Here is a 139,150-nt window from a genome sequence, read left to right on the forward strand (position 1 = left end):
AATAGTTCGTGCTGTTCTACTTAGCTACAACTTATAGCAAAGCCAGAAATGTCTACACGTTGGGAACACGAGAAGCTGTCTTGTGTAATTCAGCTCTCTTTATTTTACCATGCTGACTTGCTTCTAGCTGGATTTTCACATTACATCTTCTAGAAATGCAACGCCCTATGTCAATACCATGGACCACCTTGTAGTAGAGCCAAGATAAAGGTCTATCTTATTCACTCTTATACAATTACAGGTCCTTCGAAATAGTATCGTCTTATTAGGGAAAAATACACTAGAAGTGCCATAACTTGTGTACGGCGTTCACTTGAGTGCCATAACTTTCAAAACGTTCACTTAAGTGCCATAACTTTCAAAACGTTCACTTAAGTACCATAACTTTCAAAAATCGTTCACTTGAGTGCTACGTCGGAGTAAAATCGTTCACTTGAGTGCTATAATAACTTTTCCGGCGTGCCACGTTAGTTTTCCGGCGTGCCACGTCATCTTTCCGGCGTCTACGATAACTTTTTCGGTTGCCACGTCAGCTTTTCCGATCGCCACGTCAACATGACACTCAAGTGAACGATTTTTAAAAGTTATGGCACTTAAGTGAACATTTTGAAAGTTATGGCACTCAAGTGAACGCCGTACAAAAGTTATGGCACTTCTAGTGTACTTTTCCCGTCTTATTAGGATCAATTCCATGGATCCACCCGGAAACCGGACCAAACCGGCAATCCGATTCCTAGGTGGATCCATGGAACCATTAGGCAGTTTTCAGTACTGATTTTGTGAAATTGGCTCTTAGTGGGCGGTTCCAAGTTCCAGGGTAGAAAGCGCCTACCCGAAAATCATGCTCACCCCTACCTATGATTACTGCGGGAGAGTGAGCTAGAGGTTTGAAGAAGCTAAGTTCAGGTCATTGAAGTCCATCTCCGAATGCGAATCGCTGCTTGTTTTCATCTTCGAATCAGAGTTGTTGTGTGGGTGTTTGCATGGTGATGAATTAAACGATTGGACAGCGCAAACCGGTGATGGCTCTGTTGGGGACACTGGTTGATTTTGCTCGCGCCAATGGCCACCACCTCCGTCACTCTTGCGACTCGCTTAGTCATCATCTGGACAAGGTACCATGTGTGTACAGATGCCGTTCTGGGATATGATTATCTTTGTCTTCTCTTCTATGCTTTGTGGTGTCGTTATCCCGTTAAAATGCAAGCATGTTGCTTCTTTCCACCACTAATGAAAATAGACGAGTCTAACATTTCATTAGACATGAAAAAAAAAAAAAAGTGGATTTGTGATTTTTGTCCTTTTTATTTCTCTGTTTTACTTTTTCTCTATTTCTCTTTTTGGGATAGCGAGACCTTCATCGCTAGGAAGAACAATGGGACAAAATTAAGAAAGCAAATCAATCTGAACAATGAAGTGCAATGGGACAAAATGAAGATATATGGTGCAAAAAACAAAACAATCAATAATTTCAAATATTAAAGTATTTAATCATATCGTGCATTTTAATTTATTGAGACAAACAAATCAGCTTTAGTTTTATGAAAACAATATAAAGATTAAAAAGTGAACCTTTACCACATACATGCAATTTTGACCACTTTTTCCAAAATACATCTGCCCCCACGTGAATGTCTTTCCCAATATTGCCCTAAATTTACCGCAAAAGTTATCTTTCTACCACACATTGTGAATCATCTTCGTGCAATGAAGCTTTTTACCAAATTCACATAAATACCATGAGTAATCCACTTTGTTGAGGAGAAGCATGTAAGTTGATGCGATTACATATGATTCGTCGCACTTAAGAAACAAATGAAGATATGTAATATAAATATTAAACTATTAATCATTTGAAATATAAACTCATGCAAACATTTAATGCATTAATCTATTGAAATGAATAAGCAAACCCACTTAGTTTAAAAGGGCAGCATAAAGATTGCGAAGCGAATCTTTAACTCGTAAATGCAATTTTGACCACTTTTCAAAACACACTTACCACGAAGTGAAAGTTTTTACCGATATCAACACTGAATTTATCGCGAAATATATATTTTTACTACCTATAGATTGTTGCAGTTGTTGTCCCACATCGCTTAAGAACGGGTCTTATATAATTCTTATATTCATGTGGTCTCTCTCCATCTATAAGTTTAAGTTTTTGGGTTGGATTTTCTAACATGGTATCGAGCCAAGTGTTATCCCTTTCGTGAATGTGCGTGTGTCCACCCCATTAGTCAAATTCCACGTGCCCCGCTCATTCCCTTAAAAACGGGTATTATATGCTCTTTATATTCATGTGGTCTCCTTCTACCTATAAGCTTAAGTTTTTGGATTGGACTTTCTAACATAGATTGGTGAATCTTCTATAAGAAAAGAGATGTTACTAGGATGCACGTGTGAGATGTTCTTCGCGATTTCTCCGATGGAAGGTATCGGATTTTTGTTGCGCGCTACATATGTTTACCCCAAAACGAGCTTCCTTATTGCTTCTAAGATATTTACATGTGAAAAAGGACTGCAATTTTTTAGACACCCTTATACCGTAATGAGTCTTTTTGATGTGGTAGAGAATAGCAACTTTGGCACATGTACCCCAATAATAATGTAATTAAGATGATTAATACAATAATTTATCACGGTTCTTAGATGATTCTTTTACCATTTTATGACATATTTTATGGCATGTTTGTCTCTCGATTAATTTTAATATTTGTCATATTAGAAAGCTATCGAAATAAGTACATCAATATTTATTGATTTAGTAGCAAAGAAACTTGATGGTTAAAGGATAATGAGGTGATCCTTCTATAAAGCTGAGTGGTTCATAGTAGAACATAACTTTTTTTACTATATCAATATCTATTATCACAATGAGTAAAAAAGCTCGGGGAATATTCCAAATAAGAGTGTGAAGTATCCTTATTTTCTCGTCTTTTTGACCAAAGTCATTTTTGTCATTTACTTTTTTTTTATTCCTACCTTTTTTCCTCTTTTTTCCCTTCCTTTTTGATAGTGGCCGGTCTAAGGTGATGGCGGCCCACCGGGGAGGGCTGGGCGAGGCCGCCCTAGATTGCCACAGGAGAGGGTCGGGTCGCCGCGCCGGATCTAGGCAAGGATCGCCTCACCCGTGGTCGGCGAGGGCCTAGGTGAGGCGACCCTTGCTGGCTGCGACAAAGAAATGGGAAAAATAAAAAAAGTAAATGACTTTGGTTGGGCCATTCTTTAAGACAATGAGGGCAATTCAAGCCCTTATTTGAAATAATTTCCACTTCAGATACTTATTTGAGAAAATGAGGGCACTTCATGCCCTTATTTGAAATTTTTCCAAAACCTCGGACATTTTCGGCGAAGGGTTAGTTTTTCTTTCTTCTTTTTTTTTTTAAGCATACTTTCAGGAATAAAGATATCTGAAAAAATGCAGTTTTTGGTGCGCACCATGAAATTAATTTTTATCAAGACTTGTAAAATCTAACTCATTCCATGTAAAGGATGACCTTGGATGCATCATCGGTTCTGTACTTCTTAGCTCATTCCATGTAAAATAATGTGGAAAAGCCTCTGTTTTCAGATGATGAGGGAGCATTTCTTTGTTTTCTCCTTTTCAGTCTCACACGACTGGTGATGCTTCCTAGACATGCGCAGCAGGGGTTTGATGATTCGTCGCTCTCCAATGCTTCAATCTTGTCTCATATGAGGAGGCTGTTCTTGAGCTGGAGTTGCATAGTATCGATCGATCAATCTATGAATCGCATCATCGGCGGCATCGTGGTATCGAATCAGCTCAGAGGGTGTCTATTTGTGCCTAGTACATTAGCACTTGACAGCTTCATTATCTGCATTAAGTCCCTTCTTGTCCATGTAGTTGTTGTCCACATTATGTCTGTGTCATGTTCCAAATCAACATCTTTGTCTTGAAAATGACTTGGAGGTTTCTTTTGTGAGCGGTCTTTGTTTTTATTTGCTGATATCACTAGCTCGGCCCTCGCTGATGAACCTAAAGTCGAATTCTTGGTGAATTTGATGACAGATATCTCAGCATATGGATCATGCGTCCAGTTCATTTGGTTCTCAGCACATGGTAGATATTTAAGGTGCAGTTTTCTGCTCAATCTTTTTGTCCGAGTTCGATTAGAAAGGTATTGTATATCTGTGTTTCTGTTTGAATATATCATCATTTTCGCGAACTTTGCTCCTTTCGAATAGAAGATGTAAGCTGGCTTTCGCAAAAAGTGTTTGAGAAGGAAAGATGCACTTCAATCGTCTCTAGGCACGTTTTGAGCACTCATTGATTCAGAGTTGTTTATTGATCTCGCCGTCACAATTCAACAAACCACTCCTTGAATTTCTATCTTAGTATCTGTTTCGCAGGCGAAAGGAAGTGATCATATGGGCAGAGAAATGAGCTCAAGGCAGACTTCATCATCAAGAAACCACTTAGCAGAAGTAGAGCAAGTGATGAAGGACGGAGCTAAAATGCTACCATATCATAAGTTGTTTTCTTTTGCTGACTCCTTCGATTACTTCCTCATGTTTCTCGGCACAATTGCTGCCATCGAAAATGGGATTGCCACGCCACTTATGACTGTTCTGTTTGGAGATCTAATTGATTCTGTTGGGAAAAATTTCGACACCTCAATCGCCGTACACGAAGTCAATGAGGTATCACTTAATCTCATGAATGAGCAACTAACTGGCTTTTCGAGGGAAATTGTCTTATATCTTTCGTGGTCCCGAGATATTCTTCTCAGGTTCCTCATATCAGATTTAGTGGCTCAAGTCTGCTATATGGCAATTATGTAGAGCTTGACTTTAGTTTTCTCCAACTTGATACACAAAATCGGGTAATCATCAGTGTCAATTGTATATCTTCAGGTTTGCTTAAAGATCATCTATTTGGCTCTGGGTTCTGGTTTCGCATCATTTCTACGTAAGGAGCTAGAAATTTGTGTATTGACTGGGTTGCATTGCCTTTGAACTTTAGAGGATCCGAGTGTAGAATAATAACATGGAACAAATTGTGCATTTGATAATGTGCTAGAGGTCGCTTGCTGGATGATCACAGCAGAGAGACAGGCCACACGGATAAGGAATTCGTACCTGAGAACAGTTCTGAGGCAGGAAATCGCTTTCTTTGACAAGGAAACAAGCACAGGAGAGATAATAGTGAAGATATCGAGCAACACCTTTCTCATTCAAGAAGCCGTGGGCGAGAAGGTACTCGCTGTTGCGTGTGCAAAATTGATACTGTCAATTCTTTTTGTGATTTCTGTTGGTTTGATGTCGCTATTTGTCATTTGTTCAGGTAGGAAATTTCATACAGTTCGTAGCGACATTTCTAGGAGGCTTCTTCATAGCTTTTGTGAAGGGATGGCTATTCACTCTAGCCATGCTGTCCACCATCCCGCCTCTTGTCATATGTGGTGCCATCACGGTGAAGCTCACAGGCAAACTAATGTCGCATGCACAAGGCGCTTATTCGGTTGCAGCGACAATTGTAGATCAGACAATTGGCTCAATCAGAACAGTAAGCAAGAATGTAATCGATAAAGTATGACACCACTATAATTGTTCTCTTCCTTCGTGTGATGTAGAAATCCTATTGTCACAGGTTGCATCTTTTTCGGGCGAAAAACAAGCCGTAAAGAAGTATAACAAGTCACTTATCAAGGCATACCGGTTTGGAGTACAAGAGGGCTTGGTCGTCGGGTTGGGCTTCGGCATGCTTATGTTTACCGTGTTCTGCAGTTATTCATTCGCAGTGTGGCTCGGCGGGAAAATGATAGCTGAAAAAGGGTACACAGGAGGGCGTGTCATTAACGTAGTCTTTGCAGTGTTGCTTGGATCCTTGTAAGTCGTGACATCCTGTTTTGCCGTTATCATTTGATATTTTTGCCCATCTGAAACAAGCTAACAAGATTTTCAACATTTTATTTGGACCCCTTTGAAAGATCTCTGGGCCAAGCATCTCCTTGTTTGAGTGCGTTTGTTGCTGGACAAGCTGCGGCATTTGAGATGTTTGACGCAATGAAAAGGAAGCCGGAGATCGATGCCTTTGACAAAAGCGGAAAAAGGTTGGAAGCATTGTCTGGACATATAGAACTAAGAGATGTCTACTTCAGCTATCCGACCAGACCGAATGAGCGGGTGTTGAATGCTTTGTCCCTGGTAATACCTGGTGGTTCCACTGCAGCTTTGGTCGGGCATAGTGGAAGTGGGAAATCGACCATCGTCAGTTTGATCGAAAGATTTTATGATCCACAGGAGGGCGAAATTCTCATTGATCATGTCAACATCAGAGAGCTCCAACTCAGATGGATTAGGGGAAAAATCGGTCTTGTCAGCCAGGAACCCGTGCTATTTTTCGCAAGCATCCGGGATAACATTGCGTATGGGAAGGATGGTGCTACAAACGACGAAATAATAGCAGCTGCTAAGGTTGCTAATGCTGCTAACTTCATCGACATGCTGCCTCAGGTAACTTTTGTTCTTGAATAGTTCGCCAGTGTTCCTCTTCTCTAGTTTGAAAGCTATCAAATCAAAGCCTTCTTGTCGGAAGCGAGAGCGTTTGTAAACGAGAAGCTGCTTTTGTTTTCATAATTTGATTGCATGTAGGGACTAGCCACCATGGTTGGAGAGCATGGAATTCATCTTTCTGGGGGCCAGAAGCAGAGAATTGCCATTGCTAGAGCAGTCCTGAAGGATCCGAAAATTTTACTACTCGATGAAGCCACGAGTGCACTCGATGTAGAATCTGAACGAGTAGTGCAAGAGGCGTTGGACAGAGTTATGAAGGATCGCACTACTGTGGTTATAGCCCATCGCTTGAGTACAGTCAGGGACGCAGATGTCATCTGTGTGATTGATCAAGGGAAAATTATCGAAAAAGGTAAACGTTCTTTGTTGTTTGTTTTTTCAATATCTCCAATGCCGGAGTTTGCAGAATAGATCGTGACGTATTTTGTCACAAATTGCACTTGCATGATCCAAGGTTCGCATGATGAGCTAGTCAAGAACTTTAAAGGTGCATATAGCCAGTTGTTTCGGCTTCAAGAAGCTGCCAAAGAGCCAGAAAGGACGCCCGTGAAATATTCAGACCAGAGTCATCTCTTGTTTTCGGCTTCATCCGGGCAGTCGCCTGAATTCAGTTTTTCATACTCAGACACAGCATCTGAAAAAGGCCTCGGTACCAGCGATTCCAAAGCATCATCACCAGCACCGGAAGTATCTCTCACCCGTTTGGCCTATCTTAATAGCCCGGAGATTCCGGTGTTGCTGTTAGGCGCGATAGCTGCAGCTTGCAATGGCATCATATATCCAATTTTTGGCTCGATGCTCGCTAGTTTGATCAAAACATTTTGCGAACCAGTGGAGGATCTCCGAAAAGATTCCAAATATTGGGCACTGATGTTTCTGATTCTGGGCATGGCATCCTTGGTGGTGACGCCATTGAGCATGTATTTTTTTGCCGTGGCGGGGTGTAAGTTGATCAAAAGAATCCGGTCGATGAGTTTTGAGAAGGTGGTACACATGGACATAGGTTGGTTCGATGAAACCGAGCACTCGAGCGGTGCGATTGGCGCAAGGCTTTCGACAGACGCGACGTCGGTGCGTCTTTTGGTGGGAGACACTCTTGCTTTGCTTGCGCAGAATGCTGCGACAATGATCGCTGGGTTGCTCATCGCTTTCAAAACAAACTGGGAATTGGCTCTTGTGATTCTCGCTTTGCTTCCCTTAATTGGTATCAGTGGATATGTTCAAATGCAGTCCATGAAAGGCTTCAACACAGATGCAGAGGTCTGTCCCTGACATTGTTGAGTCCAGCTTAGAGCTAACATATTGAACAAAAAGCGCGAAAATTTGACAGATGAACAACATGGAACAGACTTTTTGTATAGTGCATAGAGTACAGGAATTTTGCATATTAAGTGGTTAGTCTAATCAGTCCAATTGTATATCTGCAGAAATTGTATGGGGAAGCAAGTCAAGTTGCTAGCGATGCGGTCGCCAACATGAGGACAGTCGCATCGTTCTGTGCCGAAGAAAAAATGGTAGCACTTTATCAAACAAAATCTCGAGGCCGTCTAAAGGGAGGAGTTAGGAAGGGAATTATAAGTGGTATCGGCTTTGGATTATCGTTCTTTCTTCTATTTTTCGTCTATGCTGTGAGCTTCCATGTCGGAGCTGAGCTCGTCGGCCAAAATAAGACAACTTTTCCTAAGGTTTTTCGGGTAAGTTTCTCATTTCGCTCATGCATCTGATGCATCTTTCTCCTAGGCTTTCATGTCCCTGACTTCGGTTCAATAATTTGCATGGCAGGTCTTTTTTGTATTGACAATGACGGGAATCGGAATTTCGCAGTCGAACTCCCTCGCACCCAATGTGAGTAAAGCAAAGAGTTCGGTTGCTTCCATATTCGAAATCTTAGACCTAACATCTAAGATCGATGCCAGTGGCAACCGTGGAACTACTCTAGCAAATGTGAAAGGAGACATCAAATTTCATCACCTAAAATTCAAGTATCCAACTAGGCCTGAACTCCTAGTATTCAAAGACTTCTGCTTGTCCATCCACTCTGGTCAGGTACAACAATACAAGATTAGCTCGTTCCTCTCAGTCTTTTCACTCTCGATACGCTTAATCTGATAAAGAGGCTTGTCAGCTCAAACGCGGTAAGTTAAAAATTTCATGTGTCTCCTCTCATGTACTAGTCAGTTGCTTTGGTTGGAGAGAGCGGGAGCGGAAAATCGACGGTAGTATCTTTGCTGCAAAGATTTTATGACCCTGATTCTGGTCGAATAACCTTGGACGGAGCCGATATACGGGAGCTAAACTTGGAGTGGTTAAGGGGACAGATGGGTCTGGTGAGCCAAGAGCCTGTCCTGTTTAATGACACGATCCGTGCTAACATCGCATACGGGAAAGGCGGCAGTGCAACAGAGGCGGAGATCGTAGTGGCGGCGGAGTTGGCCAATGCTCACAATTTCATCAGTGGCTTACAACAGGTTGAGGCTTCAATCTGTCAACATGCTTCTAAGGTTTCAGAGTCTTCATTTGGGTTGCCAGTTATTACTGACGATGACATTGTAAACATGCACAGGGTTACGATACAACAGTGGGCGAAAGAGGGATTCAGTTGTCCGGTGGGCAAAAGCAGCGGGTGGCGATCGCCAGAGCCATAGTGAAAAACCCAAGAATCTTACTGCTCGACGAAGCTACGAGCGCTCTCGACATTGAATCCGAGCGGGTGGTCCAGGATGCCCTGGATAGAGCCATGGCGAGGCGGACCACATTGGTGGTGGCTCATCGGTTGTCCACGATCCGCCGTGCAGACGTCATCGCAGTGCTAAAAGATGGCGCAATTGTCGAGAAAGGGAGCCATGAGACTCTGATGAACATGAGAAACGGAATCTATGCTACCATGACAGCACCACATGATAGAGTTGCGTCTGTCAAATGAGGCTAGTAACTCTGTTAATCCATCTTTTTCCATTACCACTAAAGTTTTGAGTCTTGATATTGTATATTACACCCAGTGGATAAAATGAACACCAGCATCTCATGAAGTTGTGAAGAATATTCATGAGAAAGAGGTGTCTGGTCCTCAAGTTTCTTGCTCTAAGAGAAGTGTGAAAAAGATGGAAGACTAAGTTGGGCCTTTAACATCAGAAAATGCCTCCTCACCAACCAAGAACATCTCCTTCTGTTCAAATGCATGTGTTTGTGACAAGAAATTGATAATTTAACTTCACTCCATGACATTTTATGGTCAACCCAAACTTGCTTTTCTTGCAAGCCCAATTCAAGCTTCCACCTTTTTTTTTTCCTTGGCTTCTCCATAATTTACTCAAAGCTCAACGACAAATATTTTATGAGCCCTAAATTGGTTCGTACTTTGATTTGGGTAATTGATGGGGACTACCACATGCCCTCAAACATGTTATTTGCTTATACAGTACGCCCATGATGTGTCCCTCCCAACCGTCACTGGTGGCAAATTTCTCTTTTAGGGCAATTCAAGAATCTGTCTTTTTTCTGTTTCCTCTCTATCTTTCTTGTAGGTTTTTTTGCCTAAAGCAAGAAGCCTAAACCCACTTCAGGATGAACTTGATTCATAGTGAGAGATTCTCATTGAGAGAGAAGCACCACACAAATGCAAACAAAGGAATTGCAGTTGGGATGTAATGAAAAACTGGTTAATAGTGCATGCCTTTAATATGGTTAATGATGTATGCCTATGGTTTTAGCTCGTTTAAAATTGGCTAATCTTTGACTTTTGATTTTGGTTTTAAGGACATAATTAAGATCGGGATTCTAGAAGTTTGAGGATTGGTAAAACACTAAACGGAATGAGTCGGCTCGTGTGAGATCCGGGGACGGATTTGTTATTTCCGATGAGAGGAATTAAGCCGATTCGGCTCAAAATTTAGGAATTACCTTAACAAAGTTGAAAGACTGCCCAAGGGGTGGCAAAAAAGCTACTTTGAAAGTTGAAAGAACAAAATTTTGATTTCACAGGTTGTTTTGCCTGTTGGATTTCATGAGGATCTAGCTTTAAGATTATGTCTGCTGGTTTAATGGAGTGTGATTAACGTTCTAATTTGTTAACGGAAGATTGATTGTGGGGGTTACATCCCAAATCACATCTTCCATAAAAGTACATGACAATTGAAGATGGACCCTTACAATCAATCAATCAATCAACGCATAAGAGAAGAATACTATCTCTAATCCACATCAAGATTAATTATTCTAATCATTTTTCATTCATCTTTCAATATATTTGTTCTTATCTTCAAAAGAATTGTATGATCGAAATATAAATTCATCTAATTGAAGAAGTCAGTGTCACCCATCAACCGTTTAGTGAGTTGTCACATCCTCAACATATGACAACAACTAAGAACAAATTTAATTACATTGTTAATCACGTGGACACATTCCATTAGACTCAAAATTGTCCTATGTCCCATGAAAATTAATGCGCAAAATCTAGAAACTAAAGTTGCGCAAATGAGGACCATTCTTTCCTCCATCTTAAATCGCAATCAACTCAACGAATTTCGCTTCATTTGATGTGAAACTACAACCAACAAGAAGAAAACCAACCGATTCACTTGGCACAAAAATCTCTAGGGTTATATCCATCAAGGGTTATTTTCCCACATCTCCATCGTCCCACTTCTTCTCCCTCCTTTTTCAGCTCATATATATGGAGATCCATAAATTTTAGTCCACTTCAAGAACTTCAAGGTAATCACTCTTTGATTGCTTTGCTGTTATCAGATATCGACATCGATATAGATAAACATCCGACGGGGGAGCGTGCATGAAACTATGTACGCGCGCATCGCGATCTGCTGCTTATTGCAGGTTTTTCTCCGTGTGAAAGAGAGGATAAGAGTTCGGCTCGGATTCCTTTCGATTGCCGGTACGTATTCTCTGGAGCAAGGTTCTAAGCAACTTTCGTGCTGATAGAATTGTTGTTTTTAGATCAAGTGGAAACAAACAGTGGTTAGTAGGAAAAATAAACCAAAGTTTTACCTTGTTGCTTCTCTTTAGCTCGCCTTGGTTTCTCTCCTCCTTTAGATAAAACTTCAGCAGGCTTCTGTCATCTTACTAAAAGAGAAAAAAAGAAACTTTTGAAGTCATATCCTAAAAATACTTACATTTAAGTGTGATACATGGCAGACTTGATCCATGGATGGATTTTGGATTTGAGTCGAACCCTTATATAGAGCCTAAACTTGTTGTCTAGGCTTGCTCATTAGCTATCACATTTTTCGGCTTTAGATGGGTCATCTAGGTCGGCCCTACTAGACCGAACCAGACTTGTAAGTAAAAAGCTCATCGAGGAATGTCTTTGAGCCCTTGTGACATGGGGAGATCACGAATCGCCAAATTTGTGCATGTTGATTAAACGCACGATACAAGTTTGATTTCCATAGCATCGAGTAGAAGCTTCGTTGAGTTCCATATCATCAAGTATAAGTTTGATACCACAGATATGACTCTCCTCACCTTCAATGAGGCCTATTGGTGCTGGACAAGCATTTGTCATCTCACGGGTCACTCCAATGATAAGTAAACCGTTGCGATTAAGTATAAGAACGTTGTCCCGCATTGTGATATTATTATACGACAGTTAAGACGTGCCGTTGTAATTATAAAGGATTTACGTTAAGGAAAAGGCTTTAGACTTTAGAGTACACCTGATGTACCTTAAATTTATTTTTGTCAGCTCATGCCAATCTTTAAGATCAAATTCTCAAGGGACAAACTCTTGCTGTCACATGCAGCTTCCCCCCTTCTGCTTCTGATAGTAACTAAGCAACAGTTGCTGTTCCATTCACGGATCATCTCTTTCTTTCTCTCTCTCTCTCATAAATGCTCTTATGATCAGTCGACATCATCCTCGTCAACCATTGGAGATGAAAGGGTTCTCCCTCCTCCTTCTTTATCAAGCAAAGAACCAATAAATCTTTTCCCACGCACATTACAAACATTTGAAGCAAATGACGTGCACCGAGACGAGATTCAATCGCTCGAATGATGTCCTAATGCGACAATGGGGCCTTAGCTTGCAACACATGCAATGCTGCTACATGCAGCATCAGCTATTGCAATTTCAGGATCAGACCTGGGGTTTTTACTTTGTAGGGCTGACATTGTTGCCAATTACCTAATTAAGTCGAGATTACGAACAGAGTGGACTTTCGTCTACGTTAACGCTCGGCGCATCGGTCTAGATGAGAGTAATTAGGTCTTTTATGGAAGTGATTGTGGGTGGCGTGAGATGTGAGTTAACGTTCGGCAACATCCATCTAGACGAGAGTAATTAGGTCTTTCCCGAAAGTTACAGTGGATCACATGAGATGTGAGTTAAACGTACGGCATATAGATATGGAAGAGGGTAATTAGGTCTTTTCTGAAAGTTACAGTGGATTGCGTGAGATGTGAGTTAAACATCCGGCACATTGATCTAGAAGATGGTAATCAGGTCTTTTCCGAAAGTGACACGTGATGGTGGGTCGAATTTAGATGTGCTATAGATTTTTCTATTGGTCGCCTATTATGTATATTACTAGATAAGCAAATCGAAAAAACCACTTCAATGGAAAAGAAAATGAATAACTTTTTTTCGGGATTGGCAATAATAATGAACTTCTTGGCAAGATTCTACCTAGAATTTCTTGAGAGTGGGAACTAAAGAAGGAATCTTTACTATAAAGCATATCCAGTTTGTTACGAGGTTATACATGTCCGTGAAAGAGCATTTTATTCCTTTTTCATAGTTCGCATCTGACTGCGAACATTACTCTGTTTTGCTTATTATTATTATTATTATTATTATTAAATAAGTTTCGAAAAACTTACTAAAAAATTTTTAAACCTATTTCAATTGTACCAATTCAAATCTTTTTTTTTTTTTTTCAGATTTAGTCCTAAACTTTTTGCAATTGTGTCAATTCAATCCATTCGGTCAATTTTGTTGATTAACTAGGGACTGTTGGGTTTACTATTCATTTTGTTAATTCTTTATTTGGCGATTGCTTTTGTTATGTCCTAATTACGGAAAAACATTTATCCGCTGCATAATACAGCTCCTTGGTTTATACGTAAAATGATGTCATTATTCTATTTAATGCATAGGTTTGGTATATGTGACAATTTAATCAAGGGCTCACCCTTTGTCATTCTAATAAATTACCTACATAGAAAAAAAAGGGGAAACTATTCAATCACATGTTTCTTGTTGGCAGATCTTTAATCAAATCCACCAAATGACATTACTATAAATGTTTAAACCACCAAATAACATTCATAATAAAGTGAACAAAAAAAAGTTTATTCCAATAGAAGAAAATGCTCATTCTCACCAACCCCATTGCATACAAACCTAAATGAGAATGAGTGGAGTTCCTACTAAACCCATTAAAGTTCAATTTTGCTTGACTTAGAACCAACTACATGTCCTTGGAGTAATCATCAATCAATCAAACGTTACAAAGCACAACCCTCTTTAGTGGAAATTGCACTGTTGCAATGATTAGACCGCACGCCATGAATAAAACATTTTCTTTGACATAATTTAAGGCCCACAACATTTTTTTTTATTTGCCGGCCTTGTACTGTCGACTAAGTTAGCATAAAGGACAAAAACAAGGAAGCTTGGCCTCATTGTACGAGATTTGTCTGCATTGTATTGAGGGGCCATCTCAATCATTTGCAATCCGACCACCTCATGATGATCAAATTGATTAGTTTAATTTCTCGGCGAATTCTCCAATCATGTTAAAAAAAAAATTGGAAATTGATTGTAGATTGCTTCCAAAGTAATTGCTGATTATTCGGCATGTGGTGGAGCAAATGGCATGACGCGTTAGACTAAATCATAGTTAACAAATTATTTCATGTGAAGTCTCCTCTAGATGTGAATTATAAAAGTGGATGTACTTGAGATTTCATTAATGCTATTAATTATTCTAGGAGTAGTCTTTACTACATATTGATTTTAGGTCAATACCAAAAAAGATTTTCAAACCCGATACGCCCCGTGCTTCATTTATCTCCAATTAATTTTCGTGTGACGAGAATTCCAAACTGAAGTACGTCCAATTTGGAATTTCTGGTGATAACTGGTGCGTACATTCTGTGGGTTCCTTTTCTTTTCTTCTTGAGATTTCGTCCACTTAATTAAATTTTCTTGAACCACCGAAAAATAGGTCGAGAATGAGCTGGAAATTGTGAAGTGGCATGTACTTTATTGGTTGACATTATTAATTGTAAATACCCCCTTCAAGTGCCATTATTGTGTGACATAGGGGACCCCCACTGAAGGCCCAAACAAAGGAAAATGAAAAAAACATCAACAATTAGCAGAGCAAAACTCAGGTTTTCGTACTTCCTGTCTCGAGATATTCATTGGAAAGTGCTCAAAAGCTAGTCTGCATAAATTTCACCATCACCGGTTCAGGGGATCTTCCTCAATCTAGGTAGCCCAAAGGCTTCAGTAGCTTTTGTTCACATACAACTGACTTTGCCCACATCCTGTTTGCTGCCACATTGCTTTCTTCTCTGGTGTGCACCAAGATTAAGCAGTAGTGGCTGTCTGAACAGGGAGGGTCAATGAACAGGCTAGAGAAAGAACGAATTGGGTGATTTGTTCTCTTGTGGGGGTCTTTGGATTTGGATTTTGTGTGTGGTTATCTCATGAATCATGATGAGGGCAGAGGGAGTCAAACAAGAGCACAGAACCCATGAAGCAAGCTGAATAATCTCCACACAGGGGGGCTCACATGATCCTCTTCCCATAAGACTCCACATCCCTCCGTTTTTGCTTTTTTGCAGGTTTTTTCTTGGGTCAAGTTCCGAACTTTGAAGCCATGAAGCAAGAAACACCACCCAGAACAACACCCACAGTGAGAGCTGAATGCAGAATTAGCGGCAATTCGACTTCGCATTCCACGACCACCACCCCTTCGCGTTTCAGAGCCACCCCAAAGGTTAAGGAGTCATTGAAGCCAGCGGGTGATGTGATGAGGGACAGAGCAAAGTCAGTGCCTCCAGATGTGAAGAACGTTTCCAAGGCCCAAAGGTCTCTTGTGCTCAGAACCCCCAAATCTGGGGACGTTGTCGCGGGATCTCAAAAGGGTAGGGATCTTGAGGAGGCGAAAATCGGGGGTCGGGCCGGGGCTGCCCGCGCAGTTGTTGAGCAGTTCGCTCGGCCACGGCGGCTGCGACCGACTGTGAGTTCCGTTACTAGCAGGAGAAATGAGGATGGAGTGATGGATGGGAATAAGAAGAAGTGTGAGGAATTGCAAGAGAAGCTAGAGTTCCGTGAGAATTTGGTCAAGAGTTTGCAGAGTGACGTGTTGGCTTTGAAGGCAGAATTGGAGAAGACACTGAGCTTAAATGTGGAGTTGGACTCAAAGAACAGGAAGCTTACAGAGGATCTTGCTGCTGCTGAGAACAAAATAGCAACTCTTAGCAGGTTTGATAAGGTGAGAGTCTAATACTAAATTTTGGCATGATATTGTGGTTTGGGTTATAATTTGAAATAGAAACATATTTCAATCACTCTCTCTCTCTCTCTCTCTCTCTCTTCACTGCTTTTCCCTGTAAATTGCATGGGTCACTTTTCATTTCAATCTGGAGTACATGCTCCAATTCTGTTGTGCAAACAAGGTTCCTTTGATGGTTGCATGATATGAATCAATCTGTAGGTAAAATCACCCCTTCATAAATTCAAGGATTGAAAGTATTCGCAAACTTGAAACATGAGCTAGTGTTCCTTCTGGTTACAGACTGGTGGCTATGTTTCTAAGTTCTTCATTTCCCAGTTTTTTTTTTCTTTCAATGGTGTCTGTTTATTCAATGTTTTGTTGTTCAGAGGGAGTCAACTAAGGATTTCCAGAGTCCCAAATTTGAAGACATTCAGAAACTGATTGCCAATAAGTTGGACTATTCAAAAGCAAAGAAGGAAGCATTCAGTGAGGCTATCTTTAAGACCACGCTACCTGCAGCTCCGGCAAGTTCAATACCAAGAGGTGCTGATGATATTGTAAAGCCTCCACCTTGCCCGTCCCTGCCACCTCCGCCTCCGCCACCTCTTCCCTCATCTCGACCCCGAGCCAGAGGATCTGCAACCCCAAAGACTCCTGCAGTTGTAGAATTTTATCGCTTACTGACGAAGCCAGAAGAGAAGAAGGACGAATCAAGATCAAAGGATTCCAATAAACCCGCGGTTACCAGTGCGCATAGTAGCATAGTTGGAGAAATCCAAAACCGTTCCGCTCATGTTTTAGCTGTAATCTTTCGAACCCCTTTGAATTGAGTTGTGATATAACTTTGTGGCTTTGTCTTGTGAATGTAGTTAGGATGGCTAGTAACTCATCTTGATTTTACAGATCAAAGCAGATATCGAAACCAAAGGGGAGTTCGTCAATGGTCTTATCCAGAAAATACAAGCTGCCGCTTTCTCAGATATTGAGGAGCTCCTAAACTTTGTGGATTGGCTTGATAATGAACTTTCTTCCCTGGTGAGTTTAGGTGCATATTCAAACTTGTTTGGTTAACCTCAGTTCAGATTGGGCATGAAATAGATGTAGTTCATAAATGTTCGGACCAAAAAGTCCCATGTAGATATGTAGGATATACTCCCACTTTCACTAGGCTTCTCCTCAGATTTGAGGGTCTTTTTTCTTTTCCTGTCTCATTACCCAATTCGATAAATGGATCCTCTTGCTTAAGGAGACAAATGATGAGATCATGAGAATTAAGGGCCCCGTGTTTGCGAGATATTTTTATGGTGGGCAGTTGCTTGAGCTGTAGGTGAGATTTAGTTACCTGAGCTGTAGGAGAGGAAAATATCTCGAACTTGGACAGCTTTTGCATGTCGATGACAGAACAAACAAAATATGTTCATTGCAATACCATGCATTCCTCAGACAGTAGAGAGCCATTGCTTTTGAGCTTGATTAGTGTCATTGATCAGCTATCAGAGCTGAACGTCCTTTGTGTCTCCCATGCGGCATGTGCTATCGATGACAGAAAAATTTATAGTCATATGTGATGGAGGTGCCTTTCTTGCTGGTTTGTGTCATGTTCTGCTTCGAATGGCCTGTTGTGGGAATTGATGACATTGCATCTAGCTCTACCTACGTGATCTCTACGATGCTGTACCATTACCATGTTTATAGATGATGAACTAAGACCAATCTTGTGTAATCTGCCAACTTTAATGTTGTCGTTTGGTTGACAGGCTGATGAGCGGGCTGTGTTGAAACATTTCAACTGGCCTGAGAAGAAAGCTGATGCCATGAGAGAAGCTGCAGTTGAGTACCAAACTCTTAAGTTGCTGGAGAGTGAGATTTCTTTGTATGAGGATGAAATGGAGGTTCCTTGCGGAAGTGCGTTGAAGAAGATGGCTGGCCTACTGGACAAGTGAGTTTACACTTCATGTTCGTCATGCATTAGTGGTCAAAGTTGGGAGAAGTATCGATTATCCATATTTCTGTTTCACCCCTTTCATGTCATTGTGCCAGGTCCGAGAGAGGGATTCAAAAGCTCGTCAAATTGCGAAGTTCGGTGATGAGATCGTATCAGAATTGGAAAATTCCAACTGATTGGATGCTCGATTCGGGAATGGTGTACAAAGTATGGTACATTTGTCCTCTTCTTAAGTTCACCGTGGATTCTAATGAAACGTCATGATGCTGTTTGCCATTGACTCACTCAAAAAGTCGAAGTCGAGAACAGAAAGACGCAGAACTTGCGTGTTTTACCTGAAAGGCCAAAAGCTGACTGTTTGTTGATGTTGTATGCAGCGATTTCTTTCTGCTGCTGTGAATGTCCCGAAAGTTTTGAATTTACGGTTCTTCTTGCTGGTGCTTAAGTTCTGTTGCAATTTACACTGGTTATATGGCAATGATGTCGTGCCAATCTTTGGTTTGGTGTTTGTTCTGCAGATAAAGCAGGTTTCAATGAAGCTGGCTACCATGTACATGAAGAGAGTGACTATGGAGTTTGAATCCATGCGGAACTCGGACAGGGAATCAACCCAAGAAGCTCTACTGCTCCAGGGTGTTCATTTCGCATACAGGGCCCATCAGGTAACCAAAACATACTTTTTAGATGGCCCTAGCCTAAAATCATCTCTTCGCTTGTGCTTTGATTCCCAGCTTTGGAATCCGATCAAATCCGAGAATCTCGAACTGCTTAGTTACCGTTCATAGTTTTGTGTCGTGATCGGCACCAGTCTGTTAATTGTTTTGCATATCCTGCGGCGCAGTTTGCAGGAGGGCTTGATTCGGAGACGTTGTGTGCTTTCGAAGAGATCAGACACCGCATCCCCGGACATTTACAAGGGTCTCAACATCTGCTGGCCGGCATAACCTCGTCTTGAGAACCCGTGTAGTGTTGAGCGGTAGATTTACGCATCACGGGCCTCCGAGCGAATGTCCGGCACAAGATTCACTTTCGGCATGTCCCCGACAGATACTTGGAAAGACCGTCAGAGCATCTCGGAGCAAATATTATCTCTGTAGAAGCCGTCAAGGCTCGGTAGTTGTCATGGAAAAGTATTTAGTTTGTCTGCGCGACAATGTGCAGCATGAGTTAGGAGCTCGATAAATGTAATCCTTTTTTCTCTTTTTCTTCTTGTCCGACATCGATATATGTAATGGAGACGTTAAGTTGCTGCAGTTTTTTTTTTTTCCTTGTGCGATTCATCTGACGATTGCTTGCAAAAATGTCAGTAGTGATGCTCTTCCAATGTTGCCTCCTGAGAACGACGTATGGTGTTCATCATCCTCGGCAAGTACGAGGATGCATAACTAGAGTCGGTTCTTCCGAAAGCACTGATGCTGCTCGGGTGTTGATTGTCGTGAATCGTGATAGGGATTCTCGCGCAAGGCAAGGCTATTCTGTGCACGAACCCAGAATGCGCCGTCAATTATCCCCCTGGCTTGTTTTCGAATTAAGAGTCGGCCCAGGGCTGGCGTCATTCCGACAACCGGCGGCGATCACAATGGTACATGCCTCGAGGAAATGATAGATGACCGACTGTATAAAATAGGACGACGTGAGGTCAAGGGACGCATGTGCCCAAGCTAGCATCTCTATGCCTGATGGGGATCCGGCCCTTCCTCGGCCGTGGTGAAGAAGGATTGAGATGGTTACGTGTTAAGCATAGTAACCCGTTTGATGGTTAGTAGCTTCCATTTTTTTTTTTTATTAATCTATGCACAAAACCCCCAGTTTTTTTTTTTTTTCAAAACAAAACCCGAGTTGATAGCAAACAATGATGCTATACAAATAAATCAATCACCAACAAAATCTAACAACGTTTGACTAATGGACTCTAGCCAATTATAAGGATCTCCTAATAAATTCAGAGAATATTTTGACTCGATTAGTAATGAGAATTCGAAATATCACCTTGATTAATAAAAAAATGAAGATTAAATAACTGAAAGAAAGGTCAAAAATTTTTTTTTTTAGATTCTTCCTTTCTTCAAACGAAATGAACGGAACTAGAATTAGACTCATTCTCTAAATCTTTTAAGGATATTCCTTGGCTATTCATGAAACGTGAGAAAGAAATTAAGAATCAGCCGTTTCGGGAAGAAATTGAAGTATTTCTTGAAATCCTACAAGATTTACTTTTTTTTTTACCTTTTAACATATGGTCAAGACTTCATCTGAGTTCGAATTCTATCGAGAAATCGACACGAAAATCAGAAAATTGTTGATGAAACAATCAGATAGTTTCTTTTGTCCTTTTCGGGCAAATCCGGAAACAAGGATAACGGTTAATATATTCAAGATAGACAAATTGAATATGGGTGATCGTCAACGATCTTGTATTTTTAAAATCCATGCGTGAGCTTTTTACCACCCCCAAAAAAAAAAAAAATAAATAAAATTCCATACGTGAGTTGTATTAAATCAGATTCACATGCCAGCCGGAAATTGGAGTGCCAACTTGCCATCAAACTGTTGACCTATGTAGCATTGACACCTAGACGCGACAAAATACGACACGACATGATACGGGATACGTTATTTTTTAAAAGGTAGAGAATTTCGATATGTTGTGATACGTTATATATATATATTTGGCTGATTGTGAATATTAATTTTGATGGCTGAATATATGACTTGAGCATATATATTTTTGATAAAAATCTTCATTTTGACTTTTAACTTATTGAAAATATTTAAAATTGATCTCGTGCGTGTTGAAATGATGTGTCAAGATTCTGAACTCGCGTGTCACTAACATGTTTGGAGTGTTGATCATATGTTGATCGTATGTTGAAGTGTCGAAGAATATCGAACACATACGACATGAGACGAATGTCCTTGAAAAAGAGTACCAGTGCTTTCTAGCCTTAGACTCAGATTGAGACTCAGCCCGCTGCACCTCTCCTCCTCAACTGGACTTCCAAGGGCGTAATGGTAATACCGCAGCTTGTTACCGAAATGAACGGAAGTGTTGGCGCCGACGTGGCGTCGCGCGGGCCGTCCGCTCTCCCGCCAGAACACATTGACCGTCGTCTCCCCACTCGCCGGGAGGGACCGAAGCAAAAGGGCGTGTGGAAAACCGGAAACAGACATGACCCCTCGGGGCCCCGTCCACGTCATAGGCTTCCTCACTGCACCACTCAAAACGCGCCACGTGTAAAAAGGAGAATTATAGCTCACCTCCGCCGTCGCCGTCATCTTCCCTTCATGTCTATTTCATGAATTTTCATTGATTCATTTGTATGTTTTTGTTTCTTTTTTGGTTGTCAGCAGTCGGAACTCGGAAGCTGGACCCAGATTTCTGATGGAGTCGCTCTCCTCCGCCGCCGCTTCGGGGCGGTTCCCTTGCTTCTCCGGCGCCGGGATCGATTCCCGCCGTGCGAATCCAATCGGTGAAATCAGGGTTTGCAGCGGCAAGGATCGCGAGGGATATGCCAGATCGAGGGTGTCTCGCGGCGTTTTGAGGTCCGAGTTTGGTGATGATGGACATGTGAAGTATTACGGTGGGAAACCTCGGTTTGGTTTGAACAAGGAGGGGAGGAAGGAAGGTGGGAATGCGGAGATTAAGAAGAAGCTGAAGATGTCGAAGGGATTGACGAAGGAGGAGGATTTTTCTGAGTTCTATTGGATGGAACGTCGTGGTGGTGGTGGTAGTGGTGGAGACGGTGAGGTTATCGAAGGTCAGGAGAAGCCAATCTCGGTACGTTCCTTTGGTTTTAGGTTCCGCTGTTGGAGTTTTCCTTCAATTGCTCGTTAATTTAATTCTGTTGTGAGGTGATTTGTGGTTTGGTTCTATGGCTGATCTGATTGGCGATGGTGTTTTTTGGCCAAAGGAAGCGAAAGATCCTTGTTTTTGGGATCTGCTCTCACTTAAATCTGATTCAGGGTTGATAGTTATGCATATTTCTGTTACCCTATCTGAAAATTCATGATCTTTCCGTGTAAATTGGCTTCCCATGAAGAACAAAAAAAGAATTCAATGAAGCTATCACTAGTTGAAGGTTGATTAATTCTGAAATTTGTGCTTTTGGTGGAGTACTTCTTGCTTGGATTTTATTGGTGTTGGTGGGTTTTCTGTCAAATCATTGTGGTCATTGTCATGCAGGAAGCAGCAGAGGTTTTGCTGAAACAACTTGAACAGCTGAAGGCAGAGGAAAAGGGGCTGAAGAGAAAGATAAAAGAACAGAAGGCCAAGCTTAAAGCGGAGCGAAAGAAAGTTATGATGGATTCGGAGTCGTCGTCGTCGTCCTGCTCCTCGGAATCAAGTGACAGTGAGTGCGGAGAGGTGATTGACATGGGCCGCCTGAGGACGGAAGTTCTTGCGAAAGAAGAGGGCAACAATGCCGGAAATCTGGCGTTGCCAAATGGTGTTCTGTACCGCGAGGCAACGACTGGCTTTCCTAGCGATGTTGCAGCCAATGGTGCGGTGACAAAGAGGATCGAAGTTTGCATGGGTAAGAAGTGCAAGAATTCAGGAGGACCGGCGTTGTTGGAGGAATTCAAGAATTTGGTTGGGGTCGAAGGTGCTGTTGTTGAATGCAAGTGCCTGGGCAAGTGCAGGGATGGCCCTAATGTGAGGGTCTCGAATAGCTTGGGTGAGAATCAAGCTCCTGAAGCGGATGATTCCGTCAGGATTCCGGCGAATCCTCTACTTATCGGGGTCAGTTTGGAAGACGTCAATGCTATAGTGACCAAATATTTAGGGAAGGACGAAAATCTGGAGTCGAATGTGGCATAGTCGCTGTGCTGGATGATTTGCTGTATATGCACTGGCATTCAAGGCACAATTCAGTAAATATGTATTCTATCTTAAGCTAAGAGTGTCTGTTTTTGTTGTAAGGTCTCTCGCTCTGTTTCTTTACGCATCCACCGAGTGCAGAGGTCCCTCTATAATGTTTTCTTTGTGGGGATTTGACCCAGTCGTAATTTCCTTCATTTGACATATGCATACTGGTGGACAAATTCATATGGATTACTGAGGAAAATATGATCGCTCTATTGACATCTGTAGTCCCTTCGTAGAGGGTTCTTTGCTCGAAATTATTTCATCATATATCCAACTTTTAATTGTTGGGAATGATCCTGGAAAGAAAAATTACTTAATCTGCTTGAAGATGTTCGGTATACACAGCAATAACTGATGAAGTGATGAAAGCGTTAGCAATTCAATCTTTGGGAATGTTCCTGGAAAGAAAAGTTACTTGATCTGCTTGAAGATATTCGGTATATACAGAAATAACTGATGAAGTGATGAAAGCGTTAGCAATTCAATCTTTCCAGGGTCTCGACAAAGTCTTGACTTGAATACAGTATGTCAATTGAGCCTCTGCAGTACAACAATACTGAGATTCTATACCTACACAATCTGTAGGAAATCTTAATACCAATTCTTTGTCGCCCGACAACAATCCCAATGGAAGCTAAAAGCTTTCGTGTAACTGCCCGACATGCAGGAGTACAGGTAGATCAGAACAGCATCAATTTGCTAGAGAAGGCCAACACAAAAAGATCTTGGCCAGCTGACCTCATGCTCCTAGAACTTGACATTTGGAAGGGCAGCTGCCACTTCCGGCAGCAAATACCCAGAAGAATTTGTATCCAATCTTCCTCTTGATGACTCACTCCTTCACAGAAAGGTTGAGATCGAAAACAGCCAGCTTAGAAGACTCTTGACACCAGCAGCTCCGAATGAAACATCTGCAAACTTTTTCTGTATTATGCTCCACCATATGACTCAGCGACAGGTCACTCATGTTATGATGTGCTAGCCCGATCTTATTTGCTATTACGTGTCTCTGTTCGGTACCACTGAATTTTGAGCGTCTGTCTCTTGTTCTCCTACAATGTTCTTTAACTGGCCAAAATGAACCCTTCCATGGAACTTCGTTTTAACGACCAACACGGAAGGGATAGGAGATTGTATGGTACCGACCCTGAGGCTTCAGATCTATCTTCCGTGATTCCTGCACCAGTTCATGACTGAACCTGTCGAGCATTCTTCTTACGTCACAAATCAAAGGCGTGATGCCTTGTATGCTCCAAGGACACCTCCCTATAACACTTTGTTTAGCATTCACTCATTCATCCTATTGAAGCAGCTATGGTCACCTCTGATGTACAAGCATAGTACAGTTCATTCCATAATTCCCTCTCATGCATCTAAACCCTTCCATATGCTAGTACATCAGCTATTTTCGTCTTCAATGAACAGGTTGTCGAGGCTAAGCATGGTTATAGCTGCACAAAAGAGGTAGCTCAGATCTATCAATTTAGCAGTTTGTAAAAAATCGTTAATGAACTTCAGTGCTTCCATCCAAAATTATGGCAAGACACAAGGAAAAGATAACAAACATGAATATCCAGCAAATTGTTGCTCTTCTAGCGAAACACCTTGCATGCACAATTTCCTAATGGGTTGTTTTGTGTTATTTATTTCTGCGAAGCATGCATTCCACTTGTACACTACCTTTAAGGGGGCATTAGCATTCAATGCCTGGGAAATTTCAGCTTGCGCTGAAGGTCAGAGGGGTCACCATTGTTGCAACGCTTCACGAACGAGTCAAGTGTTTTCTGCTTGCCAGGGCTATTAAATGTTATCTGCTTTGCAGGGCTGTTGCTAGTTGGGTGGCTAGCTGAGACTTCCAATGTCTTTCCATGGCCATCAAGCACCTAATTTAGAAAGCAGAGTAAGGGTGAAACTTTTCCAAGAGTATCAGCATCACCCCAAGAAAGAGAGAGATACTATCAGGAGCACTGCAAAAGAGAGGGTATAGACATGGAGTAGTTGTTTCGGGAATATGGGTAGCAGGCATTAATAACAGCAGTAAAATATAAAGAAGCATGATAATTTAGAGCTGACTACTGAGCAATTCACCTGATGTTCAGAGGGGTCATTGTTAACTACACAAGTGTGTTTTCTGCTTGCGGTTTAAATGTTATCTGCTTTGCGCTTTGCTAGTTGGTGGCTGCTGAGACTTCCAATGTCTTTCCATGGCCATCAGCACCTAATTTAGAAGCAGAGTAAGGGTGAAACTTTTCCAGAGTATCAGCATCACCCCAAGAAAGAGACTATCGAGCACTGCAAAGGGGTATAGACATGGTAGTTGTTTCGGTAATATGGGTAGCAGGCATTAATAACAGCAATAAAATATAAAGAAGCATGATAATTTAGAGCTGACTACTGAGCAATTCACCTGATGTTCAGAGGGGTCACCATTGTTGCAACGCTTCACGAACAAGTCAAGTGTTTTCTGCTTGCAAGGGCTATTAAATATTTTCTGCTTTGCGGGGCTGTTGCTAGTTGGGTGGCTAGCTGAGACTTCCAGTGTCTTTTCATGGCCATCAAGCACCTAATTTAGAAAGCAGAGTAAGGATGAAACTTTTCCAAGAGTATCAGCATCACCCCAAGAAAGAGAGAGATACTATCAGGAGCACTGCAAAAGAGAGGGTATAGACATGGAGTAGTTGTTTCGGGAATATGGGTAGCAGGCATTAATAACAGCAATAGAATATAAAGAAGCGTGATAATTAGAGCCGACTACTGACAGCAATTCACCTGACCCAAATTTTCCAGCTTGCTCTGGACAACGTCCCTGAAAATAAATGTTTGGCAAAGATGGTTGTTTAAAAGTATCACATAATTGGCCGCAGTCAATATGCACACAACCTCAACGGCGATACTAGCAAAAAAGGAATAGCACCTACCATATTATGTCATCAACAGTGTCATTTGCCAGCAGGTAATATATATTGACTGAAGACACCTGAAACACAACAAACAAGCTTGTCAAGAAACCCATATGGACAGTGTTAGAAATTTAAAAGACAATGACTCAACACTATAATTGTGAACGAGATGAAACTAAAAATGAGTATTGATGACCAATTCAAAAAGATGCTACAAGCTATAGTAGGAGCAAATACTCTTTCATGAGCAATGATTGGTGGTTTTTTTAACTACAAAGCCGAATCGAACCTGATTTACTGATTGAACTATGGTCATCAAATTGCAAACCCTCATTAGTTAATTTTGGGGCTATAAAGCAACCTTTCAGTCAACATACATAGGAAGCGACAAACTAGTACTGCTGACAGCTGCAGACTTTGGACAACTTTCGTCTGTCACCTTGATTACAATGCTTTACCTGACCAATCCTGTGAGCACGATCTTCAGCTTGAATTAGATCACCCGGCGTCCACGATAGCTCTGCAAATATAACAGTGCTTGCAGCTGTTAAGGTCAGACCAACACCTCCAGCTCTGATTGATAGCTGCAAAAATGAATCAAACCTCAGTCTTCATCAATTAAAGGAATTGTAGAGGAGAATCACGAGGAAAAAAGGGTGACAGTTGATGCATCTGACGTGAAAGAACTTATAATGGAAAATCATGAACTTGAACAAGTAAAAGATAAAGCAACTGTCATACTACTGCTGCCCTTATTGCATCTTTCCCTTGGAAATCAGTAACCAAAGCTTGCCTTGCCACTGCAGGTGTACTGCCATCAATTCGTATGCAACCAACCTTCTTCTTCTTCTGTAAAATTATCAAGATGTGTAAACGAAAGATCAATCTGTTAAATACTAAAAGTTGGTCTTACAAGAAGAAATTCATGTATTGCGTCGATCATTGGCTGGTGATGCGCAAAAATGAGAAACTTGCAGCCTGCCTGCCAAGTATAAGCAGGTTAGAATGTTCTGCCTCCAAAATGCAAAATGCAATTGCAGGTACCAAGAATCTTCAGTACTATTAGAGCAAGGGGGTAAAGTTATCTATAACCTCAAGTACATCAACTAGCACTTAATGTAGAGCATGCCTAAAAGCAGTACTACTGTAGAAAATTTCCACCCAGAATAAGAAAGTTCAATCAGCTAAAGAATCAAATTGTTCATTTAAAAACAATTGAAGCCATTGAAGTCAGAGATTCACCGCATCAGACTCCCACATAAATTATTAGAGAATATCATGATCATTCCTATCAAAGCAAGAAATCTTTCGAAAGAATGAGATATCTTGGCAGCACTTCTTGTTTTAAGTCCTAAAATGGTGATATTTAATGGTGACAGTAGCTCAAATTGCAGAAAATGATAACAAACAATGCCAACACAAATTCTTTTCCTTCTCTAAGAGTTGAAGAAATGCCAGTGCTAGTCTAGATCACACCAAAATTGAATAGATACTTAATTTTATAAGATTTTCAAAGAAAAAGAAATGTAGCAATGGGAGGACATATAAGTTTGAATAGTTTAAGTATGCTCTCTGCATTGCAATTCCTGATTATATCAATAATCAACGAGACAAAACACAAGTTTAACTGTCACAATTTCTTAAATCGGAAGTACTAGCCACATACTTATTGGAATGCAAATGGACTAGGAAATAGGTCAGTCGATTACCTCAACAACCGTTTCTAAGTAGTCTAAAACTGCTGGGATTTTGGCTTCAGCAGAATCAGTGTATATCTGCAGACAATCAGTGCATTAGAGCGCAATATTTTCTTTTCCTCCAAATTCATCCTGGGTCAGGGTGGTGGGGTTGGTGTTCATAAATACTTCTAATGAACTGAGAACGATGACCTTAACGGAAATGACTTCACCACAAAATATACTCAGTTTTTACATCTTGTGCATAAAGACCTGAATACCTTGCTAATCAGGTTCTTCTCAGAAAATTTGAGCGACTCAGCATCTTCTTTTGATGTGCAGGCCTTGATTCTTTCTTTTATCACCTTTAACTACAAAAACGAAATCAATTGGCAACTTTCTTTCTTCGCACGCAGAATGTCATTTGCAACTTGCAAGAAACAATAGGGACAACATAATAGTGATTAGCCAGAAACATGATATGAACAAGAACTGTCACAAACCATTTACTGCAATTAACCATTCACAAGTCCGAAAAAAGAGCCAGAGCCGGAAATATTCATTTTTGGGTAGTTAAGCTAATCAGGCTCCATCTCTAATTCCATCAATTTAAAAACCGACCACATAGCTTGCCAAAATCAGAAAGTTCATATATTGTATACTAAAAGCACATATGAAGTAAATAGGGAATTCCACATGCCATGCAACACTTCTCAATAATTGGAGAAGTAACCAGATTCCGTATAGATGAAGGCCATTTTTCAAAAACAATTAGTGCCAGCTTTTCCTCTCCAGAATTGGGATCATCTTAACAGCTATTTTGCTCATTCAATGATGTGAACAACAGCAAGCACAACAAACTAGACCTTATCCCACTAGGTAGGTGCCATACATAAATCCTACTTGTCAATGCACTCAATCTTGCATCAGATCCTCTGCTCTAGATACTCCATATCTTTTCTTATTGACTCCACATTCTTCAAAGTCTCGCCCACCCTTTCTAGCCCGCTTCACCATTCCTTGATCATATGTCCTCACTGAACCCGAAGGTCCTAGTTTTAACATGACCGAATCATCCCAAACGTGCTTCTCTCATCTTATCCTTGACTGGAGCAACACCTAATTTTTCCCGAACTGATTCATCATTCCTTGGTCATATGTCCTCATTGGACCTGAAGGTCCTAGTTTTAACATGACCAAATCATCTCAAACAAGCTTCTCTCATCTTATCCTTGACTGGAGCAACACCTAATTTTTCCCTAACTGATTCATTTCTAATCATGTCTTTTCTAGTGCGCCACCACAATCCACAAATCATTCTTGTATCTATTACACTCATTTCGTGCAATGTTGGAGTTCAAATGCTCAGAACTACGTGCTACAGACAATTCTGTCAGTGCTGGTTCATTTCAATGATATCACATCAGATGTATGCCTTTGGTTTCTGTAAGCCTCAAAAAAGAAACACCAGCGCAGCAGTAATTTTACTGCTGAATATAAAGATCAAAGTTGCACCCAAACTTTAAAGGAGTAAGTATATATAGTTCGAAAAGTAGTAAAACCATATTGACAGATAGAAAACAAGGGTAATTTTCGGCTGACAAAAATTGCAGCTCACAATGCCGGCGTTCCCTCTGTCCCCCTCCCTCATACTCACTAAAACCTTACTGGCAAGGAACAACAAATGGGTAGTAGAAATATGCTGAGGATTTGAAGCAAAGACAGGCTCTGAAAGCTTCAGAAGCTTATAAATATTAAAAGCATGCAAACCAATTTACTCTATGAAACAATGGCACTAATATATGGAAGTCCATGCAGAAAGGTCCTCCCAAGTCCAATCAACTTATCAAATGCATAGACTCAGATGGTTGTCAGGGATATGAAATGAAACTCCCAAGGTAACAAAAGTTATATTTATTCATGTGAACAAGATACAAGCTGAAGCTCCAAAACTACAATTCAACTGACTTTGTAGCTACAGATTTTCTCATGATTTTAGTTATTAACTTTAGATAGCCCGATATTGATATGGTTTGATAGTGCAATAAAAAGAAGTGTTCTATCAAATTAGAACCAAAGTTCTTATAGAAATAATTCACAACCAGGAAACTTTGAGAAGAGAGAAACTGATGCTCCGCCTGAGAACCTAAAATTCCACTTCAAAACATCAGCACCTCACACTACAATTGTAATTGAAGTCGCTGGATTAAATTTCTTATGCTTAGGCACACTAAGAAATCAACCAAGGTAATTCAATACATATGGTTAAAATTATGCCATAAAGTGAAGAAAACATTTTTCATGTCCAGTCATCTCAAATCAATCTCATTACCTCACAGAACAAAGCATTGATCTTTTTCATGTCCTTATCAGCCAAATTAAGGAAAACCTGAAACAAAGGCCGAGAAAAACTGATGTAGAAAGATTTGAAAGAGTGTACCGGAGATTGACATCATTGGGATAAAGCAAAAGCTCCCCCACCGACAAACGATAAAAGCACTGCAAAATGGATTACAAATTCATTCTCGGATGTGTCTCCACACTCATCAGAGTTAAGTCATGCTTTGCTCGCGGAAGTGTCTAAATCGACTACCCAGCGAGCGTAGATCGCCCACTACAAGACGAAGAAATTGCTCAAGTTCTAAGGTCAGTGACCTGACTAGCTACATCAAAGCAATAACTCAATTGCTACTTGGAGTTTTCAGAAAGCAAATCATTAAGAAAATAAAACTTTTCTTAGCCTTTGTTTAAAGAAGGTTCTCATTTCCCCATAGTGATAGAAATAAAGAACTTAAATGTAGAACATTAACAAGCATGACTGTGCGTATGTTAAACAATGGCTGTAGGAGGACTAATGTCCAGAAAGAGAGTGGAGACTATAAAAAGTTACCTGTTGCCTGCGTTTAACTGGGAGCTCAGAAAGGACTTCCTTTTTAAGCCTTCGGATCATAACTGTTGCCTTCATCAGATGGTGCAATTCTTCATGGTTGCTGGTGCCTTGATAAACACCAAAAATTCCCTGAAAAGGTTCTCTTGTTAAAGAAGTAGTCTCCAACAATTATAACTTCAAAGCACAATTATTGGGCAAAGTCAAATGTCACATACGCCCTTGCAATATCTTTGACCGTATTCATGAACATTTTTGTAAACATCTGGATAGAGGGCTTCAAGCTGCAACGCATAAACAGGTTAAGTAGACACAAACTTTTGATACATAACTCTAGTTCCTAAAAACTTTACCAGCTACAACTTTAAACAACTCAAGTACCTGTTTGTGAAGCTCAATTGGTCTAGACAAGGCAGGGGTTCCACTAAGCAAAATTGCATATTGCGCTTTCTGGAAAGTTATTATTGAAGTTCAGAGAGAGAGAGTGTGTGTGTTTGTTGTGTCCGCATAATGCATTGTCAATAAAAATATAATCAAAGAGAAAACACGATGCAACATAAAGTTGTGCACTTCTAACAAACCAGAATTCCAAATATTAGCTGAAAAAGATGAGGCAACTTTCTGAATAACAAGCAAGCATCGAGCTAAAGATGCATGCCATGTGCCCTATAAATAATTGCCAGAGGAAAACAATCAAACTCAACAAATGAAGTCAGATGTTTCATGTCCAAGCTGTCAGAAGAAACTAAGTTTTGAGCAATCAATCAGATGATTGATGGGCAGTCTTCCAGAAACTTCCTCGATGAAAAATATGCATTACATGGGCAAACCAACCTATAAAAAGCATATGGGCATTTGAATTCAGTGATGAACGAACTAATATAGAATATACTGCTTTGTAAAGCACTGGAGTCCAGACAGGCGGACACCCTCAATATATCATAAAATTACCAAGCACTGTATTGTATATCACTATTGTCTGCCTTGTGAAATGCACATCTAAACTTTCATCTAGCAGGTAAATAGTGCAAATGGCAAAATAACTGATCCAAATTATTAAAATTCATATAACCTTTATGACAGGAAGGGAAGCAGTTGTCCTCTTAGCTTGTGCATTTTTCAGGAAATGTGATTCATCTGCAATCACAAGCTGTATGAAAACATCAACTTTAAAAGCATGCACAGAAACACTAAAAAAGCGCTGAATATAAGAGGCGAAAAAGAATTAGCTAACAAAGGTAGAACATCAAGGATCAGCTTGAAAACTCTGCATCAACTTATTAGGATGACTCATTAGGATGGCCATCCTCATCCAATTTACCAGTTTCCATATCTCTAAACAGAAGGCAGAACATCAAGCATCAGCTTAAAAACTTCCTCACAGTCATGCCCCTTCACTATGACTTATTTTATCCCAATTAAAGAACCAATTATGAAATTATCTAAGGTAAATTAAACAGATGGTCAGAAAGTAAGATTGATTTGTGAGCATTACCTTGAAATCTGATGACATTAGCAAATTCTGTAGCTTTGGGACAACATCATAAGAAATTATGTTAAAAAGGCCATCAAGATGTACACTGCTCTTGGTGTTTGAGGACACTATCCTGAATCCACTTCTGTTTGATCCACCACATTGAGATAAAAGAACCTAACAGACAATCACCATTAGCAAGGAAAGAAGAGACAAGGAAGAATATATAGATTTAAGATGATGACTTCAGATAAAACTCCTAGAAGGCAAGGTCATAGGCACTATTCAATAAATTACCATTTCTGACATTGAAAAAACATATCTTAACAACATATCCAGCAACACTAGCATCAGACATATAAGGTCAAAGAGGGCAGCAGCCGAAGTAAGTAATATAGACAAACAACAGAATAACATACAAGTATGTCTGACGAAGGAATATTTAGCCATTGCTGAATCATCTGCCCAAGGAAAAGAGTAAAAGCATTCAGGCCCAGACTGCCATCTTGTAAAATAATAGTTAAAGAGACAGAAAGCAAACACTCACTGTAGCCCAATGCAAACGCAATGAAGATGGTGTGAGCACAAGAACAGGCCATGAATCACGAACGCATGCAGCAACAGCGATAGCCTGCGTAGATCGAAAGGATAAGAAGTGCAAACTTAAACAAGGGAAGTCATCAGTCTATGGCTTTTGCAAGCATCATGCTTCCAAATTCCACAGAATTCAGACAGTACTTCCAAAAGCATCTGTAGAAGTCACATAATTTTCTTCTCCCTTTTGTTGCAAAAGAGATCCATGCAAAGACTACAGTTGCAAGACAAATTCTAACATAAATAGATTGTATACACCTGTTAGAATATATAAATTTTCGCTTGCTTTTAGGGTTGTGGTCCCATCATCTTACATGGTTGGGGTGGTCCCGTTCATCTTTCCGGCCCCTTTTGCCTCCCCAATGAATATTTCCACGCTTAGTACTGGAGGAAAAAAGCGTGGGGGTGTTAGAATATATAATATTACCCGCTTCTTCTAACTTAAGCTTTTAGGTTTTGGTCCATCAATCTTACAACACCAAACTTAGGGATTATTCTGTACGGAAAATAAAGTAGGTCCTCATGATAACCAAATACTGGTGTTATCTAATAATAGCATCAAACATAACACATCCAAAGAACTGAAAATTTATTACCCTTCCCAAATGACCTACTACTCAAAAACCAGATATTGCAGGGAATTCTGCAAGACAGAAAGACAGCCAGGGTTCTAAACTAGAGATCAGGGTAGCACCTGTAAAGTCTTTCCCAGTCCCATTTCATCGGCTATTAGTACGCGAATTCCATGCTGCAAGACAAACCTGAAAAAAAAAATTTACGCTAGGCAATATTTTATAAATGACTAAATTGAGAACTTGATGTTGAATGTTTTAAGTAAAAGAACGTGTCATAACATTTTCTGACAATAGAACATCATAGTATGTACATACCGAACACCATCCCGCTGAAATGGAAGAAGCTTAGATTCAATAACACTGGGCATACTGCCATATTGTTCTGGCAACATAAAAAGAAAAAAAATCAATGGCTTGATAGAACAGAGACGGGAATTAACCCCAAACCAACCCCCCAACCCCACCCAAACAAAAAACAGTGACTCCAACAAAAAATGTGTCTTTATTAAGACTTCACATGCAGCCCAAAGTACACTCTCTCATTAATCTCACTATCCAACTTCGACACTTACACAATTTGTTTCGATGTTAGTAATGCACTAAACTAACAATCATTTCAACATATAGTTTTTTTTTTTTGGTTGAACATTTCAAAATATAGTTAGATCATGCACTTTAATAAAAAGAATCGAGTTCAACAGTTGAATATACTGGACATTTCAGATGCATCAACTCTTCACCTTGTAGATCCGGGAGAGCAGCTGCAGCAGCAATAGCTCGGCATACCAAGGGATCCAAGTTCACTATCTGCCAAAACAAGAAGGTACATTGTTAGTTGAAAGGAAACATGAAGCAAATGATGGCCATAGAAATCAATATTCATAAGTTGTGGAATAGGGCATTTCCATTGACAACTTGCATAGTCAACACCAACCATTGCCTGATATGAAGTGTAAATTTGCCGACGCATCCATACCTTATAAGACCTTGCAAGATGATAAACTCAACTTGCATTTCTATCTATTTTAAGTATGCATATACTCATACAGAACATAATACACTTATTTTGGTGAAGAATGATGGGAGGTTATGAGCTACCACCTCAATTCTAGAGCATCGTTCTTCAGCAAGAACTTTTTCAGCTGATGGCAAAGAAGACAGTGGGAACATCCAAATTCTGCAATGCAATAACACCACCTGTGAGTATGCTATAAGAGCAAGTACACAAGCCACACAACCACGTCAGATGTTTCACACAAGCACACGCTTGTAGAGAGAGAGAAAGAGAGACCTTTCTTTTGCATTCCAACTGGCATTAGGGATCTTGCGGAAAGCAGCAACAATAACCTTGTGGAAGATAAATTTAAATGGAGAAACAACATAAAAAAACTCTCTTTCAGTTTTCAAATAAAAGGACTCTTTCACTGCATATGACATTGGAGAACACAAACAAACCTGGTCATATGGGAACTTTGCAGCAACATTTCCACTGGAATGAAGATAAAACTTAACAGACGACTTCAGCAGCTTTTTCCCAGGTTCATCTAACAAACAGTTCACAGTGAAGTTCAAAATCAACACCAGACCGCTGCTTCCGAAACCAGACACAACATTTTAGTCAAAACAAGACAAAACAAAATCAGGCCTCATAACCACAACTTGGGAAGGAAAATCGAAGAGGAGCAACAATTTTACCAGCACATGCTCTAGACGTGGCCGGAAAATCTTCACCCTGCACAACGACGACCGAATCAAAACCGCTGCTACCGAAACCAGGACCGCATTCACTAAAGCGATCACAAGCGATCACACCCAAAACCGTAACGACAAGCAAATTCACTAGCGAAAAAAATGAAGCCCCGACGAGCAGGAAACCTTGTTGGGTCGAGAATCGGGGACGACCCGGGAGCTGTTCCAGTCGTGGTTGCTCGGAGTGGAAACGGGAGACTGCGGCTGGTTCCGGGCGGAATCGCGAGAGCGGGAGAGCTGCTGGAGAGCGCTCCGTTCGAGCGAATCGAAGTCTTCAGCGCTCAAATCCCAGTCGTCGTCGTCCATCCCGGGCTCAATTTCGCGCCTTTTCTCGCTTCTCCTTTAATCCCCGGTAGTTCTTCAATGGAGTTTGCAGATTTTTTTTTTTCCCTTCCGGGTTCTTGGAAGAGAATCGAACCTGCGGAAAGTAAAGTGCTTCGCAGCTGCTGCTTGATACTGGGACTAGCCGTTTCAAGAGACCAAACAAGAACAGCCGAACAGAGAGAGAGAGAGAGAGAGAGAGAGAGAGGTACTTCTAAACCAAGGAGTCAAGAATGAGCACAGCTTTTTCCAAAGTGAAACATGGGTGGACCCCATTCAGTATGGTACCGACGACAATCGGAGAATCCGACCGGTGTAGATTCTAGGTCCAGTGTATATGCATGGTAGGCTCCACGTCCTAAAAATTAGAGAATTAATTCGGGTAGTGGTGAAACTTGAAACATAAACATCTTGTTCTATGTCTTTTCGGGATCTCGCCACATATTAGCGTGTAATCTGAAGTCATTAGTCTAACCTTTTATTTTCGATATATTCATGATTGAGATTTTTATTGTGGTAATGTTTCATGTTCTTCGTATATGTGATGAGTTAAGGGTGGACTATAGCAGCAACAAATGGTTGTAATTAGAAATGATAATTCATTATAAATGTGAATAGAGTAGGGTAGATTTCGGGATTACAAAAATAAGGAATCGATTTGGACCGGTAAGTTTCGTGTAATCCGAAAATAACCTAAAACTTCTCAACCCTACAATTAAGGGAGTCAAGAACGTATAGTCGAGAAAATGAGAATGCGATGATGTTTACTTGATCTAAATCAAAATACTCATGAATGTGATTATATCTTTGATATTAATCGAAGAGAAGCGATTTGGATAATCGGTGCATTTATTTAGTTAGCATTCGCTTATCATCATCACATATGAGTTTTTGACGTTCCCGGTGTAATTTGCCGCATCTAATTTTAGGACTTTAAACTATTGTCAGTTGTTATGTAACCAAAAGAGTTTGTGAGACAGAGAACGAGGTTTCCCAGGTAAAGATCATTTTGGCTGTTGCCCTTTTGTGCTGGTCCGTTCCGTACAAACTCAATGCATGGCCAAGAAGGAACCTTCCTGGTGACGTTCCTCAGAAGGGCCAAAGTGAGGAACTTGACCGTTTTGTAAGATTTGTTTCCAGGGTTCCCTGCTTCTATAACACCCGGGAAAGGTCCTGGCTAGTTTTCTGAGGACTTTCTGGTTCTGAATCTCTCTACTCATCCTGCTCGACGAACATCAAGCTTGATCAGGTACTCTTCCTAAGCACGCCAGGGGTTTCGTGGGATTTAGTTTCGTAAAGCACATTAGGCATCTTTTTGTGCCGTCGAGCCAGGGTTTTGTAAAATTCAGTTCATAGATGGGTGTTAAGTATGCCGGGTGAGTTGCTAAAGCCTATGGTTAGGGGATTCAAAAGAGGACCGACAAAGATGAACGGACTTCGGTTTTCACTGTTATCTTATTGGTTGGAATTCGAAGTTAAGCGAAGTAAATCTGTTTAGGTTGGACTCTGGGAACATGGCGGAAAAGTTTCTGTTCCTAGTCCTCTGTCTCTGGTGCCCGGGAGTGATTTCTTCGAGCGGGTTAGTAAGAGTAGCCTTGAAGAAGCAACCTCCAGATCTTTTCAGTATAAGTGCAGCTAGAGATAATGGCAGAGCCGGGAAATACGTCGTAGCGCAGCAGAGTCACGCTGTTTTGGATGATGTTTCTTTAAAGACTTCCTTAGATGCACAGTATTTTGGAGAGATCGGAATTGGCTCGCCTCCTCAGAACTTTAGTGTCATCTTTGACACCGGCAGTTCCAACCTTTGGATACCTTCATCAAACTGTTACTTCTTCTCTGTGAGTACCCACTTACTGTAAGTAATTTCTTTTCGCTTTCTCTTCACTGTGGTTGCTTAAAAGGATATTTTTCAATGCAGACTGCTTGCTTTCTACATCCTAGATACAACCATAGCCAGTCCAGTACATACAGTCCAAATGGTAATGATCTTGACCGAATCGTTCTGATAATTTCAATACCGGGTTGTTTATTTGTTGGTCGTGTTCCATGGAATGCTTCTTGATTTAGGCGCTTCTTGTTGCTTCGGATTTTCATCTTTAGGAAAACATTGCAAGATCCCGTATGGCTCTGGATTCATTTGGGGGTATCTCAGTGAAGATGTTGTGCGAGTTGGGAAACTTCATGTGAAGAATCAAGTAGGGGTTTGTCTGAACAAAATCTTGAACTCTTCTTTGGTGAATCATTATGCATCAAGTTGTAATTTTCGGGAAGTCGCCATTGTTCAGGTCTTCATTGAAGCTGTCACTGAGTGGAGTCTTACTCTCGCGTTAGCGAAATTCGACGGGATTCTCGGGCTTGGCTTTCGGGAAATATCAGCCGCAAATGCTTTGCCAATCTGGTAGACACCGAGTTCGCTAAGGGTGTGCATGGCAACAATTCTGTTCCCAAAAACCGATTATGGTTATAATGATTTTTTCTGATTATGGTTATAATGGTTTTTGGATCATTGTTTGATAGTATTTGTTTGATAGAAACACGTTTGTAGTACAAATTTATGTTCCCAAAATACTTTTCTATTTTTTAATTTAAATATTATTTTGTAATTACTTTAATTTTCTTGAATTGGATCATTTTCATACAAAAATAATAATTTGAAATACACTTTTTTTTTTCAGCATGTTATAAATAAGATCCAAATTTTATTTGAAAATGTAAATATAAAATAGTGAAGAGGGAGGTTTTGTGTTTTGAGTGATTTTTTTGTCAAACACTTTTTGTGTTTTGAAAATGGTTTTTTTTCAAACGATTCTGTTCTGAATCTAATCAAAATTATATTGTTATCAAACTGATTCTCATTTTTTGCTTTAAATCACAAACAAATTGTTACCTCCCTAAGTCTATGATATGTTATCATAAAATTAAAGCTGCAAGATTCTTTTGTCTGAAGGCACTTTTTCATCTTTTGATGCTCTGGAGTCTGGACATAGGTACAACATGGTGCAACAAGGCTTAGTTAGCCAAAAGATCTTCTCTTTCTGGCTGAATCGAGGTTCGGTGTCTACTGAGGGCGGAGAAATTGTTTTCGGAGGTGTCGATCCAAAACACTTCAGAGGCAATCACACTTATGTTCAGGTCACACAAAGGGGTTACTGGCAGGTGACACTTCCTTTTATTTCATTCCATCAAACTCCATCTCGACGCCATCGTCGCTGCTCGCTTTGAAGCATAACAATATCCTCTCTTGCTGTTTCCAGATTCCACTTGGCGATTTTCTCATTGGAAACAAGTCTACAGGTAAGTAATTCACTGTTGATTGGACTCTAGTTCATCGTACTTACATGTGAAGTTCAAAACTTTCCCACTATCTCAAGGCATATGGGGAAAGAATCGACTGAATCGTGAGTTCGAGTTTCAGGGGTCTGCAGTGGTGGTTGTGCTGCCGTCGTGGATTCAGGCACATCGTTCGTTGCTGGACCGACGGTACAGAGCCTCTGTCTCTCAGAATATCACTAGTGCTTAGGATGATATTAGCTGGAAAAAAATTGAAAATCCAGTGGAACAACTGTTGCAACCACAATTTGATCCACTCCAGGCAATTCTAGCCGAAATCAACAAAGCAATCGGTGCGAAAGCACTCGTGAGCATGGACTGCGAGCAAGTGGTGTCCGAGTATGGGGATCTGATGTGGGATCTACTGATATCCGGCGTATGTCTCAATTCAGTCTTGCATCGTGCAAATAGTATATAGCATATAAGCAGAATTACATTTGCCATAAAATCTAATTTCCATCTCTGGCAGCTGGAACCCGAGAAGGTTTGCTCAAGCATCGGTCTGTGTTCTCATAACAACTCGTGGCGCGGCAGGTGACGATGCACGACCATGGATCTTTCTTCCCTTCTATCGAGTGACATTTCTTTCTGTGCTCAAATGCAAACTCGGGCGCATTGCAGTGAGATAATCAAAGAGGTAGTCGAAAGCAAAAGCGCCGGCGAATCGAAAGTCAGTGAGGACTTTTTCTGCTCCTCATGTGAGATGGCCGCTCTGTGGATCCATACCAAGCTCCTACAGAACGACACAAAAGAAAGGATATTCATATACATCAACAAGGTGCGAACAAGTTCCTTCCTAGGCTTCTCGTAAAAGCTAATTGATCACTGACATGTTTACTCGTGTTCAAGTTGTGTGAGACCTTGCCAAATCTGATGGGACAAGTAGCTGTCGACTGCGACAGCATTCCGACCATGCCGTCGGTTTCCTTCATAATCGGAAACAGATCTTTCGAATTGAATTCCAAACAGGTAAAGGACTCAAGTAGTGATCGAACTAGTCTTCCCCTCGCCTACGTTAGCTTCGAGCTTCTCAACGGAACAAAAAGCGAGAACTCGATACTCTTTAGAGCCGCTTGTTATCGGTGATCTCATCCTTTGTCTACTCGGGGATTTATTTTCTCTTCTGATGTTTGATTTGCAGTATATAAGGAGAGTCCGAGGAGGACATTCGGCCGTCTGCGTCAGCGGGTTCGTGCCCTTAGAAGTCCCTCCTCCTCAGGGCCCCCTCTGGTACGTGTCTAGAGACACGGTTCTTGGCGCGACGGCTATTTTGCAGGGCATGATGAAGTGTCCTAATGTTCTGCAGGGTGCTCGGAGAGATCTTCATGGAAGCATACCACACCGTATTCGACTTCGGCAATCTCCGCATAGGATTCGCGGATGCAGCATGGTACTAGCAGGCGTCGCCTCGCGCATCGGCACTAGATTGTGCGGAAAGAAAGTCTCTGGGGACATCATTGGGACTGTACGAGATCAAGTAATGCGTAAGCTATTGAAGGTTTGTAGAGAGTGGCATTTGACGGTATTTGACTTGTGGAAAGAGTGAAAAAGGAAGGAAGATCTCCCTCCCAAAAAAAAAAAAATGGGAAAACAGAAAGTTGCACCAGCCGGGAATCGAACCCGGGTCTGTACCGTGGCAGGGTACTATTCTACCACTAGACCACTGGTGCTCTTGGTTGTAACACGTTCAAAATATATAAATAAATTTAGAAGACCACTCGATTTCAGTTTCTCTTCATTTTATCAGCATGTCCTTAACTTCCTAGTCCATACGTAATGTCATGATACTGTGAAAATGACTTTTAGGACGATTTTGGAGGAAAAGAAGAGTATTACATTGAGGGTTAAAAGAACCAGAAAATCGAGAAATTGAACCAAAGCAATGCAATTTTTCGCTTATCATGTTTTTCTTATGGCTCTTGGTCGAAGGCTTCTCTTACTAGTAGCGTATACATATGTGGGTCAGTTTCCCGTAACTAGATCCATCAAACTAGTAGGTTGGGTTGAAAATAGTTCGACGTGAATTGACTCATTTAACTCGTTTTGATCTATTTTAATATAATACTAATATAGTGACTCATACCTAACACATGTCTAACTTGACCCATATTACTATAACACTTTCATATTTGAACAATATCCAAACTAGGGGTGAGCATGGTTCGGATGGGTAGCTTCCATATCTAGAACTTGAAACCTACCATATTATAACCATTTCCATATTTTTGGAACTTGGAATCTACTCTTTTTGTCTTGACACCTATTTTGGAACCTACTCTATTTTTTCAATCCGGACTGTTTTTCTTTTGCATCAAGAAAATCATCACGAAAAATACAAAAAAAAAAAAAAAAAAGTCAACATGTCATATGCATCATCATGCTTAGCTCACATAGCTTAGGTCGCATATTTATATTAAAAACATGAGCCATGTCATTATTTTGTGCCACGAATGTCATGTCGGATAGTTTGATCTTAGGATTGATTTACATTTTGCATGTCATTATAGTCGATTGATTTAGAAAAGATTATTTTTGCACATAGTTCAACTGTATTTCATGCATCTCATATAGCATAGTTTTGCATTCATGTAAAAAGAAAACTCCAAAAAAGATGTGCTTGATGCGATGGTAATTAGAAATCATATTAGGAATGTCTGGGGGATTTTCTAGCTAACATTGCAGGCGCTAACGTTTGCCTAAGGTAAGTGCATCTCTAATCCCTCACTTGCAATTTTTCATGCTTCGATTACTGATTGTTCAATAATGGTTGCGCACTGCATGATCACCGAATATGTTAGGACTTTAGTCTAAAATTAATCCAAGCTGCATGCTCAAACATTTTTCACGAAAGTATGGGGAAAAAGATGCTTTTGATGTCAAAAGTTGCATACGGAAATTGCTTTGATACCAAAAGTTCCATCGGATTATTTCGGTGCCAAATTTTTTGAAAAAGGATCACTTAAGTGCCAACTCTAATATTCTTTGCCATAAATCCGACGTGGCACTTTTTTATTAATATATAATGCTGACGTGGCTCGCCGGAGGTCCAATGTGGTATTTCTTTTAAATTTAATTTTTTTATTTAAAATAATTTTAAAAATAAGCTACAAAATTATAAAAAAAGCTAAAAATCTACAAAAAAAAAAAAAAAGGGATCCATAACTAGGTGGTGAGGCTCGTAGCCTTGCCACCGTCGCCCCACCATCGCCTGCAATGGTTGCGCGACCCCCGTTGGCCGTAGGCGAGGGCCTCTAGACCCTCTCCCTAAGGGGGAAGCACAAAAATAGGGAGAGCCTAAAGGCAAAAGCCTAAGGCTTGAAAACAAAAGATTTTCTCTCAAGATGTTTATATTAAATTGCTTATCTTTTAAACATCTTGAAGTACAACTACTTAGCTTGATCATATTTTTCAAAATCAAAAGATCAGCTTAGTTAGTCTTTCTCTAAATTCTTTTCCAAATCTTTTTCGGAGAATTCATTTATCTGAAATTGTGCCTTATAAATGAAACATTAGCCATACAGATCTTTACTTTATTGCACTCTATAAACTCTGTCTCACTATACATCCGCGGGATAGTTTTGTCATCATTAAAAAGGGGGGGATTGTTGGAGAAACATCTCATAAAATATTTTGATGACTTCCAAACTGTCATCTAGTTTTTTATTTACCTTTGGTGTGCAGATGTTTATTGTATATGGCTAAAGATCACGCGATGCCCATCGGTTAAAAATCGTGTAAAGACTAAAGCACTTTTGTGAAAACATTCGCCGAGGACCTCAAAAGATTTGGTCATTCCATATTTGATATGGGAGCTTGAAAGATCGAGTCAAACGAGGAGTATAAAGTCTACACATGCCAATGTTTCGAAAAGATCAATTGAAGTTGTCTATGCTTGATGGAAATGGCTAATGGGAGGATTTCTATCTTCTTGGGAACTATACACAACTGTATCGGAGAAAAACTAAAATTGCTAGCGCGGAATAGCAAGTTAGCACCTATTTTAGGAAAATCTTGTTTGACGAAGGGAAAGCAGTTCTAGCGCAAAGACAAGCTGTCCCATCGAACTCCAATAGCTCTTTTGTCCCCTCAAAGATGCTCCAATGGCTATTTTGCTAAAGCTTATAAAAGGAGGAGGTCATAAAGACCAAAGGAGAACCAACCTAAACTAATTGAATATCCAAGTATTGCTATAGAATCTGTTATAGTTGAAAAGCATAAGTGTAAAAGATCTTATGATCGTCTGATAGCCTTGTAATCATGCAAAACAAGTGTATATTCCTGAGTAGTGAGGTTGTATTAAGATAGTGTGATCTATTGTGTGAAAGATTAGCTCACTTACTATTTGTAACTTGTGAGGCAGTTTACTAGTGCATTCCAGCCCATATTGTGGCTATTAGTTGTGTGGAATGGACGTAGTCCCGGAGCCGAACCACTATATATATAGTGTGCCAATCTTTTCTATCTTATATATCTACTTACACACACACACACACACACACACACAGATATTGCTTAGTGAAACATTTGCTCATTCGATCTTTTTCTTGTTACCTTTGATTTTCCACAAAAGTTTGAAAAAGATATGAAATAACTTATTCACCCCCTTCTAGGTTGCATTGTTAGCCCCAACAGCATTGTCCCACACAGATCGCAGCAAGTGCATTCAAAATGCTGCATTAGACATCGGAGTGGAATGTGACATAAGCTTGGGCGCGCAAGTCCAACTTGTAGATTGTAGAGTTAGATACGAATATTCCCCATTTACGGAACAATTCTAAGCCCTATGCCCATGACAATGGTAGAGCTCATCAAACATAGCATGAGTTCGTATGTTCTACTATGTGTTCCGGCGGCAAAGACGACCGATGTAAGTCATTTCCATTTTCTATGATGCATAGAGAAGAGCCCATGTGCTTATGCAAACGTCTTATGAATAATCCAAGTTCAATAAATTGTGCAATTATTGTCATTTACTGGCTTTCCAAAATATCAAAATAGTCTTTTTTCTTTTTGCAATTTGCAATTCCACCTAAACTTTGTTCCACGGAATATGTTGCTAGTCTCATGAATTAGGCATTAAAGCAAACCGAAGACCGATTAGATGGATCAAATATCAAATTGTTCGCACTTACTCATGATGTGGGTAAATTAGCTTACGTTAATGTGTAAATTGTAATACTTTGATACATGTGTGTGCGCAGGTATGATACATAAATATATGGGCTTATTTTTAAAACAATATTATTAATAAACCTCCAAGTTACATAGTCTATCCAAATCTCCCTAATTGCGCGCAAATTGCTCTGGATTAGAGCCATTCAAATAAGCCAAAGTCCTATACTTAATCGGCTAATGGGGGCTTGCGGGATTTTTCATGGGTCTTTAAAAAGTCGTGTCTCTAAATTCATGTCCTTAATTTGTGCTCAAGTTTGGAGGGAGTGAAGATCGGAGTGGCGAATTTGACTTACAACGGAAATGATCCATGGCAATTGACAGCCACACCAATGTGGCTTTTCACTTTCAAAATAGTGGGCAAAAAACACTCTACAAGGAGTGTTCGAATAACCTGCTCTCATAATGAGAATGTATATAACCCTATTCCATGCCGGTCCGTATGTTTCTTCAGTTCTCTAAAACAAGTCATTCATGCATCAAGATAAAAGTTAAGTGCCATTTACTCAAAAAAATTTCAACTATTCGAATATAATGAGTGTTATATTTTCATTCTCCTAATATGTCATACTCCCAAAAAGGTTTCTCTTAGACGGTCCTTAGTCAATAATATGTTTAGTGGAAGAGTAATGACTCATGAAGGAAAATATCTTTTGCTTCTTTGAGTTCTAAATCTCAAGAAAGAATTGAAACTTTTCACGAAGAATTTAGGGAAAAAACTTCCAAAAAGTCCTAAATTTATTACACTTTCGCCAATTCAATCTTAAATCTTCTAATTTTGCCAATTGACTCTAAAATATTTTCATATTTTGCCAATTGAGTCCATCTCAACCAATTTTAAGCTGGAAATTGCTAACGTTGATAATTTAAATAATATTTTAATTTGTTCAATTTTTTTTAAATTTAATATTCTCTTTTTCCCTTTTTCTATTCTTTTTCTTTTCTTTGTTTTGTTTTTACATCTCTGAATGGCAATGGCAAGCCACCCTCGCTTGGTGTAGGCAAGGACATCGTGGCCCTCGATAACCATGGCCGAGATATTCCACGCTCTTGCCGAGATCCAACCAAAGGCCCAACACCATCGCTCGTGGCCTACGCAAGGCCGCGACGCCTTCGCCTAGACTAGGCAATAGTCGCTAGCCCTTGTTGGTGGCCGGCGAGATGTAATAAAAACAAAGAAAAAAAAGAAAGGACAAAAAAATATTAATTAAAAAATAAATAAAAAATAAAAAATATTATTAAAAATTGTCCACATCAGCATTAGCCATACCACTTAGGATGACCGACATCCACGTTAATAATTTTCGGCCAAAATTGGCTAGACAAACTCAATTGGCAAAATGTGAAAAAGTTTATGACCCGATTGGTAAAATTAAAATGTTTAGGACTAATTTGCAAATGTATAATAGTTTTAGGACTTTTTGGACAATTTTTCCGGAATTTGGTCTTATACAATTTGTAGAATGCTAAGTTGACATCAAAGTTAAAAGTATTTTAGGAGACGCCTAGAAAGAATATATCAAGTGGTCAATGCCATCGTATTTGGATAAGAACATAACAAGAACAAATGGAAGAAAATGTGGAAAATTCATTTACTTGTAACAGTTGGGGAGGGTTATTGTTTATTATGAGGATAGCAACAACGTGTATAATATGGTAAGAGATAATGTCATCATACCATGTGTGAGACAAAGAGATTCATTCCATTTCAATCCTTTGATTAAACAAAAATATTGACCAAAAAGAAGTTCCTAGTACAAAGAATACAAAAACACATTAGTAAGAGATGATGTCAACATTAGCTAAAGCAATAAAGAAAGGACTTGCACAAACTCCGTTTTCCATAGGTTCATACTACTTTGGTACAATAAAAGTTCAGGTTAAATAAAGAGAGGCATACAAGATGAAAGGGGGACACGGACATAATTCTAATATGCTAATTGAGAGGATTAGAGTATGCTTAGTAAAAAGCCAAAAGGAGCCTTTCACACATAACTCAAACAAAGCTTTGACGAGAAACCTATAGGAATAACCTCTTTCCTATTAACACATGAATTCATTCGTGGGTCCTATGAGAACAAATAAATGCCCTTCAACTATACACACATCGTCTAAAAGCAGCGATACAACGCCAATGCGCTATATATTTACACAATCCTCACAAGGTTCCGAGAAAACGGTGCATTGAATAGAATGGACGTTTATATAGCCGACAATATAGAGTCAAGAGGCATCATCACGGGCAACAATGGTGCTGGTGCTAGAGCTGATGTTGGTGCGGCCATTCGTATCATTGTTGACCATTCCGTGAGGAGTCGCGCTTGCACCTATTATTGAAGAAATGGCCATGGCTACTGTGCAACCGAAACTAGGGTCGCTAGCGAGAGCCGCTCCAACATTACCCCTCAATGAAGAAGGGCATTCATTGCTTAATAGCAAGTGATGCACTTGTGGTGGTGGCAACATGTGGATCAGTGGATGCCTTAGGAAACCGGTGCGATCATTGGAATGAGGACTGAAAGGAGGGTTATTCAGTGTCTGATAATTGGGTATTGACGAAAGGATCCTATGGTTTTGTAGAGCGTAGTTATTGATGACCGGATTTCGGGCTAAGTCAAGCGTGATTGTGGGGCAATTAGGGGATGAAGAAGAAAGGGAAGCCATGGTGGTGGAGTTATTGTACAGGAGGTGATGTGGGAACAAGAAGTTGGAGCTTGAGAGGAAGTTAGGGTTGTTGCTGCTGTTGGGGGTGGTTGCGGTTGAGCCAGAGAGCAGCATTGTGGCAGCAGTGGAGGTGGTGTTAGCAAGGATGGCAGCCGCTGGAGGAAGGGGGTGGTTGTGCTTCCCTTCGTATGTTGTTATTAGGATGGTCTTGTCTTGCACGCATCTTTGGACCTGCGTTGATTACGATAATTCCACATGACAAATGGAGAAGCTAAGAAGAAAATTAGATTACTTTTTCTGTTGGGTGCTGTATCACAAATAGTCTAAGTCTGGCTCATTTCACCTAATCAACTAAATCGCATATTAAGAATGTATGGAACTCATGGTAAGTCTCGCTAACAGTACAATTTCACCCACACTTTGTAAATTGTGATCGGTTCTCTATCGCATCATATATAAAATGAGTCTTCACGACATATTTTTTATGTACTTAATTCCTCTATAGCATTAGAACATTTACCCAGATAAAGAAAATAAAATCAAATTTGAAGGGAAGAAATCTCAATGACAACCCAAACACCTCTAGAAGTCAATTTTCTTGGTCATTGAATTGTAGCTACACATAATATTATTATATACTTTGACATACCACGTGTATATCTATTAGAATCAGGAGCATTCAACATAAGAGGTTACAAGTTAAATGCTCATAATTTAACAGAGAAAGTTACATGAAAATCCTACACAATTCAATAATGAGTAGGCAATCGCATTGGAATTATCTACCGAGTGAAAGAGAAAGAAAGTTCCTCGGAGCTTCTTTCCAAAACCTTCAATTTTCAGAAAACGCAAGTCATTTCTTTACATTACGACATAGTTAGTTACTGTATAAATAATTGGAATTTCTCGGTCAGCTCATTCAAAGTCAACATCCAGAAGGTCACTTTTTTCCTAGGCGTGATTTTAGGGTTTCATAAAATAGTTCCAAAAAAATAAGAGCAAGAACTCCATTTGGTTAATTTTGGCATATTCTTCCCAATTGTGGATGGATAGATTTCGGATATACCTGTTTACGAACCGGGCAACCGATGGCCATCGCGCAACGATAGTAGGCTCGCGGATAAGGGTTTCCTTTCGCGAGTTTTTGACCGTACTTCCTCCACTGACACCCATCACTTATCTGCAACAAATATTTACATAGCTCATTCATCATCATTTTGATGTACTATTTGCGGTAAGGGCATTTTGTCTAAAGTATGATCCTTACATAGAGATAAAGCATTACTTAGTTAACTACCTCGACCGCATAGAAGACCAAAAGTTCAAATATACCCGAATCACCTGACTTTTTGTTAGATCCTTTGTTCAAAGATCATCGGTTGAAGTTATATTAATAACATGTGTATTAACATTGACCACGACGCCGATGTGACATATCATATGCAAGATTGGATTGATGGATGCAATCAAGGTAGCCAGAAATAGCAATCGATCATAGGGACTCAAAAAGAAAATGAAGGGGAAGAAGAAGAAATCTAACCGTACGTGCATCAGATCGCGCCCTTATCGACACCCTCGTCTTTCTATAAGAACCCTCATGACCGGAAACCTGATCTCGATTACTATCAGAATCTTCTTCTTCTTGTTCTTCTTTTACTATGTTCTTGCCTCTTGCCATATTGTGACTTTCTAAGGTCCTTACAGACCGATATGCTTGACCATCATCAGGGCTAGTCTCGTTTGTTGATGACAATGCTCTTTTCCTCCCTATGTAATTCACCATGCTCTGATCTTCACATTGTTGATCTATTATCCTAGCTTTCACGGATGGCTCCGATCTCTCTCTCAAAGTATCACCAAAAGGCGACACCTCGGCATTAGCAAGCACCTCTTCTTTGAACTGATGGGGAAGCAATTGACAGAAAAACAGAAGGAAAAAAGAAACGTTTGTTCTTTTACTTTTCTGAATCTATTGATTTCTGAAGAAGAGAATTCAAGAATATAAAGGCAAACAATGGACCACAACAATTCAAATAGAGCAAAACCGATACACGATATGTTCTACTTATATATACAAGGCTCCATAATTTGGAGAAATTGTTTTGTTGATGTTTATATGATCTCTTACTTTCCCCCAGAATTTCAATTGAGATTTCCAAGCAAGCATACAGGAATTGTGCTACTAATTAAAGTTAAGATCATCGTTACCTTGTGATAGATTGATGCCTTTCTTTGCATAACTAGAACAAGCTGGGCTTGAACAACAGCGTAACTTTTGGAGACCCGCTCCAAGGTGCTCCTTAGCTTTTGATTCTCATCCTTTAATTCCTCAAGTTTGACCCTCAAAGATCTCAGCTATTGATCATAATCATGAACAAATCCACATAAACCGTTTCATTAATTACAATATCAAAAGAAAAGTTCTGTAAAATCAACACCTATGTATATCTAATGTCAAACCCAGAAAAACCCTGAAGTTCTTCTTTGGAGAGAGAGAGAGAGCAACTGTGACTCACTTGGCTAGTGGCTTTGGTCTCTTCTTGATGATCTCTCCACAGAACACTAGTTCTTAGGGTGAGAAAATCCATTGCACTACCCTGCACAAAAGCCCCAACCTTGAGCAAAAACTAATTAATCTGTATGAAAACCCATCATAATCTTCAAACTAGATAACCTTCATCTTCAGCCTTCCCTGAGCACAAGATGCCACACTCTATTACAGTCTAAACATACATAGCATTAGAGGATAAGAATGAGAACCCCGATTACGTCATCGAGAGGATCGAGCTTCGCCGAATCTGGAACGCCAGCTCTACCATGGTTGGCATCACTTCGGAGCCGGTCGCTGGAGAAGAAGTTTAGCTCTTTGATGGCAGACCTTCCGTCCAGGGAACCTGGTTGTCTATCTTGCTGCGGAAGTTGATGATCCATGAGGTTGCTTTGAGAGTATAGAATCACTTCATTCCACCAAATCCTTCATCAAGAAGACAAAAAGCTCATTACATTAAAAAAAACAAAAGAAGTCTGTATTTCTTTGAAAGAAAGAAGGGGGGGAGTGTATATAGGTGAACTCACCTCAAAAGTCTTGATATTGAATAAAACCCACGAATGCAAATACAATACGGTAAGTTATCATCGGATCCGGAACACCAGAAAAAGATTAGAAAGGTTGAAATCTAAAAGGAAAGAGAAGAAAGTGCAAGAAGTGCGGCTTCAAATATACGGTAATATCAGGAGTGTTGTAACGAGTCAATTGTGAGAAGACCTGAGCGTTGGTTCGCCGTATTTGTCGCGGATGAGCAAATCACGGCATGGTGACGCAACGTGCAGCTCCTTTCTTGGTTCGGGGGGGCGGGCGGGGGGTGGGGTGGCGGGACACGTCTGTCGTTTTGGGAAGAATTGACATGGTAGTTGCCTTTGAGGATCGTTTTTCAATTGGATGACACATTTGCACGTGTGACTCTCTCTCTCTCTCTCTCTCTCTCTCTCTCTCTCTCAATTTCAACTATCCTTCTCTCCCATGCAATGAAAAAGTGTTATATTATATCCAATAAAGATTACGCGAGAAAACCTATCAGTCATATTTCAATGGCATAAGTACATGCCGAAAAAAAAAAAAAAAAACCGACCAGCCATATTTGAGTATAACATGGCAGTTCGATTTTGATCGGCGACATGCGATGTAACCGTAAATACACGAAATAAATTATCGTGTCTCGTGTCTTGTTATATGTCCATGCCCAGAAATTTTTTCGGCTGATATATAAACAAAACCCTAAGCAATGTCTTTACCCTCTATGCCGTATTTCAGTGGAACAAGTTAGGTGGACTAGGCTAGTCTACTACCCAGTCTTTGATCTGAAACTTTTTTATTGCTCCGCACGTTCGGACAATTTGTCTAACGTATGACCATGCGAGGCAAACAAAATTTCAGCGAAAGAACAAAAGATGTGATTTCTAGAAAGCTCCAACTTGATAGGCATGTTTTAACCACTTCTTTTACGGATATTGGAAGCTAGATTGAAAAATGCAATATAGTAATGACTTGGGTGAACACATCAGTTCCTTGGTAAGTATACGTATGTGCACAAGTTATCTACATATAATATATAGGACAAGAAATGCGGATACCAACGTAGTCACATCTCTTATCTCTAAGCGATTCGGGTATTGACTAGCTTCTTAAATCTATTCCGTTCTCGTTTCATGTGTAATTGTCATGTTAATTTCGGAGGCTTTTTCCTACATAAAGAGGACTAGGACATCTCGAGCAAAGGGATAATTACTCGATCGGTTCTAAATCTTGCACATCAATGCCAATTTAGTCCAGAACTTTTCAATTTTGGCAATTTGGTGGGAAAATTACCAAAAGAGTCCTAAACCTATTGCAATTATGCCAATTCCGTCATAAACCTTTTTTTCTTGTCGATTCAGTCCTAAATCTTTTGTAATTGCGCCGTTTCAGTCCATCCAGCAAATTTTAGCTAGCAAGCGCTGACCTGGATGCCGGCCGACCGGCAATTGAATATTTTAATATTTTTTGAATTTTTTACCATTTTTTAAATAATTTTTTTTGTTTTTTTTCTTCTTCCCTTTTTTTTTTTGCCCACTCCCCTCCCCACCTCTAGCCGGTCGCCATAGTTTGGCGACCGGCCTGAGGCACGGCCGGAGAGGCCAAGCCTTGCTCGACCATGGCGGGGCTCGGCCTCTTTGGCTACTCCTCTACGATTAGGTCAAGCCCCGCTATGGTCGGGCGAGGCTCGGCCTCTTCGGCCGTGCCTTTGGCCGGTCGCCGGACTATAGCGACCGGCTGGGGAAGGGGAGGGGGTAGAAAAAGAAAAGGGAAAAAGAAAAAGAAAAAGACATAAAAACATAAAAATTGCAAAAAAAAATAAAAATTCAAAAAATATTAAAATATTCGATTCTTTGGCGGCAAGCATCCACATCAGCGTAGGTTGGCCAAAATTTGCCGGATGGACTGAAATAACACAATTACAAAAAGTTTATAACTGAATTGATACAATTGCAATAGGTTTAGAACTTTTTTGGTAATTTCCCCCAATTTGGTCATAAACCTTTATACAAATTTCAATAAAGTCCTTGCAGCCAATTTTTGCTGAAAATGGTCGGCGTGGCGATCCATTTATTCACCAGCAGTCCTACATGAAACCCCGCCACGATAGCTATTTTCGATGAAAATTAGTTGAAATTGCTATATTAGAATTTCGTGTAAAGATGTAGGACTAAATTAATAAAATCAAAAATATTTAGGACCAAATTATCATAAGTACAATAGATTTAGGACCGATTGGACTGTTTCCCTCAACTGAAATTATGATCTTATGCATTATGGAAGCATATGCGGCTTTTTTTTAGTGAATGTGTCAAAATTGATTTCTCCTATTTTTAGTTTTACTTTTTTTTGGTAAGGACGAGGGATAAAATAATATTCTCCACCATTTACTACGGTAATGAAGAATCAAATTATCACTATATTAACTCCTTTTTTTCTACTTCTTCTTCCAAGTGCAGGATAACCGGTGTCATTGATCTTTGATTTTAGCACTTGCATTAGTCCCTAAATATCATGTTATCTATGGCTTCTCTTTTCACACCTATTCAGCATGAGGTTTTGGAAGGTTCTCATAGCTAGGTGAATGACTTTCTTCATCATTGTTGACAGCTGTTCTGCAATCATCCATGTCATCCGGGGGGGAGAGAGAGAATAATTTCTCTTGCTAGAACACCCTTAATCAAGGCAAGAGCTTGACATTGCATGAAGTACATTATCACATATTAGATCAGGTGTGGTGTACTCCAGATGGTTCACATGGATGATGATGATGATGCTGAGCAGGAAAACAAACTTTTCTTTCACTTTCTTCATAAGCCATCTTTAGGTATTACATATCAAATTGTTAAATGCACACCCATCAGAAGAAGTTGTTAAAATACATGAAGAAGATTTGAGCTATCTTAAGCATTTAATACACTGCGATATCTTATTCTATTGTAATCTGAAAAAATAAATGCAAGCTCACTGATCATTATTTCATATGTCCGTCTCTCATATTTCCAAAAAATAAAAAAGATCAAATAGAATAAAGCACTAAATCTAGGAATATACGATCCTCAAAGTGGCCATCTGAGATCAACAAGGTCAGCCGAAGGTGAACAGGAAAGAAAGAACTAGGGTTGATATAATGTGAGAATATGAGGGATTATTCTCAAAACTCAATTTGATAAGGGCTCATCTCAAGCCTGATCAACTTCATTAGCTGCAGACACTAGGGTAACATCAGGAAAGACGAACCTACAAGATGTCTGCACTTTAAAGACTAATTGAGGCCACTCTATGTCGACAACTAACTTTCGAGCTAGAGTAAAAATAAAAAAGATGAAGATCGTCTTCCTTAATCAAAGGGTTTGTGCATCTAGACATGAACATCGTTTGAACATTTTGCTTTTCCAGGACAGGATCTTCCTTTAAGACTTAATCAAAGGTTTCCCGAAAAGGATTTTATTACGACTTAATCATATGCGTAATCCGAATGCACCCAGTGAAAAGGATGCCATTGCCAAAGTCTATATAAGCAACACATAAACCAAAGTCCCATTTTAGTCAAAACACATAATTGTAATGCTTTTGCAAGACTTAACAAGACCTAAATCGAGTCTCGGCGAGAAAAGATGAACCAAAAAGAAAGAAAAAACATGGAACAATTAAAGAGGCCCGGGCCAATTTTCCTATTTCTCTCTCTTTTGCTTCCCTCAAAAGAGCTTCTACTTTCCCTAGTCTACAGCAAACCCGAAGTCACTCTAGAGACACCAAGATTCACGCTTGAGGTCACCCCTTGAACCGACAACATGTGTTTTGGTGATTGATTCTTAGGGAGAGACTTTTTGACATGTGGAAGTGTGGGGGGAAAAAACCAAAAAGAACCGAATGTCTCTGCACATGCAATTGCGACATAGATGGTGTGCGTTCACTGGATGCACTGGGAGGCACAACCAAATTTCTCATATATATGAAGTTTGGTATTAAAATATACGTATGGGTTTGTGTCGGAGAAATTTCAGATCGGATAATTGATATGGTGTACAATAGTTAATATATTCTAATTGGCTTATAACTCATTGGCTTAAACTTTTGAGCGAAGGTGGATCCAACTTGATATGTTAAAAGGCTCGGATTTGAGCTTCCTCTCAACTCCTAACAAATGATATCATAGTCAATAGTTGATTGGTGGCGAATACCTTACGGAATGAATCTAGTGACCAATTTGATTTTCGAACGGTGAGTTGTGTTATGATTTGGGCTCCCTCTTAGCAATCTCCCCGAGTGAAAGTATCTGCTGCGCACTCTAACATCTATCGTTGTTGGGTCGAAATATTTAGGAATGAATCTGGTGACCAACTCGACTTTCGAGCTCTGAGTTGTGTTTAGATTTGGGCTCACTCTTGGCGATCTTCCTAGGTGAAGCTATCTACTGTGCACTCGTAGTTTTGGACATCTCTCATCTAAAAAACTAGCTCATCATCTCCCTGGTGAAGATATCTCCCAACATCTACCAGTATTTGGTGGTTTTGGGCCTCTCTCATCCCAAAAGCTATGTTAAAAGACGAGATTTTTTCTCACACTTATAAATCGACTATCAACCTCTTCCATAACTAATAATCTATTTTTCACACATCAGGCCTTGAGTCGAAGCAGCAACAACCCGTATCTCTCCCATGTGATTGTTAGGCTTAAGGTATTAGATGAAGACGTGGTCTAATATTGATTACTCTAACATTTGGTGTAAATTCTTTTCATCATCGACAGCTACATTCGGGTCGGTTAAAATTGCGTCCTAGAACCTAAAATGGTCCCACTTAATGTTCCGAATTTCAAAATTGTCTGTGTAAAAGCTGTACCGAGTTTAGGCTGGGGTACAGTATAGAGTCTACGGACCTTGTATCAGCGTGTGAACCAAAAAGGCTGACTAAACCCAGCTGCCCAGATAATGATAAATGTGTTTTCTTTAGTCTCTGGTTAGGTTTATGAAAAAATGTCACATGCAAGGTTGGGGCAAGAAACACTAGAAGTTAAAACTGGAGAGAAAAAGAAGCGCACAAATCTTTAATGTAACTTGCCCGGAAAGTGGTAAAAGAAAGCGGGCGCTTGTCCAAAACAAGATAGTCAAGATCCGACAATGCTGCTCTTCTTACACGAAACTTCCATTCGTGAACTTCCAACGACGACAAGTCAGTTTGAGATTTCTCGTAGACATCACACTCGCGGCGATATTATCGGGTCGGTCGAAATTATTCAACCCGAGAGTGTGAAATAAGGAGATCTAGATGCGGTAAGAGCGAGAGCCGGTGGATTGCCGTTATCGTCACGTGATGCCGTGAGTCTTCAAAAGTTCTCGATAGGAACCGGGGTTTTTCTTACGTGCCCGGATAAGCCGAGGGCAAGCAAACAAGAAGTCGCAATAAGATTGTGCGGGGAGAGGAGCCCTCTCTTGTCCCGTCTTGCTGAGTCCGTTCCCCCACATAGAACGATAATCAAGACTTGGATTTGGAGATTGCGTGATGGCTGTTACCGTAAGACAGTAACAAACAAACAACGTCAAAATTGACAAGTTGGTTTTATATGATCTCTTACAATGGTTCATTTTAATCCGTTTTACCATCCTTATGCTCACGGGATGATTGTCCAAAAAAGTCTTACAGTCTTAAACTTTTCAACTGTATCAATTTAGTCTTTATTTTTTGGTGATTTGTCAAATTTTGTTATAAACCTTTCAGTTGTGTGTCAACGTAGCCCTCTCGGCCAATTATCCAAATAATAGGTTTATGATTAAATTGGCAAAACTTCAAAAGATTTAGGACTATATTGACAAACCGCCAAAATGTTTAGTACTAAATTGGCAAGTCGCCAAAAGGGTACAATTGAAATGTTCAAAACTGAAATTTCAAATCGTCAAAAGATTTAGGACTAAAGTTTGAGACTGAATTGATGGTCGTACAATCGATTAATGACTTTTAGACAATTATCCTTTATTCTTGCAATGAAACGAAAATTCCAGGTTCTCGTTCTCGAATCAGTAATCTACAATCATGCTAATTAAGATGTAAACGGTTTACAAGTGTTACTAATCGACAGGTTCATGTGGATCTATGTAGCAGAAATATGTCGGCTAATGAAATCTCGACCAGCAACCCACTTGAGCCGGAATAGGAGTAAACATGACCGAGTCGCCACTCGAAGACTGAATTTGGTCTTCTGCTTTGTTTCCTTGGAAGAGAAGATAATATTGTGAAGCACACATGGAGTTTCATCAGTGAAATCTTATTCAGTTGATGACGAGAAGGAACCTGGAATAGATGCGTTCTTCATCGCATCTCGATAAATTGTATCAGCCCTGCTGAAAGGAATTCTTGAAGATTAATCTGCATCAATCTTCGACACTCGCATCATCGCGGGGAAAACATCACTAATACCTCTTTTCTCGGATTTTCCTAATTGTATCTCATGTTTCAAGAGAAATCAGACTAACGAAATCAGCGAGTTAGCATAACAATCGTCATGTCGACATGAAAATGAGCATGCGACCGGTCTATATACTCATTTGCAAACCAGGAACATATCTCTTTATCTACCCACTTCTCGCATTCAACATTGCACAGAAAAACTCGCAACTAGTGGATGTGATCATGGTCATGCTATTATGAATTGATCATTTTAAAGTACATATCAGATTGAAGTGTTGCGATGTCGTGTTGTAGCTTGATATGAACAGTTCTCAAATGTTGCATGTGAAACACTACCACGACAGCGATTTTTCACGAAAATTAGTCGAAAAGGCTACATTAGAATTTCGCATAAAGATTTAGGACTAAGTTGACAATATAAAAAATATTTAGGACCAAATCGTCATAAGTACAGTAAAGTTAGGATTGATTGGACTGTTTACCCCAATTGAAATTATGATCTTATGCGTTATTGAAGCATATACGGTTTTTTTAAGTGAATGTGTCAAAATTGATTACTCCTATTTTTTATTTTACTTTATTTTTTGTAAGGACGAGGGATAAAATAATTTTCTCCACTATTTACTAGTGTAACGAAGAACCAAATTATCACTATATTAACTCCTTTTTTCTACTTCTTCCAAGTGCAGGATAACCGTTGTCATTGATCTTTGATTTTAGCTCTTGCATTAGTCCCTAAATATCATGTTATCTATGGCTCTCTTTTCACCCCTATTCAGCATGAGCTTTCGGAAGGTTCTCATAGCTAGGTGAATGACTTTCTTCATCATTGTTCACAGCCGTTCTGCAATCATCCATGTCATCAGGGGGGGAGGAGAGAGAGAATAATTTCTCTTGCTAGCCCACCCCTAATCGAGGCAGGAGATTGACATTGCATGAAGTACCTTATCATGTATGTTTGTGTTGATCATATATTAGATCAGGTGTGGTGTACTACAGATGGTTCACATGGATCATGGTGATGCTGACCAGGAAAACAAACTTTTCTTCCATTTTCTTCATAAGCCTTCTTTAGGTATTACATATCAAATTGTTAAATGCATACCCATCAGAAGAAGTTGTTAAAATATAAGAAGAAGATTTGAGGTATCTTAAGCATTTAATGCACAGTGATATCTTTTCTTTTTTTTTTTGTAACCAAGGTTTTCTACAACGCGGCCGGAGAGATTCGAACCTGGGACCTCATCAATTTAACTGTCTAAGGCCCAGGGATCTCACCAACTCAGCCAACGCCTCATTTGCAATGCACAATGATATCTTTTTTTTTTTTTTTTGTAAGGTACACACAGTGATATCTTGTTCTGTTGTAATCTGAAAAAATAAATGCAAGCTCAGTGATCATTATTTCATACATCCGTCTCTCATATTTCCGAAAGACAAAAAAAGATCAAATAGAATAAAGCACTGAATCTAGGAATATACGATCCTCAAAGTGGCCATCTGAGATCAATAAGGTCAGCAGAAGGTGAACAGGAAAGAAAGAACTAGGGTTCTTGATATAATGTGAGAATATGAGGGATTATTCTCTAAACTCAATTTGGTAAGGGCTCATCTCAAGCTTGATCAACTTCATTAGCTGCACACACTAGGGTAACATCAGGAAAGACCAACCTACAAGATGTCTGCACTTTAAAAACTAATTGAGGCCACTCCATGTCGACCACAAACTTTCAAACAAGAGTAAAAAAAAAAAAAAAAGGACGAAGATCGTCTTCCTTAATCAAAGGATTTGTGCAAGGAGACATGAACATCGTCTGAACATTTTGCTTTTCCAGGTCAGGATCTTCCTTTAAGAGTTAATCAAAGGTTTCTCGAAAAAGGTTTTTATTACGACTTAATCAGACGCATGATCCAAATGCACCCAGTGAAAAGGCTGCCACTGCCAAAGTCTATATAAGCAACACATAAGCCAAAGTTCCATTTTAGTCGAAACACATAATTCTAATGCTTTTGCAAGACTTAACAAGACCTTAATCGAGTCTCGACGAGAAAAGATGAGCGAAAAGAAAGAAAAAACATAGACCAATTAAAGAGGCCCGAACCAATTTTCCTATTTTATTCTCTTTTGCTTTACTCAAAAGAGCTTCTACTTTCCCAGGTCTGCAGCAAACCCCAAGTCACTCTAGGGGCACCAAGATTCAAGCTTGAGGTCACCCATTGACCCGGCAACATGTGTTTTGGTGATTGATTCTTAGGGAGAGACTTTTTGACATATTAAAGTGTGGGGGAATAAACCAAAAAAATCGGAAGGCTGTACACATGCAACTGCAACATAGATGGTGGGCATTCACAGGATGCACAGACAGGCACCACCAAATTTCTCATATTTATGAAGTTTGATATTATAATATATGTATTAGTTGTGTTAGAACAATCTCACATCGGAGAATCGATATGGGTTGAGCATTTAATATATTCTAGTTGGCCCATAACTCATTGATTTAAGCTTTTGAGTAAATGTGGGTCCAACTAGATCGGATTTGAGATCCCTCTAGGTATTATAACCGATAGTTGATTGGTGATGAATATCTCAAGGAATGAATCCGGTGACCAACCCGATTTACGAGCGGTGAGTTGTGTTATGATTAGGGCTCCCTCTTAGCGATCTCTCTCGGTGAATGTGTTTGCTACGCGCTCCCAACATCTACTAGTGTTGGGTCGAATATATCTAGGAAGGAATCAGATGACCGATCCAATTTTCGGTGGTGAGTTGTGTTAAGATTTGGGCTTCCTCTTAACGATCTCCTCGGATGAAGGTATCTCCTACGCACTCGTAGTCTTAGGCCTCTCTAATCTCAAAAACTAGCTCATTATCTCCCTGGGAGAAGGTATCTCCCAACATCTATCAATGTTTGGTGGTCTTGGGCATCGCTCATTGCAAAAATTAGCTTAAAGGACGATACTTTCCCTCATACTTTTAAATTCACGACTAGCATATTCCACACATTCTCACCCTTACACATCAGGCCCTTGGTCGAAGCATCAACAACTCGTATCTCTCCCATATGATTGTTGAGAATAAGCTATTAGATGAAGACCATGTTTAATATTGATTACTCTAACATTTGGTGTAAATTCTTTTCATCGTCTCACAACAATTAAAATTGCGTCCTAGAAGCTAAAATGGTCCGACTTAATGTTCCGATTTTCGAAATTGTCTTTGTGAAAGCTGTACCGAGTTTAGGCTGGGGTACAGTATAGAGTCTATGGACCTTGTATTTGCGTGTGAAGCAGAAAGGCTGACTAAAACCAGCTGCACCAGATAATGATAAATGCGTTTTCTCTAGTCTCTGATTAGGTTTATGAATAAATGTCACGTGCAAGGTTGGGGCAAGACAAAACCTGAAGTCAAAACTGGGGAGAAAAAGAAGGGCACAATCTTTAATGTAACTTGCCCGAGAAAGTGGTAAAAGAAAGCGGGCGCTTGTCCGAAACAAGATTGTCAAGATCAGACAATGCTGCTAATCTTACATGAAACTTTCATTCGTGAATTTCCAATGGCGACGAGTCAGTTTGAGATTTCTCGGAGACATCACACGCGCAGCGATATTATCGGGTCGGTCGAAATTACTCAACCCGAGAGTAAGAAATAAGGAGATCCAAATGTGGTAAGAGCGAGAGCCGGTGGATTGAATCGTAAACGTGACGCCATGCGAGTCTTCAAAAGTTCTCGATAGGATCCGGGTTTTTCTTCCGGGCCCGGATAAGCTGAGGGTAAGCAAACAAGAAGTAGCAATAAGATTGTGGGGGGAGAGGAACCCTCTCTTGTCCCATCTTGCTGCGTCCGTTCCCCAACATAGAACGATGATCAAGACTTGGATTTGGAGATTGCGTGATGGTTGTTGCCATAAGACAGTAACAAACAAACAACGTCAAAATTGAAAAGTTGGTTTTCTATGATCTTTTACGATGGTTCATTTTCATCCCTTTTACTAACCTTATGCTGACGGATGATTGCCCAAAAAAGTCCTACACTCATAAACTTTTCAATTGTGTCAATTTAATTTTAATTTTTTAATAATTTGTCAAATTTAGTAATTAACCTTTCAATTGCGTCAATATAGCATTCTCGACCAATTATACAAATAATAGGTTTATGACTAAATTGACAAAACTTTAAAAAATTTAGGACTATATTGACAAACTACCAAAATATTTAGTACTAAAATTGGTAAATCGCCAAAAAGGCACAATTGAAATGCTTAAATCTAACCAAAAAATGTTTAAGACTTAATTATCAAATCTTCAAAATATTTAGGACTAAAGTTTAAAACAGAATTGACGGCCGTACAATAGATTAATGACTTTTTAGACAATTATCCCTTATTCTCACAATGGAATGAAAATTCCATGTTCTCGTTCTCCAATCAGTAATCTACAATCATGTTAATTAGGATGTAAACGGTTTACGAGTATTGCTAATCGACAGGTTCGTGTGGATCTATGTAGCAAAATTACGTCGGCTAATGAAATTTCGACCAGCGATCCCTTGAGCCGGAATAGGAGTAAACATCATCGAGTCGCCACCCGAAGACTGAATTTGGTCTTCTGCTTTGATTCCTTGGAAAAGAAGATAATATTGGGAAGCACACATGGAGTTTCAACTAGAAATGGGACGTTCTTATTGAGTTGACGACCAGAAGGAACCAGGAATAGGTGCGTTCTTCATCACATCTAGATAAAATTGTATCAGCCCTGCTAAAAGGAACTCTTGAAGATTAATCTGCATCAATCTTCGACACTCACATCATCCCGGGGAAAACATCACTAATACCTCTAATAAAGTATTTCTCGGATTTTCCTAATTGTATCTCATGTTTCGAGAGATATCAGACTAACGAAATCAGAGAGTTAGCATAACAATCGGAATGTCGACATAAAAATGAGCATGCGACCTGTCTATATACTCATTTGCAAACCAGGAACATATCTCTTTCTATACGCACTTAACAGTGCGTAGAAAAATTCACAACTAATAGATGTGGTCATGATCATGCTATTATGGATTGATCATTTTGAAGCACACATCAGATTGAAGTGTTGCAACGTCGTGTTGTAGCTTGATATGAACAGTTCTCAAATGATTGCATGTGAATAAAGCCAGTCAGTTACTGAACAGTTAACGATTGTAACTTACGAATGAAGAGGAGAAATTGAAGAATCAATACATCCGGAACTTCTCCTTTGTCTTCTCGAAGACCTGCTCTGCGATTTTGGCCCCTTTCCCATCAGCTCTCTTGATCTCCAACTGAGCTTTCTGGTAGAAGCCAGTTCCCCTCAGAGCGTCGGCGATAAAATCGTCGAAGCCAATAGCAATAGCCGCCTCAGCCTTAGCTCCATAGACCAACCTCTGTGTTGACAAGCAAGTGGTTAATGTCATGTTCCAGAAGATCAGTAGAGCAATTGATGACAGGAATGCTCTGAGAGAGAGAGAGAGAGAGAGAGAGACCTTGGCTCTTGAAAGGTGGATGGCGCCGAAGCACATGGGACAAGGCTCACAAGATGCGTATACTTCGCAGTCCGAAAGCTCAATCCTGCCTAGCTTTTTGCATGCCTGGTAGAGATGGGAACAGAAATTCCTGAGAATCTAGTGAATTGATCATTGGGCGGGATAGCTTATGCAGGTTATAAAACGAGGAGCAAAGACAAAATGCTCGGTCAAATAACTTTGTGGTAGGGCTTTACACAGAGCATCACGGTACGAGTCAAAACAGACATCTGCATCACAACCCCTATATTTCTGTGCAACAACAAAGGTTAAATGGCAACAATCTGATGCATTATCGCTTTAAGAAATTACAGGTGCTGTGCAGGAAGAAGATTACACGTACTAATTGAGGAAGAATACCATATGCCAGTTTCTTTCTCTATCCGGATAACTGTAGATGTCTAATAACACTGACTTGAAGCAGAGGTTTCAAAGCAACCGAACCAGTAAAATGGAAACCAGAGTAACATAACCTTAATGATAATGCCAAATGAAAACTTTTAACAAAAGAAAAACAAATGGTCGTGCCCTTACGTAAGCAAGAGATAGTAGTAATGAGATGAAGAGCCAACAAGAGATGCTATCCATGACAAAGTGGCTCGAAAGAAGAGGCATTACTGTGTTTGCATCAGTTAATCGGAACAGAAACGGAGCAAAAATCAACTAGCACATTAAAAAAGAAGATACATGAAAAAACTATATATATATATTGTGTGTGTTTATCCTCAAAAGGTTAGTATTTTCTCCAGAGTAGCAATTTTCAGAGTCAGACTCAACAAACAATAAAGAAGACTCAGAAGTGCACTTTATCCTAGAGGGCAGCTCCATGTTTTCTTCTCTGTATGATACTATATAATGAGATCCTTTCTGCCTTATCTCTGGTGGATAATGACTAGTTAACAGTCTAAGCTTGGAATCGCCTATGCAGGTTTTACCCGATTCCTCGATTACATATGCATAACGAAGTAATCTTCTTCTCTATCCACATTTCTTTTCTCTCTATATGATTCTTCTTTGCTCCTTCCCCGTTTATTTTCATGGGGGAGAAAAACCAATAACCTGAATAATTATATGAAGAAGAAGGTCTGCAATTGAAGCTAAATTCACAAGAATTACTCTGCTAAGTTATTCACCTCTCTTATGGCAGTCACTTCTGCATGAGCAGTTGGATCTGTGTTCTTTAGAACCATGTTGTGACAACTTACAACAACTTCATCATTCCAAACAACAACAGCACCGAAAGGGCCTCCATCCCCACAATCTACCCCCTTGTACGCTTCCTCAACTGCTTTCGTTAAGAACTTGTGATCTCTATCCTGCACAGCTGGTTCAGCATGCCACCAAAACTTAAAGACAGCATATTTTACAAAGAAGTAGAACAATTAGACAACAAACATATGCTGCAAAGTTGTCCCAAACATGACCAACAAAGTCGGTGAGTAAAACATCGATATTCTCGATCTCAGTCAATCATAGAAATGTCTATTAGTTCTGCAAACAATCTAATTGGAGTCACATCTGCAACAGAAAAGCAGATCATCTGAGTTGAATGCATCTCGCCCATAATTTCTCCAAGAGAGACATCCATTTCAACAACTGCAGAAGCTACGGAATTTTACCTTGTTGATGACCAGCAAATGCAGAAGCTACGGAAATAGTCCCATCCTTAGCTTCCACAACTGAAAGGAAAGAAGTAGCAGCAAATTAATAATATATGACAGACACAACGCGAGTATCATCCATGGGTAAATTCTCTATTCTGAAATTAAATTTGCTTGGCTTATCAAAGAGCGCCTTCATTCCAAATGGAAAAAACCACAAAATCCAGCAAACTAAAAATAGTTTGCCCAAAAAATTCACACTTTGCTCCACACTCATGATGGCATATACAACAGTAGAGAGAGAGAGAGAGAGAGAGAGAGAGAGAGACAGAGAGAGGAAAAGCTTGCAAAGGTACCAATCAAGCAAAGCAAAAGCATGGAACACGAAACCATAGCCGTGTCTCCTTCAAAGAACGGTTGCTGTGTTATTACCTAACTCTCCCACATGAAAGCTCGTGAAGCGATTTGAAAATAATAATAAGACGAATTCCAGAACTCAACCATCAATTAGACAGTAATCTACAGTTACTTTGCTTTGTCTAACCGACAAAAACATGAGGCTCCGCTGAAAGAGGAGAACCACCAAAACAGAAGAAACTTTCGCATCCAATCGCTTAGATCAGATTACAACAATAAAAGGCCACAGATTGAAACGAAACAGCAAGCAAAAAATGGACAGAGAACCAAAAGGGTGCTTACCATTAGCCTCTTCTACCTCCATGGTGATGCAGAAGATCCCAGAAAGATCGGAGAATGAATCAGGAGAGGACAAGGACGAGACTCGACGGGACAACAGGTATATAACCTCGATGGTTGATGTGTTTTGGTATCAGAACCTGGGTTTTCAGCAGTAATGTGAAAAGGGAAGGTGGATCTCTGTGAGAGAGAGAGAGAGAGAGAGAGAGAGAGAGAGAGGGGGGGGATGGAAAAGGAGAGAGCTTGCTCTTTTTCCGAGTTATGGCCAAGGGGAGAGAGAGAGAGAGGACCCACGAGGTGTAATTACGATGAAAAGAGCGAAATGTGAACGGTGGGCATCGAGCGCAAGCGATGGACGAGAAAGAAGATGGAAGGCAAAAGAAATTGCTTTTCCCATATGCTTGGCAGGTTGAAGTTCCCCCATGTGAATGCCCCCCGCCTCTCTCTCTCTCTCTCTCTCTCTGTATCCAATTGAAGATTCTCTCCTTTGTTTGCTCTCTTAATATATGTAGATTCTCACCCTTTTATGAAAAAGGCTGGTAAAGAGAGGGATGTGATCTTATCTGAGCCTCTCAAGCTTTCAAACTTTTGCCAATAATGCATTGTTTCCTTATAGAATAGTAAAACCATATCAACCTTGCCATGTATCATCATAGTGACAAAGAATTGAATATGTTCCTGATGAAACTTAAATTTAAGGCTAATATGGAAAGGCAAAAATTAAGAGAATGAAGTAATTAAATTGACTAGCAAATACACAAACGACTTAAATCTTTAAAAATGGACCAACCCACAAGCAAAAGGACCACTAACTTAGGACAGCCTAGGAGGAGAAAAATTGTGATGAATGAGATGTTAGAGGACAACACATTAATACCATAAATAGGGAGGGGCGCAACAAACAACTACAACAGTTTTAAGAAAAATTTCAAATAAGGACTCCAAGTGAAGTGGCCATGACAATTTCAAATAAGGGCCTGAAATGGTTCTTATTTCAAATAATGGCCTAAAATGCCATCAATGTCTTAATCAAGGGCGTGAAGTGGCCATGACAATTTCAAATAAGGGCCCAACCTTGCCGGCCGGTTGGCCGCCTAAATATTCCAATCGATCAGGGATATTTTCGTCAAAATACAACTCTAATATAATTTTTAATTATATTAAATTAAAAAAAACTAAAACTAAAAAATAATAAAAGGAAAACACAGGTAGTAGAGCTGCCCTCCCCCTTGTGTTTCATGTTTTTTTTTTTTTTACTTTTACGTTCTTTAAATTTTTGAAAAATTGAAAAAGGAAAAAAAATACTAAATACTAAATGACCAAAATGCCCTTTCTAAGTGGTGAGTCATGCCCTTTTTGAGACTAATAAGGTCACTTCGGGTTCTTGTTTGAAACAATATCCTCTTCACATCCTATTTGTGACAATGATGGCATGTCATGCCATTATTTGAAATAATATTAATTTCAAGCCCTTATTTGAGAAAATGAAGGCACTTGAAGCCCTTTTTTGAAATTTTTCTCAATTTTAATTAACGCTCTATTTGTTTCGTAAAAAATGAATTATTCAAAAAATACTTTCCTAAATATTATCTTTCGTGGCACTTAAAATAGTTAATCAATTAAAGATTTATTGCCGATGATAAACTTATATTTAGGCATTTCTGGTGAACGGTGAAAATTTTCTTCGTTCGTTTTTCGTAACCGTTACAACCAACTTTAAAGAGGTATTTTCGTAATCATTCATTTGCCTTGAAATAAATGAAACCTAAATTTAAGGGCATTAACTTCTTCCGAGCGTCGGTCGATTAAAAAAGCTTATGCGTGTGCACCACGCTCTTCATTAGATTAAAGACTACTTTTGTTGACATAGTGACGTGCAAGCGGCACAAAGAATCTTGCTTTAAATCAAATGGGGAGTTAAAAGACGTGGACTAAATCTCCTTGGTCTCCTCAACAACCGGGTTGCCTTGGTCCAACGTGCGACGTGACGACTCATCGTTATCGTTTCGTCCAATTTGGACTATTCCCCATGAAACGTTTTTCACACGAGATTTCATAGTCCCAAATGAAAAGGCATCGCATGGCGTAATTCCGTGGGGGAAATGGGAGAAAGCATAAAAAAAAAAATCTCAAATTTATTACAATTATGCCAAATTTTGTCATATATATTTTCATATTTTGTCAATTCAACTCATTCGATCAATTTTAACTGAAAATTGCTAGCATTTATGCTAGTCATCATATGTGGCAAGGACAACGCTAAGGTGGACGATTTTTTAATAATATTTTAATTATTTATTTTTCTTTTATTCACTCTTTTTATTTTTTTATTAATTTATTTTTCCCTTTCATTTCGACCGGTGAGGGTCGCAGCCCATGCCAAATCTAGGTGAGGGCCGCCTCGCCCTCAATCGGCATGGCGTAATGGCCTTGGGCGAGGGCTTGCTACCCCTCACCGACATAAATGAAAGGGAAAAAACAAAATTGTAAGAATTGTCTACGTCGGTCTTGGTTTTACTCCGTTGAATGACCAATATCCACATCAACAATTTCTAATCAAAATTGGTCGGAAAGACTCAATTGACAAATTATGTGAATGTCTGTATGACCAAATTGGCATAATTAAAAAGTTTTAGGACTGAATTGGTACCATTTTCATAAGTTGGCGATTTTTTTTATACTTTTCTATGCGGAAATCTTATAGAATGAATCAAGAGGGAGAGTAAAGTAACAAATTGCACACGTGATTTAACCTTGCAAAGATTGAATCTCGCATTAGATGTCTAGAGCTTAGAAAGTAATTCACATCGATTCTTTTAAGCTCTCGAGAATCACTTGTATGAAAGGAAAATCTCGATTTTTTGTTTCGTGAGACAACTTTCGGATGAATTACACGGTAGAAGTACTTTCCTTATGTAAACCTCCTTATAGGAAATTGAAAATTTTCAAAAAAAAAGGCCCCAAGTACCTTCATTTTCTCAAATAAGGGCCTGAAGTTGATATTGTTTCAAATAAAGGCTTAAAATGCCCTCATTATCTCAAATAAGGGCTTAAAGTGTACATTATTTCAAATAAGGGCCCGAAGTGACCTTATCGATCTCAAATAAAGGCTTGACTCACCCATTAGTTGGGGCATTTTGGTCATTTAGTATTTTATATTATTTGTTTTCCCCTTTTTTCAGTTTTTCAAAAATTAAAAAAAAAAACTAAAAGTGAAAAAAAAATGAAACCCACAAGCTACCTCTCACCTATGACCGCCACCCCAATGCTAATGGGCGGCAAGGTCCTCGGTGCCTCGGCGAGGGCCGGCGATCCTACCGACCAAAAGTGGTACGGGGGAGGGCCAACGACCCTCATCTAGATCTAGGAGAGGATTGGGGCCCTCTCCCTACTCTAGTGAGGGCTTGTTGAGTCTCGCCATTGGTCGGCGAGGTCGCCGACCCTTGCCAAGGCGCCCGTGACCCTATCACCTATCGCCCCCAACCCACCTACATTGGGGCGGCGGCCATAGGGGAGGTGAAGCCCTTATTTGAAATAATCATGCTCATTTTAGGCCTTTATTTGAGATAATAAGGGCACTTCAAGCCCTTATTTGAAATAATGATTACTTTAAGCTTTTATTTGAGAAAAAGAGAGCACTTGAGATCCTTATTTGAAATTTTTCCAAGGAAATTTTATACATTTCTATTCTACGCGAGTAGATGTAGAGATGAAAGATTGAGTTTACTCAATTTAAAGAAAATAGAGTAGTTGATCACCTAATGGTAATTTTTAGTGCTTTATTTTTTTTGGAAAAAATGTTTAGAAAAAACCACAAAGTATACCCACCTTTAACTTAGGAGAGTGATTTCAGGTTTTGCACAGATTTCACCTTGAATCTGAAACCTACCAATTAGAATAGATTGCTCATTTTTTGGAACCCGAAACCTAATCTGTCAAAGGTTCCACCCGTATTATTAATTGTGTGATTGCAATGAATCATCACCTTTAGTGACTATCATTTATTGAGACAATTCACTTGACCCACAACTCGTATTTAGACACACAAATAAATATGAAATATTAATAAAATAAAAATCTCAGTCATAAATATTGTTAGAAATGGAAACTTAGATTAGTGGTTCCGTACTACACACTTGACATCGAAAGTCATGGAATACTACAATATCGCGCGAATATGCATATCAAGAAAAAACAAAAACTTGTTAGAGATTCCACCTATTTGGAACTTGGAACCTACCCATCAAAACAAATTTCCCAATTTTTTGAACCGGAAATCTACCCTCCAAACACTAGAACCGTCCAGTTCCATGGTTCTAGATTCTACTATGGAACCCTGCTCACCCCTACTTTGACTTGTTCTCTTTCATTTTTGTCTTCTTATTTCTCAAACCAGTCATGAATGAGTCACAAATGTCCAAAGATAGCTTCGAAGACTATTAGTCTTGAAATGTCACGGACCCTCAGCCCAGGCTTCGAGCTAGAGTGGCCACCATGGCTAGATCTAGTGAAGGGTCAAGAGAGGACCAACCAATGTCGCAAAAGGTCTTGGCAGCAATGGGCTGCGGTGGACGAGCGTCGGAGAGCTTTGGCCAAGCCATCATGATGTTGAAGTCTATGAACAATAACTTTGACTCTTCTTTTTCTTTCATTTTTCATATTTTATTTTTATTTTTAATCTTTTACTGTTGTGGCCACATTAGCCTCACTTGTCCATGGAAAATATTAATAATGCCACATCGAGTGGGTTTTTAACAGCGATTTCTAGCAAAACTCTAACGGAGAATAAATGTTATTCGAGTGCAAGTTCGGAATATTTTGTGTCACAAAAAATGGATAAATATATGCAGTGTGCATAACTTATGATTTTTTTTTATAGCTTTTTCCCAATATGTTAATTGGCAATTCATTGACTTGCCTATTTCACAAGCAACCGCACTTCATTTCCCATTTCACTACGTTGATACCTTGAGAGTTTTGACCATTACTTTAGGAAAATTTGTCCCCACGCTTTAGAAATTTAAAAAATGAAAATTGTCCGTTAAAGATGAAGGCTATCCATTGTCTTTCTTGATTCACATTTGTGATGGAAAGTCTCCACTTCCTTCCATACTGAAGCTATTTCAAATAACACAAAACCCTACAACTCAATAGTCAAGACTTGGATGCAAGTGCCACCGATTCAAAGACATGTCGTTAAGGTACGTGAGTTCATGTCTCAAGGACAAATTTAATTACGTTAAGTTTGTGCATGTTTTATAGAATGATCAAATTCTTTTTTAGCTATAGTTTGCAGGATATTTCTGACTCTTTTTATGTTTAAATGTCAAATGGAAAAGCCATTATATTCGCCATGGTGAACGATGTATTATTGTTTGCCTATGATCCTAATGAGATATTATATGGCTGTTTGCTCTAATTTAGGAGTCTCCACACATGCGCATCTAATGTGGTCCAAAGGGTGATGAACATAAATGTCGGGGGAAAATTATCATTTTGGTCGATGAAGTCCTAAACACCAATCATCACCGGTCGTCCTCTATGTCACAACCGGCGATACGATGCCTATTTTGTTTTATTTTTCCTTCTTTTCCGAACATTTGTTGTCTTCAACTTCACCATTATTATGCCAAAACTTCTCCATCGCTATCCATTGCCCGTTGTGTTGGGGAAATTTGATTGTTGATGAAGAAGATTAGTAGTTATAGATCGTTGATACTTTAATATGTGATAACAATCATTGTCCTTAAGGTATTAGTTACCCCACTATTGTAGTTGTTGGGTTAAGAACAAATATACATCCATGATATACACCAAACCTGCAAGGAAACGAGTTCAACGATAACTAAGTTTCTCTCTTGAAATTTTAATTTGAATGTGTTATCAAATGTTGGGATATATAAGGTGTCTTGAAAGTATCATGGTCCGCCCATATAGGCTACCACACCCATTATAACATTGGATAACTGTTAAAGATAGTTATCCATTTATGAAAGTAAAATAGTTATGTTTACAAGTGACGTTTACTCTCCCCTCCGTCGGTTCTAACAAAAGATAACACAGAGAACAGAGAAGACAGAGAAACAACGACCCCCTCTTAGTCTTGACACGAATGCGAAATCGGTAGATGACGGTACTCTCTTGCTGCATTTAACATTTAATCCGTAGAAATTACGGTACATGTTTTGTGTGATGTACTCATTTACGATCAGTAATTAGTATGGTTTTGGGCTTATTAATTTCACATAATCCACTACGTATGTAATGGGATTGATTCCCATCATTGGTATTGGAGCGTTTGTTCTTGAATTCTGATATTGTCTATGTTTGTAGTTGAATTATCTGAATTTTGGTGAATTTTGTGGGATTTTTGGGTGAATAGTTTTTGCGGCTTTTCTGGCTGGAGGGATTTTTAGCCGATTCCGGTCAAATCCCGACGAATCACCGCCTGACTTCGGGCAAGTATGGTCGCATCGCCATGGGGAACAAAAGCCTTAAGTTTTCTTGGCAATTGGTTGTTCTTTGGAGATGAATCTTGTGGAGGATGTTTGTGGGTTAGGGTTTACGTCCGAGCCAATTTTTGCTCGATTCCGGGCAAAATCCTTCGTCGTTTTCGTTGATTCTTAGACCTATATGGTCGCGACGACGAGGTATTCAAAGAATATTATTTATTTTGATCGGATGTGGGCTATCGGAGCAGAATCGGCGGTGGAACGAGCGGCGAACGAAGTTGCTGCTCTTGCATAGAGGAAAATGCAGAAAATTTCTTCTATTCGTGCTAAAGAAGGAGAAGACCACGTGCAAGACATATGCGGGCAGTCCAATGGGTAGCGCACGGGCAGCGGTAGTTATTAAAAAAAAACAAGAAGGTTGTGCACGAGAACAGTTATGGCACATGCACACGGGGTAGTGGGCGCGTGCTCTGCACGCACGACAGCTGAAAAAAAATAAGGCAACTATTGTAAGTGGGATTTGAACCCACGCCCTCTTCGAACACCACAATGCAACTTACCACTCGGCCATGTTGACTTTAATCATTTAAACTTAGAACATAACATAAATTGTCTTGTTCAAGAAGAGACTGATTTTGGACCAAAAAAAAAAAAGGGTTGATCGTGCGGAATAAGGCATGCAAGTGGCACGCGCCTGATAGTGAAATACCTGTTTTGCCCCTCCGCACCCGAAATTCTATTTTTTGCCCCCTTTCGCAAGGTGATTTGCCAATTTTGGCTTTGGATGCGTGCATTACCCTTTTGATCCCCGATTTATGCCGAAATTTTCTATTTTTTCATTACATGCAATATTATGAATATTTTGCATGAAATTAAATGTCCTTGATATTTATATCTTGTATTCCACAATTTGAGTATGATCTAGTGCGTGAATTATTTGTATATTAGCTCAATTCATGCCATGCTATTTTTTATGATTACAAGATAAGTTGATCATTATGAGATTTATGGTCTTTATTGGAGTGGGGAAGTCTATAAAGTTTTAGTAACTTTAGTAAACTCAATTTTGTATAAATGGTTATATGAAAGGTAATTTCAAATGAGGATTGTTAGACGATGATTGGGAACATAGTGAACTTTCGAATCTGACGCCTTATGTGAAAGTATCCATTAATATAATTAGTTAGTGTAAAATAAATGCATAAATGTTAGGTACTAATAGTTCGTGAATATATGTTTATAGAACTTCGTGTTTAGATATAATGGCTATAGCATTATAGTATACCATAGCTGAGCTAATTAAAGGAAAGAAATTGAACGGCATAAAATATGATACCTAGAATGTGAAAATCCAGTTTGTGCTAGAAAAGCAAGAAGCACTAGAAGTCTTAACTTAGTTATGGAAGAACCCGAAGATGGAAATATTGCACAGCATATAAAGTATAAAGAGGCATTGCTGCATGGAAAAAGATAAACTCTATTGCTCGCATTATATTGCTGAGTAGCATGAAAAATGATATTATGCTAGAATTCGGACATTTATGAAAATGCCAAATCAAGTAGAAGGTATTTAAAACTAAGTTTGGTTAGATATTGGTCATCAAGTTGAGACAGATCACTATAAGGTTTGATCCGTATATGATGCCTCATAGGCAGAATATGAAACAACCTTTGTGGCGTGTGTTAAACATAATAAATGAACTGTAAGATGCGGACCACATTTTGATTGATCACGAGCAAGTACAAACAGATGTCTGTTCTCTATCTCATAGCTGTGTGCATATAAAAGTTCACTACATCCACAATGAAAAGTACAGATTTTTGAGGATGATATGCGTAGTTTTGAACTAGAGATGGACCACTTTTTGACGGCTAAACTAGAAATCGACATTTGTTATGCTGGTTCTAGCTCCAATAGGACTTCGTGCTCTAAGCGTAAGTGTCAAGGTAGGTTCAAGAAGTAGAAGGACAAGGGAACGGATTTTTCAGAATAAAAATCGAAATTTAACAAACATGGAAAAGGAAAGTGTCCTTTCAAGAAAAACATCTCAAAGGTGAAATATTTTAACTATAACAAAAAGGGTCACTTTGCTCATGATTAGTGTGAGCCAAAGAAAGTAGAACCCCTCTGTACACTTGAGAGTGTTACTTATGTCTTCGGTTCATTTTTTGTAACTGAATATCATCCTTTGTGGACTGTAGGCTGAAGGGCCACAAACCATGTAGCGAAGGACAGAAATGCCTTCGTGGAATTTCAACGAGTTTTATATGGAGCAAAGTAGATAAATGTGGGAAACAATTCCTGAGTGGAAGTTAAATGGATTGGCACTTGCCAATTAAATATGAGCATTGGTTACACCCTGTTCTTACATGATGTGTTATATGCTCCAAAGACTCGACGGAATTTTGTTTCCGTGTTAGGATTGGTTAAACTTGATTTCAATTTGAACTTTCATAAAGAAAGTGATGACTTGTCTTTGGAAACAAGTTATTATGGTTCTAAATATTTTCTAGATAGTTTTATTGTGTTGATTGTTAAGTACAATAACGTGAATGTTTGTTAGTCCCTATTTACATCTTCGAAAATGATGTGGATATATAGTATGCTAGGCTGGGTTATATTGGCCAATAGTGAATATTTAGATAAGCTAAAAAGGATTTATTGTGCAATATTGAAAAAGTCTATTTACCTATTTGTGAACATTGCTTGGCGAAAAAAATAACGAGAAAACTATTTGGAAAAGGAACAAGAGTTGAGTTTCCTTTACAATTGATCCATTCGGACATATGTGGTTTAATGAATATGAGAGTAAGGCATGAGGTTGTTTATTTCATCACATTTATATATGATTACACTCAATTCGGGCATGTCGTTTTTTATTTCTCATAAATCTGATACATGAGTTACTTTGAGAAATTTATGAACACGGTAGAAAATTAATTTGACAAAAAAATCGAGGTCGAGAAAATACATCTAATCAATTCAGAAGCTTATGTGATGAAAAAGGAATAGAAAGACATTTGACTATTCCAGTCATTCCTCAACAGAATGGAGTTGCAGAGAGAATAACTAGGTCCCAATGAAAATGGTTAGGTCTATAATGACACAAGCTAATTTGCTTATCACCTTTTGGGCTGAAGTTTTGTTGATTGCTGTCTCGATACTTAGCTGTGTGCCTTCTAAATTAGTTACTTCCACACCATATGAATTGTGAACATGTCAAAAATAAGATTTGAGTTTTTTTAAACCTTGGGGATGCACTTATTATACACACGAGTCCTCCTACAAGTATGGGAAATTGGGTCGTACAGACATAATGAGTATCTTCATGAGATAACGAGAGTACTCGAAAGGGTATGTGTTTATAGGTAAGCACGAAATTTAGAAGTATAACTGAATTTGAATCACGAGATGTCGCATTCTTAGTTAATAATTTTTCGAAAAATGACGAGATAGGTGAAAACTATTTTCTGTTTGAAACCTTAGTTCATGATAATGACATCATTAAGGTATATCATCCAAGTGGGAGTAATTTGAGAAGAGAGAATTTGTTTCGAATCAGTATCAATTGCAATACTTGATGAGAAGATGTAGTCATTATCTGATTCGAGTGGGAGCATAATGAAGAATGATGCACTAAGTGTACAATCTCTAATACGGTGAACAAGTTACTGAGTGGAAATGTAATGGAGCATTATGTACTAAGTGTCCAATCACCCATTTGGCGAACAAGTCGCAAAAGCGTTCTTTGTCGACTCGTCGACGTTTAGACATTGAAAGTAAAGCTTTCATGATCGCTCCATAAGAAGAGAACGAGCTAAGGAATGTAAATGATGCTCCGACTTGCCCCGATAAGGAAAAGTAGATACAAGCAATGGAAGAAGAGATGGAGTCAATGAGATCAAACCAAGTTTGGGAACTTGTTGATTTTCCGAACCGACACAAAGCCATTGGGAGCAAGTGGATTCTCAACATTAAAAGTGTAATGCTGATGGCTCAATTGAAAAATATAAGACTCACCTAGTAGAGAAAGGGAATCAACAATAAGGAATTAACTATGAAGAGGTTTTTTTCTCATGTGGTGAGATATACCTCAATTCGCCTTATTCTAACAGTAGTAGCTAGTATGGATCTTGAATTATATCAAATGAATGTAACTACTATTTTTTCTCAGTGGAGAATTAAAAGAAGAAATTTATATGAAACAACCCGTTGGGTTTGTTACAGAAGGCTAAGAACAAAAAATATACCAACTTATGAGATCGATATATGGCCTTAAGCAGTCTTCCGGACAATGATATATTCTTTTTCATAAGGCCATAGTGGCATATGACTTCGTAATGATTGATGAAGATCATTGCTTATATATATCAAAAGATCAAAAGATCAATTTGTGATCTTATCATTATATGTTGATGATATATTAATTGCTAAGAGCAATATGGAGTTTGTTTATACAATCGAGAATTGGTTATGTTCCAATTTTGAGATAAAAAATATGAGTAAATTTGCATATATTCTTAGAGTTAAGATTTCAATATATTTTTCAAAGAGATTATGATCCTTTTCACAAGAGACTTATGTATATAAAGTCATTGAATGATTTCGTTTGCAAGATAGTAAACCCAAAGATACTCCTATTGCAAGAGGTGAAAGTCAAGTAGCAAAATGTGTCTTGAGACTCCACAAACAAATAAAGAAATGGAAAGTGTTCCATTTACTAAAGCCGTGGAAAGCTTAATGTACGTTATAGGTGTATAAGACCTGATATTTGTTATATAGTAGGAATGGTGAGTAGATACCAATACAATCTAGGTCAAGCACTTTAAACTATCGTCAATAGAATCCCGAGGTATCTAAATAGTATTGCTGAATATTCACTAAGTAATCTAGGTAGGGATCCGTGCCTTGAAGGCTATACTAATGTTGACTGAGAATGAGGTTTAGATGAGAGAAATCCTACCTCTAAATTTTCGTTCTTACTTAATAATAGTACCATATCATGGAGTAGTAAGAAACAAACGTGTATAGCTTTATCCACAATGGAAGCTTATCTCGTGGTGTTATCAGTATCACTACAAGATGGTGTTTGGCTTAAGAGATGTTAGATCAATGAGGTATGATGTTGGATCAATGGTGTTTGGCTAAAGATGCTGCAAGTTCAATTATTGGTTAATTGTGATAGTCAAGCAGCAAGAGCTTACACTAAGAATCCACTATAAGACCAAACATATAGACATGAAGTATGATTTTATGAAAGACATGATTGCACGAAAAGATATGAACGTGCAGTACATACCTATGCATAGAATGATAGTGGATCCTATGAAGAAGTCAATTCTTGGGGATGTTTTCCTTGGTCATATGTTGACAAATGGATTAGTTCCCTACATTGAAGTCTCTAGAAGTGCGTAGAAGTTGGAGTACTATATATTTGTACTTCCCAAAATTCACGATTAATGGTATTTGTTGTCATTATTAGAGCCTATGAGTTTGTATGACATTCATACATGTTAATGCTTAGTGAATTATATTGAGAATGTATGTCGGACAGATGAGAAATTAGTCCACTCACTCGGGTGATCGCCTCTATTTTCTGTGTGAGAAATAGATATGATATAATTTTAAGCTCATTATCTAGGTGATAATTCAGAGCTCGAGCTTAAAGTATAGATGTCACCTTAACAGAGTATTAAGATGAGATCATAATGTTTATTATGCCCAAAAGTGAAATAGCCCACACATTTCACTTTATCTGTCTTTATTGCCATATGTGAGTTCTGATAGATACTTTTGAACGAAGTAAATTTGTGAATTCAAGTCGGACATTGGGTTTGTCTGAACTATCATCCGTATGGTATTAAATGGAAAGACATACGCTTCATGGGAAATGAGAGAATAACGTAATACGTATTTCATACTACGTATACATGATAAGAGTTTGCGAAAGTTTTGATCTCAACTTTCGGGCCGTGTCGGACTCTTGAGGATAAAAGTTCCTCAAATTTGTCCCCTACTACTCTTACTTGTTCTCAAGATTTTTATTCAGTGTTCGCTATCTTAGAGTGTTGCCAATGGCCATGAGATTGATTCGATCTAATGGAACATTTCTAATAAAGTGAGTTGAATTGAAATTGAGAGGTTTAAAGGAAGAGAAAGATCGATTTATTTAGTTATCACATTCTATGTTTATATTTACAGATCGGTCAATTATGATTATTTGAGCTTAATCATGATTGTGAATACAATGTATTGAGTATTCAAAGAGATCAAGAGAGATATGATGTAAATGTAACCGATTGATCTAGGGTATTGTATATTGGATCTACTTCGAGTTAATATGCCCATTTTGAGCTGCTATATACTCTCAACGGATGTATGGCAACGAATTCTCGTAATATGCTGGTTGCACGGATTATTTATTGATATGAACTTTCTAGAAAAGAGAGAGAGTTATGTTTAACCCTTTGTGGGCAAGTGAGAGTTGTTGACCCTTTGTGGGTAAGTGAGAGTTATGGATAGCCCTTCAGCGACGAGTGGGAGATGTTGGAATACATGGGATGTACGGAAAGTAATGTGCTCCGCCCATGTAGGCTACCACACACCTTATAACATTAGATAATTGCTAAAGATAACTATCCGTTTTTTAACGTGAAATAGTCACGTTTACAAGTAGCGTTTCCTCTCCCCTTTGTCGGTTCTAACAACATAGAACATAGAGAAGAGAAGAGCGAGAGAAACAACGATGCCCTCTTGGTCCGTAATGAATGCGAAATCAATAGACGACGGTACTCTCCTGCTGCATTGACCATTTAATCTGTGGAAATTACGGTACGTCCCTTGTGTGATGTACTCTTTTATGATCGATGATTCAAGTATGATTTTGGGCTTATTAATTCCATATAATCCGCTGCGTATATAATGGGATTGGTTCCCGACATCAAAGTTGTGTGTAAAAGAGAAGGAGTGAGAATTACGAAGAAGAATTTGCTTTGAACAAATGTGCTCCTTAAACAGTTGTGATGAACAAACAAATATATGATTTGATGCAATTTATAGACAACAATCACCACATCTTTTGGGAATATGTATCTTATCCCGATCATCACCACATTTTAGGTCCACAATCACTTCTTTTCATAATCATGAGTCGCTTCTTTTCGACAGAAGGACACCAGACATGTCAAATTTTGTGTATAACGATCACCTTGGTGCCAATTTTTTTTCGATAACTTAAGTGCCAATTCTTTTTAAAAAATAATTGTTTGAGTGTCAACTCCGATGAACTTTATCAAAAATATTATGTGGTATTTTTTTTATTAATAACCTAATCCCACATGGATCACCGGAGGATCCCAGTTAGCAATTAAAAAGCAAAAAGTTAAAATTAAAATAAAAACTAAAAACTAAAAAAATAAGCTAAAAAAACTAGAGCGAGGGGTGACATAGCCCTCGTCGCCGTTGCTGGATCATTGTCGGCAAGGGTGTGAGATGGCCGACATTTCGCGTCATTGACACTTAAGTGACCGTTTCTTCCCCGATTTGACACTTAAGTGAGCCGACGAAAAATGTTAGTACCAAAGCAAACGTCATACACAAACTATGATACTTATGATCGCATTCTGCCCCTCTTTTTATAATAACAAACGATTTCAACACATTGGACCTTCAGCTACTTTCGTGGACCCTTGCTCGCAAATGATGACAAGCTTTGCTTAGTGGTCACTGACCGACATATTATTGGTCATCACCAAACCAAAATATGCGTACTTCTTGCCTAGAAGAAGAGTTCTCCCCGTTGCTCCAAGCGAGCATGTCCTTCTAGCTAAAATCTTCGCAAAGAGGTTGTCCTTTGCTTTTATATTGTATTGAGATAAGAAAATGCATACCTCGTTGGTCTAATCTAGGGCTCGACCTCCATGCCGCGGTAGAGCTGGAGCCACATGAAGGTCGAGCCCTCTAGATCTTCGGCCTTGAAATCAACACTGTGGCAGAGGTAGAGTTCTCTAGATTTGGGGCTCGAGCTCAATGCCGCGGTGGAGCTCGAGGTTGTCCAACTTGGCCTGCATCTCGAGACGCGGAGCTCCACTGCAATTTCATACGACAATGAAAAAAGAGCAAGAAGAAGATTGGATCGCGATATTATTTGATTCTACATTTGACGATGACAGAGGATAAAGCAAGAAAAGACAAATACTTACTAGAAAAAGAAGGATTAAAAGGAATATGAAAATTGACTAAATTACTCTTCACTTACGATCCGTTTATTTCGCGAAAAATGTGGCATTTCTAGAAAATATTTTCCAGCAAGTCATTTTTCAAGAAAACGACGATATTTTTCGATGTTTACCTAAAATCTAAAAATGAATTAGAAAATATTTTCCATCGTTTGATATGGAGAATCCGATTTGATTTTCCTCCGAGCACTCATTTTGATAATTTTTGTTTTTATTTTTTAAAATAATCAAATTTTTATTTTTTTAAATTTTAAATTTTTTATGTTTTATGTATTTTTTCTTTTCCCCTCTTCATCGGCTACGGGAGAGCTCAAGCCTCACCACGGACCGACGAGGCTTGATCGGGCTGGTGAAGTCTCGCCTCTCTCGCTTGTGGCCGATCGCCGATCGAAGAAAAAGGGAAAGGAAGAAAATAAGAAAAAGTAAAAAAAATGAAAAAAAATAACAATTCCAAATATTTAAGAAATAAATAGAAAATAAAAAGAAAGTAAAAAATAATTAAAAAGAAAGGAAATGTGAAGAGGAAGGAAAGACGTTGAGAATGTTTTCCTCGTCTTACTTTTGAAGGATTGTTTTTTTTTTTCATTTCCCCACTTTTGAAGAGTGTTTTCCGTTGTAGAAAATGTATTTCCTAAACTAGTTTATTTTTTGCGAATCAAATGCCGAAAAATCAAAAAAAAATTCTGAAAGTTATTTTTTACAAAACAAACGGAGCCCTATATTGTCGACATATTATGTAGGGTGGCCGACCATAACCGTAACGTTATGTAAGCAATTTCAGACGAAAATTGATAGGAAGTTTTGATGGTAAAATAATTGAAAATACATCGGAATTGAAAGATTTAGAAGTACATCGAAATCCGTGTAATAGATTTAAAATTGGATTGATAATTCTCCAAAATGTTGGTCGGGCCTCAAAAGCTAAAGCCTCTTCCAACGTGTCCATTTCTTTTAAGTCCGACTTCAGGCCGCTCGTTGATCAGGCGATCGTTTGTTTCTCTCTCTCTCTCTCTCTCTCTCTCTCTCTCAATGTGGCAGGCGTCCTCTTCTTTCGTTGTCAAAACCATTCCATTGTCGCCGGCGGCGAGGCCGTGCTCTTTTCCGGGGCCGAGTGCCCGGAGAAACGCCAATTCAATGGCCTCTATCTCCACCGAGGACATTGCGGCACCACCTTCTCCAACCCCACTTAAAAAACGGAAGGGTCATACCATCTCCACTCGGCAATACCACTCCCTGGTTTCTTCGCCCTCCACGCCCATTGGCGCCCTCAAAGATTTGAGCTTGCGACCTTCTCCTGAGCTGGGCCTTCTCTCTCTCTTGTTCGTGCTCTCCTTGGTAGTTTAAATCAAATGAGCCTTAGCTTTTCAGCTTTCTGGAATTTTAGTTGGGCTTCTGCGACATGGGTCTCTAAGTTTTCGTGTTTGATTTTGTGTTAGGCGATCGGTTCGGTTCTCTCTTTGGCAATCGTGTCTATCCCAGCTGTGAGTGTAAGTGCACAGTACCTGTTTGATAAAATGCTTTCAAGAGGAGAGGGTGCTTTGTTTCGTAAACGAAAATGAAGAATTAAGTGATGTTGAAACAGGCATTTAGGAGATTGGCAACCTCAATGAATGACTTGTCCAAAGTGGTGTCCCAGGAGGTGCCCGGGACTTTGTCTTCCCTCAAGCTCTCAGGCCTTGAGATCAGTGAATTGACCCAGCAGCTCAGCAATCTCAGGTAAGCCATTTCCAGTTTTCGTTGTACCCAAACAAAGAAGATTGAGGGAGGACCTGGGCAATTACGGTAACTTGTTTAAAATTTTGTGGGCTTTGAAGGCAAAAGATCTCTGGCAGTAATGGGAAGAGAGAGAGGGGCAGTAAGTCTAGTACTTCCCGGAGGAGGAACTACCCTTTTGTGGACTGATAGATTCAAGTTGGATATTCGATTCATGCTTTGTGTTTGTAAGTATCTAGCAATGTGAGTTTGATGTTTGTGTAAATGGCCTCAAAAGTCATGCATCCCCTTAGCTTAGAGAGGCTGCAATTGCAACGAACTTGGCTTTCTTCTGTGTAAAGTCCTCTTTGTTGAAAGATTGTAACTCCTAGCAAATAGTTAATTAAGTGTTCATATATGATCCGAGCTTTGGTGAACACCGCAGTCGGAAGTGGATCTTTTCATAGAGGTTATCTTCGTATCGGGGAATTTCTTCCCTCAATCCACAAAAAGAAGCTTGTCGGAATGATCCTTAATTCTGCGATTCCTAGTGATTTGAGAACCTTGTATATCACACTATCGAACAATCAACGATTACTTGCGAGACGATTGTCGAAGCTTGTGTGCATTAGCACGCGCCGTGGTTGGTTTTGTTTTGCCATGCCAGTACTACGTGCTTAGTATTTTAGTAGGAATGCACTTTACTTGCTGTGTCTCCGAACGGCCAATTAACATTTGAACTAAGCTTTTCTTACTGCTATATCATCCATTTGCTGGTTGGTTCAGTAGATTAAGATCTATACTGCAGCCTCGCATGTGGCTATGTAACAACAATGTTTTGCCTGCATTTAACTTTCAATTCAGTCAGCAAAGAACACTGGCCATAAAAATGGAAGAGTACAAGACATGTGGGGCTTGGCCCCGGCAATTACTAGCTGCGTCGGTTCAGCGTGCGATGCTCTTACTGAGAAATGGGGGTTGTTGTCTGCACATCCGTGGCCGTTTGGTTCAAAGGAACTTTATTCATGTAACTGCCCTGCACTTTCGGCATTGATAACAGCAGTGAGCTGCTAATTGCACGCCGGTAGTCAGAGTTTGGCATGCTTCCTGAGAATTTTATCCGCGTCCTTCAAATGCTCGGGGATGGGCATGTTGCAGAGGAGAGTAACCCTAGACGTCGACGCCAAGGTTTTGCTCTCGGAGTCTTGCCGGTCAACCTTCCATAGCCGCACCTCCCATACCTGCTCCAACACATTCATCAGTGCCCGGATTCATGATACGAATCAGGCGAAACCGGACTATCTCAAAGGACAACTTTTCACATGCATTATTATTATTATTATTATTTTTTTTTTGGCATCAGCCCACTCGTTCTCGGACCTTATAGCTCCTGCGGGCTTCACTTCATCTAGTGGTTCTAATGGTTGAGACTGATTGAGCTCCCACAAAGCCGACGAGACACACCATTTATTGCTATTGCTTTGTTTCAGTCCAAACTCCCAAGGCATATCAATTAGCACACGACACGCTTAGGCCGTTCAATTCCAGATGCACCATCGGTAATAAGTTGCCATGGATGGCACATGGCAGATATGGTCAAACATGAATTGCTTACCAAACACCCCCATCCTATCAAAGATTTACGGGTTTAGCGGTGAATTAGCGAGAGGCGCGAGAGAAGAGGGAGGGAGAGGGCTGACCTGTATGGTCTTGCCGATGCTGACGGGGGCGGCCTCAGCGCGGACGAGGTCGCCGACCACCGCGCTCTTCACGTGGTTGATGCTCAGGTGGATTCCGGCAACCCTCTTGAAGCCGGAGGCGAGGTGGGCCCCCATGCTCGCCATCGCCTCCGCTATCATCGCCGACACCCCTCCATGCAGCACCTGGAACGGCTGCTCTTCCAACCCCCCACCGGACCACCAACGTCGCAGGACAAATAGAACGAAAAAGGTCAGATTTTTTTTTTTTTCATTTGACACGCAGCCCGTCAACAAATTCGATTGTCCAAAGACCATCCCAAACGAGGAAGAGATTGTACCTGACAGCACTTGTGGGAGACGAGGATCTTGCCAGTGACCCTGGCGGCGGATATGTCTTCGAGCTCGAACCCGACCGCGTGGAGGGGCGCGTCTAGCTCCGCCGTCTTGGACCGAGGAGGAGGAGGAGGAGAAGAAGAAGAAGAGGGGTTATCCATGGGGATCGTGCCGGATGATTCGAGCTCTGTCCAGAGAGGAGAGGGTAGAGAGAGAGAGAGAGATGGGGGCGTTCTGGTCTAGTTTGGTTAGGTGAGAGGGCGAGGGGATCAAGAAAGGCCCAACTGTTCTTACCAATCATCGTCGTCTCCTGGAGCCCCCACCCACCTTCGTCCAAACAAAGAGATAAGAAGCCTCTCTCCATTACAATAAAAGAAACACCGACCGTTATGCTACCAAAGTCTATAAATTTTCACGAACTTTCACTTTGCCACATGAGTTTCTCTTTCCCATCTGCCCGGACGGGAGAAGGAGGAGATAGCCCGAGAGTACAAATCTTTCAAACTAACGGATCTAGGCCTAAACGGACAATTTTGTTTTGTTGCCATTTTCGATACGACGGCGAGAAGTCGGGGAGGCACGACATTTCGTATGGACCACAGCATCGCCTGCTTAAGGATTTATGGGGTACTTGTTTATCTCCGTTAAACTTATTTGCATCGGTATGATATTGTTGAGTGAAATTGGTAATTTCCTTCTTTCCATTTCTTTATGTCTTACGGGTAGATAGTCTATCTCATAATATGTACTCGACGAGAATATTCGTATGTATCGATGACATCACTCCAAATGCCATCACATGATAGTCGTGTTGTTCTTATGTGTTTGGATAGACACGATTTACATGCCGTACTTTCAACCCCTTGGAGGACTAAACTACATATGCCCGATTACAAGAGCACAAGCACTAAAACTGGACGTTGAAAAGAATAAAAAGGTCTTAGTTTGGCACCGCCCCCTCAACAATTTTTAAAAAGGCTAAGCCGACAATTTGCAACAAACCCCCACTCGTTGCGGGTACTCTGTGATCGACATAGTACTTAGATCCGTTAAAATGAGTTATAAATCCATTTCTTAACCCATGTTAAATGGGCTGAGTTGTTGATGTGGAGTAGTTATATTAAATAAACGAGTCAAAAACGGGTTTAAACATAATATGAGTATTAAATGAGTCATAAATGCGTTGTAAATGGGTCTATAACTTACTTAGACATAACCATCATCTGCGACTCTCTCTTCATCCGATTTCGCGCTCACTCATTGCGCATTCTCACCTCTATTTAGATATGGATTTTTCTAGATTTGATTAAATATAAAGCTATTTTATGAATGCGGGTCGGGTCCGGATGGGTATGGATCACTAGATTTGCATTGCAATAAACGAATTATAAACTGGTTAAGAGGGTCTATTTGGGTCCGGCTCATTTATGATCCGACCCAAACCGACTCGATCACCCCTTTGATAGGTCTAATAGTGTTGTTCGAATTATTTTTGGAGGTCTATTTACAATTAGCCCCCCTAAGTTGGTCTTTTCTTGTAATTGAGGCCTGTAATGTTTCGTGCATTAAAATAAAGTCCATTTGTGTGTGTGTGTGTGTGTGTGTGTGTGAGAGCCACAGTCCACCTAAACACATGATTGACATTGGGAAAAGCCGGCCACTCACCTACCGCACGATCCAAATCCACGTGCTCGGGTTGTCGAGCACCTAATCAATTGATGACCTTTAGTTAACGTTTATCAACTCATACATTGTATTAGCATCGACAGCACCCTCAAAGTATCTACGTCTCTGTACCGTGGGCAACCTACCGAGACCTCTCTTGCCCCCTCGCGACATGGCAGCACGTGTTGGGAAAATTACCAATTCGGTCTTAGATTTAGTGTACCGACGCTAATTCATGCCTTAAACTTTTCGATTTTACCAATAAAGTTCTAAACCTTTACGTCCAATATAGTCTTTCCAGCCGTTATCATCGAAATCGCTGACGTGGTGGTTCACGTATGACATCTTTTCGAGTAAAATCATCCATGTTGGCATGCTACCCGAGACAGCTAGCGGTGAATCGAATGCTACGTTAGGAATTTCCTGCTGCACTTGGCTAAAAATACTATATTAAAAATTTCGCGGGAGAGTTTAAGATTACATTGATAAAAATGAAAAAGTTAGAGCTAAATTGTCATATGTATAATATTTTTATGATTGATTTGGTAAGTGTTGGAGTTGGCGAATACTTCGGGGACCCTTGTTTCTCACACCGGGTACGCTCACGTGAGCTTAGGGAAACCGAAGTGTTACCCAACGACATATGACCCCTACGCGCGGGATGCGGGGGTTCAGAGGCGGCGCCTCCCGACGGGGGTTCCGCTGCCCGGTCGGCGGACGGCCGCCCCGCTCGCCGGTGAGCAGGCGGGGGTTCGGGGGCAGCGCCCCGAAACCTCTACGGGTTTGAGCTTTTATTTAAACTGGCCCGTATGATGGAATTAAGAGGTTTAGGTTTTTTAGCCCGTTTTTGGGCATATATATTTTGTTCGGTTTTATCATTGTATTCAGTTGAATTGGCTGTAAACCGAAAAAATATAGTGAAATCTCTTTGCGGGACGTAGCCCTAATCTTAGGGTGAATCCGGGTAATCTCATGCGTCTTTCCAATTTTTCTCGATTCTCTGTGTGATCGTTTGATTCGGTTCCGATAAAACCCTTTAGTAAGAATCCTCGGACGTGTGTCTTCATGCCGATGGAAAAACAATTGAAACTCCGATTGATTCTCATTATGTTTGCTTTGAATGCACGTCATAATAATCAACTGTTTTCATTTTCACTTCACCGATTGCTTATTGCGTTTGCAAGAGTTCCTCAAAAGACAGAAACTTGGTTATTTTTTTTTATTTAAGTCATTGGAACCGCAATTCAATAGCAAATAACAGCAAAATGCGAAAATATTACGACTTCAATATCTATTGGCGAAATGAAATTTACCCAAGCTACTTGTGTCGCAACCCTCTCAAGCAGGTGTCCCGAGGATGACGGGTTTAGAGGTAATGTCGAATTGGGGACCAACGGTTTTCAATCCTCTCCGGTTCTCTTAAACCCTTACCTCCGCGATTTGGCCATGTTCTCTTTTTTCTTTCTATTTTTCATAAAAAAAGATAACGATAAAGATAATTCAAACCCTTCGCCCGCTCTAGTGCTGGCCATCGTCGTCTGAGGTTGCGTCACCTCAGGTGGCCCATGCTGGGGTTGCGCAACCTCTGCGAGAGGCCTCCGGGGGTCACGCGTCCCTCGTCGGCGGAACGGCGAGCGCTAAGCCCACGGGCCTGGTAAATACGTGATTGTTGCTTGCATTATGTGATAATTCAAAATGTGCGAGTGATAGTCACCTAAGCACATGATTGGCATGAAGGAGTTGGTGTTGGTCCGTCACCAACCACACGATGCAAGCCCACTGCTCGAGTTGTTGAAACATCTTGAAAATTGATGACCCCTCGCTTCGTCAGCGTTAGCACCAATAGCACCCCAAAAACCTCCACCTAACCATCACATGTACAGTCTACTCAAACATCTCTTATTAGGCTGCGTTTGATTTAGCTTTTGATCAAAAGACCAAACATTTTTTGCATAGGACTTTAGATCAGAGCGTTTTTTTTAATGAAATGTGAATAGTATTTGGTTAACAATTGTGAAAAAAAAAATATTTTAAAGCAATTCTTGTTTGAAAATGGATGAGCTTTGGAGATGAAGGCAGCTCAGGCGATGGCTGGTCGTCGAGGTCACCTGGTCCTAGCGAGATAGATTTGGAGATCGGAGGCTCGCAAGACCCTCGATGTTGGAGACTCCCGCCGAATGACAACTAAAAGGCTGGCAAGCTAGACCTGGAGCGATCGAGAGAGATCGCAAATAATATTTGAAGCGAGGGTAAGACACGAATATGAACATGGAAATGAGGGCAACACCAAGAGAGAAATTCATTAGGCTTCCTAAAATAGCATTTTCGAAACGCCGATAAACGAAATCGGCCCCAAGTTGCGTCGGGTTTTCGACATTTGCAAAGTTCATCTTTGGCTCATAGGCTTTCGTGATTGTGTTACCAAACACCCCAACTTTTGGCACAAGTGGTTTTGGAAGCACAAGACTTTGGAATTGCTCTCCTAAAGGCGCTCTTGCGGTGCATGGTTCGGTTTTAGGGGAAAGCCTTAGGGAAAATATAAAGACCTTTGGACTTGAAGGATTTTCCGAAATGCAACTTTGTTTGGTAAAATTTCCTTTGTAAAGCAACTTTGAGTTAAATAGTTTTTGGTAAAAAATTTCTTGAAAAAACTCAAACCCTTCGCTAACTCTAGTTCTGGTGACCGTCGTCTGACGTCGCATGACCTTAGGCGGCCCATGATGACCATCGATGAGGTTTGTGCCACCCCAAGAGACCCCTCATGAACATGGCGCGACCTCGGCTAAGTGCTGCTGCTGGAGCCGCGTGAACCTAGGCGACCGCCACCTAGGTCGCACAACCCACCGGCCTCTCGCCGGCCGCTCTTGCGCGGAGAAGATGAAGAGTAACAACGAGGGCAAAACTGAAAAACGAAAAAATTGACAAGGGTAATTTCGAAAGAAAATAAATTATCTAACTCTAGGAATAGCCTTCCGCAAATACCAAAAACACACCGCCTTGAGCTGTCAGCTTTGCCAAGGCTAGCATTTCACCAAATGGGTCCGAAAAAAAAAATTCCCCAAAACACTCCATTACTCCCTCGGCACACCACCCCCCTGTCCTCACGCTAGTGAAGAAACAATGGAAGTAATTCTAATCATGTTACCTTAAATCTATACATCATGTTGCCAACCGCACTCTTCCTGGAAACCAACTGTTTCTATTTTCCCGTTTTCGCGTCTCCAAGAGTTCCTCAAACGACAGAAGCTTGGATGTTCTTTAATTATTGTAAACCCAATCAATATAATAGATACAAACTAAATGCGAAAAAAGGGCCAAAATAAACCTTACACAAATAGTATTTGGATAGAAATAGCGATCTACGCTAACAAATTGAGATTATCCGATATAGATTACAAAAATTCCACACATACTGATGCCTTAATTAAATTACTTATGAGAATATTTCATCACGTTGTATATGATAAGGAAAAATCATTTTATTAGGTAGTTATTATGACCGCCGGATACAAACTAATTTCATTAATGACCAAATCGAGTGCAGCAAGGTGTAATTTCTCATTCTCAGTATCACTTACTAAAACTGAGTTCGGTATATTTGACCCCAAGCAATAAATTTTTCAGCAATTTACAATTGGATGATATATTTGCCAAAAATCGTTTCGTACAAGAAATTATGGAAAGTGAAGGAACTTATTGGAATTGAAGAACAGAGGAGAACTACGGAACAAACTATTGGGCTTGGGCTGTACAAAAGTTAGGCCCATGAAATTGAATTGCTTGGCGGTCCCCACTGGCAATACGACGATCCATCATCTACTGGACCGTCGTTTGCAAGCTTAAATATAATAGACGAAACTTCCAGTCCATTTTATCATTTGTATGTTCTCTTCCTCATGTTAAATGCTTGATGACCAGAAAACAGAAAGGAAAGATTCTTCTTCCTCTCATGATTGCCATGCGACGATTTGATCCTCACTCTATATAGCTCAAGCCATGACAACCTCTGCATCTCAGGTTTTTAGTTGCAAGAGTACGATTTGATATGGGATTGGTTCCTAGAGGAGACAAGAAACATTGGAAAGGGACTAGCAGCAGCAGCAGCAGCAGCAGCAAGTGTTCATGCTTCTTTTTCCTGAAGATTTTCAGGACCTGGAGATCCCCGTGGAGCGGAGAGGAGAGCGACGGTGGGGTCGAGGACGGAGTGGCGAGGAGCGCTGAGCCCGTGCGCCTGGTCATGGATGATGGTTTCGGGTGGCCGGGCGCCGTGGAGCCCGGCATTGATAGGAAAGCTTCCGAGTTCATCAAGAAGTTTCATGAGACCCACCGAACGTGAAGCAACGGCGCTCTACTGCTCCGTGAACCAGGAAGTCTGTGTGTCATGGCCTCTCTGGTTGTGTCTCTCATGTTGTTGTATTATCTAATATTGCCCTGTCTCTGTTTGTCTTCTTTCTTCATAAGGACGAGACTTTTGATAGCAGTGACATGACAGACTCTAAGTCCTCTAGCAGTGGAAGTGTTCACAACATATACTGCATTTAGTTACTGTCAACCCTCAAACAACAGCTCTTGCAACTTGACGAATTTCTTTGAGCCCCTCGACCTCCAATAGAGAGAGGAGGAGTGGGGAGACAGGCGTCGCGTGGCGATAGAAGGTGGACGCCGGTAATGGTGGTGGACATCAGCACAAGTAGGAGATCGGAAGGTTTAGAGCTTAGTGTGATGGTTAAGTCTACACCATACATCTAAAAGTGCTTTAGGAGATGGAAACACATAGACCGGTCAAACAGGTAGGCCGGTTATAAATGGTTCGACCCAAATAGACTCACTTAATGTATTTATTATCCTTTCATTGCAATGCAAATCTAGTAACACATACTCGACCCAAATCGTGTTCCCAAAACACTTCCATAGTGAATTTGATTTAGGAAAACTCATACCTAAATTGAGGTGAGAGTGTGGAGTGAGTGAGCACGGAATCGAGCGAGGGTGAGAGAATGAGAGAGAGTTATAGAGATGGGTTCGATTTAAGTAAGTTGTAAATTCATTTCGATCCATTCACCACTTGTATTATGTTTAAACTCATTTATGACCCTATTATTAAATATAACTAATCCGTATTACAATTCAACCCATCATATAAGTGTTAGAAACAGGTTTATGACTTGTTTTGACAGTTCTAGGAAAGAGGAAGGGAGGAACGAGCCCCATACTTAAGTTAGTCCTCTAGGGGAACCTTTCGCAAACTCCCTAGCCAAGCCCCAACATAAATGGTTTCCCGTCGCTTGGACCGGGGATTAGACTTTAACCCGATTCGCTACAGTCAGCTTATGAGGTGTTAAATGCGTATGCGCGAGGTTGTTAACTCGAGGATCATTCTTCCAAGTTTTCTTTTTCTTTTCTCTTTTATTTTCCTTCGTGTTAGAACTGAGCTCTTGCAAGATATGGAGTCAAACCATGATTAATATTTGTGTTAATACCATGAAAAACTCTAAACCGATACATCCATGACGAATTTACCCAAAATTAATTTTTTTACCACAAAAATTCCCAAACCGATACACTTGTGCTGTGATACTTTTTCTTGTAGTCTAAAACCCGACACAAATTTAACCTCTGCTAATTTTCATTAAATTTATTGCCAAATCGCGAAGTTTGATGACAGGTGATAGGTGTACCAGTTTGGAGCTTTTATTAACCCAATTTGACGGAAGCGAACGGAGGGTAAATTGGTCACATGCGTATCAATTTGGAACGAAAAATTAGTTTGGGATTTTTTGTGGTCAAAATATTAGTTTGGGATAAATTTATCACAGATGTACCAGTTTGAGATTTTTAATAATCAAAATATTAGTTTGGGGCAAATTTGTCACGGGTGTACCAGTTTGGAATTTTTTTTATGGTTAAAATATTAATTTTGGGTAAATTTATCACAGGTATATAGTTTGAATTTTTTGTAATATTAACCCTTAATAATTGACAGGAATTTCTGTTTTGTATAAATAATATGCCCCATATGTGTACTATGATTAAACAATGTTATGAGGTTGCGCATGCTAAGATAAGTACATGTAATCCTGATAAAAACAAGGTACTAACACGATCAGGTTTGGTCAGATCAAATGTTTCTTGAATTAGGAACCGTCAAGGAAACAAAACTTAAAGTGCCAGCCTAATTTGTGTTGAAAAACAATGCTACTTCTTCACTTTCTCTACCTAATCATCCGTATACGACTGTAGATGGTCGACCGACCTAACAAAGTGCCTTATAATTATTCTCCTAAGAGAGGTCTTTATAATATAATCTACTGAAAAGTGGAGCAATGTATATTAATCTATACCAGAAAGATATGTGAACCCAACATTACAACATTTGATCAAATAATAATGTCATGTGGGACAAGCTAAAGGCAAAAGAGTGGGGGAGATATCATGCATGCATTTAGAAAATTATTAATTAAAGGAAATCTCCACACAAATACTAATACTTACTAATTAAAAATTAATTTCTTAGAGATACCTAAAAGTTAGACAGCTTGAAGGCACTGCTGGGGTTGGAGGGACGTGGGGACTTTCCCGGAAAATCCCGGTCCTCTACCGGCCAATTTTCTTACCCTAAAAAGTTTAAAGGGAAAGAGAAAAGGAAAAGAAAAGAAAACCAAAAGAAAGGAAAAGGAAAGAAAATATCCTAAAAGCTTTCTTTTATTATGTAGTTTGGTTTTCCTTCTTTCAGCTTCTTAAGTATTGGCTTTCCTTTTCGAAGGGTCGAAGGAACTCTCCTCAGTAAAAACGGCTTGATTTTAGAGATGAGTAAGGCAGACCGATCTTTGATTAAAATAAAAAAAAGATGGATCGATTGAAACGGTAATCACCCTAATCGAGCCGACACCTCCTGTTTAGTTTGGTTCTTGGAGGCGCCGATCCGATTTCTAGTTCCATCAAATTAGAACAAGTTATTTTCAGTCCGGTTTTCGGTTTCAAGGGGTATCAGATTGCCTTGACCCGAACGATTATAATTTATTTTATATCCTAAATTTGAACTTAATAATCTTTTTATATTTTAAATACAAACCTAATTTTAATTAATATATTAAAAATAAAATCCGTGTTGCTTACCCGTGCAAATAATTCACTGGTTTCATTGGACAGCCCGTAACGGGATGCAATCGGTCGCTCCAGTTCTATTCTCGGTCCCAGAAATTGGGAGCCGGTTTTTCCAGTCCAGTTCTTGATTTCTGGGTGGGATCGGACTGGATCGGGAGCCGATCACCCCTACTTAGTTCAACTTTATCATGACTATGTAGCATTTGTGTTACTAGAAAATTATTCTTCCTTAACGCCAAAAGTCTAGCATATGTAACGTTTACAACAAGACTTTGACAAAAACAAAATAGTTGCAACTTTTATTCTAAATACCATCGATCAAACGTTTTCTACTATTGATGAATGACGGCATACAAAATTAGGTTTTGGATTAACATATAATACATTTTTGTGAATATGTACTATCAATGTGGTACCACATCAACAAAACAAAAGATATATGATTATGTGACTGTCTTTAGTTCATTGCGAGATTAACAACATATTATGGAAAAAAATAAATAATTAGAAATTGTTGTAAGGTCCACTCCTTTAATAATTTGTGACCACATCATGTTGTTACTATCATAATTACCTAAAAACTATTATGCTAATAAAGTCCAAAACAAAAATAACTTAAAAAAATGATAGAGAGAGAGGGGTGTAGGGCATCAGTTCCACCACAATATACTAACTAGCAAGAGGCCAGCGACCCTTGTCGTCCTCCAGCAATGACGGAGGACCTCTACTAGGGGAGGGTGTCGTCGCTCCCTCTTACAAACACTGAGCGGCATGATGCTCCAAAAGCGAGGAGAAGGCAAGAATGCTCTACCCTCTCTTCGTCCCTCGCCCCTTCTCTCTCTTAGAAAGGCGGCATCACCCATCTTACCTCTCTCCCCCTTATCTTTACCCTCGATCTCCGTTTGCTCTCTCTAGACTAGGGCTTGATGGTCCTCACCAAAGATTGGAGAAGGTTGTCGGCCCCAGACGAATCGAGATAATTTCTTTTTTCTTTTATCAGTATAACATACGTTTCAATTTCAATTGATAGCCAAAAACATTCATAATACATAAGAAAGCAAAACGACTTCGAAAAAATGTCTAGAGAGGATGCGTCGGCCAGCCGGTTCAATTCGACCAGAAAAACCAATAGAGTCATAGAATTTGATTACATCAAAAATCAAACTGCCGAATTGCACATCCGGCAAGATTAAAAAGGGACTAAATGAAAGGGGGCCTAACTCCATGTTTAAATGACTAGATTTATCTAGGCCTACGGATCGAACCAAGTCAAAGTCTCATATGTACAAGCAAACCATTACTTGGTGGATACGCAGGACAGGTGAAAAAGGTGGTCTAATGCAGAACGGAAAATCACTTGTTTAGCTCAATGTTATTATACTAGGAAAGATACTCGGCATCTATCGACCAACTTGCAGAAATCGAAAAGCTGATGTTCAAACCCCTGGATTCCCACAAACCCAGAGGCGCACAAATCTGAACTCTCGACCCTAGCATTCACGGGCGGTCGTCGAAAATTTGATCAAATCTTTCAAAATTTCACATGAATTGCCTTATATTTATTACATGACCTTTCTCTTTGATCGACCTTAGTTTAGTAGAAAATCGAACCAATTTCCATGTGTTTCTTGGAAAAAGCGCGACTTAGCTCAAGTTCCAAAGGCATCTTCCATTCATCTCGATTTGGGTTTTTCCACACCATATTTTGATCCGCCTCTTCTTCGATCCGGAATTCCCGGCAAATCCTTGACTCCTCGAATACAATGGGATTTCACACATGGCAAATCTTTCACTCTACCTCTTCTTATTAAGACCATAGAATGTTCCTGCAAATTATGACCTTCGCTCGGAATATAAGCAAATATATCTTGTCGATTGCTCAATCGTACTTTGGCTATCTTACATAGAGCTAAATTAGGTTTTTTGGGTGTTCTCATTGAAACACGGAGGCATACTCCTTGCTTCTGGGGACATTGATCCAAAGCTTGAGTACGATCTGTGCGCCGTTTTTCTTCTCTACCATAACGAATCAATTGATTTAATGTAGGCATCGCTCTTTCCTTCATCCTTACCTCCGATTTTTGCCCTATCACTAGTGATTGCTGGCCTAACTAACTATTTAGAATATCTATTTAGATACATATAGATATCTTTTGAATATATATATAAGATTCGTTGTCTCCTACTCTATTCTACAATGTGGGAATATGGGGATGTGAGTCTTCTTAGCTTTTCTACGGATATGATATCAATACTGACTACCTATTTCAATTGTTGCGCTTTCAACAATTGCAGAGCCTTCCTGACATACTTGAGTTATAACATTTGAATTTATCAACCATTCCTCACTTTTCTCTCTTTTGTTATCTTTTAGTGAGCTATCTACTAGGATTTGACGGAGTATAACCACAACGAAATAGAGCACAAAAGCGAGAAAGAGAAATCGCAACATGTTTATCCTCATTCACCCTTAAATTATGGCTATATCTAGTAGATGATTTTTTTCATAATTAGCACATAATGCCTCTATGTTACATCCATAGTAATAGATATTTATGGGCTAAAACCCAAACTGTTAATAAAATACGAGCTTAAATTATAAAACACAAAAATCTTCAAATTGTTATACTTGTGACAAATTCAAACCAAACTATTTTTTTGATCACGAAAATCCCTAAATTGTACACTTGTGATAAATTTAGCATAGATTATTTTTTGACCATAAAAAACCCCAAACTGGTACCTTTGTGACAAATTTACTGTTTGTTGGTTTTTGTTAAGTTGGGTTAATACCTCGAAAAATTTCAAATTGATACACTTATAACAAACGGAAGGTAAAAATTTCATCTTGGTACATCTGTCAACTGTTACTTATCATCCAAATCATTAATTTGATGATAAAATTTAACAAAAATTAATGTAGGGTAAATTTGTCACGATTGTATCGGTTTGAAAATTTTCGTGATCAAAAAAATAATTTGAAAAATTTTATCACATGTGTATCGGTTTGAGATTTTTCATGGTATTATCCCTTATAAAAATCCTCTAGTGTCCGAGGGTGTTACCTACCCCAGCCTGGCGGCTTCCTTAGATCCCTACCCGTTCTCCAAAGAGCAAAACCCTGTGTTTTTCTATCAATGGGAAGTATAAATCAAGTCTCAACGCTATAAACATAATATAACTAAATATCTCCTTTCACAGCTGTTCAACGTGACCTTTTCTTGAAGCTTTCACATGAGAGAGAGAGAGAGAGTGCGTCTCATGAAAGTGAAGGACCAAGGAGTACAATAAAGCTCTAGCTCCGTAGCGCATTGCTTTTTTCAGGAGCTGTTTCAGGGAGATTCCTTTTAGGAGCAGCAATCGATATTAATCAAACAAAAAGATAAAGCAAAGGGTCGGCACTGCAGCACCTCGGGAACAAACTGTTCACGGTCAAACTCAAAGCAGAGGACAAGAGCACTTATGCTTCATCTCAGTTTCACAACCATTATATTATACGAGAGATTAAGATACAAATCTCCCAACTTTCTTACCAATGCCGTTTCAATCAATCTTGGCCGTCCATTCCACCCAACAACCGTCCCAAGCGACCCTTTCCTGAAATCACAGCTATAAATTGGAAGACGCCCACTTCATGTGACCCCAGAACTTGAACATCAACACCAGCTTGTGTCTCTTCATAGATCAAGAAGTCACTTGGGGTTCGAGAGCTTTGACATTGTTTGAAGAGGAGAGAGAGAGAGAGGCTGATATACCGAAATGGGTCATCGGAAGTCGTCGTTCTTCTCCATGTTCAACATCTTCAAGTCGTGTTGCTCTGACGGTAGTGACTACTTGTCCGACGGCGGCGGCAGCGGCTACGGGAGGAGGATACGCCCGAGCGACGAGGACCGAGGGTACTGGGTCGCCGAGCCCGGGATCGACCGCAGAGCGACGGACTTCATCACCCGGTTCCATGCGACCCGTGTCACGGACGCCGAGAGGCAGACTCTTGCAGTTTGACGGCTATCTCCTCCAGCCACATCATCCCATCTCCCCCCGCCCCCCCACCCCCCGGGCTCTCACTTAGCATCTCTATCCATTCCACGCGTCTTTTCTTCTGTAGAAACAGCTCAGCAATCCTTTCCCCTATTTTTTGGCACTTCTCTTGAGAATAATGCTCCTCTCCGATGTCCTGTAATTCACCCATGAGTGACAAACGTAACAGTGAAAAATCTTCATCCTGTACAGTTTGTGGCATTTGCAAGTTAACATGCCTCCTCGGTCTCTAACACCTTGACGCTCACTGCGTAATCTCGCGACCATCATAAGTGATCGATAGATGGTTCGCATCTAAATGACGAAAAAATGATGCTTTGCGCTATATTTCGTTGGGCCTGAATCAAGAACTCAGTGAATTTTAGTTAAGACACTCGACCCGAGAGCTTTGCATCTAGAAATGCAATTCCAGAAATGGGAAATCCATAACCGTGCGGTGTTTCGTTTTTGGGTTTACAACCAGCGTTCAGAGTCCTCATATATCGCTAAAATCTTTCACAGCAGTAGCAAATGTACTTGAAATATGAAAGGTGATTCTTGCAGTGACGTTCGACTGTCAATCTCAACGGCTTGTAGCTATCATCAAGTCCATCTAGTAATCTGAAGACTTTATTTGCATCTAATACAGGTTTATCAACGGAATGCAATTGATCACAAATAGATTTAAAGTCGTGAGGCAATGACAAACAAGTAAAAGATTTACTTTTCTTTCCCAGCATGTTGTAGCTTTGCAAGAAAGTCAAGTTCACGAGTTACTGAGCTTTGCTTGAAATGATCGGTGAGAGTTTTCCATATTTCTGATATAGTTCGAAGGCTAATGACATGTCCAAGAACCTCTCCTGAGAATGGTCCCGGGATCCAATAGTTTTTTTGGCCATCTGTATGCACTATCTCTTCTGTAAGGCAACCAAGTAAAGCCTACCTTTCAATCAGAGGCAATACTTGTGCCTTCCAAGTAAAAAAGTCATTTTCATTAGTTTCAAGGTAATAAAGTTTGCCACATTGATATGTAAAGGTTTGTGAATTTCGGGTTTGAAGAAGAAGATGGCATGGTTGTATTGATTTTTATTTTTTAATACCTAAACAGAAAAAGATCAATGTGTTATTGTGAAAGATTCAGTATTCTTTGCAATATGGTTTGTTCCTCCAACAGATTAGCCTGGAGTTTCCCTTTAAAAACGATACTGCATGACTTGCAGTACATGTAATTGGACATCGTACACACTGATCCGTTGTTCTCATCTTTCCTCTTAAGACTTGGAGTCATGTCTAGGTTCCCTCTTTTCTCTGGACTCCCTTTTGGCATTATATTCCATCTCAATGTTCTCCATAACATGGAAAGGGAGAATTTTCTCTGTGAGTGCATGTGCATGTGAGTCTCACTCAGTTTCATGATACTGACTGTTTGAAATGAATTGCAAAAGCCTAAATGACTCAGGCTCAACATTGTTACAAGCCAGAGAGCTTCAGGATTTGTCAAACTTCTGAAGCAAACTGTTTGTGTCCGAAATCGATAAAAGACAGAAAGATCTGAGTCAATCACTTCTTGTCTTGTACTTGATCAGCATTCAGGATGAGATGCTCGAAGACCCTTTATTTGATGCTTCTAAAATTATCTCCATCGAGAAATGTCAGGATGCATGCATAATTCTACATCTCTGCTGATGAATCCGAACCTATTAGCCGAATGATAAGCACGAATATATAGCAAAAGTTTGCACGATGCAGGATTTTTCAATCTTTTCCCTGAAATGACTTTAGGTTTTAGATATCGACAGCTTTTTGAGGTGCCAGATAGGTTTTCAATCTCAATATCTAGAGTTTGATCACTGAAGGTCATTGTTAACTCGAGAGCTTGGTTTTTAGCACAAATTATGCAGCAGGCAAAAGCACTGATGAGCTTAAGACGAAAAACTAATCCAGCCTATTTCAGAGAAATCAAATAATGTGTTACGTTTTCCTATTCAATATGCACTAGCACGGGAAGCTACCTAAAGGAAAAATGGATGCTCCGCCGCCAAATCTACAGAGCTCGGCCTAACCAGAAGTCACTTTGAGCTAGAAGCAATTGTTTAATGGGAGGTCACGGATTAGTAATGGCGAGATACCCGTTTTGGGCGGGGAACAAACAGTATAGTCCATTTCACTGCTTACATTTTACTAAATCATCCCAACGCACATGATATATTCTACCAACAATGTCAATCTACAGTGAGAGAGCAAAAAGCGTGCTAATTCTCGCTCTATCTTTGTGATTTAAAAGGTTCAAGGCAAAATATGGATGTTGTCGTATGATGACACTGGAAAGTGAGTTGTCAAGTGAAAGAAGAAATGTTTGGCTTGGCTTGTGAATGGGAAGGGAACCTAATGCTCATTGGGGTCCAGCTCAAAGGCCTACAAGCCGAGGCCAAAGCAACGCAAAGCAAAGAGCACGCCCTCAAAGTGGCTCAAGATGACCCCTATGAGAATGAAAAAGGATTGGTGTTGGTGAAGGAGTGATAGTTAGTGACTGCTTAAGAATTAAGTAGACACCCCACATGCTAATTCATCAATTCTTTACTCGTCCAGTCCAGGTTGTCTTCTGGATTTGATGTTAAGTAAACTTAAAATTGAAACTTTTCTCAGGGTTCTGTTTCTTAATGCTTTCCTTTTTTTTTTCCCCTGAAGAAGCAGAAAATGTATTGTGGACCTGTTGCTTTTTGTGAGATTCCTCTGCGTGAGGTTCTTCCTTCCAAGGTGCTTCCTTAGAACAGTTGGTTACCTTGAGGCCAACCATTTCAACCCACCATATTTGCTTTACTATTTGGTTATCTGAATTACCAACTGTTACTGATTGAAAAGCTAGAATATGAAGCCTAAGGGTGTTGACCCAGCTATGTAAGCAACAGGTTCGGGCGTGTTTCGTCGCGGCATGAGTTTGTTCCCCTCCGTCCGGTAGGTGCTACCGATTCCTAGTCAGCCTCCCGAATGGGCTTGCAGGGTGCTCATGGACCCTGGGCTTGGTCGGGTGAAGCCCGGATGCCCCTCGTAGTTAATAAAGAAAGAAGATCTAGAATATGATATTTTCAAATTTTACAGCTTGGTTTATTTGTGTCCCCTGACCGTGAATGGCCAGAATGTTAGGCCTCCGCGCTACTGTTTGCCCTGACAAAGAGCGCCAATTGCGAGCCTCTATGTTGAACCGAAGCCTGACTAGTCAGCTAGTTTGGAAGTGATGAACTAGACAATATTGCATTCCAGTGAATTATTACAATGTTCTTCCTCTATTTGTTCATATAGTTCAGTTTCAAATTTTTTGCCAAGTTCAAGATTGTTCATCTGACATCTGAATTCAGTTCATGGATGAACTTCTTTGGCTAATTACAGCATCAAAACTTTCCCTTTGGGGGCATAAGTAAAAAACAGAAGCCATTCATTTCATTCATGATATTTTCCATGTAAGATCAGCATCATGGTTGGATGCTTAAGACCATTTCTCACAAGATTCTCACACTTGATCGAGCCCACACAGAAGGGAGGGCCTTCAAAACTTTCTGTATTCGAAAGATTCCGGTCAAGTTCTCGCCTTTATGTCGCCTTCCATGTCTTTGATTCATTACACTTGTGTAATTTTCTATCAATCCGATCCTTCCTTTCACTACTTCTTTGAAGATCTCATCATGCTTTAGCACAAAACAATCCGCGCCCACCGCATTAAAACTCTTCACTTTTGATGATTAGGAGTCCCTCTAGAGGGTGGGTGATGCTAAGACAGAGATTGTGAAAGATCATGGAGCTTTTTGTGGGGGCCCTGAATTATTTTTGAAGAGTATTGAATTGAGCCACCAATAATATGATCAAGAACAGCTAGTACAGTGTATATGAGCTTTATGAAGTAGGGACTAGGAAAGATACCATTAGTTGTCTCACACTAACACAGGGTTCTTTCTCATTCACAACGTCTAAGAATTACAGGCCTCTTAAAAAACCTTACTTTCTTTTTATAAACTTCTCGATAAGCATTCCATTTAGTTCATGAACTGATAAGACGGAAGTCATGGTCCGGGTGAGTTGTCGAGACATAAAATATTTGCACTTGATGATGCGCGATATCGAACTTGTATTGTGCGGCTAATTTTGTAAGGTATATTACTTAACCATTGAGTCTATTGTGATAAACTAAGCAGGCAATGCTTGTCGATTGGTAACTGGGAAAGGTCCACAGTGGCAAAAGCAACTGAGACTTTTATGGGTGAGATGCTTAATCTTATACACAGTGTTTTGTTAACTTCTTCAGTAGCTAGAAAGGACTAGGGGCGCGGACTCGAGTCGAATGCAGGATTAGTCCTAAAGAAGTGGGAATGAAACTCATTTTGGTCCCCCGGACATCCCACAAGTGAACAGAAAGTTGGATCTATATTGGATCTCACCTGAATCGCCCCATCTATCCTCCAAAGGAAAGGTTTGGTTTCAAATCTAAATTCGAACAGGAGGAGCACGCCATGCTAATTCGCCTTGGATAATTCACATCTCAGGATCAAGCACTGATGAACATATTGAACTATCCACATGGCTGAGAGCCCTCACAGCCCTAGCAGAATGACACAATTATGAGGGTTGCCTTCACCACTGAGCTAATAGTCTGTCGTGTGGGCCTCCCAATATTGAAAGACAAATATTAAGGAAGAAAAATGGAAAAACTACACAAATTCATGCCTCCGGAGATCACATTTGACTTTGAATGATCTCTTAAGAGGTTACTCAGTATCTGCACTGTGACTGTTGAAGCCCTTGTGGCAGAGAGGAAGTTGCTATCTTCCGAATAGAAAGATAGGCCAGGAATAATGGCAAGAATGGAGTCATGAATGATGGGTGAGACCCAATAAGCCCACAGAGGGCCATCAACTCATAAAGAGAGTATGATCCAGCTGATATGGGGGTTCTTGCCTTGCCCCTGTTGACTGGGCAGTTCGGCTCATTTTTGGCCCCCACTCAACTCCAATCTCTAGTTTCGACTGTATGATGATGGTAGCCCATACTCGGGGCCCGGTGTTCAAACCGCACTCGATCTGTCGATCTCGTGGGAGGGGGACATACACGCCATACGTAGATAGGCTGAACCCGCCCGCCCGCCTGCCTGGCATTTCCCCACGATTAGGAAACAGTTCGAGTGGAACTCAAGCCGATCAGATATAGCTCGGCATTATTACTCGAGCTTCATTGTACTTGCCTGGCTCAATTGGACGGAAAATTCGATCGGACGGCTGGAATCATCACACATTTAAGCAGCCAAATCGCATCGGTAATGTATGATTTTAATCGGTGATGAGCTCGAGCTCGAACTCGAATATACGACCAACTAAATTCACTCGTACATGTCATGAATAGTGAACAGTCAGATCGTAGGAAGCTGAGGCTGTATGACTCGAAGGAGGAAAATGGGGGAGCTTAGGGCCTCAACCCTGTTCTTTCTTCTCACTCAATCCAATTTATTGCTGTTGACCTTCATCAGATTTTGAGCTCTTAACGATTCACCATACAGAAAGTAAAGGCCCAGCTCAAAAATAGATGAATTGAGACAGATTCTCTTCGGTTTAATATTATCTCGACGAAATAATGATATCGCAATATGATGAGAAAGTATTATTTAAGGAAATTTTTAAATAAAGACCTAAAGTACCATTATTTTCTCAAATAAGTGCCTGAAATGCTCTCATTATTTCAATGATGGACATGATCAAGGGTATGTCATTTTACATTTTCTGAATTTTTTAGCTTTTTTTTTTCTTTTTTTTTTTTTTTTTTGCTTGTTTTCTTTCCTTTTTTCTTTTCCCTTCAAGAATTCCAAAGGCCATCGGTGCGCTCGGCCACCGGTGAGGGCTAGGTGGCCTTCCCGATCGCGGGCACGGGCAGCTCCCGCTAGATCGGGCGAGGACTTGCCTCGTCTAGGCGGCCATCAAGGGCGACCTCACTTGGATTCGCTTGGGTGAGGGTCGCCCTTGCCCACGGCCGTTGAGGGCGGCCTCGCTTGGACGAGGTGGGCTCTCATGCGTGGTCGGGCGCGCCGGTGGCCATTGCCATTCTTGAAGGGAAAAAAAAAGTATGAAACAAGGAAACAAGCAAAAAAAAAAAAAAACCGAGAATGTAAATGACGAAAATGCCCTCGGTTATACCCTTTTTTGAAATAATAAGGGCATTTGAGACTCTTATTGGAAACAAAATTCACTTCGGGCCCTTATTTAAGAAATTGAAAATACTTCAGGCCCTTATTTGAATTTTTTTCTATCCTTTATTCAAAAGTAGGTTAGAGAATCCTAGTAGCTTTTGAAATATTACTTGTGGAATAATGAAATTTTAGGAACGTGAGATTATTAGCCTATTGAAAAATTTACTGTCTCTATTAAAAGTCATAAATGTCGGATGAAACTCCGTAATTTTAGCTCACGAAATTGTTAAGGTTTTCTTTGGATAGAAACGACGAAATCTATGAAAATATGGTTTTTGTTCTCGGTTAATGCTAGGGGTGAGCGGATCGGATCGTCCGAATCGGGAGCTGCTCAAACCGGACCAGTGGTCCGATTCCCAATTCCAAAGGGAGATTGTCCGGTTTCCAGCTCTTAAAATTGGAACCGATGGTTGGGCGGTCCGGTCCGGATTCTATGGATACATGACTAGACAGGCCTGCCCTGACCGGACCGATCGATTTTATTTTATTTTTACTTTCACAGCTCGTAACTTAAATTCAAGCGGAAATCATCACTTTTTTTTTTCAACTCCCACACACAAGTAGCAATCGCCGATCATTCCAAAACATGGTATTCAAAAACTCCATCTTGACAATGAAATCACCAAACCCCAACAACCCACCCCTCCCCCCCGGGCCCCCCGGCACACACACACCGACACACCCCCCCAAAAAAAAAAAAAAAACAAGACACGGGACTCTAAGCTATTCACATCTTCACGTCCAGAAAATCAACACCAAATGCTTCAAATTAAAGCAAACGAGACCACACACCAAACAACTGACCCTTGAAGGCCAAAGCAACGATAAAGTGAGTCGAAGAGGCATCGCCAGCTTGACCACAGCAAGCATCAAGAGTGAGCAAACGCATGGCTGACGAATGACAATAGCCTTCAATGCCTCGGCCGCAGCAACCTTTGAGCTAGAGAAAGCAAGAACACGCCGGGGCTTCGACATAGAATCTGCCGAGCTTCGCTCTAAGCTGTACGCTTTTTTTTTATGCAGCTCTCGGAGCTTCGATTTTATTCAGATATCAGAAAGTTACAAATAAAATACTTCAAATACGACACTTTCTTTTTAGTTTTTTAAACGTACACAACTTACGTCCAGGGGTACCGAACCGAACCGATCGATTTTAATTTTGTCATTCTATCTTTTCTCATTTATATTGTTGGGACTAGAACTTACGTCTTGACTTTCAATGTTCCTTGCATGAAAGAGTGCAATTCTTGAATGCTGAAAATTAATTGGTTCCATTGGATTGCCTGGAGATTGGATTGGATCGACGGTCCGATCCTTGGTTTCGAAAATAGGGAATTGGGACCACCGGTCCTGTTCTTGATTCTTGAGGGCAACCGGACCAGACCGAGAACCGCTTACCCCTAATTAGTGATGGTCCAACCCATGCTTAGAAAGTTGTGTTGACTATCACTGGGATTAAATAAATAAATGACTTAGAATCCGAAGCCATGTGATGTTGCGAAAATCGATATAGGATTTCATAAGCTCTATTTTTTTATGACATCACAAGATTCTTTCTCTTGCGCTCCTTGTATTTTGCGAAAAATAAATAATTTGAAAAATATATTCACAAAATGATCTCTTATCACTTACAAAAATGAATGAATGAAAAATAATTTTATCGTACACTAAAATTTTTAAATGTAAATTGTTGTTGATAATGAAAATATTTTTCATTGATTAATTATATCAAGAGATACGAGTGATCATTTTTAGGAAATGAAATAACCAGAGCTTTATTGAGTAAAAATTATTCTAGAAACATTCTAAAGTAGAATTTACACCACGTTAAACCATGGGGAAAAGTACCAAAAAAAGCCATAAATTGGACCAATTCAATCTCAAACCACACAATTAGACTAATATAGTTCTAAACCTTTTTACATTGGTACCAATTGGTTCTATACGGCCGATTTATGCCAAAAATTGTTGTCGTGGACGCTGGCTTTCCTATGTGATACGGCTGACGTTGATGTGAACATTTTCCTTTACGATTTGTTTTTTTTTCTTTCCTTTTCTTTCATGGCATAGGCTATGGGTGCCGAGGGTCGGACTCGGCTGGGCGAGAGCAAGCACTGGCAAGGCTAACCCTCGCAAAGCATGGAGCTATGCTGGGACAAGCCATGGACAAAAAGAAATAAAAAATTTTGAAATATTTTCCTTATGATCTAAATTAAGGTAGATGTTTATATCACTCAATTTTGAAAAGGTTTAGGATTGAATTGGTCTAATTGAAATATTTAGGACTGAATTAATGCAAATTGAATTTTTAGGACTTTTTGGGTACTTTTCCCTTAAACTATGGCAACAGAAACATGTAGACTAATGTTGTGATTGATTATTTGCGTAGTAAAAGATGGGTGCTGGCGATTAGCGAATAATTAGTCGGCGCCTGGCAATGATCGATGTCAACGTGTTAAAACGGTCACATGAAATATTTTTCTGTGCCCACATGCTTTCATCTTGACAATGTTATAGTTCTATGTTACGTCTTTTCTTAATCATTATAGTTACAAATATTATGAATAATGCCGAAATGTATAGTATTTCATCCATTTCTTCCCAACTTTAGGTGCAATATCTCTACAAAATAACATGTTCTGTTTGCTTCAAACGAGCAAACACAACATTGCACGAGCGGCTTTGCATATTCTAAACGTCGTTTATATGTATTCTAATTTTCCTTATGATCTAAATTAAGGTAGATGTTTATATCACTCAATTAGCATCGCCCTAGGTACTCCTCGTTTTGATTAACTCCGGTTTAAACCCTAAGTAACGAATAATCAAATTGGAGGCAAAGTCAACATATTGGAATGCCAAACAGAAGGAACGTAAGGAGGGGCCCACTCCCCTTGCTTTAGGAGACAAGAATCACATATTTTGCAACCAAAATGTCGAATTGAAGCATCCGATAATTATAATTTTAGGAATGAGAGGAACTTATTCTTTCATTTTTGGAAATAATAAGCAGAAATCAATTCAAGGGTAGGGACTAGCTTTGTGGCCCCTTCACCATCATCATCATCATCCGTATCTCCTTTTTGCACTTGCAGGAGCACCCCATGTGCATAAGTGAAACATAAGAACAAAATTAGTAATGGAGTTGATGGAAAAATAACATTCCAAATGGGGAAAAGATGTTGGATAATTCCGATTTAGTCCTCGCCTAACATTTGTCCAACAAAGAATTCCTTCGATTTTGTTGGTTATTGCAGTCTAGTCTTTTCATTACGAGTCTTTATAAACACACTCGCATTACTTATTGGATGGCGAATTAACTCACCATAGGAACAACACTGAAAAGACAATAATCAAAATAAGCCAAAGATGGTGGATAACTATGATTTCGTCCTTGAAATGTAACTTTGTTACGATTTCATGGTCTAACTTTTGTTCAGCGAAGAATTCCTCTGATGTTTTCGATTATTGCAGTCCTTTTATTGCGAGTCTTTAGAAACACGCTTGAATTATTTATTGGATGGCGAATTATCTCTCCACAAGAACAACATTACCAATGGAGTCGATGGAAAAACAAAAAAAACAATATTCAACTTCGACTTAGTCCTCGAAATGGTAACTCCGTTACGATTTCGCCGTCTAACTTTTGTTCAGCAAAAAATTCCTCCGATTCTGTCGGTTATGGCAGCCGAGTCCTCTCATCACGAGTCTTTATGAACACGCTCGAGTTACTTATTGGATTACCTCGCCAAAAGAACAGCACTAGCAATAGAGTTGATGGGAAAACAATTATCAAAATAAGGAAAAGATGTTGGATAACTCCGAATTAGTCCTCGTACTGGTATCTGTGTTACAACTGCGGATATGTCTTCGCTTTTTATATCTTACCGGTCATTTGGGTCGGTCTCCCCAGAATAGGAATCTCTAGTGGTCTCCACCCTGTCAAACTGAAGTGGACGATGAAACATAGGAATCGAAACGAAATTAAAAAAAAAAAAAAAGAGGGTCTCTCAGAGAATAATCCTAATACAAACCCTAAAATTTTAAAAAAAAGCAAGTGGGTTCTTTATTTAAACAAATAAAAATTTTCTATTTATTTGTTCGAAGTCGTCGCATGTGAAAAAATTAAACAAAAAAAAGAAAAAGAAAAAGGAAAGGATGAATATCCACACAAAACTAGCAAACCGAACCGTCCAATCGATTCAACTCCCCTATAGCGTGCGAATCTGACGACATGTGAAACCCTAGTCGTTATAATTATCGTGCTGATACTTCTATGGTCGTTTAAATATACGAATTATTCTCTAGGAAACGTGAACCATAATCATTTATCACTGACACAATTTCAGTTTTTTTTTTTTTCACTCTGAACAAGAAATCGCATTATAAAATTTTCGGATATAATAATGAAATTACGAAAAATCAGATAAGGGGGGATGAACTGTTTTTTTCCATCTTGATTAGGGTTCACTTCTTTCTATGTGTTCAAACCTAGACAGTTTCGATTTTGAGGAAGTCCCGAGAAAAAAATAATAATAATTAAATCTTTAAGAAAAAGAAAAAAGAAAACTCCCGAAGCAAGACACCGACTTGGACTTCATTCTTGGTTCGTTATTTTGCTATTTATTATTTGTGAAAAGAACCTGCCAATGCCAAACTATGGCGCGGGTATGTTCGGTAACAATTCTGTTTCCGAAAATAATTTCTGAGGAGTAATGATTTTTCTAATTCTATTTTCGAAGAACAAAGAAGTTAATTATTATTATTGTTTTTTTTTTGTTTCTTGTTTCTATTCCGAATATGTTTCCCGACCACCGATCTATTTTCGGGAACAGAAAAACTAACCGACGCTACCAAATAAATTTCTATTCTTTTTCTATTATTCGAAACACAAGAAGAGGAGTTAGAGAAATAAGAGCGTTACTAAACACGCCCTAAGTCAAGTTGTTTAAATTATTCTTTTGGGCGGCTTTACGATGCAAGCCGATCGGTTACTTGTCGACCTCAAGGTTAAACTCAGTGGCACCATTAAGTATTTCTTCTCGATCTTAGTGCGAATGTATTATATTATACTAGAAAGCACTATGTTCGCTTGGTTATTATTTGATTTTATTTTTCATAATTGAGTTATGTTCCTTAAACGGAATAATCGGTCCCCCCGACCCTTCTCCTGGGGACCATCGTATATTCGCCGCCCTTACCGAAATGGCTGTTTGAGGGAGTCTTCGTTCCTCCAGTCAAATCATGTGCTGCACCCACATGCCGACCCAAAAAAAAAAAATTATCGATTCGAAATTCGAAGTTACATATATGGCATTATTAGTATAAACCAATTATATAACTAGTGAGTTAAATGATAGAATTGCCAAAAAAAAGTTTTAAACTTATTACAATTATGTCAATTTAATCATAAACCTTTTGTATTTGTACCAATTCAGTCCATTTAGGCTGTAGGTCTTGACATGACTAATTTTTAATAACATGTTAATCTTTTATGATTATTTTATTTTAATTTTCCTTTTCCTTTCTTTTTGTTTTCTTCCTTCTTCCTCTAGCAGGCCACCGAGCCCAACAATCGACTAGAGGTGAAGGCCGGCGAGACGAGGGCAAGGTCAAGCCTCGCCGGCCTCCGCCTCTAGGCCGGTCACTGGGCTTGGTGACCGGCTAGAGGAAGAAGGAAGAAAACAAAAATGGAAACTGAAAAATTAACAAATAGATAAATAAAAAATTCAATAAAAATAATTAAATATTATGAAGCATTGTTCACGCCATTTGGTCAAATAGACTAAATTTGTACAAATTCAAAAGGTTTAGAACCGAATTGATACAATTGTAATGTTTAAGACTTGATAGATTTTCCAAAGCCAAATCTTATTCTAAATTAGATCACTGCACATCTAGCTGCACGAGTTTTGCAAAAATGGACTCGGTCGAGCTAAGTGATAAGGCACACGACCTCCCAAACCCCCAACAAAAAGATTTTCTGCTCGGCTAATGGAGACTAAATTAATAGCAAGTGATAAGGCCACTAAAATTCCTAGTGTACTTTCGGTCCAGCATATGACTTTTCATGTCATGGGTCTTAGAATAATTACAAGCTAGAAATGGTCAACTTCAGCTAACAAATCTCGACTATAATAGTCAAGAAATTGTTCATCTTATCACACTACGGGATAAGAAGTACAATTTAACTTTTACGCATGAGACAAATTATTTGGTTGAAAAGGCAATTTCATCATGGAGCACGTGACGCTTGAAAGGGAGAGGTTTACCAAGCACAAAAGTTAGGTGGTGACGATTTTTTTCTCAAATTCATTTATCAGCAAACTTCATTTGTGTGTGCAGTTTCAACTCTTGACAATTGATTGAAATGGGAAAGAAGCTTTCTAGTATCATATAACCTCATCTTTTGGTTTAGAGACAATGTAATTCACGTGAGTATGTACGCTTAGCACATAGTGCTTGACTTATCATTTACTGAGATATCGTGTTCGTAAGTATGTACGACAATTCAACCGATCGATTGCATTTATCCGGCACAATATATGATTTCTTCGGTTTCAAATATACTTCTGGTCTTCGGTTACCATTAAAAATATTTATTTTTCTATGAAATAATATGATCTTCAAGCGTACTTAAATACAAGAACATAGTTGCTTTCCAATTATTTTGATTTAGATGGCTCACTCTGAATTATTTTTAATAAAAATAGCAATTGAGATAATTTTATTTTAGATGAGGCCGGCCAATCAAGATATCACAAATGAAGGAGTCACTCCATGACTTTACCCCCAAAATGCAATTGCCATTTTAAATGCTTAAAACTAGAGACATCCTGCATTTTAGTTTCTACATGTAACTTTCATGACGTGGCATTGGCTGGGATGTCGTATTGGTAAGTACTCACGACTTTTCAGGTGATCGATTGCATTTATCTAGCACAATATACGATTTTTTTGGTTCAAACATGCTTATAGTTTGTTGTTACAATAAAAGAGTCTACTTTTCTATCAAATAATATGGTTTTCAAGCGTACTGAAATACAAGGAAAAGTTACGTTTCTAATTATTCTGATTCAGATGGCTCACCAAATTTTTTTTTTAAAAAGCAATAGAGATAACTCTAGTCGAGATGAGGCGCAAATCAGAAAATCACAACTGAAGGAGTCACTCCACGACTTTACCCTAAATAAACGCGATCGCCATTTTAAATGGTAGAAACTAGAAACAACCTCCATTTCACTTCTACATGCATCTTTCATGACATAGAATATCATACTTCATATATCTTTACTTCTTCTTCTTCTTCTTCTTTAATTCATCAGAAAAGAATTTCACATTGAAGACGAAGATGGAAGGTATTCACGTGGAGGGCTCTGTGTGGGAGCGTGCACCATGTGCCATCTTCGGTTGACCCAACTTTTCTCACATAATAAAGGGAAATTTTCTTTTCCTTTTTTTTTTCCTTTTTGGAAAGCTAGTGACCGTTGATTAGCTCGGCTCACGGATCTTGTCTCTCTCTCTCTCTCTCTCTTCGTTTTCACTGGTGCTGTGTTCTTTATATAAACTCCCTCCAAGATCAAGCCTTAAGACTTCAGTCTTCGTGACTTCCCACAAAAAATTACCAGACAGAGAACCCAAAAGATCACAGCTCGGCAGCAGCAGCAACGACGGCAACCTCAGAGACACCAAAAATGGCTTCTTGGAAGAAAACCATTACCTCCCCATTTCGGAAAGCCTGCACCTTCTTCAGCCAGAGCCCCTCCCGAGACAAGAAATCCCACCAAGGTCTGCGTATTTTCTCACACCATTTCAGTCCCCATCTCATCTACATCCATACGAACTGTGCATACTGATGCGTTTCTTGTGGCGTTTTTCTGTTCGTCTTCGCAGAGCATGAGAAGCGAGTGAACATGACGAACTTGCAGGGGGAAGTGATGGCCTGCGCTTACGAGGATGTCCAAGTGATGTGGTCGATCCTCGACAAGTCCAAGGCCATCGCATGCGACTGAACAGAAAAGATTTCCAAGAAAAGCTCCAATCTTTTGCACCACCTTGAGCTGCCAATTTCTGCTGTAGATATGATGATGGGTTGGTGGAAGTTAAAGTTTGTATTGGGATGGTGCCCAAGAACAGGAGGAGAAGAAAACCCAGAAAAAAAAGGAGGCAAAAAGAGTGAGGAAAACAAGAAAGAGAAAGTGTTTATTATTACAAGGTTAGGTTTTGAGAGACCCCCTCCTCTGTAATTATGAATCTTCGATGATGTGGGGTTTCGCATGAAGAAGTTTAGGAGAGTTCGGAGTTTGATTGAGTTGGTAATTTTGTTTTTATCTTTATGTTTTTTTTTTCCCTTTTTCCTGTTGAGTAAGGTTGTCATCATCTCTATAGGAAATCCCCATGATTAATGGTAATGTCATGGCGAGATTTAATGAAATGTCTCATTTTCTATACGGGTCTTACTAACATGATAGTATGACGGTGAATTGCTAGTTATATAATCAGAGGTGGGTCCCGCTATAATTGCAATATATTTTTTGTCATTTATAACACTTGTGATTGAGGTTGCACCGTTATCTTTATTCACTGTTAGCTTCTCAAATCCCTTTCTATTATTGGCCCTACTTCAGTAGATGGGCTTCTGCGTAATGAATCGAATAACTGGTTCTCAGGATTTGCTCAAACTATAAGAGTGTGCTCTTTGCTCAAAGCAGAACCATGGGACATTTCCTTGGGCCTTAAATTGGCTATTTCTTTAGGCATCCCTAAACTCATTGTGTTGGTGGACTTGCAAGCCGCTGTTTCACTGCTCCTGAAATCTACACCATCTCTCAACTTTGGTGACACGCTCATTTCTCGGATTCAGAAGCTTATATTGTACTTCCAGCATATCAAATTTTTGCATAACTATAAGAAAGGAAACTCATGTGCTGATTGGTTAGCAAATTGGGTCATTCACTCTTGTGATGTGAATGACACCTTAGTTTTAAATAGGTCACCGAGAGGTTTGATTCCTTTATTATTAGGAGATCAGGTTGGATCTAGTTTCGTAAGGCGAGTTCTAGTGTAACATTTGGGCTTCGACCCTTTTATTATAAAAAAAAAAAATCCCTTTCTATTTTGCATTGTAAAAAATTCCTTTCTTCTTCCTTTATTTCCCTCTATTTTTGATATTTGCTTTTAGACATCAACGCTTCTTTTTTTTTTTTTCCATCTATTTTAATTGCATCGACCACGTTTTCACCCTCTGCTTTTTTTGCTTATCCACCACCTCGCACCTACCAATCGCTACCTATAATTGTTCCAATGGAAGTGAAAATTCCTTACTACGTCTCTTGTCTTAGAAGTGGAAGAAGAGTAGTCATGGGATTTTTATGAATAACACCAACTTTTGTGGACAATATTCATTTGAAACAGGATGTGTTTGGTCCCACGTAGGCATCACCTAAATTCTGCGGCTATTAACACACCTCACTCAAGTTTCATGGGCATAGGAACTTTCTTTGAAACTTGTCCCTCCAATAAAAAGAAGGGCAAATTACGTATTGCCCCCAAACTTTTAGGATTTCTCTAAATTGCCCCGTGACGTTACAATATTTGCATTTTGGCCCACTGAATTTTGGGAATCGATCGCATCATATCCCCCTTGTGTGGGTTCCGATCAAATTTTGCTTGGAGTTTCGATAACTTGGCTAATAACTGAGAGCAAATTGGTCATATAAGTACATACGCATGAAAGTAGGACAATTCATAAACATGTTGCATGTGAGAGCAGTGACTGAAGTACTCGCAAGAATTTGAGCGGAGGTAACACTACATGCCCATCGGTATATGGTTCTCAAATACACTTTTTGTGTAGTTCGTAAAAGTTCTGTCACATATATCGATGATGTATGACCAAGTTGCCTTCTACAACTAATCACGTGTAGCACATGTTCGAATATGCGACAAAAATTTGATTGGGTTCAACATCAAGGAACATATTGTCACCAATTTCAAAAGTCAGAGGGCAAATTGCAGAAATTGAAATGTCAGAACATAATTTGTCCAAATCCAAAAAGAAGTTAAGAGGGCAAAATGTAATTCTTCTAATAAAGGTCCTCTTCCAGTATGAGATTGTTTAACATACTCAAGATCAGAGGTAACCGGATATCTCACGAACAACATATACTCGATTTCTTTCGGTTGGATCGTGTGTATGCACCTCGTATGCCTCACTCGGAATTCGATGACGACCAATGAATAGAGTTTATGTGATCACACGGTATTCGCAATGATGTAAGTTTTCGAGTTTCAAGTACTATCACACACTTTTAATTGAGGAATGATTTATATTTCCCGAGACCCCACACAATCCATATGGGCACTGTATGGTCAAGAGTTAATTGGAAGAGGAGGAGATCATTATGAGAGGACCACTAGGTGTCCTTTTCATCAAGAACTTGGCAAGGAAAAAGTGGTTCATAATCAATCAGATTCCTCAAAATTTTGTCGTTGCTTCTGTATCCACTTTGATCTTATCACTTCCTTCTCGTTGGATAAGATCTTTTATCATACATAAAAATATTTGTTTGTTTATGACCTCCTTCCATTTTGTCTAAGTTTGGGAGATTTCATCACGGCAAAGGAAAAAAAATTCTACTTTCCATACTTGCCTGAAAGCGAGAGAAAGATTCCTCCACCATACGTTGTCCCTTCCATATCTCAAGGATTAATAAAGAAACGAAATTATGACCAAAGATTACATTCGACCTATTATTTCGGTATAGTAAGGTCTTGAGCTAAACCTTGCTCTAAGATAGACTTGTCAATATCCATCGGAATCCAATCGCCGTAGCTCCAAATCTTACTGCTCGCTCTTCTTAGTTGTCGACGGTCCGGGCGAGCTACGTTCTCTTCGTATTGTTATTCCTGAATTTGGGATTGCACATCTGACGCATGTTGGACAAATAGTGTTAAGAAAGATAATTTTCTAAGAGGAGCGATTTCCACCATGTACTCCAACTTCAATACATTTTCATGGGTTTTATTTCTCTTTGAGCTATTATATCATTAGTTTGGGATCTTGTGGCTTCCTATCATCCCAAAACTTAGTTTCAATAAATGGGTTATAGTTAGTAGTTGCCGTGCTTTCAAAACCAAGCCCAAATTGAAGGTCTTGGAGTAAAGGAGCTGACTAGGCCCAGCTTCCTTTCTGTCTATGACTCGCTTTTCTTCCTTCCCAGAAATGGGACTGGAAGTATCTTCGGACAAGCCTCTTGATCACCAGAAATTCGATTTCCATGACCATGGAAGAACCAAAAGGTCTACTTTGTTTACCAGTGCAAGAGAGGATGGTTGTCATCAAGCTGTAGGAGCGGGGATCAAGGAATGGGAGTCGATGCGACCAATGTCCACGGGCAAAGGAGGAGCAGGAAGTCGCCAGTCGGAATTCTAGTACAACGGAAGAGTAAAGGCAAACAAAATCCTAGCATCAGAGATCTTATGGAAATTTCTTAGTTAGGTCGGTGCAAAATTTATTGGATTAGGCCATTAGTAGGGCCGCAAAGATTCTAATTTGATTCGCAATTATCCCGTGTGTGTATATATATTATACCTGAGGAGCTACGGATAGTAGTGGTTAGAAAAAAGATTTTTTCTTTGCTTACGCAGTGTTGAAGTATATTTGGTGGTGTTAGTTAGTCAGTCCTTAGTAGGTGAGTCTTAATTAAGGTAATTAGAGCTTTAAGTGTCTCTCATTCTGTATAAATGAAGCAATGTCGTGTACTCTTTACCAAATATGTTGAATGAAACGTAGCTTTACGAATATTCTGTAGCTTTACGAATACTCTCTCTCTCTCTCTCTTATAGAAATCCTAATTCTCTATTGAAGATCTTGGAATATTAACACCTTAGTATCTCATTTCTCTTACAAATCTAATTGAACCTTGCTCACCATATCAAAAACTAAAACATAGAATAGGTCTGAGATAATGTTACCAATATTGTTTCTGAGCATGTCAATGTAGAAAAAGAACATTCAATCATCCATTTCCTTTTAAAAAAAGATATACACCCTCCTTAGTCTATTTGTAGTAAGAAAGCGTATTCCAAAGGGTAAATTGTTGATATAATATGTAACTATTAAATCATCGCTGTTGTTTGAAAACTTAAAACTTTTAGAGCAATTAATTATGACCCCGCAACATTTTCTATGGTATCATAGCAAAAGCTAAAGTCTGGCCTAAGTGTGAGCAAGAGTGTTAGTGTATTTAAATGTTAAATCATGCCTTCATCTAATGAACTTTTTAAAGCAATTGCTCACGGCCCACAAAACTTTTCATAGTATCGGATCAAGGGAACTTATCAAAAGTATGCTTTAGTTAATTGCTTATCTTTCATCTTAACTAACATAAACTGCGATTTTGCCCGTCTACAAATAGTACGATCGCAAGGCTTTGCTTAATTAATAGAAAAGAATCTATCCACCCAATGATGCTAATGTATAGTGAAGAAGCAGATGGAGTTTTGTTAGGACCTCCAATTCAAAAAGTTACTTCCATTGGTAATAATACCAGAGCGAAAGTAAATGCTGTTGGGAACACGAGGTGCTAGAGGACCACGTGAACTAAAGAGAAGGAACAAAAGTAAAAGCATGATGAAAGGGGGGATAAGTGAAAAAGAAGAAAAGAATGAAAGTTCAAGAACAAAAAGTACCCAGCAATCAGAAGCACTCAAAAATCTCCAGATGTTCTTCAACTTCTCTCCACAATTTTTACTATTATCTTATCAATGTGTTGTGTAATGATATTCTCCAAGTTGCAAAAACTGAAAAACGATTCAGCAGTTTTAGCACTGTGTGTAATAATTAATATAACCCATGTCGTCGTGGTCATCGTCGTCATCATCAATTTGACATGAGACTGTACATCTCTGTATGATTAGTCTTCCCTCTTCAATCAGAAGACAATCTGAAAAATGGAGTAATTGTCCTGAATGTTAACATCTGTCGGATCTCGTGATCTTCAGTCTCTTGACGGTGGTCATGAACATCCTATGGAAGCCATAAATGAACAAACTGTGAGGAGTTCTGGTTGCAATGTGCAGAAAAGGGTGGTTAAATTGGAAAAAGTGATCAGAACTTGTATGGGATGATTGAACTCACTCCCATGGAACATCTCCAGCCATCATCCAATCTCCTTCTCTGTCTTCATAGGTCAAAACATGCAGGCTTTCAGCATGATCAGCTCTATCTCCATTAGGATCTGCACATTTTGGTTTTGTTGAGATTAGTGGCATCTTTCAAGAATTAAAGGGAAGGAACTCTTTTCCAGATGCACAGATTGATGAAAATGCTCCCAAAAGAGAAGAACCCATTTCTTGTTTCTCCCTGAAAATGTGTGTACTTACAAGCAATTGGGGTTGTGAACATGTGAGCAAGAGTTGATATGAGATCATCATAATCGTGAAGAGCTAGCAGGTCAAGCTTTCTTCCAATTGGGATCCCTTCCATGTACACCTTGACAAACAAAGAAGCATTCCTATCGCCATTGTTGTTATGTACATTGCTAACGCTGGTATCAGCTTTGCCTGCAACAGCAAGTGTGGTTCTCAGGAGGGACTTGATGGGTGGCCAGTCTTGTCTTTGCTCCCTGAAATCAAAATTGTGTTGGAAAATGATATCGAATTCAATCTCACAAAGATCCTACTGTTGATTTTCTCATAATGCACTTCCAAATATAAGCTGAAAATGTTTGGTGAGCTATGACTTTCATTGTCTGCTAATTTCCAGAAACCGAAAAAAGAAGGCATCTTTATATACATTTCCAACTACACCTTTGGCAACTGATTCTCTCTCTTCTCATCTGCTAATAACATGCAATAAAAGAAAATCAGGAAATTTCCTTCCCCCCCCACCCAAAAAAAAAAAAAATGGAAGCAAATCTGAAATCTGTAATGGGGATGATGGGAGGCAAATAGTTTGGAAGGCGATGGCGATCAATTCAACGAACAAACCAAATCATACCTCTGCTTCGAAGCCGAAGGGTCAATCCAATTATCTCTTTGGGCATCAGGGGAGACTATACTGAGTCCAAGCCTCAGATCAGTGTTGAGATCTCCTCTTCTTGTCCTTCCTCCTCTCGTTGATGATGAGCACCCGCTGTTGCAGCCGGAAAACTGGCACATTGACGAAGCAAAAGAGAGGGAAGCTCCCGTACGGTTCTTGTGCTTGCTGCAATCGACTGAAGATGGTGAAGATGACGACGAAGACGACGAAGGTGAGTAATCTTTAGCTGAAGCTCTTCCCATTCTTTCTTTCTTTCTTTCCTTTTCTTCTTCCTTTTTTTTGGTGGGAAGTTCTTGTTGAGGAATGAACAAAGAAAGCTTGAAGCAACAGAAAACCAAATGTGAGAAAGCCGCCACCTTCGGCCTATTTATAAACCATGCACTCACAGTCACCAATAAGGGCCTCTATAGATGTGTATGTGTGGGCCACGTATGTCACAGAGAGAGAAAGAGAGAGAGAGAGAGAAAGGGACGTTTGGTTGGGTGTAGTGATGGTGGCAGACATGTCCATGGGGACATGTAGGTGGCTTTTCTTTATTAGGTTTGATGCTGGGACATTAACTGTTGATAGTTCTGCCTGAGCTTGGCCTCTTGGTTTTAGACTATGATTAAGACTGTTAGGGCTAGCAAAGTATGGGGAGTGCATTGCCATGTTAGGGGCTCAATTCAGAGCGCTGAGCCAACCCTAATGCCTCAGCTCACTAATGCTGATGTGGTCCTCTTCTTGAGAGCAAATTGTTTTGCAGGAATCTGGTGCTAGATTTGGTCAGCACCCCCTACATGAATGTTTCCACCAACTCTTTTCTCCTTGTGAGAAATTCCTTGCACTCAAAACACTTCATGCTGACATATGTAATGAATCGACATGAAACATTTGGATCGAGGCGAGAAAGAGGGTTTTGACGCACCTACAGTCGAAACCTGTTACATGCACTCCGCACACCGGTCCATATGCTTTATGCTTGAACAATATCTGCATGACGAGGCTACCGTGAGGATTGTGGCACAACTCGTTGGAGTGCTTTAATTCGAATCTAGCCGAGGTCTGGTCCACAACGTGAAATTCGAGGTATTGTGAGGCAAGATAATGGGCTTACACGGATCAAAAGGTGCACGTACACCATGAACTTTTTGCCTCCAATAGAAAATGCTGATTCACATTTAACAATCTTCCTAAATTCACATGGACATCATGAAATGTCACTCACAAAATTATATAACTACAATCGAATCTGGCCGAGGTCTGGTCCGCAATTAGCGATACCTAATTGCACGAATTGAATAGACTTATTTGCTAATTTGACAATTTTGTTCCAAAACATTGTACCAAACCTAATTTACTTGTCCCTATGCTTGAGGACTACTAAAACAGATCAAAAGCGAAAGATGAGATAAAGCTTCTGTCTTCCCCAGCTTAGGTTAAAGTCCAGGGAATTAATACAGTGCTTGACCCCAAGAAGCTAACTTTAGCACAATTGATGCAAATCAACTTTTGTCCCTGCCATTAACTGACCCCATCTCTCTCAATGTTGCAAAATCTTATTGATATTCTCTGTCTAGCCTTATAAGGTAATTAAATTGGCAGTATGAATAGTCAGGTAAAATTTGCATTAATGACAAATTGATTGCATAATTGCAATAGTGAGTTCTATTGAGAAATCGATTAATTTTAGTAAAAGCGACCCCATCTCTCTCAATGTCGCCAGATCTTATTGATACTCTCTGTCTAGCCTTATAAGCTAATTAAATTAGGAGGATGAGTAGTTAGGTAAAATTTGCATTAATGACAAATTTTATTGCATGGTCGCAAGGCTGAGTCCCGTTTAGAAATCATTTCATTTTAGTAAAAGATGTGTTAATGAGGGAGTAATTTAGAAGGATGGATATATGTAATTAATTTAGGCATTGTCGTGAAGAAAAGTATCACTTTCTTTCATGAAAAAGGAAAACGCAAACGGGCCTCTGCTATTTCATGAATTCTCGTTCCATCATTAAGTATACGATTCTTCCTGAGACGGGTCTCTACGAGACTTCAACATCACACAGGTGACAAAAAAAAAAAAAAAAAAGGGTCGTCGTCGTGGGTGGAGTTTTCCCGTTACAATAGCTGCCAATCGGTGGTGACTCGAACGCAGAGATTGCGAATTAGCATCAGTGCAGTTCTCAAAGAGAAGACGGTTCTTTCATTTTGTATCTGACAACATTATTGTACACTGGTTTTAACTTGATTTAGTGCAGAAGCTGGAGAACTGAGTGAGGCACGAGGTCACACAGTGAAGGAATAATGATACAAATAATGTCTGAATTTTGATCAAATGTACAATGTGGTCCCTAAACTTGTAATTTAACCAATATAATCTCTGAACTTTAGCCCAATATGTAATGTGAACCCTGAACTTTTTATTTGGCAAATATGGTTCATGAACTTTTGGAACATGTTCAACTTAGTTTCTGAATTATATGAAGATATTTAATGTAGTCCTTCTATTTATTCGAGTTTAGGGACCGCTTTGAACATTTTCTTATAGTTCGGAGACTAAGTTGAATATGTTCCGAAAGTTCGGAGATCACATTGATGAACAAATGAAAGTTCATGGACAATATTACACATAAGACTAAAGTTTAGGAACCATATTGGTCAAATTAAAAATTTCGGGGATCACATTGCATGTTGGACCAAAGTTCAGGGACCATTTATATTATCTTCCCCTAGTGAAAGTGGTAATGTCATTGTCAATGACCCCTCTCACTTTTTTTATGGGAAAACAACTTTGCCCTGTTTTCAGTTTAGCTTCAACTCTTAGCTACTCTCTCTCTCTCTCTCTCTCTCTCTCTCTCTCTCTCTCTCTCGAACTTTGCCAAAGTTCGGGGACCATTTATATATATATATATATCATAAGACTATGTATTTTATAGCGTGAAGAACATGGTAAAACTACATTCAAAGTAATCAATGTCCCTTTGTATGTCAAGAAGAGAATTCCCATTAAAAAAAAAAAAGCTATGAGCAAAAGTTGATATTTACATCTTGTATAAAAAATCAGAAAAGAAAATAGAAAAGGAATTCAAACAAAATAAAATTCGTAATTTTTGTATTTGTTGTGATTAAAAACGAATATTCAAAAACTATTCGCAATGGAAATCAATTATCCGAAATGGAAATAGATTTTTTTATACTAAATAAATTATTTTATTTTAATCTCGATATACTAGTCAACTAAGCTATTCTATTAGTTATAATAAAATCATTTTTGTACTTTCTAAATTTGGATTTTTTTTTCATGACCCTTTTCATGTCCCTTTTCACTCAACAAGGATCAAGACCAAATGAATCTTCTTGGTCATGAATAGATCACCCATGTTCAGGTCCATAAGAAATGACAATTATCCTACAAAGACTCGCATTCGTTACAGTTCCGGTGGGTTCCCCTAACTAAGAACTACCTATGAGTCGCTGGCTCATTCTTCAACAAATACACAATCAAAGTCTTAGTAGTCCCCTCTCATAAATGGTCTTGGGAGGCTTACGTTCTTTCTTATATTCTCACTCTCTCTCTAATATCATGCACTATCTATAATATATAATCCGCGACAGTGCACATCGATTGCCCTCTCGTGCTTGCAATAATTACATGGCTTAATATTGTCAAACACACTATTGAAAAATCTAGGGACAACCTACCAGCCGAATTTCTTTAGAATATTGGTTGGTCTGACCCTGAAGAGGAAATCACATTTATTTATAATAAAATTATATGATTGGGAAACATTATTATTGTTAAGATTCGGCACAGAATCATAACGAAGTAAAGTGTAAAAAAACGAAAAAGAGAAATCGAAACACAAAGTTTTATCCTGATTCACCCTTAAAATAGGGCTAAATTTAGCTATAATTATTAGTACATCGCACCTCTACATCACGCGTCTTCCTGTCAATGGGAAGTACGAACCACATCCTAACAATTATCAAAGTAAATGTTGAAGTTATTGTCTTACATCGCTTGACAGCGGATCATATAAGCTTTTTATATTCATATGGTGTCCTCTCACCTATCGGTTTAATCTTTTGGATTGGACTTTCTAACATGGTATCAGAGCAAGTGTTGTTCCTTTCGGACAACCGGTCATCTATGCTCTTTATATTAATATGATCTCATTTCACTTATCAGTTTAAATTTTTTTAACATGGTATTAGAGAAGCTCATGTTATCTCATAATCGCTTTGTAGTAAAATTATGTAAAGGTCATTGTCTTAAAACTGACTATGTAACCATTTGTCTTAGAAGTTTGATTAACACTCGGAACCTTCAACAACAGTCAAGATTAACATTCGAAACCACTCTTGATTTCTTTTCTAATGCCCCGTAAATCAAGACAACACTTTCATTTCGGACACAAATTTCGAAAAATGCGAGTCATTAAATGGCCTAAAAACCATGCCAAAAGTGGGTGGGGACAAAGAGAAGCATAAAGGAGTCATCCATGCCGAGGAAGGCCAGGCAGTTTCTCTGTCCTCTTCTCTCTTTGTCCCACGCTTTCTTAGCTCAAACTCCGCTTGCATACGAGTGAACGAATCGATTAATTAGGTTAATCGCAAAAATAATTTCTCTTTCTTTTTTTCATTGAATTGTAATCAAGCGATATGCAGGCATCTACTTGAATTAAGCTGGCGGTCGTGATCTACTAATGTTCCACGGACGGTTTGATTTATGCCTAATGCAAGAATGAATTTTTCCACCGGATAATCAGGTTTTTTTTTCCGCAGATTGTGTATTAATGGTAATGATGATTTATTACCGCATGAGTAAATTATTTGGCGTCCATGCACGGTTGCAATGAAGTGTGACGAGGAATTATTGTGCTTTTTCTTTGACCACCTTTTCTACAACCATATATATATAATCCTCATAAGAAAAGATTGGACAGGCATATGCTTGTCTTTTGAACTCGGCTCCTTTTATATATTTTGAAATCGCGTGAGACATAAATCCAACTGTCATGTCACTACACAATCATTCCTCATCATATCTCAAGAAAATTGTAAAACTATGGATTGTTGAATAACCGTAGGACGGTCGAATCTAGTTCTTTCTACTGCACGCTCTTTCACTTTTCTTGTATTATTATTATTATTATTATTATTAATCAGCTAAGTATGACCAAGCTTGCGGTGGCAGCTTCGATCGGGCATAAATTAAGGATTCTTTTTCTATCAGCCCATATTTCTTTTCGGCTCCAACCACGCAAAAACTATATAATTGGTTGAAAATATAGGCAGAGCCTTCTTTTAATTAGGGATACGTTCATTAGAAGTCTCAAAACTTGTTATCAAAGTGCAATTGAGTCCAAAAACTGTTAGAAAGTACAATCAAGTTCTAAATTTTGTCAAATTGGTGCAATCGATTACTTCCGTAACTCCGTCCAATTCGAGTGACGGAAAATGATGACGTTGCATTTTTAATTACTTTCTCTCTCCTACTTGACGCTATCATGGTTGAAACAAGAATGATAAGTCCAAAGTGACATCGTTTTGGTCGCAGACCAGCCCCACCCTAGCTAGCGACGACCCTTGGCCTGGTCCGGGTGAGGGCCGCAACCCTCGTCCCACCATCGTCGGCCCTTTCGGTGATGGTGGGGAGCAACGGCAGGGAACTCACTGCTTTTGCCCTTTTTTTTTTTTTAATTTAGTTTATTTTTTAATTTAAATTTAAAGAATTTAATTTTTGATCAAAACGACGTCGTTTTGGACTTATTTTTCTTGTTTTAGCTATGTTAGCACCAAGTAGGAAAGAAAGAGTAATAAAAAAATGCCACGTCAGCAATTTTCGTTATCCGAATTAGACGAAGTTAAACAGAAGGATTTGATTGTACCAATTTGACAAGTTTTAGGTCTTGATTGCATTTTTCTGAAAATTTTAGGACTCAATTGTACTTTAATAATAAGTTTTATGACTTTTAGTGAACATATCCCTTTTAGTTAAAATTGAGTCAAAACATATGCATTTGTGTCTGTTTTGAGTTAAATTGTGCAGAGTACGTATTTTTCTTGACAAATCTGTAACATATTTAGAGTCGCCCTCTCAAGTTAGGTAAAGAATCGCCATCTTCACTTGGCACGAGTTTACCAACTTAGAAAGAAACTATTATGTGAATCCCCTTGAACTTAACTGGACCATCAATGTAAATGTAATATGGTACACGAAAGCTTGATGACAACTCTGAAAAAAAAAAAAATTGCAAGGAGAATCCTATTGCGGAACCAACCAAATTATGTAGATTCATGTCTTCTAAGTTAACTTTTGTACACACCTATGCACAACGAATCCTGTTTAAACAATTTAAAAAAGTGCACCCTGTAAAGCCACCTAATTAATCAATAGATCATTTTTACGCAATTTAATTGATCGCATAGCGTTGCCTTGAAAAGGAGGAAAATTACTAAAACAGTCCCGAACTTATTGTACGTATGTCAATTTATTCACAAGTTTTTTTCATTTGATCAATTTAGTCATAAATTTTTTACAATTTGTAAATGCAAACTTCTAGTCAATTTTGGCCATAAATCACTAATTTGGACGCCGGCCGTCCTCCAATGTACGTTCGACGCTAACGTGGACAAATATTGTAATTTTCAATTTTTTTTAATGAACTTTTCATAATTTTTTCCTTTTCTTTGCGCTGGCGACCGGCCACCTCACCTGGGATAGATAAGGCCTTGAAGGCCTCACCCGGAACTAGGCAAGGGCCGCGCTAACTGCGGGCGAGGCAGACCCCGCTCAGATTTGGCAAGGGCCTCAACTCTCGGTAGCCATAATTGAAAAAAAAATAACAAATAAAAAATATTAAAACATTCATATTTTTTTTTTGTAGAAGTTATAAAAATTATTCATGTTACCATTAGCCGTGCCACGGAAGACCGTCCGTGTTTACATCAATGATTTTTAGCCATAATTGATCAAATTAAAAGGTTTATGATTGAATGAAATCCGTATAATAAATATAGAGCTTTTTTTTCGAAAATTATCCTGAAAATTGGGTGTTACACTAATATGAAATACAGAAATTGCTACCTGAAGTTTTGTAAAAATAACAGGGACATTGAAGTAATTCATCTTTTTGGTAAAAAAAAAAGAAAGGCTCGCGCTATTTCCACCCGCTTATTGGCTCTTCACACCCCCTATCACGTTAGATTGACTATATTATCCCTTGTGGGTCCTACTCCTGATATAAGATTATTTCTTATCTTTCTTTTCTTTTTTCTTTTGTCAATTTTTACTAAAAGAAGAACTTGCCCACGTCCCTGCCAAACAACTTTTCTTTTTTTTTTACTCAGGCCACTTTTTCCCCACACATTACATTTCAACGATCCCTTCATATTGGTCTTTTTCTGAACTTAGTCTCCAATATTATAATCTAAGCAAACGCTAATCATATACTAGCGTAAATAAATTGTAGTTTTATTTGTCAATTGTTAACTCTATTTCTTCAAATTATTTTCATGATCGTGAATTTTTCGACTTTGATTTATGGATCAAATTTATGAGAATTTATTCTAAGAAGAACTATAATAGTTGATGTATGCATTATACACAATGTACTCATGGATTATACTCTTACTTGTGCTTAAGTTATTTTTTCAACAATAGTTTCCTACTATAAAAATAAAGAAATATACAACTCATGAATGGAATAATTAGCTTTATTTGTCAGAAACACAATAATTAGTTAGCTATCTACCAAATAAACTAGGGGTGAGCAAAGAGGACAGCGAACCGGCTGGTTTGGTCCGGTACTCGGTTCCAAGGGGAACCAAACCAGCATCAAAATTTTCTTTCTTCAGTCTTTTGATTGGAAAAAAGTCATATGATTGGCTGCAGGCTGGACTCGTAAGAAAGAAAGATCGGGACATCTGCGGAAGTGCAAGTTGGGTGAAATTTTTATTTCTTTTTGGAGTAGCATGTTACCGATTGATAGTGGAGTGGTTTAAAGTTATAGGAACAGTGTCACCTACATGTTGATGAAAAAACAAAGTGTTTTGGTTGCTGCCTACATTTCTTTCAAATCAAGGAGTACTTGTTAAGATCGGTAAGTTTTATCTCCACGATTTGGTGGGAGTGCTGGCTTCGACTTCCAATTCGACCGGGAGGTTCAGAGCATTCTATTTTTGATCGACATGGATGAGTGAGTGCACGCATTATGGCTCTGGTCCTGGGTGAAGTAGTGGACTGTAGTAATGTTGAAAAACCATCTTAGCTCTCTGTTAATCTTGTAATTTCTGCATTGAATGAAGATCTTGCCTTTCCGAACTTTATCGGTTCTACTGGACCACCCGGGAACTAGATCGAAACGGACTGGGAACTCATCACCCCTAAAATAAATTATTTTTTGGAAAAGAAGTGCATCGATTTTGTTCCAAATGGAGAAAGAAAAGGCAAAGAGTTAAAAGAAAGAAAGGCAACCATTAGTCTTATATCAAGAGTGCGCCCCACATTAAAATTAATAAATGTTGTTTGAGAGGAGCGTGGTTTTATCTATAATAAAATTGAAACAAATGAAAAAGAAGAAGAAAAAAAGATAAGAAATAATCTTAAATCAAGAGTGGGACTTGCAAGGGACAATGTAGTCTATTCAACATTAAATAGGGTGTCAAGAGCCAATAAGGGAGTGGAAATAGCGTGAGCAAAAAAAAAAAAAAAGGAAAAGAATTTTTTTTTTTTTTTTTTTTTTGGAGTTTGCTTGAGAGAGAGAGGAGGGAGGATTGATTGTTTAGGACAGCAAAAGGGGCAAGAGATGGACATGAAGATTGAAACTTTGGACGGCCGAAAAACAAGTAATGTTGTCTATACAAAGTTTAGAGTGTATGATGAATAAATTATTTTAAACCCCCATTTGGCTTTTGGTCCAATCCATGAGAACCCTTTTGAGATAGAGAGAGAGAGAGAACATGACGCCAACTTTAAGAGACATGCCATCAACGAAAATTCTCAGCCCGATGCGTGCAATCCCACCACTCCTTAATTTTCATGGCCAAAATTCATGATCACACTGAACATGGCCTCCTTATCATAAACTATATATGTATATAAATATGTACATTTTCTTTCTGAATTTGTGTGACTTTTGGGTGATTTCTCACTCTTTTTGTAATCAAAACCTACGACCTCAATGTTGTAAACCAATGTTGTTGTTTTTTGTTTGTTATTATTATTATTTTTTTGCTCGTGTTTCCAAGGACCACCACTTTTTTTTTACCCCAAAGTAAGTAACTGTTGCCATGGACCACTTGGTCATGTGATGATAGTTTTCACATATAGAATATGATATCTGTGTTTCCTAGTGATCCCCAGAGAGTGGACGATGAAGCAGTGGCACTTCCTCAAAGAAAAAAGAGAAAAAAAAGTTTGAAAATGGTGCAAGGGAAGGGGGGGTGGGGTAGAAATGGATGTAGAAAGAAGAGAACACTTTTACTAATGTTGCTACAATTTGTTCCACTTTCTAAATGTTTCCCACTTCTTGTGAATCATGTCGTTTCTTTGTGAGGTCGTCTCCCTAATTGGCTTGACAAACTAGGGAGGCTTGTTTTTACAAGAAAATAGATTAAGGAGAGAACAGATGGAAAGAAGAGGAAGGTTAGGGTTAAAATCAATTTTGTAGCAAAGGGGAATGGGAAAAGAAAAAGGGGCTGTTCCCCCAAATGCTGCTTCATTGGGGCATCTTTCTCTTGCTCCAATGCCTTTGTCAAGGCAATTCTCACTTTGTGTACAGTTCAAGCATCCTCCAAGCTCGCTCTCTCTCTTTCTCTCTCATGCAACTCTGAAACAAGGGACATTAGATGTGGGCATGTCAAGTTAAAGGTTGGCCTTTGTGTGAGGAGCCCCATTAGGGACCTCCTTTTGCATGAGGAGCCACATTAGTGACCAACTTTTGCCAACAACATAGCTAAAACGAACCCTAGCTAAGCCTACAGAATTTTGGGAACCCAACAAAGCCCACTAGGTTGATCTTTTCTCCCATTGCTTTATTCTCTGCTTTGAGTTTGTCTATGCCTGTTCTTGCATCTCTATAATCCACAACTTCAAAAAAAGAAGAAGAAGAAGAAGAAGAAGAAGAAGCAGTCTTTCTCACTTTCATATTGCATCTGGATATCTAGTTTGTTAAACTAGTTAATTCATGATTTTGTTGTTGTTCCTCCTTTCCAATACTTTTTCTTTTCTAGGTTTAGGGGGCATAAGAGAAAGAGAGAGGGGCATTTGAGCACCCCCCAAGAAGCATGTCTCAAGTGACAAGTTCCTAGAGGGGGTCATGACCCAATAGTACTGCCTGGATTGAAATTTCCACTCTCTTTGAATCCTTGCTTAGGAAAAGTAGCATTGCCTAGAAAGCAACACAAAGCCCTCGTGCAAACCATGGTCCTTCTAAGCTCCTCTCTGAAATCAATACTATGGTGGTCGTTCAGGTCATCGAAAATAATTTGGCAAGCCGAATCCCGGAGAACCACCTTAAGTTTAAGTATTACTGGGAAGCAAATTGCCGCACGGACCATTTCGCAACCAATCTGTCGACAACATTGGTGGCGGTGGTACTTCCATCAACTTCTCTTTTAGCGACCTCTGTGTTACCCATGTTTTAACATCCTCTTTGTGGAGCCAACTACTAATGGCCCAAATTCTGTGTCTCAACTATGGTTGCGGGTTTATTAAAACTAAAAAGGTAAATAAATAGGAAAACAGACCTCATCCCTAATCAGGATTGAAAAACACAAGACCTTTCACTTGCCTAAGAAACTCAAGATATGACTCAGCTGCACAACAAAATTCATGTGGTCCGATTCACAGAGCAGAGCCAGTTGGGGACTTTTTGCTGAAGGAATACAATCTCAGAAGCATACCCTCAGCTACAGTAAACAGTGTATATAATTTATTGCAAGCAACTCACAAAGAATCCATACAAATTGTCTAATCCAATGAAGCATATCACACAAATCACTCATCACAAATAAACACCAACCAATCCAACAAATAGTAATAACTTCTACAATCTCTCTCTCTTTCTCTCTCAAATTGAGAAAACCCAAAACCAGTAGTTACTATCTATGTGACACAAACCTAAAAGAAGGGAAAAGAACAGACTCTCACTTCCATCCAACAAATGTGAATTGGTCATTACCCTCTATTTACATTGCTAGTAATATGCAGGGAAAGACCTTGATGCAACTATGAGATCATATAACAGCAGAGAAAAGCTGACCAAACAATGTTGCAAGTTTTTCTTGTCTTTTATCTTTTGATTGCTCTCACTTGACTTTCTCTTCGCCCTTGGCCTCTGTCATCGGCGTCTTCGAGATTGGGGATTTACCGACGATGGCTTTCTTTACCTTCACGCCTAATTGCTTCACCTTCGACATTATGTTACCCGACTGCTTTTTCCCTGAGACCTCTTGTGCAGGCAGGTCCCTTGACGCTTTGGTGTCATGGCCGTCCTTTGCAGGCTCGTCACTTGGAGGAGGCGCGAGTTTTGCATCTTCATCGTCACCTTTTGCAACGCCATTTTCGGCCTCCTCTGCCTTGACCTCTTTGGCTTCCTCTGCTTCGACTGGAGCCGGTGTCTCTTCCTTCTCCAACTCAGCAGCGCCAGTCAAACTTTGCTCAGTTACGGCACTCACATTTTCCACTTTATTCACCTCATCTTTACTGGTTTCTTCGTCTTTCTCCTTGAGTTTCTCGATCTTTTCTTCTTCCTTTTCCGCCTCGACTTTGGCTTCCTCCTCTGGAATGCCATCCACTGCAGATGCGCTTTGTTGACCGTTTGCATCCACAGGAACTTCCTTCTCAACAACAGCTTGAGCTTCCTCAATGACGGTAAAATTGGTTTCTGTAACAGCAGGCGCCTCATCAATCTTTTCTGCCTTGGACGATGTGACGCCGTCGAACTCATCCATCACGGACCTGAGATTTCTTGCTACCTTAACCTCTGTCTTCTCCGTGGGCTTGACTTCCTCAACACTCTCCAGCACATTCTCCACAACATTGGTGACTTCTTGGGGTTTATCCTCTGCTTCTTTGGTCAACTCTGGTTTATCCCCTACCTTGGTTTCTGCTTCTGCTACCTCTCTCGGCTCGGCCACGCTGCTGGCTGCTGCTTCAGTCAGCTCGCTGGTTTCAGTGGCTGATATTTTCGGCTCATCAACCACCTTCTCTTTGATTGGTTCAACAACCAATTCTTCTTTTGGTTCGCATACAACAGCTTCAATCGCTCCTTTTTCCGGTTCTTTGGCATCAGCTTCCTCCACGACTTTCTCCTCGGGTTCTTTTCCGACTTCTTCACTTGCAGGCTTCTCCTTTACTTCGTCTTCAACCACTTCAGCTGCCGATTTCTCCTCCACCTTACTTGCAACTTCTTCACTAGCCAGGTTTTCCTTGGATTTACTCTCAGCTGCATCCACCACAACTGCTTTGTCCTCTGCCTTATCTTTGATTTCTTCAATCGCAGGTTCGTCCTTCGATTCAACTTTAACTTCTTCAACCACTGCTTCTTTTTCTTCTGGTTTAACTGCCTGAGCCTCAACTTCTTTCTCCTTTGGTTCAGCTGTAACAAGTGCCTCAACTTCTTTCTCCTTTGGTTCATCTGCAACAACCGCCTCGACTTCTTTCTCCTTTAGTTCAGCTGCAGCAACAGCCTCGACTTCTTTTTCCTTTGGTTCAGCTGCAACAACTGCCTCGACTTCTTTATCCTTTGGTTCATCTGCAACCACCTCGACTTCTTTCTCCTCTTGTTCGTCTCCAACAACTTCAATTGGTGTCTCCGCCTGAGGCACATTGGTTACAGTTGTATCCTCTGGTTGGGTACCAATAGGCTTGGTTGCTGAATCTGGACGGTTCAGCACTACAGAAACGTCTTCCGCCTTCAAGCCAGCTTCAGAAGGTGCCTCCAAAACAGCTCCACCTTCATCCACTGCAGCAGGTTTTATCTGCTCCTCAGGCATCAGTTCTTCTGCTTTAGGGACCGGGATATCTGGACTCTCGGATTCAATGTCTTTGGTGATCTGTTCCTTTGTTTCCTCCTCTTTGATTATCTTGTTCTCTTCGTTCTCCTTCTTCTCAACCGTCTTAGAACAATCAACAACATATTAGGAGTGCGTTATATGATATAGATCAAAAGAATCCATCAGAAAAGAACTTGAGCGAGAATTAAAAAGTGAGAAATTCAAGTGTAAGGAACAGATTTATTGTTTCTGTGCAACATAATGTGTCATAATCTGAATTCTTATCAGCAGCAATTTGATGGATTTCAGCTACTGATATATGTATAACGACGGCCCAAGCTATGTGTGTTGAAGCACCAAAAAAGGACAACTGATCAATCCATATCAAGTGAGGTAACATAACAGGATGCCCGAAATTTATGAACTTCATCAACAACAAAGCCATTAACAGGAAAGAAATAAAGATAAAATGATATGTTGGATTGACATCAGTACAATTACTCGACTACCATTGTGAAGAACCCTGTAAGACGTTGTTATGGGTTTAGAATGAGGAGCTAGGCAAGCTGAAACAGAGATAATGAAATCCATCAAGTTGTAGTTGGTCTAAATACACAAGAAAATCCAGAGACTTGCAAAAAGAGAACTGAAACAAATAAACCTCTTTCATTCTGAGTCTGCAAAACACAAATTTTCCAGACTAAAGGAAACGAAAAAAAACAGCCAAATGGTTTTTTAAATGAAATAAAAGATTACTTGATAGTGAGAGGAAAAGAATTCAGGATGGGAGAATTCTACATAAATTATGGTCTAAAGGAATCCTTCCTAGAGCTTTGTCATACTAAACATGTTTCAAAACTTAGAAGTCCTCAGTTTGAGGCAAGAACAAATCACATGCAATCAGAACATCCAACAGACGGACTAAAACAAAACACCCATCTACTTCTCGGAATAACAAGCATAAGAATTTGATCTTCAAGTGTTTGATTGTATTTATGAAGCTTCCAAGGACATGAATCAAATCTAACTTTTACCCATGAGGGGGAAAAAACTAAAAAAGATTAAGGCAGTTCACATAACCCAAGCTTCAAAAGAAACAGAGCAAAGAAACAGAGGAACAGAGGTTTCTGTAGAGACTTACTTCATCAGGAGTGTGATGATCAGGCACAACTGTCTCAGAAGCCATGGATGGGATGAAAGGAGCGCTCAAAGAAGAAGCAGGAAAATGAAAGAAGCTTCTCTCTCTTCTCTTCTTCTGAGGGGGTGGCTTTTGGATTCAAAAGAGAATTGGAGAGTGCCAAAAGGAAATGATTGATGCTGAAAAGTAAAGAAGGAAAGCAAGAGAGCCCCCCACTCAAACTTGGAATTGGCAATTCCAGAAAGCAAAAAAAAAAAAAAAAAAAGGAAAAAAGGAAAAGACAGGGTGGTCTCAGTGAGCTGGATGATTATGGAGGGGGTGAGATGTTTGGATGGCCATATCTGTATGAATTTTGTGATTATTATTCCAAGAAGACAACTCACTAGACCCCAATTTAGCAAAATATCTTCCCTTCCTTCCTAAAATGCTGTCACTGCATGTAGCTATCTAATTTGTACTTGTGATTTTATACCCCTTTGTCAGAATCCCATGAATACCATGAAAATGATTCTTGTATATTTATTAGTTCCGCTTTGAAGCGAATTTGCCCGAGCAACGTTTATCCGATCTTGATCTATCATTTGCGAAAATATCACTTATGAGCGGGATTTACGCTTAGCCGTACAAAAGAACGCATGAATCCTAAATCATTTCATATTGTCTATTTATTGCGTATTTATTTACTGTATCTTTTAACTATCACGATGTTGAGCAAATTTGTCAAACTAAATTACCAAGCTGTCAAGCCAAATCCCCGTATCTTGTTAGCCTATATAGTGGGGATGAACATGAATTTTGATTCTCGGTGCCTAGAATTGCACGGCGGCTCTGCCAAGTTCATCAATTCCAGCAGGAACAGGCTGCTCTGTTTCTTTCCTCTCCTGTCCATTTTTAGGTCGAGGTTGTGCCATTTGGGTGGTGGGTTCCACGAAATTTCCTAGGATACCGCGAGGCGCAGAAGAATGATACTTTTCCTCACTACCTTATCTTCTCTGCCCTTGCTAGTTAAAAAAGAAAGAAAAAAAAAAAAAAAAAGGAAGAAGAAGAAGAGTGTGCCGCTTAAGCACCCAAGAAAATGTGCTAATCTTCTCTCTCTCTTTTCCTTTCTTTTTAAACTATTGGGGATGGAAGAAAAGCAATTAAGGAAAATAATGGGAAAAAGCAGATTCCACGACTGCATAGAAAAATCACACCTGAGAAGATTAGCATTAATTATATGTGGGAAGTGGCATTCTGAGCTTGCTCTTGGGCTTTACAGCAAACTGCCCAGCTCATTAAGCACCGAGTTCAGTACCCTAATGGTGAGATTTCCTTTCTGTATTGGACAGACAACATTAACAAAAAGAGGGAAAATTACAAAAAAAGTACTGAAGTTATTGCATTAGTAGTAATTTAATTTCAAACCTTTCAATTTGACCAATTTGATCATAAATCATTTTACATTGACATCAATTCAGTCCATTCGGCCAATTTAGGCCGGAAATCGCTGATGTGGACGACGGCCGTCCTACGTAGCACCACATAATTTTTTTATTATTACTCTTTCTTTTTTTTCCCTTATTTTTTTTTTCTTTCCCCTTGTTTGTGGCCGGCTGGCCACCGGCATTGCCCATGTCCGATGAGGCTGCCCTTGCCTAGGAGAGGGTCGGCCTCGCTAGATTTGGACGAGGGGGTGGGGCCTCGCCGGCGCTCCCCTCGGCTCGATGAGGATGACCCCCACCCGTGGTCGGCAAGGGTAACCTTGCCCATTGCAAGGCCAGCCCTCACAGGCTCTCGCGAAGGAAAAAAAAGTAAGGAAAAAGATAATAAAAAATAAAATAAAAATTCATGTCAACGCCGGCGGTGCCACATGGGACGGCCGGTGTCCACGTCGGCGGTTCTCGGTCTAAATTGGCCGTATGGACTGAATTGATAGCAATATAAAAAGGATTTAAATTAAATTGGTCTAATTGAAAGGTTTATGATTGAATTAGTACAAATACAATAGATTTAGGACTTTTTTGGTACTTTATCCGACAAAACAGGGTGACATGAATTACAACCCATGTTAATGAAAAGAATTAAGATCTAAATCCAAATTTGAAAAGAGCTGATTATGGAAATCTAATTTGAAAATCACAAATTCAAGAACTAAATCTCGAGCACCAATTAGGCGGTGATGGAGGGGGAAAAAGGGTAATTAGTTAAGTAATCAGTTCATATCTGACCACCGGCACATCTTGTACTGCCTTTGTGATGATGACTGCTAACTAATGTTCATAAAATAAGAGGAATATATTCAACATCATCTTCCTAGTTCCTAGAGACCACAAAAAAAGAATGCTAATAACAGCACAGCAAAAGAAATGATTGGTAGGACTTTCAGAACTGTTAACCTCGGTTGAATTTTCAATATGTTAGAGAAATGACTTGTTTAGCATGATCCTAACTAAACGACTATTGCTCTTTGCCCCCACCAATTATTTATGTTCCAGGAAAGAAAAATAGTATTAAATGAGTATACTTGCCCATCGGGAAATGACTCGCCGGCCTCGCTCGTGGCCGGCACGGCCACCCAGCCCTCCCCGATGGCTGGCCATCGCCTCAAACCGGCCACCAGCGAAAGGAAGGGAAAAAAAAAGGGAAAAAGAAAATATAAATGATGAAAATACCTTTGGTTAGATCATTCTTTAGAACAATGAGGGCTCTTCACGTTTTTATTTAAAACGAAGTTCACTTCAGATCTCAAATGAGGACACTTTAGGATTTTATTTAGAATTTTTGTATTGCTTCTTACTCCACTAATTCTTTTTATGTTCTAGAGAAAAAGTAGTATTAAATGTGTATACTCCCCCGTTGGGACGAAGTCTTCAAGGACTGAGAGGATTTGTCAATGGAGTTCAGGGGAGCTGCTGCTGATATGTTGGAAAGAGAAGGAACCCACGTTGTGCCTGACCCGGATGCATGTGAATATCCAGAACATTCAGACAAACTTTCAAATTGGCAAAAAAAAAAAAAAATTGCAAAAATTGAAGGACAAGAAAAGAAAAAAGGAGGAGAAGAAAACTACTTTCTTTCATCGTTGTATTCATCTAGAGGTGACCAGTGTTGCGTAATCTGAAAACTGACGGACGACCCTCCTAGAGCTTCTAGTGATTTCACATCTAGTGATCTCATTAACTTTAAGAATTGAGTTTGCGACATCTTGAGTTTAAACCTTTGGGACAAAAGAATCGTCGCAATCTTGTGACAACCCACTTGATTACTTGCCACAAAAGCACAAGTGACGGAGCCTCCCGTGACTTATTAATTTGTTAGGACGATTCTTCACATACCTAACATTCACTATCGATGTCTACTTCGTCCTCAAATTGGGGGAGGGGGGTAAATAGTCATATTCATGGTGCAGGACTTGTTCAGATCAAAGCAAAGAGGGATGACTATCATGAAGTGATTTACGGTCCAGTGACAATACGACATATAAAGATGAAGTGGGAAAGGTCACATGTCAAGCCAGTTCATGGGTGGCCATGACACAGACATTTCGTTGAGTTTCTAAGACCGAATTTTGCAAAACTCGACAACATTGCAGGAGCCACGTCTTTGGGGATCAATGTCTCATAAAGGGTCCAAACACAGAAGCTTTTTTCAGTTCTTTCTCAAGGCTAAGAGGCTAACCACGTTGCCCCACTTCTTCGCAATAAAGCTAAGCCGGTTCGTAGGTTTGAAAACGATACATGGTGTGTTGATCTCAAGTCGTCTCGGCCTGATATCACACTGCTTTCACTTGAATCCAAGCATGGCAAGAGCAGGAAATTCAAGTGGGCTACAAGCCCACTAATGAAAGCTGCAGTGGGCCGGGCTGGTAGGTCACTCCTATACCCTAAAAAAAAAGAACACTGTTTGGCTGTCTCCGACCGGCGAAGCTCCCACTGAAGAATTGAAATGCTCCAAAAGCCCTCATTGAAGAATTGGAGAACATTCCTCTCGGGGAGAAAAATATCTGCTTGTGCAAAGTGGATTGTCATGATTGGATATGGTTGGATTTGACGCACAATCACAACGAAGTAAATTGAAAAAGCGAGAAAGAGAAATCGAGACACATGATTTTATTCTGGTTGACCCTTAAACTAGGGCTAGTCCAATAGAGGATTCAATTATGATTAATACCTCGCGACTCTTATTAAATCACTCAATTATAAGCGAAAAAAAGTATATATAACAGTAGCTATTTATAGACTCAAGCTCAAACTACCAATGAAAAAAATATGGTTTCAAATTATAAAAGCCCTTCGGTCTCCGGGAAGCACAGCCCCACCCCCGTCGAGGCGGCTCTCCCGAACCCTTGCCCGCTCACCAGGGAGTGATATCCCTATACTTTCCGGTCGATGTGAAGTATGAATCACACTCCAACAGGATATGTGAAATTCCCACTAAGAGTGTTCTAGCACTAGTCCATCGTTCTTGATTGAGGAGGTGCAAGATGCCAATCAAATTAAATTATATCCTTTCTCATAATGTTATAAGCAACGTGAATAGGACTAGTATGAGGACTTCCTGAGTCGAATACAAACCTACCTGTGCGGTCCGATTCCATTCGAAAAACTGCGAGACTTATTTGTAGGCGCTTTCCGGCAAGACTAATACCCAAGACCTCAAATGCATACAGTGTGGTTACGTTAGGAATCAGTCTTGTCGTATGGACTACCACCCCCGGCTGTTTGCGGATTATTGCATCATCCCCGAAATTGAGTAATGTGTAGGTGCCATGAGAGTCAAGTGAAGGCCGGCAATACAAGATGCGATCTTTAGTCTCTCATTTGCATATTGCGTAAAAATGGACCGCTTCCCCCAAGTGCAAGCCAAATATTCTAGCTAACGAGTTATTCTCTCTCCTTTCCCAACTTACAAAATGATTTTCTCAAACATGGTGCTGAAGAATCTTTTGGGGAATCTACCATCCTTAAAGCTGAAGGTGTCCAGTCCTACTTGCTCCCTACTATATTCAGATCCAACGTACCTCTGATCGTAGGTGCAAATTGTTGGGATGTATGGAGGGATACGAGAGGACTGTGGTCCGCTCATGTAGGCTATTATATCTGCTTATCCTTTTTGATAGCTACATTTCAAACGTGAAATAAAAGAACGTAAGACGTTCGTACGGTCGTTAATTGCTTCAGACGTTCTTTCTATGAAAGAACACAGAACAAAGAACTTTGAAGATCATGATGACATTCTTGCCCCTCTCCCGAATGTCAGTCGGACGAACGATCTCTCGAGGGATTGCAAGAGGAACTTTTAATATGTGAAAACGACAATACTTCGTTTCATTGTTTTCAGTTTATGTCTTTATTTTCTTACTTTATGTGGAGGAAGTTTGATGCTTTTGATTTTTGTTCTTGTTCAGGAGGTTTGATTTGTCGAGAATAGTTTCAATGAATAGAACGATTAGGCCTTTGTCACGGACTGGATTTTGTTGGAATCTTTTGCTTACTGTGGTCTTATTTTCCAAAATAGGTGATTACGGATCGTTGCCGATCGCCCATGTGAACGCGTTCTAAGGCAAAACTTTTTGAAATAAGTGAAGTGCAGGACCATGTCGTGAACATGGAAAATGACATCAAGCAAGTCTTCACCGCTCTTCAACAACTATCAAAGAAGATGGAGTCCCTTCGAACCAATCTCAATTTTGCATCCACTCAACCGCAGACTGAGGCTGTGTTGTCGAGGCAAGCTACCGACAAGAGCAAAAATGTGCTTGTTGATGATGATGATGATGACATGCCAGATTTGATCGAGGACCTTCCTCAAGTCGTTAATCCCAAGTCCGACCATGTACCGAAAGCCGAACAAGACAAGCGCTTCGCCAAGATTGAAGAAAAGTTGAGACAGTTGCAAGGGTCCCAAGACCAATGTCCGACTGATTTGTCCCTTTATGAGAAGGTCAAGGTGCCGAAGAAATTCAAGATACCGGAGTTAGAGAGATGCAATGGTACATCTTGCGCAAAGATCCGTCTCCAAACCTACTTGCCCCCGGATGACCCAATATTGTGATAATGTGCCTTTGATGATCCAATAGTTCCAACCGAGTCGCGCTTGGCCCGCACCGCAGTGGTAAATTATGACAACGATAAACCTTCTTGAGACTTGGGAAGAAGTGACTAACACATTCCTCAAGTAGTACAAGTTCAACATTGATATCCCTCCCTCTCGTTAGGATCTCGAACGTGCTGAGAAGAAGGGCAAGTCATTCAAAGCATTTGTTATGAGATGGAGGTAGGGGTGAGCAAACTGGACCAGACTAGACCAGCCGGGTTGGTCTGGTCCTTGAGGGGGCAGTCCGGTCCCCGGTCCCAATAAATGAGATCGGTGATGGGGCGGTCCGATCCTCGGTTCCATGGTGGATGGAACCGGATCGGACCACCTAGAATATATATATATATATATATATATATATATATATATATATATACTTGTACACACACACAATTAGATAAAAAAATAAAATTTTTGAAGAACTAGCTAATCTAATTTCCCTATCTTCTGCTCCATACTCACTCGTCTCTTCTAGCTCGAGGCTTGCATCTTGCCTTCGCAATGCAATCTCCAATCGTGTTTGTCAATATGTAGTCTCCATTCGTGTTTTGTCTTGACTCAATCTGTATTTTGTCTTGACTATATTATCTAAACCCATTGTTTTGTTTGCACTTGGATTCAGTGAAGTACAAGTATAATTCCACTTTGAGCTTGATTATTTCCCACTTGAGGAGAATGATGCTAGGAAAATAATCCAGTTTCAATTGTTTTAAGTGTTTTTCTTCCTAATTTCGTCTTTTTTCATTATTTTAGGATTACAAGTACTCATGCGAGGGTTCTACAATGGTCTAGTGTGTATTTATTAGGTTGGATGGTTAAGAATGGAAATTGTTAGTTTAAATCTAAGGGTTAGATTTCTATAAGCAGGTGGTGTTAGCGGTCCCACTAGAATCGGACCGAGATTGGACCGGACCGCCGGTCCCTAATCTTGAAAGTTTGGGGACCGGGACTACGGGTCCGGTCCCCGGTTCCATATCGGGACCAGACTGGACCGGTCCGAACCATGCACACCCCTAGGTGGAGGAACCTGGCCGCTCAAATTAGCACTGACCCAACCGATAAGGAGTGTTGAAGAATTTGTTCATGAAGACTCTCGCACTTAAGTATTGAAACCAAATGCTAGGTTCCGCTGCTGAGTCATTTAATCAACTCATTCCTCTAGGTGAACGGATCGAGATAGCACTGAGAGATGGATGGGTTACTGAACAGACGACCCTCATGAGCAACGGGTTTGAGGCTAAGAAAGAGGAAGAGCCTGTAGTTGAAGTCAACGCGACTTACACCCAATCGAACTGTGAGAAATATGACTACACCCCAATGATCCAGATTAATGGGGGTCAATGACAAACGGGTGGGCCTCTAGCCTCCGCAAAATAGAAAAGTAGGAGACAATTGACTCATCTTCCTGGTCCCCTGTCCAAAGTTCTCACAGTTCTCCATAAGAAGGGTTTGCTGTGCAATGAGTCAATTTTTTATTTTTTTGGGTCCCTTAAGTGTTAAGTCAGAGAAAAAACGATTACTTTAGTATCAACGACGAGAAATTCTGGTGACCTCATCGGAGGTGGCACTTAAATAATTATTTTTCAAAAAAAAATTGGCACTTAAGCGATCCAAAAAATGATCGTTTTAATGTTAAATCGGAGAAAAAAAGATCATTTTAGTGCCAACGGCAAAAAATTTCAGCTATCTCAAGGGAGTTGGCAATTAAATAATCGTTTTAAAAAAAAATTGGCACTTAAGTGATAAAGAAAAATATGGGCAACAAAGTAAGCGTTGTACACAAATATTGGCACTTGAGGTGTCTTTCTACCGTGATGAAACATAATATCATTACACAACTAAAATACAAACAAGTACCCATTATTTTTCTTCTCGAAAAAAATATAAAACTTTTCAAGTTATATCAACTTCTCAGCCTTCCACTGAATTATTAATAGATCTCTGTATCTCTTCCTCTTCAAAGGCCTTTCGTAATTAAATAAATAGAAAAAAATTAATTCCTGATATTGACGCATTTGATTGGGTCATTGCAGGATTTTCAGGTCCCAAAATAAAGTTACCGGTTTAAATCCCACCCATTTTGTGCAAACTGTTTTGGGTCAAGTCCACATGCACAAGTTAAAAGTTTGAACTTAACCGGTTGACGGGACTTGCAGGGTGATTCACGAGCTTTCAGGTAGCTGGGTCCCCCTAGCAATGCCCCTAGATTATCCGGAAAATTATGAATAAAATGCAATATGACTCAAAGAAAAGCGAGTCTAACAGTAAATGTATAGGTTCCAAACTCGATCGATTCTTGGCTAGTCTTTGCAGTCGAGCCTTAATTACAGAAAGTTGTTTATTGATGCACATTTGTTTGAACACATTGGGTAGCTCCAAGGGAGATGAAATCTCATCATTAGTGGAGTCATTCTTAAATTGCTTCATCGAATTATCACCTCTCTCATACTCGATTAGGCATTTTCCATTTCCTTCCGACTGACCTCCAACTTTTCATCCCAAATTTGGGGAGCAGATGACAGGTCGGATTGCAGGATAGCTTGCTCTCACATGTACTCTTAAAAACCCTGTCAACATGGCATTTCATTCGCTACCCTTATACAGCACCAGATCCTAGTGCAGTCTTTAGTTCATCACGAAATCATGAGCAGTCCGAAAATTGCGTCAGTTCCCTCTAGTTCGATGTCCTCTCTGCTTCTTTCTCTGGGGTCGCGGAGAAATCTTGAGTCCGAGAAACAAAGCTCACGCTAGTAGAGATCGAGTCGTTTGTGGCGCCGTTGTTATTAGGCCCCGCTCTGAGAAGCATCTCCTCATCCCCAAGCACATTGTCCTTGTACTTGTACCAGTTTGCCCAGAACAAGTAATTCACAAAGTTGAGCACACTGAGGATGGCCAGGAACCAGTAGAACCGCTCCGCGTGGTTCGCGTTCAGGTCCCTCCCTTGTAGCCAGCCTTTCTTGCTCTTGCCCATTCTCTTGGTCACCGTCTCGATGAGCCCAAGGAACGCCGAGTTCAGGTAGTACCCGATCGACAGAGAAAGCCAGGAGAAGGAGGTTGAGAGCGACCTCATGCCCAGGGGGGCCTCGCTGTAGAAGAACTCCAGCAGGCCCACGAATGTGAACATGTCGGCGATCCCGAAGACCGCATAGTGGATCGAGAGCCAGAAGAGGCTGATCCTGTGGTCATGTCGGAGGAGCTCGTGCTTCCTCTTGACCTCCACAAGCCCGGCGATGCCCATGGAGATGGCTGCGAGGACAAGCCCGACCCCGACCCTCTGAAGGTGAGTGATCCCATTCGGGTGGCCCGTGAACCTCCGGATGACAGGGATGAAGGCGAACTCATAGATGGGGATGAGAATGGACATGAAGACTAGAGGGATGACCGGGATGGAGGCCGGAGGGACTCGGAAGTGGCCGAGTTTTGTGTTCATGAGGGTGCCTTGTTGGACCGAGAGGGTCTGCAATTGGGCAAGGCATGTGTTCATGAGAATGGTGCTTAGGAAGATTGGCATCATCCTGGTCAGGATCTTGACTTCCTCCACTTGAGTCACTGTGCACACCTTCCATTTTGCTGGGTCTGTGCCCTTGGGGAGGATTGCTGCTTTGTCCAAAAACCTGGTCACGCACAAATTTTTACACATACTAATGTAAGCAAGAGTGAATAGAACAAAATTCGTGTCCTGTCACTGTGTTAGTGTTTATGACTTCTGTCACTGTGCATCGACATTCATGTCGATTCGGAATCAATCGAGAGAGGACCAACCCGAATTGAGGAGTGTGGGGGATGAGCTCTCCTCTCCTCATGGACTTGCGATCTCGCAGCTCGTACAGCTCGTCTGCGGCTTTGGGCGCCTCTTTTCTCCAGTTCTTCACTGCCACCACCAAAACCTGCACAAGAGTTTCGACAATTTCCAGTGCAACGTCGTTTCTCCACCGCAATTCTGTTGGCTTGTTTCACACACTAGGAGACATGAACCATCGTATCCACATGAATCAAATG

The 139,150-nt window shown here is 39.7% G+C and overlaps 14 protein-coding genes and 1 non-coding gene across 40 annotated transcripts in view; 6 read left to right on the forward strand and 9 right to left on the reverse strand.

Annotated features, from left to right (window-relative positions):
* Window positions 1-3,913: 3,913 nt before the first annotated feature.
* Window positions 3,914-9,751, forward strand: LOC115747784 (ABC transporter B family member 21-like). The gene is made up of 13 exons (XM_048273297.1): window positions 3,914-4,142; window positions 4,375-4,665; window positions 4,879-4,933; window positions 5,045-5,220; window positions 5,309-5,530; window positions 5,615-5,853; window positions 5,955-6,480; window positions 6,619-6,892; window positions 6,995-7,800; window positions 7,968-8,234; window positions 8,323-8,586; window positions 8,715-9,008; window positions 9,104-9,751. The coding sequence occupies exons 2-13, from the start codon at window positions 4,393-4,395 to the stop codon at window positions 9,461-9,463; spliced, it is 3,756 nt and encodes a 1,251-aa protein (XP_048129254.1). The 5' UTR covers window positions 3,914-4,142; window positions 4,375-4,392; the 3' UTR covers window positions 9,464-9,751.
* A 1,394-nt stretch (window positions 9,752-11,145) lies between these two features.
* Window positions 11,146-19,228, forward strand: LOC115747702 (protein CHUP1, chloroplastic). Of its 3 annotated transcripts, XM_030683957.2 has the most exons (9): window positions 11,146-11,256; window positions 11,377-11,434; window positions 15,355-16,007; window positions 16,397-16,813; window positions 16,914-17,045; window positions 17,768-17,949; window positions 18,051-18,162; window positions 18,474-18,617; window positions 18,797-19,228. In XM_030683957.2, the coding sequence occupies exons 3-9, from the start codon at window positions 15,390-15,392 to the stop codon at window positions 18,908-18,910; spliced, it is 1,719 nt and encodes a 572-aa protein (XP_030539817.1). In that variant the 5' UTR covers window positions 11,146-11,256; window positions 11,377-11,434; window positions 15,355-15,389; the 3' UTR covers window positions 18,911-19,228. The 3 variants fall into 3 exon arrangements, with proteins under 3 accessions (XP_030539817.1, XP_030539816.2, XP_048129285.1); XM_030683956.2 differs by lacking the exon at window positions 11,146-11,256 and having other exon boundaries at window positions 11,264-11,434; XM_048273328.1 differs by lacking the exons at window positions 11,146-11,256; window positions 11,377-11,434 and adding an exon at window positions 14,786-15,161.
* Window positions 19,229-21,262: 2,034 nt separating this feature from the next.
* On the forward strand, window positions 21,263-23,031 carry LOC115747705 (diacylglycerol O-acyltransferase 3). Of its 2 annotated transcripts, XM_048273338.1 has the most exons (3): window positions 21,263-21,733; window positions 22,139-22,367; window positions 22,449-23,031. In XM_048273338.1, exons 1-3 carry the CDS (start codon window positions 21,338-21,340, stop codon window positions 22,769-22,771), a joined length of 948 nt encoding a protein of 315 aa, XP_048129295.1. In that variant the 5' UTR covers window positions 21,263-21,337; the 3' UTR covers window positions 22,772-23,031. The 2 variants fall into 2 exon arrangements, with proteins under 2 accessions (XP_048129295.1, XP_030539822.2); XM_030683962.2 differs by having other exon boundaries at window positions 22,139-23,031.
* Window positions 23,032-23,390: 359 nt separating this feature from the next.
* Window positions 23,391-35,189, reverse strand: LOC115747730 (SWI/SNF-related matrix-associated actin-dependent regulator of chromatin subfamily A-like protein 1). Of its 7 annotated transcripts, none has more exons than XM_048273313.1 (26): window positions 34,801-35,189; window positions 34,621-34,657; window positions 34,381-34,469; window positions 34,217-34,272; window positions 34,027-34,102; window positions 33,666-33,732; window positions 33,241-33,307; window positions 33,045-33,111; window positions 32,304-32,387; window positions 32,176-32,217; window positions 31,778-31,933; window positions 31,355-31,432; window positions 30,664-30,732; window positions 30,501-30,566; window positions 30,286-30,414; window positions 29,728-29,784; window positions 27,677-27,766; window positions 27,429-27,494; window positions 26,633-26,701; window positions 26,461-26,565; window positions 26,178-26,303; window positions 25,738-25,796; window positions 25,589-25,625; window positions 25,227-25,382; window positions 24,500-24,546; window positions 23,391-24,270 (listed from the first exon to the last, which is right to left on the reverse strand). In XM_048273313.1, exons 1-25 carry the CDS (start codon window positions 34,978-34,980, stop codon window positions 24,520-24,522), a joined length of 2,055 nt encoding a protein of 684 aa, XP_048129270.1. In that variant the 5' UTR covers window positions 34,981-35,189; the 3' UTR covers window positions 23,391-24,270; window positions 24,500-24,519. The 7 variants fall into 7 exon arrangements, with proteins under 7 accessions (XP_048129270.1, XP_048129268.1, XP_048129266.1 ...); XM_048273311.1 differs by having other exon boundaries at window positions 24,518-24,546; window positions 26,461-26,568; XM_048273309.1 differs by having other exon boundaries at window positions 26,461-26,568.
* Window positions 35,190-36,127: 938 nt separating this feature from the next.
* On the forward strand, window positions 36,128-39,886 carry LOC115747704 (aspartic proteinase oryzasin-1-like). Of its 3 annotated transcripts, XM_048273333.1 has the most exons (14): window positions 36,128-36,244; window positions 36,494-36,833; window positions 36,914-36,974; window positions 37,096-37,196; window positions 37,281-37,393; window positions 37,983-38,151; window positions 38,250-38,289; window positions 38,411-38,475; window positions 38,588-38,701; window positions 38,795-38,859; window positions 38,947-39,103; window positions 39,175-39,294; window positions 39,467-39,555; window positions 39,632-39,886. In XM_048273333.1, exons 2-14 carry the CDS (start codon window positions 36,510-36,512, stop codon window positions 39,720-39,722), a joined length of 1,509 nt encoding a protein of 502 aa, XP_048129290.1. In that variant the 5' UTR covers window positions 36,128-36,244; window positions 36,494-36,509; the 3' UTR covers window positions 39,723-39,886. The 3 variants fall into 3 exon arrangements, with proteins under 3 accessions (XP_048129290.1, XP_048129289.1, XP_048129291.1); XM_048273332.1 differs by lacking the exon at window positions 36,128-36,244 and having other exon boundaries at window positions 36,277-36,833; XM_048273334.1 differs by lacking the exon at window positions 36,128-36,244 and having other exon boundaries at window positions 36,277-36,833; window positions 37,096-37,190.
* A 38-nt stretch (window positions 39,887-39,924) lies between these two features.
* TRNAG-GCC lies at window positions 39,925-39,995 on the reverse strand. Its single transcript has one exon. It is a non-coding gene; the product is annotated as a tRNA-Gly (tRNA).
* A 5,330-nt stretch (window positions 39,996-45,325) lies between these two features.
* LOC115747791 (probable WRKY transcription factor 47) lies at window positions 45,326-49,305 on the reverse strand. Of its 2 annotated transcripts, none has more exons than XM_030684080.2 (7): window positions 49,237-49,305; window positions 48,931-49,135; window positions 48,678-48,758; window positions 48,370-48,516; window positions 47,702-48,061; window positions 47,228-47,341; window positions 45,326-46,392 (listed from the first exon to the last, which is right to left on the reverse strand). In XM_030684080.2, exons 2-7 carry the CDS (start codon window positions 49,090-49,092, stop codon window positions 45,721-45,723), a joined length of 1,536 nt encoding a protein of 511 aa, XP_030539940.1. In that variant the 5' UTR covers window positions 49,093-49,135; window positions 49,237-49,305; the 3' UTR covers window positions 45,326-45,720. The 2 variants fall into 2 exon arrangements, with proteins under 2 accessions (XP_030539940.1, XP_048129286.1); XM_048273329.1 differs by having other exon boundaries at window positions 48,922-49,135.
* Window positions 49,306-55,201: 5,896 nt separating this feature from the next.
* On the reverse strand, window positions 55,202-63,705 carry LOC115747792 (guanosine deaminase). Of its 3 annotated transcripts, none has more exons than XM_048273347.1 (6): window positions 63,490-63,705; window positions 62,809-62,868; window positions 62,323-62,513; window positions 61,151-61,255; window positions 60,839-61,051; window positions 55,202-55,571 (listed from the first exon to the last, which is right to left on the reverse strand). In XM_048273347.1, the coding sequence occupies exons 1-5, from the start codon at window positions 63,509-63,511 to the stop codon at window positions 60,863-60,865; spliced, it is 567 nt and encodes a 188-aa protein (XP_048129304.1). In that variant the 5' UTR covers window positions 63,512-63,705; the 3' UTR covers window positions 55,202-55,571; window positions 60,839-60,862. The 3 variants fall into 3 exon arrangements, with proteins under 3 accessions (XP_048129304.1, XP_048129305.1, XP_030539941.1); XM_048273348.1 differs by lacking the exon at window positions 55,202-55,571 and adding an exon at window positions 59,947-60,396; XM_030684081.2 differs by lacking the exon at window positions 55,202-55,571 and having other exon boundaries at window positions 60,679-61,051.
* A 15,413-nt stretch (window positions 63,706-79,118) lies between these two features.
* Window positions 79,119-80,434, forward strand: LOC115747831. Its single transcript, XM_030684140.2, has 4 exons — window positions 79,119-79,511; window positions 79,613-79,663; window positions 79,759-79,892; window positions 79,991-80,434. The coding sequence occupies exons 1-4, from the start codon at window positions 79,206-79,208 to the stop codon at window positions 80,076-80,078; spliced, it is 579 nt and encodes a 192-aa protein (XP_030540000.2). The 5' UTR covers window positions 79,119-79,205; the 3' UTR covers window positions 80,079-80,434.
* A 352-nt stretch (window positions 80,435-80,786) lies between these two features.
* LOC115747832 (1,4-dihydroxy-2-naphthoyl-CoA thioesterase 1) lies at window positions 80,787-82,111 on the reverse strand. The gene is made up of 3 exons (XM_030684141.2): window positions 81,907-82,111; window positions 81,569-81,760; window positions 80,787-81,109 (listed from the first exon to the last, which is right to left on the reverse strand). The coding sequence occupies exons 1-3, from the start codon at window positions 82,060-82,062 to the stop codon at window positions 80,957-80,959; spliced, it is 501 nt and encodes a 166-aa protein (XP_030540001.1). The 5' UTR covers window positions 82,063-82,111; the 3' UTR covers window positions 80,787-80,956.
* Window positions 82,112-92,343: 10,232 nt separating this feature from the next.
* On the reverse strand, window positions 92,344-92,737 carry LOC125313616 (ribosomal protein S12, mitochondrial-like). The gene has a single exon (XM_048273362.1). It carries the CDS (start codon window positions 92,734-92,736, stop codon window positions 92,344-92,346), a length of 393 nt encoding a protein of 130 aa, XP_048129319.1. The 5' UTR covers window position 92,737.
* Window positions 92,738-108,304: 15,567 nt separating this feature from the next.
* LOC115747796 lies at window positions 108,305-109,359 on the forward strand. Its single transcript, XM_030684087.2, has 2 exons — window positions 108,305-108,701; window positions 108,807-109,359. Exons 1-2 carry the CDS (start codon window positions 108,608-108,610, stop codon window positions 108,923-108,925), a joined length of 213 nt encoding a protein of 70 aa, XP_030539947.1. The 5' UTR covers window positions 108,305-108,607; the 3' UTR covers window positions 108,926-109,359.
* Window positions 109,360-113,415: 4,056 nt separating this feature from the next.
* LOC115747785 (auxin-responsive protein IAA31) lies at window positions 113,416-115,303 on the reverse strand. The gene is made up of 4 exons (XM_030684072.2): window positions 114,916-115,303; window positions 114,300-114,541; window positions 114,055-114,154; window positions 113,416-113,943 (listed from the first exon to the last, which is right to left on the reverse strand). The coding sequence occupies exons 1-4, from the start codon at window positions 115,197-115,199 to the stop codon at window positions 113,889-113,891; spliced, it is 681 nt and encodes a 226-aa protein (XP_030539932.1). The 5' UTR covers window positions 115,200-115,303; the 3' UTR covers window positions 113,416-113,888.
* Window positions 115,304-125,851: 10,548 nt separating this feature from the next.
* LOC115747765 (neurofilament heavy polypeptide-like) lies at window positions 125,852-129,305 on the reverse strand. 12 transcript variants are annotated; one of them, XM_048273326.1, is made up of 5 exons: window positions 129,080-129,305; window positions 127,708-128,061; window positions 127,627-127,671; window positions 127,470-127,527; window positions 125,852-127,439 (listed from the first exon to the last, which is right to left on the reverse strand). In XM_048273326.1, the coding sequence occupies exons 1-5, from the start codon at window positions 129,122-129,124 to the stop codon at window positions 126,250-126,252; spliced, it is 1,692 nt and encodes a 563-aa protein (XP_048129283.1). In that variant the 5' UTR covers window positions 129,125-129,305; the 3' UTR covers window positions 125,852-126,249. The 12 variants fall into 12 exon arrangements, with proteins under 12 accessions (XP_048129283.1, XP_048129281.1, XP_048129284.1 ...); XM_048273324.1 differs by having other exon boundaries at window positions 125,852-127,527; window positions 129,080-129,304; XM_048273327.1 differs by having other exon boundaries at window positions 127,666-128,061; window positions 129,080-129,304.
* An 8,342-nt stretch (window positions 129,306-137,647) lies between these two features.
* The window catches only part of LOC115747812 (protein NRT1/ PTR FAMILY 4.5-like), a 3,713-nt gene continuing 2,210 nt past the window's right edge, over window positions 137,648-139,150 (reverse strand). Inside the window, exons 6-7 of the mRNA XM_030684109.2 lie at window positions 138,914-139,038; window positions 137,648-138,765 (exon numbers count right to left, since the gene is read on the reverse strand). Of these exons, the coding sequence (XP_030539969.1) occupies window positions 137,826-138,765; window positions 138,914-139,038 (1,065 nt within the window). The 3' untranslated portion in view covers window positions 137,648-137,825. The remainder of the gene's footprint in view (window positions 138,766-138,913; window positions 139,039-139,150) is intronic.

This window comes from Rhodamnia argentea, chromosome 1, assembly GCF_020921035.1.
Source record: "Rhodamnia argentea isolate NSW1041297 chromosome 1, ASM2092103v1, whole genome shotgun sequence".
NCBI lineage: Eukaryota > Viridiplantae > Streptophyta > Magnoliopsida > Myrtales > Myrtaceae > Rhodamnia > Rhodamnia argentea.

Bases quoted from the DNA above. Each gene is read 5' to 3' on its own strand.
- LOC115747784 (XM_048273297.1), top strand. From the start codon at position 4,393: ATGGGCAGAGAAATGAGCTCAAGGCAGACTTCATCATCAAGAAACCAC. The intron at 5,854-5,954 runs GTAAGTCGTGAC...CCCCTTTGAAAG, and splicing joins GCAGTGTTGCTTGGATCCTT to ATCTCTGGGCCAAGCATCTC. The intron at 9,009-9,103 runs GTTGAGGCTTCA...AAACATGCACAG, and splicing joins TCATCAGTGGCTTACAACAG to GGTTACGATACAACAGTGGG.
- LOC115747702 (XM_030683956.2), top strand. From the start codon at position 11,341: ATGTACGCGCGCATCGCGATCTGCTGCTTATTGCAGGTTTTTCTCCGT. The intron at 18,163-18,473 runs GTATGGTACATT...TTTGTTCTGCAG, and splicing joins ATTCGGGAATGGTGTACAAA to ATAAAGCAGGTTTCAATGAA. The intron at 18,618-18,796 runs GTAACCAAAACA...CCTGCGGCGCAG, and splicing joins TCGCATACAGGGCCCATCAG to TTTGCAGGAGGGCTTGATTC.
- LOC115747705 (XM_030683962.2), top strand. From the start codon at position 21,338: ATGGAGTCGCTCTCCTCCGCCGCCGCTTCGGGGCGGTTCCCTTGCTTC. The intron at 21,734-22,138 runs GTACGTTCCTTT...ATTGTCATGCAG, and splicing joins GTCAGGAGAAGCCAATCTCG to GAAGCAGCAGAGGTTTTGCT.
- LOC115747730 (XM_048273310.1), bottom strand. From the start codon at position 34,980: ATGGACGACGACGACTGGGATTTGAGCGCTGAAGACTTCGATTCGCTC. The intron at 33,308-33,665 runs GTGAAGAGTTGA...TTATGTTGCCAG, and splicing joins TGCTCTCCCGGATCTACAAG to AACAATATGGCAGTATGCCC. The intron at 24,703-25,588 runs GTGAATTGCTGT...TTTCTAAATTAG, and splicing joins AGCTGGAAAATTTGGGTCAG to GTGCTTGATGGCCATGGAAA.
- LOC115747704 (XM_048273333.1), top strand. From the start codon at position 36,510: ATGGCGGAAAAGTTTCTGTTCCTAGTCCTCTGTCTCTGGTGCCCGGGA. The intron at 36,975-37,095 runs GTAATGATCTTG...TTTCATCTTTAG, and splicing joins CAGTACATACAGTCCAAATG to GAAAACATTGCAAGATCCCG. The intron at 38,290-38,410 runs GTAAGTAATTCA...TTCGAGTTTCAG, and splicing joins CATTGGAAACAAGTCTACAG to GGGTCTGCAGTGGTGGTTGT.
- LOC115747791 (XM_048273329.1), bottom strand. From the start codon at position 49,092: ATGGATCATCAACTTCCGCAGCAAGATAGACAACCAGGTTCCCTGGAC. The intron at 48,517-48,677 runs GTGAGTCACAGT...TATGATCAATAG, and splicing joins AGACCAAAGCCACTAGCCAA to CTGAGATCTTTGAGGGTCAA. The intron at 48,062-48,369 runs GTAACGATGATC...CTTCCCCATCAG, and splicing joins AGGCATCAATCTATCACAAG to TTCAAAGAAGAGGTGCTTGC.
- LOC115747792 (XM_048273347.1), bottom strand. From the start codon at position 63,511: ATGGAGGTAGAAGAGGCTAATG. The intron at 62,869-63,489 runs GTAAGCACCCTT...CTTTCCTTTCAG, and splicing joins GGAGGTAGAAGAGGCTAATG to TTGTGGAAGCTAAGGATGGG. The intron at 61,052-61,150 runs GTCTCTCTCTCT...TTGTCAACACAG, and splicing joins TCCACCTTTCAAGAGCCAAG to AGGTTGGTCTATGGAGCTAA.
- LOC115747831 (XM_030684140.2), top strand. From the start codon at position 79,206: ATGTGGCAGGCGTCCTCTTCTTTCGTTGTCAAAACCATTCCATTGTCG. The intron at 79,664-79,758 runs GTAAGTGCACAG...ATGTTGAAACAG, and splicing joins TGTCTATCCCAGCTGTGAGT to GCATTTAGGAGATTGGCAAC. The intron at 79,893-79,990 runs GTAAGCCATTTC...TGGGCTTTGAAG, and splicing joins CAGCAGCTCAGCAATCTCAG to GCAAAAGATCTCTGGCAGTA.
- LOC115747832 (XM_030684141.2), bottom strand. From the start codon at position 82,062: ATGGATAACCCCTCTTCTTCTTCTTCTCCTCCTCCTCCTCCTCGGTCC. The intron at 81,761-81,906 runs GTACAATCTCTT...TTGGAAGAGCAG, and splicing joins TCTCCCACAAGTGCTGTCAG to CCGTTCCAGGTGCTGCATGG. The intron at 81,110-81,568 runs GTCAGCCCTCTC...GTGTTGGAGCAG, and splicing joins GCATCGGCAAGACCATACAG to GTATGGGAGGTGCGGCTATG.
- LOC125313616 (XM_048273362.1), bottom strand. From the start codon at position 92,736: ATGAAGGAAAGAGCGATGCCTACATTAAATCAATTGATTCGTTATGGT.
- LOC115747796 (XM_030684087.2), top strand. From the start codon at position 108,608: ATGGCTTCTTGGAAGAAAACCATTACCTCCCCATTTCGGAAAGCCTGC. The intron at 108,702-108,806 runs GTCTGCGTATTT...TCGTCTTCGCAG, and splicing joins AGACAAGAAATCCCACCAAG to AGCATGAGAAGCGAGTGAAC.
- LOC115747785 (XM_030684072.2), bottom strand. From the start codon at position 115,199: ATGGGAAGAGCTTCAGCTAAAGATTACTCACCTTCGTCGTCTTCGTCG. The intron at 114,155-114,299 runs GTAAGTACACAC...CAAAATGTGCAG, and splicing joins GTTCACAACCCCAATTGCTT to ATCCTAATGGAGATAGAGCT. The intron at 113,944-114,054 runs GTGAGTTCAATC...TGGCTTCCATAG, and splicing joins GCTGGAGATGTTCCATGGGA to GATGTTCATGACCACCGTCA.
- LOC115747765 (XM_030684038.2), bottom strand. From the start codon at position 129,124: ATGGCTTCTGAGACAGTTGTGCCTGATCATCACACTCCTGATGAA. The intron at 128,062-129,079 runs GTAAGTCTCTAC...GATTGTTCTAAG, and splicing joins ATCATCACACTCCTGATGAA to ACGGTTGAGAAGAAGGAGAA.